Source organism: Mirounga angustirostris, unplaced genomic scaffold (assembly GCF_029215605.1).
Source record: "Mirounga angustirostris isolate CCGP_5_RB_7025 unplaced genomic scaffold, mMirAng1.0.hap1 SCAF_1, whole genome shotgun sequence".
NCBI classification, from domain to species: Eukaryota; Metazoa; Chordata; class Mammalia; order Carnivora; family Phocidae; genus Mirounga; species Mirounga angustirostris.
In genome coordinates this window covers 6,356,364-6,481,040 of record NW_026991709.1, presented here as the reverse complement: position 1 = coordinate 6,481,040, position 124,677 = coordinate 6,356,364, and the positions used below count along the sequence as shown (strand labels likewise).

The following is a 124,677-nucleotide window of genomic DNA, read 5'->3' as shown; positions in this document are numbered from 1 at the left end:
AGAGCTTTATTTCTAGCTGGGGAAATAGAGGCTCAGAGAAGTCAGGTAGCCTGCCTAGGAGCACACAGCTAGAAGGGGGTAGGAGTAGGAGTCAAACCCTCTGTTTGACTTCAAAGGCCAGGTTTATTTGTCACTACTATTTTTTTTTAAAGATTTTATTTATTTATTTGAGAGAGAATGAGAGAGAGCACATGAGAGGAGGGAGGGTCAGAGGGAGAAGCAGACTCCCTGCCGAGCAGGGAGCCCGATGCGGGACTCGATCCAGGGACTCTAGGATCATGACCTGAGCCGAAGGCAGTTGCTTAACCAACTGAGCCACCCAGGCGCCCTTGTCACTACTATTTTTGACTGCGTGCCCAAATAATTAAGACAATTTAATTTGCAGGAGAATCCTGGAATTATCCAGAGAGCCTCTGTGGGCTAAGCAGAGTCTTTCCAGCCACTGAAGTGGGTCAGATCCTGCTACCATGAAGTCTGAGTCAGCCTGTAACTTTGGGATACTGACCATTTTGTCCTAGCATTTACTGTTAAAAAAAAAAAAAAAAAAGAATCATCAGCTAAAATTTACCTGCATTTTCCATTACCTGTTTTACTATTAAACTAATTATGAATTGCCACCTTGTGGAAATTTAGACTAATTATCTGGCTCTTCTTGTGTTGACTCGTGTAAACAACACTTCCAGCATATCCATAGACTATTCTAAAACCTTTTTCTTTGGCCTCCAGAATCTTTTGAAGAAAATGAATTTGTGGGGATCCAGTGTTCTTTAAAATTTTATTTTCATCCACTTCCTCCAAGTGGGCATGGAATATAGGAGAGCAGTTCCTACCAGAGTTCAGCGTGGCCCGTGGTACCGCAGTGAGGACAGAGTGGGCTCAGGTTGGCCTGACCTGCACTGGACGGCACTGGGTTGAAGACACTGATTGATAAAATGTTGAACCACTTCTCCAGTAGGAGGTGAAGAGCGTGCGGCTCTGGCCCCTCCCCATGGGCCCTTTCCTCTCTGCTGCCCCCGGATCCAGCAACTAAAGGGTCAGCACCCATCTCTGCAGGAGGCCTCCAGAACCCTGTTCCAATGCCTTGGCCATGGCCCATTCCCCCTTGGCTGGCCCCCATGACACAAAATTGTTGCATAGTTTGAATATAGCTCTTGGCTAAAAGTTGTTTTCAAAACAGAAAAGTACAGGCCAGGTTCTGTAGTCATGTTCTCACCCCAATTTTTAGTATTTAAAACCCCAACTAAGCATTGTTTTCTCCCTTCACGATTCGTATACACACTTTCAGCATAAAAAATTGGATTCACGTCTGTTTCCAAGTTTTTCTGGTCATGCCATGGAATAGGCAGACATGGTAGAGTAGTTTTGAGCACAGATTTGGGGTCAGACAGCTTCACTTTTGATTTTTGGTTCTGCTCTTTCCTCACATGTTGATCTTTGGTGAATTATGGCAAGTCACATGCCTTCCTAACATTTCAGTTTTCTTATCTGTAAAATGGGTAACATAACCGCTGCTTCACGGTTGTTGCCAAAGATGAATGGGTTAATGGGTGCAAACACCGCACACAGAGGGCTCCCGGCATGCTGGCCACTGTATTCCAACTGAATTCTTGTGGATTCATTTACTGTAGACACTACTCTAAGACATGGGCATGTGCACTCCCTTTAAAAACTAAAAATTAAAAAAATAGTAGGAAGTAAAGAAGAAACAGGTTTGAGAACAAAAAACTACATGAAACTAATATAACGTGTCAACTATACTTCAATTAAAACAAAAGAAAAGCAAACTTAATATTTGGATTTTGCACTTACACAGTCTTCACTCTTTGCTGACGTGGTTGGAGGGAGGGTGCAATTATGGTGTGTCTTGCATGGAAAAATCAACTGAATGCAATGAAGTATGGCTTTTCTGGGCAGAAAAGCTGTAAGTCTCTCGGGGTTTGAATCTTTGATTTTTTTTTTTTTTAAGATTTTATTTATTTGAGAAAGAGAGAGAGAATGAGCGGGGAGATGGGGAAGAGGGAGAGGGTGAAGGAGGCTTCACACTGAGCAGGGAGCCTGATGCGGGGCTCGATCCCAGGACCCCAAGATCATGACCTGAGCCGAAGGCAGACGCTTCACTGACTGAGCCACCCAGGTGCCCCTGGGGCTTTGATTTTAAATAATGATGAAGGTGGAGATTCCTATTCTGCCCATCCAGTCTTTCCCCTGATGAGGTTGTATTTTGGAACTGAAAGAACACACATAGCTTAGGGACAAAAGCAATAACAGATTTTATTCTAAAACTGTCAGGAAGTGACGCTGGAAAGACAGGTGTTGCGGTGTGTGTGTGTGCGTGTGTGTGCATGTGTTGGAAGAATATAATGACACCAGAGATGGAAACACTGAGCGGGAGAAGAAGAGCAGGGAGCTTCCAGATGGAACACATAGCTTCCATGGAGGCAATGCATCAAGCCACTGTTCCTCCTGCGATCACACGGAGACCCAAGGAGAAATGATTGCAGACGGTGGCCATAGTTCTCTAAGACTGTGAACCATTCCGTGTAATTCCTTTCTGGAGGTCTAATCTTGGTTAAAAGTTCATTTGATTTATCTTGAGGAAGACAAAGGAAGAAACTAGAAACATACCCAAGAACTGGAAAGATGTTTTGCAAGCAACAATAAGATTCTTCTCAAAGGTGCAATTGCAGATAAGTTTTATGAAAATTATGATGTAATAGAGGTCCCAGACGCCTCTTTCCTTTTACCAGGGTAATGTTGATGTCAAGTAAGATTAGCTGTCCTTTAAGATTTACTTAAATTTGGCTCAAATTCCTGTTTCGTTCATAGGAGGAAACCTGCCCCCACTGTGAATTTCCCAAAGGCAAAGATTATCTTGGTGAAATGTTAGTTTAGTGGATAAAAACACTACAACGATTGCATTTTATGTGTACATTGAGTATGTGCATGGACATGGATCTGTCACAGTTGTTTTGCCTCCTAAGACAAGCGGCATAATTCCATTCCTTTGATTGGACTTACTTTCTAAGTCAAAAGGAAGAAACAAGGAAGGAAAGGCAAACGAACCCTTCTACTACGGGTCCTTTTGGAAATAATGACAACTTTCATGTGGCCGAATTTGGACTGGTCTGATCTTAACTGTCACGTTTGGCTCACCGTGGTATACTTGTTATCTCGAGGGGTGTTTGTGCTTTTCCTACTAAATAGAGTTGGTGGCCAAGCTGGGACTCAAATCTGGATATTACAAGATCCTAAAGCAGCATGCTCGGGTGGGCCTGGGGGGTGCATCCGATGTTGTGGAGAGGACTGGGAATTTATCTGAGCGCCTGGCCTCCAGTCTCGCTCATGCTCAGTCCACGATTGTCAGCCACATCAAACCTTATCATGTTGTCTCGCTGCTTGAAATCCTTCCTGTCTGCCCTCTTGCTTTTAGCATTTAGTCCAGATTGCTCTAAATGTCCAGTGAGTCTCGGGGCGCCTGGGCGGCTCAGTTGGTTAAGTGACTGCCTTCGGCTCAGGTCATGATCCTGGAGTCCCTGGATCAAGTCCCGCATCGGGCTCCCTGCTCGGCGGGGAGTCTGCTTCTCCCTCTGACCCTCCCCCCTCTCATGTGCTCTCTCTCATTCTCTCTTCTCTCAAATAAATAAATCTTTAAAAAAAAAATAAATGTCCAGTGAGTCTCTACGTGAAACAGATGTGCTTTTTAAGGCTGCTCATCTCTCTGCATTTCTCCGCCACAACCGGGCGGTAGTTAATTCCTTCCTTCCTTCCTTCCTTCCTTCCTTCCTTCCTTCCTTCCTTCCTTCCTTCCTTCCTTCCTTCCTTCCTTCCTTCCTGTCCTGTGTTCTCTCCTGTGTCTGAGCCTTCACCCCTGCTGTTCTCTCTCCTGGAATGCCTTTGCTCATTTCATACCCAGACAAACCTCACCTTTCATGTGCGAGCTGCCATATCTGTTCCTCGGTGCAGCCTCCCCTGGCCTCCCCACTCTCCTCTGGGCCCAGTTAGTCCCTCTTAGCAGCACACACACTGTTTAGAGCTCCCATTACCCTCTTGAACCATAAACCCAAGGCCATCCTGGGAAAACCAAAGACAGCCACAGCAATCAAGATTCCCAGGAGAAGAAAGTGGCCAAGCCCATTTGCTCACTCTGTTGTTCTCCTGTTTGATGGGGGCAGAAAGAAGGTGTGATCCCGAGCCTGCCCGTAGAGGACCACCGTTCCAGCCGGCTGGTATCTGATCACGTAGCTGCTGCTTAGTCATCACCTGGTTGACTTCGTCAGAGCGGGGGAATGTGGGCAATGACAGAACTTGGTGATGTTAGCATTCCCTTATCTGGCAGGGGTAGCAGTGAACCTATTCATGCCACCCCAAACACAGATGCATCTATAACTTAATCTTTGTTATATAATCATGGTGCATGTATATTCTGCATATTCCTTCATGAAATATTTCAGGAGAAGACAGAATCAGAGATGACACTGGATGAAATCTGAATCAATCAGTGAAGAAATTGTGGATAAATTGAGTTAAGAGGTTAAGTTCAGGAAGCTGGAATATATAGCCCCATTTGATCACAAACGTATTAACAGGTTGCCACTTAAATGTGATGCAGTTCCCTCCTTGTTCTCTCTAATTCAGCCATGCTGATAGTACTTGGCTATTCCTTAGACATGCCAGGTATGTTCTTGTCTTTGATCTTGCTGTTCTCTGCCTGGCACGCCCTTGCCCATCTCTAGGTATGTCTTATTTAGATCACCTCCATTCGATGTCTGCTCAATGTCATTTTATCAGCAAGGCCTCCTTGATCACTTGATTCAAAATAGAACTGTCTCCCCAAAGGTGAAATGACCTATGACCCTGCAACTCCACTCCTAGGTATATCCCCAAGAGACATGAAGACATGAGTCCACATAGAACCTTGTGCACAAATGTTTACAGTAGCATTATTCTCAGTAGCCAAAAAGTGGAAAAAACCCAAGTACCCATCAACTAATGAGTGAATAAACAAATTATAGTAAATGCATACAGTGGAATATTATTCCTCCATGACAAGGAATGGAATACAGACACATGCTATCGCATAAACAAACCTTAAAAACATTATGGTGACTGAAAGAAGCTACACAAAAAGCCACAGACTGATTCCATTTATATGAAATTCCCATAACAGGTGAATCCAGAGACAGAAGGTAGATTAGTGGTTGCTGGGAGCTGGGGACAGAGGGCAACGGGGAGGGAATGCTAATGGTTATGATGTTTTTTGGGGAGGGGATGGAAAATGAGAATGTCCTGGAAGTAGGTAGTGCGGAAGGTTGCACCACTCTGAATACACGAGAAACTGCAGAACTGAACAACGTACAAGGGTGAATTTTATGGTATCTAAAGTATATCTCAAGGAAGCTGTTACAAAAAATGTGAACTCCCTACCTTCTTGGCACATATTGTCTCCCTTTTCTGCCTTATTGTCCTGCTAAGCCCAACTCAACATACCATTTATTCGTGTTGTTTATTGTCTGGCTTGTCCCACTGGATTATGAGCTCCACGTGATTAGAGATTTTTGTCTGTATTGTTTACTGTTGTATCCCTTGGGCCTAGAACAGTGCTTACAGTCGGTGCTCAATAAATGTGTTGAATAACTGTATAAATGTAACTATATGTACATTAAAGCTGGCACAAGAAAGTCATTTCAAAAAGATGATAAAAAGATGGTTGCTCAGAAAGGGAAAGAGAATAAAAATAGGGATGTTTTTGTGGTAGACACTGTAAGAAGTAGGGACCCAAGGTTTGGGTTGAAAACATTAGCACAGGGCGCCTGGGTGGCTCAGTCGTTAAGCGTCTGCCTTTGGCTCAGGTCATGATCCCAGGGTCCTGGGATCGAGTCCCACATCGGGCTCCCGGCTCGGCAGGGAGTCTGCTTCTCCCTCTCCCACTCCCCCTGCTTGTGTTCCTGCTCTCACTATCTCTCTCTCTGTCAAATGAATAAATAAAATCTTTAAAAAAAAAAAAAAGAAAACATTAGCACAGATGGAAAACTTCGTAAGACAGAAGACTGTTCTCTCAGGGATGACTGAAGACCCCTTTCTGGGGTCACTTTGCCTACAACTGTGTGGTCCCCGCAACTAACCTTCAATCCTTGACTCCCTTCCCTCCAGGAAAACTTGGTTTCCTTGATATTTTCAAATACAGCGTGTTTTAGGAAATGTGAGGCTCAGTAAGGCCAACAGACCAGGAGACAATTGCCATTGAAATGATAATTTGTTACTCACAGTTCCCAAAGGAGGGGGTGCACCATGCTTTGCCACGGGGGCGGGGGGGGGGGGGTAACAGGGAAGCGCCAGGTGGGTCAGGAGACAGAGGGAGGGGGGAAATGGGGGCAGGAGCTTTTACTATGGTTCCTACAGGAAGACATGGCCTTGCAGGGTAAGCAGGCATAGGACAGGCTAGTTGGAATAATTTCAGCAGATGCTGGGGCATAGGGACTGTCCCTCATTGTTTGGTACCTGGCCCCAGATGATGAGGGCAGGGGGTAGTGGCCCAGAGTATGAGAGAAGGTGGTCAGGGGCGTGGGCTCTGGATTGGTGGGTTTGCATTTGAAAAGCATGCACGTTGTCTACTGTCTCTAAGAATTGACTGGTCCTGCAAGCGCAGTCTCTCCAGGGTTAGCAAGGCCCCGGCTGTCGGAGCATCAGAATACAGAAAATAAGCCATAGCTAATGTATCGGGAGGGTACATAGCACTAAATCCTAGATCTCAGGGCTCTAGATAATCCTGAAATGCCTTGTCTGGGGAACCCAGAAGTACTTGGGAATACTGCCAGAACGGGTATGGAGGCCGTTGGTGGGGAGGCCGCATAGGGTGGCCATACACTGAGGAGCTGGTCTGCAAGGCAATGACAGCTGCCAGGTAGACAAGCCAAGTCTGTACGAATCTTAAGTCCATGAAGATGCTGAACAGACTTGTGTCAGAGAGTGCTTGTAGTGTTATAGGGACTTCAGTGCTATTTGTTTTAGGTACATTGTAAAATGATTGAGCTACATTATGAGCTCCTCACTAAAATTTTGGCCGACACCCAGGCATCACGCCTCTGCATATCTTCAGACCCGGTCAAGTTCTTATGTTGGAGGCTGTGAATGTGGGCAGCTCTTCATGATTCTGGACCATATATATTGTTATTGGATGAAATGTTTGATGTGGGTGCCAAGCGAGAGTTGGTTTCTAACAATGCATAAATTATATTTCAAATGCTTAACTTACACACACACACACACGCGCACACGCACACATGTGCACGCACACCCACGCAGAGTGTAGGATCTGCCGTTCAAGAGTCCTGGAATGGAATGGCACAGCTGCCTCACTCTTGGAATCAGGGAAATCACCCTGGTTCTTAGTTTAAAACATTCCGTGGAAATGTCTCCACAAAAGATGGACAAATCAGGGCAGCACTGTTTCCTGAAGCCTCATTGCTCCCTGACTCCCAGGCCCAGTTCTGGAGCCAATGGTGGTAGATGACCTCTTATATTTCCTGTGGCGAGAAGTCCAGCCAGTTCCCTCCATGAGGAAGTTGGCTTAGTGGCCCTGAGTAATTCCGAGGAACAGCCCAGCCTCTGAGACCCCCTTCTTGGCTATGCTCTGGAGAACAGACATAGGAACAGAACGACCATTCCACAGAGACAAGGAGAAAGGGAACAGGGGAAGATGGAGAGTTTCGGAAGCACCTGAAGCTGGAGCCTCCTTTCGTCTCTTACGTAGTATTCCTGTTTCAGGGGGAGGTAGTTGGCTGGGTTCTTCCCTTCAGTCAAACTATAAGCAAAAAAGTGAACTTATGTGGTCTGAAGGGAAGATCAAATGGGTAAATTCTGGAACTAACAGAGATGGGGCAGGAGTCATGAATATATACATGTTAGAGTCGGGGTTTGAACCCTTATCTAAAAGCCACCACTCACCTTCTCTCCCTCCGTTTATATACAGCAGGATGTTGTAGATGCTGGAAATACTCCCACCACCTGACCTCCCTCTGATTCTTCTTCCCCTTCTCCTTCTCTTCCTCCTGCCTGGCCTCGTCCTCCTCCTCACCAGCTCCATCTCTGTCTCTCCTTTCTCCTCCTGCTCCTCCCCCCCTTCTTCCTGTCCTCCTCCTTCTTTCTTCAACCCGCCTCCTCCTTCACCTTCTTGCTTCTCATGGTTATTATAGCTCCCACCTACTGACCGTTTACTGCGTTCCAAGCATTGTGTCAAACACTTCACCTACAGTGTCTCATTAAGTCACGCAGTTGGTGTTACCATCCCCACTTCGCCTCAAGGAGTTTGACACTCAAAAACAATGTGTAGCTCACCAAAGTTCTCCTGGCTCCCAAGGGCTGGGATTTGACCCCAGATTTGCCCGACTTCAAAGCTGGGGCTCTTAACTACTGTGGGCATGGCTGCTTCTATGGCTCCATATAGCCGCTTACCTTTAACTCTTAATTGTGCAGAAAAACAAAACAAAAAAACACATGGCTTTCCCTCTTGGCATGATTCAGTTGTCCTCAGGCCTTGTTGTAAATTTTGCAAAATTTCAGGGTAAATAGTAACAACCCCTCCCTCATATCGTGCTATATTTATGTAGATTGGGTTGACCTTACCTTCCTAATGACAGTCGAGATTCTGGCCCACATGGAGCTGGTCATTTCCTTCTGCATGTACTGCGCTCACCATGGTTGGTGCGTGGGGGCCCGCCTCTGGCCGTCTCTCCAGAGATCCCTCCCGCAGCTCCTTCAGGGTTGCTGGCTATCCCTCCAGGACCTTTGCTTTCCTCTAGGATCCAATATGCACCATCTGTGATTCACTGTAAGCAATTCTGACCTCTGGAAAAGAATTCATGCCTGCAAAACATAAATGATGGTTTTTAGTTGGTCACGATTATTTTTACTTTATTGTGTCAGTAATACATGTTTGAAGAGGAGTGTTTTTTTTGCCTTATTGAAGTGACTCATCATGGGATTCCCACCAAGACATGAAATAGACATAGTGTAAAGCCATTTACATAAAAGCACAAATTCCTATTGCTGAGACCACACCGTGCTTACAGTACTCTCAAATACTGACACCCGGATGGATTGTTCTCCTAGCTCAGAGGGTCACGGTGGTTCTCCATTCAAGAATAAAACCAGTAGAAACTGCATGAATAGACACTAAGGAACCAGCCTGTTTTCAAGAAGTAGCTGTAATCGGGAAAGCATTCTCTTTTCCTGACAACCCTATTTGTCGATTTGAAACTCCAAACAGCTTAGTAATTACAGATGACTTTCTAAAATCCTCTTTGCATATTTCTTTCCTCTTCCAAAATAGTTTTTTATATTTGACGTCAGTGACGAATAATCTAGGCTAATTGACTAGCATGTGGCCCAGCTTTAAGTTTTATTTATTTTTTTCCCCCTGAGGTTTTTGTGGTGAGGTGTGGAAACCACAGCGGAGGGCCTGGTAACCATGGTGACGGCATTGCCTCAGTGAAGTGGTTCTCAGAGCTCAGGCCGGGAGGCTAATTCCTATAACAAAGCCTTTTTTGTGTTCAAGAGGGCCCAGGAGAGCCCGGGGTTGTGACAGTGGCAGACAAACCTTCAGCCCGAGGACCTGTGAAGGAAAGAGGTGAGTTTTATCTTCGCTCGCATCGTTAATCATTTTATGAAAAAACGAATAAAAAATGCTGTTAAACCTGATGAATGTCCTCCTGTGATTTGACTCCTCTCCTAAAAGGTGTCATGACTTCCTTGCACGTGTTCCCACACCAGCGCGTTGGATGCTCGTCCACGTAGTCTGGACACGTCCTTTCGATCTTTCTCGTTTTGTGCCCCAAAAACACAGTGACCAAAGCCGTCTCGAATGTCTAAAAGGGACTGTAAATGCCATCCTTTCTAAAATGACTTTAAGATGGTTCCTACTGTTGGAATATTATCCTTCCTTTGCTGCTGGCTTAGTTGGTTTTGCCATTAGTTCTCCATCAGAAATGAAGGGGGCTAGGGGCGCCTGGGTGGCTCATTTGGTTAAGTGTCTGCCTTCGGCTCAGGTCATGATCCAGGGTCCTGGGATCCAGCCTTAAGTCGAGTCCAGCTCCCTGCTCAGTGGGGAGCCTGCTTCTCCCTCTGCCCCTCCCCCCTGCTGGTACTCTCTTGCTCTCTCTCCCAAATAAATAAATAAAATCTTAAAAAAAAGTGAAGGGGCTTAAAAGTAGCACCTTTTCCATGATGCATTATTTCTACGGTTGCCTGCTTTTGTCACATTATTTAGAGTTTATTGTCAACTAGCAGATCCACGTAATGAATTCAAGAGAAAATAGATCTGAAGATAACAAAATGCTTGAGATGGGAAGTTGTTGAACCTGAAAAGAGGCTCACTTTTGAATTCTAGAAAAAGAGGAGTGCTTAGTTTGAAAATTTTAGGATGGTGAAATGTGCCTGAATTCCAGCCCTTTTGATCCATGACAATAGCTACGCTGAAGGTTACAGTGGTAAAATCTTAGGTTTTGTGGCTTGATTTTGCATTTCTTATTTTCCAGGTGTGAAATTTTCGGTGAATTATTAAACCCCTTTTTGGGTGATAAAACGGGCATACAAATAATACTAACCCTCTGAATGTTGTGAATATTAAAAATGACTTAGTCTACATAGTGTGTTGAGCGCGGGGACAGTAAGGGTTCTGCACCAGGGTTTTAGACGTCCGTACATGCTTCATGGCTCCCTGATGGCTGTTAATCAGACCATGTGCATATTTCTTCAAAAACAATGACTGCAGTACAGAATGTGGTGGTGGGAAGGTCCAGTAAGGGTTAACCTAATTCTTGGCTTGTATTTGAAGTTATTTAAGATGTCGGCTTCAACTTCTGGATTTTCCAGCTTACCATAGGGTTTGCCATGGGATTGGCGAAAACTTTCTGCTCTGTATACAGCATCCTACCGTGGCGAAGGGAAGAAGGTTCTTTTTCCAACAAAGAAGAATTGGAATTAAGTGTCTGGAGATGAGTTCCCCTTCAGCAACTGGGGAAAAGGGAACGCGTAAAGGAATTCCAAAGGCAGGGAATTATAAACCGGTGTCCAGGTTCATTTCCACCCCTGGAGCCTTGAACTAGGGTTACAGATCTTTGACAGCAGAGTATCCTGTGGATCTTCAACTCAAGAATCAAAGCAGTTGAAGGTCTGACTGCATCTTCCAGTGGATGGCTTGGGTTTTGGTTCCTAAAATCACAAGGGCAGGATCTGCTGGTGTCTGTGTGTGAAGTCATGAGTCTAGGACTCTGCCGGGGTGGGGAGAAGGGGCAGGCCTCCTGGCTCTTCTTCTTTATGGCTGTGTGACCTTGAGTGGCCTTGGTGCCATCAGGAGAGCTGTGAAGAACGCCGGTACCTGACACACAGGGGCAATGTGTGTATTACATGAACATATACCGGAAGTGCTTAGCACAGCTCACGGTGCCTCCAAAACCCTCAGCTCAGGGTAGACATAAGTGCTTCCTAATGGGGTTGGGGGGCCCCTGACTGCTCAAGGGCAAGTGCTCCCCCACACCTTGCTGTGCCCCGAAATAGGTGAGCTCCCTATGGGGTGGTGCAAGGTGGGCCAGGGAGTCGTGGGGTTCTGGGCTGTGGGTGCAAGGATATTGCCTCCCCGACCCCCCTGAGCCACAAAATTGGTGGGGTCTCCCCGGGCAACAAACTCAGAAAAGGAACCACCTCTGTTAAGGGTTGTTAGGCTCCTAGTGATAGGACCCTTGACACCTCCACAAAGCTGGCCAGGGCTGGAGACATGCTCGCAGCCCCCTCTCTGTCTCTGCCTCTCTCTCTTTCCTTCTTGCTCTCTCTGTCTCTCTGTCTGTCAGCAATGCAGCAGTAGAAGTTATAGGGCAGAGGCAAATCCCAACGCACTCCAGGAGACCCAATTAACTGGGCACATGTGTAATGACCACCCAAAGAAGGTCAAGAACTTTCTTGAAAGGCTAAAAGCCTCAAAGTATGGGCATAAAAGATGTCAGGATATCAGTAAACAGGGACTCACAGGAATAGCTGTAAGTTTGCACCAAGTACCCCCGACCTACAGGGTGAGGCCTCCCCAACCCCAATCACCTTTAACAGCAGCATCGTATTTCAAAATCATAAATATAATTCATCCTCACGGTAAAAAGAAAAAAACCAAACAGAAGGGAAAGTAAAAATTCCCTTTTACTTGCTGATCCTTTTCCCAGTCTTCAGAAGTAACTATTTAATAAAGGCTAATTAGTAATGTATTAATAATTAATAAAAATTATTAATGTAGTTTTTGTATATTCTTCTAGAATTCAAATATATATTTCCTGTAAGTGAAAAAGTAAGTTGTGGAATGGTAAGAAGGCTATAGTATAGTGTAAAGGGTAGGAAATATAGTATAGTATGGGATAATACATTTTGTTCTTTTTTCTCTTTCTACGTAAAATATCCGGGCAATGTTTCCATAACAGCACATGTAGATTTTTATTGTTTTGAAAAGCCAAAGTCAATGTTACTATACTGACTTACCCAGGCTTATATTCTAGACTTTGAGGGTAGTTTCTGCTTACTTCCTATTACAAATAATGCTACCTTGAGCATTTCTTTTTTTTTCTTTTTTTAATTTATTTATTTTTTATTTTTTTAAATTTTTTTAATTCTTATGTTAATCCCCATACATTACATCATTAGTTTTAGATGAAGTGTTCCATGATTCATTGTTTGTGCATAACACCCAGTGCTCCATGCAGAATGTGCCCTCCTCAATACCCACCACCAGGCTAACCCATCCTCCTACCCCCCTCCCCTCTAGAACCCTCAATTTGTTTTTCAGAGTCCATCGTCTCTCATGGTTCATCTCCCCCTCCGATTCCCCCCCTTCATTCTTCCCCTCCTGCTACCTTCTTCTTCTTCCTCTTTTTTTTTTTTTCTTAACATATATTGCATTATTTGTTTCAGAGGTACAGATCTGAGATTCAACAGTCTTGCACAATTCACAGCGCTTACCAGAGCACATACCCTCCCCAGTGTCTATCACCCAGTCACCCCATCCCTCCCACCCCACCCCCCACTCCAGCAACCCTCAGTTTGTTTCCTACCTTGAGCATTTCTATATAGCCACTACTCTCTCTATATGCAAATATCCATAGGCTACATTCTTAAGCAGTATTTTAAGAATTTAGACTGTGTTAGTTTGTACATTTTAAATAAATGTTGCCAAATTCCTTCCCAGTTATTGTACTTACGAGCCAGCCCACTGTGTATAAGAATGTTTCTGTTTCTCATACTTAAACTTTAAATTTTTGCCAACATTGAAAGTAACTTATTTTTATTATTTTTGTCTTAGTTTCTGTGACTATGAGCCAGTTTGAGACAATTTTCCTATGCTTTCATGTGAACTACTTATTCCAATCCTGTGTTTCTCTCCCAGTTGGTGGCTCCTTACTGATTACTAAGAGCTCTTTGTATAGTGAAGAAATAAGCTCTGTCTACATATGTCATACTTATCGAGGATAGATTGTCATTTGTCTTCTGACTTTGGTTATGATGTTGTGTTTTTCTCTCATGCAGAAATTGGAAAGGGCTATGGAGTTAAATTATTAGCCTCTTTTGTGACTTCTGAGATCAGCAATCTTTAACCAGCAAGAGGGTCCCTGAGGTTGACTTGGTGTTTTAGTGATGGGTGTAGAATGTCTTGTGAGTGGAGAAGCAGTTGGGTCTCCGTAGAACAATGGGGGCTTCTCTTACTTTATGGCCCTGGGAAAATTTCAGGAAGACTAACCAAAATACCGCCACCCTACTACTTCCAAGAGAGCTTCTGGGTCTGTGGTTCTCAGCTCCCTGTAGGAGCAAACCTAAGGAAATGACACGATGCACAGCCTCATTTATTGAATATTGTGTGATGTGGGCCTTTGGTCCCAATTAATAGGGCAAGCTGTGCTTGATCCAGCTTTTGAGCTTTCCGCTGAGACAGCTGCTTGGGTGAAAATCCCAAAGGATATGTACAGAGGGAGTAGCATCCCCAAATGCCTTCCTTTCCCCCTGTAATCTCTGGGGTAAACCCAAGGGATGCCAATTAAGACAAGTCAGGAGACGTCGGGCCTATTAGTGATTTGACCACACTCCCTCTGGCCAGACCTGGAGTGATGGGTTAATAAACCGTAATCTCCAAAGGGTTCCTGATTTTTTATTATTTTGTATAATTCTTTCAGATTAATTTTTTGCCTCAGGTTATGAGGTGTTTCCATGATGGTTCGAATAAGATTTGCATTAGTTTCCTAGGTAACAAATTACCACAAACATGGTGACTTAAAACAGCAAAAATTGATTCTCTCACAGTTCTGGAGGCCAGAAGTCCAAAACCAAGGTGTCAGCAGGGCTGTGCGCCCTCCAAACGCTCTAGGGAGGATCCTTCCTTATTTTGTCCAGCCTCTGGTGGCTCCAGGCATTTGTTGGCTTGTGTCTGCATCTGTCCAGTCTTTGTCTCCATTTTCATGTGGCGGTCCCTTCTATGCCTCTGTGTGTCCTTTCCTCTCTTAGAAGGACACTATCAGATCTAGGATGATCTCATCTTGTAAGCTTCAACGTAATTGTATCTGTAATGACTCTATTTCTGAATAAACTAACTTTGTGAGGTTCCGGGTGGACATAAATTGTGGGGAGACACTGAGGTTGCAGGTGGACCTGAATTTTGGGGAGACTCTGAAGTTTCAGGTGGACATGACTTTTGGGGAGACACTACTTAGTCCACTACATCAATAATCTCAAAACTTTAAGGTAAATATGGACTCCTTTTAAGGGGTTAATATCCTAAGTATATAAAGAACTCATACAACTCTACACCAAAAAACCAAACAATCCTATTAAAAAATGGGCAGAGGATCTGAATAGACTTTTTTCCAAAGAGGACTTCCGATGCCCAATAGGCACATGGAAAGATACTCAACATTACTCATCATCAGGGAAATGGAAATCAAAACCACAATGAGATACTGCCTCATACCTGTCAGAATGGCTAAAATCAAGAAGAAAAGAAACAAGTGTTGGTTTCTCCACTGAGGATGTGGAGAAAAAGGAACCCTCGTGCACTGTTGGTAGGGATGTAAACAGATGTAGTGACTGTGGAAAACAGTATGGGGGCTCCTCAAAAAACTAAAAATAGAAATACCATTTGATCCAATAATTCCATTATTGTGTATTTACCCAGTGCAAATGACAACACTAAAAGATATATGCACCCCTACGTTTATTGCAGCATTACTTACAACAGTGAAGACATGGAAACAAACTAAGTGTCTGTCAGTAGATGAATGGATAAGGAAAATGTGGTGTATATACACAATGGAATATTATGCAGCCATAGAAAGGATAAGATTGTACCATTTGAGGCAACATGGATGGACCTAGAGGGTTTTATGCTAAGTCAAATAAGTCAGACAAATACCATATGATTCCACTCATAAATGGAATCTAAAAAAATGAATAAACAAACAAAAGTGGAATTAGAACTCTAAATATGGAGAACAAACTGATGGTTGCCAAAGGGGAGAGAGGTAGAGGGTTGGGCAAAATGGGTGAAGGGGAGAGGGAGATACAGGACTCCAGATATTGAATGAGTAAATCATGGGAATAAAAATCAGAGCATAAGGAATGTAATTGATGATTTTGTAGTAGTGATGTAATGGGACAGATGATAGCTATACTTTTGGTGAATAAGGCATAATGTATAAACTTGTCAAATCACTAACTTGTACACCTGAAACTAACACTGTGTCAACTATGCTAAAAAATAAAATAAACGTGGACTCCTTTTCAATACTCTGATAAGCTGAGAACTGCAAGTAGCAGGTGCAGGGTTGACATTGTTGAGGCTGAAATTTAAGGTAGTACTACAAGCTCCTTGAGCCATTTTGAGAAGAAACTTATCACCAAGTTTCTCCCCCAAATGGTAATGCAAAATCAATAAAGATCTTGATCAGAGATTCTTGATAACTTCTCATAGGTAAACACAACCTTTTATCCACTGGGTAACCTTGGCAAGAGCCATATTCATCTATAAAATGAGGATGACGATGTATTCTATTTATTCAGGGTGTGTGAGTTAGATAAGAAAATGCATTTGGAGTTTTTGGTGCAGTACTCGAAATATAGTAAATGTTTAATAAAGAAAAGCTTTGAAACTCTTTAAGAACTGAGAAAAACCTCCCACACAGCATATACAATGAAAATGTTCGGGGGATATAGGTTCTTTCTTTCTTCCTCCCTCCCTTCCTCCCTCCCTTCCTTCCTTCCTTCCTTTCTTTCTTTCTTTCTTTCTTTCTTTCTTTCTTTCTTTCTTTCTTTCTTTCTTTCTTTCTTTCTTTCTTTCTTTCTTTCTTTCTTTCTTTCTTTCTTTCTTTCTTTCTTTCTTTCTTTCTTTCTTTCTTCCTTCCTTCCTTCCTTCCTTCCTTCCTTCCTTTCCTTCTTTCTTTTTAAAGATTTATTTATTTATTTGAGATAGAGAGAGAGAGAGAGGACGAGCGGGAGGGCAGAGGGAGAGGGAGAGAGAATCCCAAGCAGACTCACCCCATGCAGGGCTTGATCTCATGACCCTGAGATCATGACCTGAGCCAAAACCAAGAGTCAGAAACTTAACAGACTATGCCACCCAGGTGCCCCAGACAGATATAGATGTTTCTTAAAAATAAGCCATAAAAGAAGCCCGTAGAGAGGCCCAAGCATAGATTTATAAATTGTTAGATTTTATCATAATGATGGGCCAGCAGAATCAGTCAGGGTCCCAGTAGGAAGTATATTACACACTCAAACTCGGGAAACCCAAGAAGGGCTTAATAAAAGCACTCGGTGCAGGTACAAAGGTATGTAGGCAGGGTATAGGGACACCATCAGGGTGAGTGTAGTAGTAAGGGCAGGCAGGAGGTGTAATAGTTGTTATCCTAGGATCAAGGGGATGAGAAGGAGGAAGTGGCTCCAGGGATCCAGAGAATTATTAATTCTGCTTTAATGGGAGCAGTGACCCAAGCCGCCCTGCAGGAGGCAGTCAAGGGAACAAATGCCAAGAATGTGCTGCTCTTCTTTCCAATCTGCTGTGGCTTCCCTTTGCTGAATAAGTCTAGAAGCCAGAGAGCAAGGGGGCTTGTTGATCACCAGGGCTATGTGTGTCATCAACACAGCGCCTATGAAAACAAGCTTCCCAGGACAGAAAAACAGGGTGGAGAAAGCTGGGGAGTGGGTCGTGAAGAGGCACATTGCACTATGCCTTCTCACTCTCTTTATCATCTGGGTTCTTGGTCAGATTGTGGCACATTCTCTTGTAGAACAATGTTCAAGAACATTCTCTTGAGTAATGGACAACCGTGGCTCAGCGTCATCATCCTGAGTCCTCCTAATAAGAAACAACTTGTGGGCTTACTGTCATGTGAGTGATCAAAACTGCCTATTGCCAGGATGTGCCTTTTAGGTCTTCCCAGAGTACAGCAATCCAGGGTCTAAAGGGTTAGTTTTTGCCTGTGGGATGGCATCTGTTCTCATTGGTTTGGTTGACACCTTAACAGTGACAGTTCGTTGTAGCTTCCTGCATCCCCTCTCCTTCTCCACCCTGTTTGCTTAGAGTGTGGGTTGATTTGGAACTAGATTCAGTATCATGATTGTTTTCTGCCTTAGTGCCCATATTCCCACCCATCTGTTTATTCTAAGGGTTTCCAGAAGATGTGGTGTCTTAGCAGAGAATCTCTCCAAAGTCTAACACATTCTAGGCAGGGTAGCTGGTGAGCAATTCAAGTTCAGCTTCCTGAGTTTGGGAAGCTTGGGGTGTCACCATTGAGCATGCCTTGCCCCAAATGCCCCAGGCCACGTCTAGGGCTGGTGTGAGCTCTTCCTGGGTCCATCCTCTTGCAGGTAGACTGCACCCGCAGTGTGTCCACCTTGGACCCCAGGGGGCCAGATGGCTGTTTGGATCTGGAGGTGGTAAGAGATGGAGCTGTGAATAGAAGAGGGGTGCACCTGCTCCCCTGAGCTAGTCCACAGTGTGAGGGGCAGCCTACCTGGATGGCATTGTGTTCCTCCTTCCCCTTTACACTCTCTGCCAAAACCCTGCTCTTTATTGTTCTGAAACGTTACTGACCTGGCATTCGGAGGTCAAGTTCAAGCTCTCAGTCTGGCCCCAACCTGTGTCCTCTGATTCGTCTCCCACTATGGACCAACACAAACTTTCTACCTGAGCCTGGATTTTCAAGTAACACCCACCCATCATGAGTGCACACACCCACCCACCCACATACCCACATCCATACACACTTACCTGTGCCACACTTACTGGTCACTTGGAAAGTCTTCTCTGCCTTTCTCCATATTTAAAATGGACCTGCCTTCCAGGCTCTCCCCAGGTCCCCCTCATGCTCTCCCACATTTCTCAGCCAGTCCAACTGAGGATGATCATTCATTGATTCACAGCTAGTTATCAAGCTCTGAGTGTGTCACTGGGCTCTGGGCATAATTCCAGGAGGTCCAGGATCCAATCTCTCTGGAAGATGGAAGCTAGAGCAGCCAGCTTTTGAATTTGTGCCAGGTTAATAGATGTAAAGTGATTTTCAGAGGTATTATTTTGCATTTCTCTGACTGACTAATGATTTTGAGCAATTCTTCTGATGCAGCTCACCTTTCCCAGGCTCCTTCTTAAAAATTGCTTTTCTGAAAAATTGCCCATTTTTCTGTTAGGGTTGCTGAGACTTTCTTGTTGGTTTGCAGACATTTCTTGTTCTACATTTTTGATACCTTGGTTTTATCGTTGCAAAGTCTTGTCTCATCCTGTCATCTACTATCTTCAACTGTGGTGATCTTTTTTAAAGTCCTTCATCTAAATGTAATGAAACTTACTAGTTTTTCTGTGCATTTGAAGTTCTGTTTAAGAAGTCCTACCCTATCGAGATGAACCATGAGAGACGATGGACTCTGAAAAACAAACTGAGGGTTCCAGAGGGGAGGGGGGTGGGAGGATGGGTTAGCCTGGTGGTGGGTATTGAGGAGGGCACGTTCTGCATGGAGCACTGGGTGTTATGCAGAAACAATGAATCATGGAACACTACATCTAAAACTAATGATGTAATGTATGGTGATTAACATAACAATAAAAAAAAGAAGATCACCCCTTGAGACGAACCATGAGAGACTATGGACTCTGAGAAACAAACTGAGGGTTCTGGAGGGGAGGGGGGTGGGAGGATGGGTTAGCCCGGTGATGGGTATTAGGGAGGGCATGTTCTGCATGGAGCACTGGGTGTTATACGCAAACAATGAATCATGGAACTCTACATCAAAAACTAATGATGTAGGGCGCCTGGGTGGCTCAGTTGGTTGAGCGACTGCCTTCGGCTCAGGTCATGATCCTGGAGTCCCTGGATCGAGTCCCGCATCGGGCTCCCTGCTCGGCAGGGAGCCTGCTTCTGCCTCTGACCCTCCCCCCTCTCATGTGCTCTCTCTCTCTCTCTCTCTCATTCTCTCTGTCTCAAATAAATAAATAAATAAATCTTAAAAAAAAAAAAAAAAAAAAACTAATGATGTAATGTATGGTGATTAACATAACAATTAAAAAAAAAGAAGATCACCCCTTGAGACGAACCATGAGAGACCATGGACTCTGAGAAACAAACTGAGGGTTCTAGAGGGGAGGGGGTGGGGGCATGGGTTAGCCTGGTGATGGGTATTAAAGAGGACACGTTCTGCATGGAGCACTGGGTGTTATACGCAAACAATGAATAATGGAACACTTCACTCCATCAAAAACTAATGATGTAATGTATGGTGATTACCATAACATAATAATAATAATAAAAAAAGAAGTCCTACCCTATCTGTAAATGGTAAAGATATTCTCTTATATCTCTTTTTACCAACGTCATAGTTTTACCTTTCTTGTGTAGCATGAGATCCACTTGGGGCTCACTATTATTTATGTATTAGATAGAGATTCAATTTCATTTTGCTTGATATACTTACAATTGCCCCAGTAGATCCGCTAAGCAATGTGCTCCCTCCTGCTGGTTTTTGCTACCGTCTCCACTATATATTACACTCCCATATGGACATAGATTTTGCTCTGCCTTCTCTCTTCTGTCCCCTTGACATATTTTCGGCTCTTGTGCTAGTAGTGCACTGTTTTTTATTTCTGTAGCTTTGAGGGGTGTCTAAATGTCTACTTGGACAAGCCCACTACTTCCCTTGGCTTTTTAAAGGCTGACTTAGCATTTAGAGACCTTTATTAATCTTAATATATAAAGCTTAAAATGAGCTTATTGAATTCCTCAAAACATCGACCTGGAGTTTTCATTGCGATTGCCCTGCACTTACAGGTCAATGTAGGGAGAACGTCATCTCTATTTTAGTGTTTTCCCACTTAAGAGACATCTTTCATGGCCCCTTGACTCTTTCATGCCCATTGAAAAGGGTCAAGAGTAAACCTAGATGTTTGAAATAGGGTATTCCTGTCCCTGAAAAAGGAGCATCCCTCTCCCGGTCTCTGTAATCCCTCCCAAGAGACAGTCTTGGATGCTGCCTTCTCCATGAATCCTGGCATCCATCTGCCCGGAGGAGAGGGAACCAGGATCGTCTACGTCTGTCCACCATCAACACCTTTCACTCCACCCGCAGCACGATGGACTCATCTCCGTTTGGAATCCCAGGTCATTCCTGCCCTCCTCACGCCAGGCACCCGGAGCTGTCTGAACATCCCCTGCCTTTCCTATTCCTCCTCAATTGTTTAAGTCATTCCACTGCACCTTCTGGAACGCCCTGGAGCAGAGGTGTCCCTTCTGCTCCTCATTGCCCCTTCCAGTCTTCCCTAAACTCCTCAGCTCTGAATCTCGTGTCATCAGACTGTGTCCCTCTCTCCCTCCTGCCGCAATCCTCTGCTGATGGCTCATGGGTCACTTCCCCTCATTCTTAGGGATTTCAGCTCCTGGGTCACTGTCATTGTCCCCATTCCCACTCCAGCCTTGATTCTTTGTGATTTGAATTCATGGAGCTGATTCGTCTAACAGGGAGGATCTTGAATCCCTCTCGTCCCACAACGACGTCTTGTACCCCATCCAGACTCCTTACTTTCGTGTCTCATAATGCCGTACACCTGTTGTTCTGAAGAAAAGATTCACGGCGGCCATACTCTCTGTTTTGAAGGGGAGAAACACTTTATCGATATTATAAAAATCTAATCAAAACAGAAGAAAAGGGAAATCTGTGTGTAGGTGAGGGCCGTAGTAAGCAGTAAAGGAGAATAAGACAGAGTTTCATCAAATCGGGTACTTACAACATCCAGCCTCACTAGCTGGGGAAACCCCGTGGAGACAGCCAGGCTGGAGTCCCGATGGAGAGGCCTAGGCGGAGCGTCCTCCCCTCAGCTGAGACTTCCAACTGACCATCCCCATTGGGCCATATTTATAGAGCAAATGACGGGGTCTGAAGTTAAACAATTATTCACCTACACGCAGTTTGTGCAAACTGCATTCCTATGTTATCATGTCTTTACATCTTCAAGGAGACTGGGCTGGGTGTGCTCGCCTCCCCGCCTGGATTCCATTCCGGGGGCCCAGTCCAGCCTGGAGCAGGAGGGCCTGCAAGGCAAATTTCATAGCTCTTGGCGTCCAGACCAAAAGGGCCAGTTCTGACCTGGAGGTCAGCTAATGTCCACTAAGCAGGCTCCTAAGGTCACCTCTGCAGCACGAATCTCACACACAACATTCCTTAACCTGCCTGCGTACCGTGCAGGTCAGGGTGGTCGGTTACGCAGGACAGATCCCAGAGGCCTCCATCCATACAATACACCTGTGTAGTCCAATATGGTAGCTACTAGTCACATGTAGCTATTTACATTTAAATCAGTTAGACTTAAGAATAAGTAAAGTCTCGTTCCTCAGTTGCGCCAGCCATGTTTCAAGTGGCTGTGGCCAGTGCCTGCCATCTTGGCTAGTGCAGATACAGACATTTCTATCATCGCGAGTTCCACTGGAACTTTCTAGCACTGCCCAGGACTGTGTCATTACCAATAACTGCAACTCCTCCAAATCTCATTGTGCTCCCCAATCTCTGCTTCCCAATCCCTGCCCTCCTTAACGTAGAAATGCATTTCGTTCCAAGAGGAGCACCTCTTGGCATTTTAGCTTACCTCTGTCTTGTCAAGGACTTTGCCAATCCTTGGACTCTTCAGGAACCTACGCACAGCTCAGTGATCCTAACCCCTTTCCGCTGTCCTTCCTCCTGCCTCCCTGAGCCTCTCTTCTCCCCTCACTGGTGACCTTTCCGGGTCAAACATTAGAGTCATTGGTTTGCACATTCTCAGCTCCCTCCTGCTTTACCATGACGCTCGCTTGACGAAACGACGCCGGCTAATCCGGTTCACCACCAGCTCTTGGCCGGCGCCCGGTCAGCAGAATGGAGCTGGAGGAAAACACACAACCACACTTACAGTCTTACTTCAGTTCCTGACCTTGTCATACACCTGAAACTAATATGATATTTCATGTCAGCTATACTTTGATAAACAAAATCTACAATGTGCATAGCACTGTGTTTTTCTGGTCCATTTGCTCCATTCCCCCAGACGTCGATTCCAGGAGTGTGCCCCTTCTCAGGCTCCCACCACCCTTCCTCCATCCTCACTCTCATCCCACGGCCTTGCCTCCTCCTTCCTGCGAGTGTTGGATAGAACATCGTTATACTCCTACCACACCTGCCCTCGCCCGTGCGTGTCCGTGTGCCACACCACAGAGGAGCTGTCTAGGTTTCCAGTGTAGACAGATTCTCCTGCTTGTGCCTAGGACCCATCCCTGCCCCCTACTCCAGGGCACTGCTGCCTCAGTTTCCCCTCCCTCTCTGATACCATCATTTCTTACCTCCTTACTGGCGGATAAGCACACAAACATGCTTTTCTTTCTCCCATTAAAACATCGATCGGCCCCATTTTCTCCCCAAGTTTGTGCCCATTTCTCTGCTCCCTCAGACGCTGTGTCCAACATGCTTGAGATGTGTGTGTATGTCTCCTTCCCCATTGTGTGCTTACATGAGTAAAGAACCGCAGTCCCTTTGGGGAAGGACTTGGGGAATCATTACATAATACTCCTGTGGTGGTGCCGCAGGGTCCTTCCTCACCCGTCGTCTGCTTCTCCTCTGTCAGGGGTTCTGGGTCTGAGAAGTGACGCAGGTGCCTGGGCAGGGATTGACTTGTTGTTGGAGTGGCTGCCCTCACTCTCCTGCTCATCCATCCTTGACTTCCTGTAGTTTATAGACTGGACGGTGCTCTTGTTGGCTGCCCGTCTCTCTTGACCTTGGGAATGTCGGTCCTGATGATCTCTCCGTAGCTCTGTGCAGGCCAGGCCTCCATGGACGCCACTCTGCTCACTACGCTAATTGGATGGACCCTGAGGGTTAGGTGCTGCCACTGGGCCTCTATTGTTTTGGGATTTTATTACCCCATTGTGCCAAAAGCCCAGTTTGTCCACTGTCAGCTTGAGCCTTTGGGGAGAGCCACTGCTGATTTTTTTTTTTAAGAAGGTGGTTGCCCTTCCCACTGGTACACTTACTTTGATTTAATAAAGGCAATGTCCTCTGGGCCCTCCTGGGGGATGCAGTCGGCTGCTGGGGATTTTGGCTTTGTGGTAAATCTACCCGAGTGTGCCCTGTTCTTAGAGCTTCTTGAGCCCTTCCTCGCCCATCTACCCTGGGAGTTTGGGCACTTCTTCTTCCCCTATACCTTCAAGTTTCCAAAGATCAACACTGCAGTTTTTAAAGATTTTTATTTATTTATTTATTTGGAGAGAGAGAGAGAGAGGAGAGGGAGGGAGAAGGAGCAGGGGGAGAAGGAGAAGCAGGCTCCTCGCTGAGCAGGGAGCCCAACCCAGGGCTCCATCCTGGGACCCCGAGGTCATGACCTGAGCCGAAGGTAGATGCTTCCCCGACTGAGCCTCCCAGGAGCCCCTAACCTCGGAGTTTTTTAAACACTAAAAAAAATTATAATTATTTTTTGGAGCAGGTTTAATTTGATAAAACAATTGACCAGAAAGTACAGGGAATTCTCACGTGCCCCGCCCCGGCCCCCACAATGTCCCGTTTTATTAGCGTCTTGCGGTCACGTGGCACATTTGTTGCACTTGAGCAAATATTGATGTTATTATTAACTACAAGTGCAGAGTCATATTAAGATCTTATTCTGGGCAGGTCATCTGCAGTCTTCACTACGTGTGCCTGTTTCAGCGGGTCAGCCAGAGGTCTGGCCAGTGCAGACACAGAATTTGGGGCTCCCCTCTCTGACTCCTTTTTCTCGGGTGCTCCCTTCTCATTTTTCAGGGCCATGGTTTTCCTGAGCCCGGTCCTTTGGTTTTTCAGCCGGCAGATTTTTTTTGTCCAACTTTTAGCCACCTGATGAAGTGCCAAATTTAGCTTGGCCTCCAGCAGAAGACCCCCCAAACCAGCATCACATCCTCTGCTAACCCCTTCTTCCAGGCTCCAGCTGGCCTCCACAATCCACCTGCTGTCTGTGGCCTCCAGTGTCTCCCTGGTGTTTTGGGGGCACAGTGTTCATTCATTTCTCATGGATAGGGTGGATTTGCTGAGCCAATGAGTACATTCATGTTTAACTTTTTTAAAAGAAGATTTTATTTATTTATTTGAGAGAGAGAGAGTGCACACAAGCAGGAGGAGGAGCAGAAGGGAAGGCAGAGGGACAAGCAGACTCTGTGCTGAGCATGAGCCGGGGCTCGATTCCAGGACCCTGAGATTATGACCTGAGCTGAAAACCAAGAGTTGGATGCTCAACCTACTGAGGCATCCATGCGCCCCACATGCATGTTTAATTTTTAAAGGAACTGCAAAATTGATTTTTAAAGTGGCTGTATTTTTTACATTCCCAGCAATGTATGAGGATTCCAGTTTTTCAACATTTTCCCCAGTACTTGGTACTTACTATCTTTTTGAGTACAGTCATTCTGGTGGGTGGGCAGGGTTTTCTCTGTGTAGTTTTCATTTGCATTTCTTTCTTTCTTTCTCTCTTTCTTTCTTTTTAAAAAGATTTTATTTATTTATTTGACAGAGAGAGAAACACAGTGAGAGAAGGAACACAAGCAAGGGGAGAGGGAGAGGGAGAAGCAGGCTCCCTGCTCAGCAGGGAGCCCGATGTGGGGCTCGATTCCAGGACCCCAGGACCCTGGGATCAGAAGGCAGATGCTTAACCACTCAGCCACCCAGGCGCCCCTTCATTTGCATTTCTTAATAGCTCACCATGTTGGGCACCTTTCTGTGGGCTTATTCATATGCCTTCTCTGATGAAATGTCCATTCAAATCTTCTACCCTTTAAAACATTGGCTTGTGTTATTACTGAATTGTAAGAGCTTCTGTATACATTCTGGATGCAAATCCTTTACCGGATATATAATTTGCAAATATTTTCCTGCAGTTTGTGGCTTGCATTTTCATTTCTTTATGGTGTCTTTCAAAGTGCAAAAGTGTTGGTCTCAATGAAGTACATTTTCTCATTTTTTTCCCCTTCTTGATATTGCCTTTGGTTTTGTATCTAAGAACTCACTGCCCATCTTAGGGTCTGAAGATTTTCTCCTATGTTTCAACTAGAAGTTTTATAGGTTTTGCTTTTACATTTAAGCTCTGATCCAACTTGAGTTAATTTTTGTGTAGGATTTCATTACATTAGAAGAATATTACAATTGTAAAGGTATACACTTCTAACAAGATAATCTCAAAATACATGAAGTCTAGGAAACAGAAGTGGAAATTTCAGTAATTGTTAACTTCTATTTTTTAATCATAAGGTTATGAATTTTTCCCTAAATGTAGATTTATCTACATGTACGATTTTTGGTATGAGATATTTTCATTTTTGTTTATTTCTAGATAATTTGTAATTTCAGTTTTATTTTATCTTGGATCCAGAGTTATTTGGAAAAGTTTTACTATTAATTTCTTAAGTTTTTAATGATCTTTCTCTTATAGATTTTTAATTCTATATTTGGGATATAGGATATAGTCTGTAAAAATCACCCCTTCATAACTGATAAAAGTTTCCTCTGTGGCCAAGAACATGAGGGTTTAAAAATTATTTGACAAGTATAAGAGAATAACACGTTATTCTATTAACATCTATTAGTATATATGTATATTCCATGCATATCTATTAAATTGACTTTGTTGATTATATTTGTGTATGTCCTTAGTATAGCATCTGGCATATACTTAGCACGATGTGTTTATGGAAAGGTATGTTTTTAATGAGTCTTTCTATTTCTAGATGTTTTGATTTTCGTATCTGCCATGTTGTATGATGGGTAAAGGTCTATGTTTTCTTCATGGATTTTTGTCTTTTAGCATCACATCACATCTCTGTTTCCTAGTTGACGCTTTTTGCCTTAAATTCCCCTTTATCTGGTATTATCAAGGCCACTTGTATTCCCCATCCTTTTGTTTCAATTTTTCTTTGTATCATTGCTTTATTGTGTTCTCATAAATAACATATAACAGTCTATGTTAAAATCCAGTCTTTTTTTTTTAAGATTTTATTTATTTGAGAGAGAGAGAGTGAGCATGAGCAGGGGGGAGGGTCAGAGGGAGAGGGAGAAACGGACTCCCCGCTGAGCAGGGAGCCTTATGCAGGGTTCCATCCCAGGACCCGGAGATCATGACCTGAGCGAAAGGCAGAAGCTTAACCAACTGAGCCACCCAGGCACCCTAAAATCTAATATTGCTGACAACTTCAATTCCAGTCTGGCCAAGTAAGTTCCTATTGGATTCAGTTCTTCACCTGTAAACTCTGGCCCCCAAAACAAACATAAATGAGCAACAGGTAATACCTCAAGGTACAGGAGAATGAACAAAAGCAAATGGATTCAGAATGGACCCTTGAAAGACAAGAATGGCACAGGATTAGTTACCCACTGTCAGGGTTTTTGGCCTGACGGCAGGTCAACCCTGCAAAGAAGATAAGCCCCAGTAAATACCCTTGATTCTTTTGGGCCTGCAGAATCAGAGGACCGAGTTTGGAGGTACTGCAACCACTGGAAAGTGAGGGGGGATCCCGAAGGAGAGAGCTAGGGAGGGTGTGTCTGCAGTTATGGGTATGACCTTCAGACCCCCTGGCTGATCTCTGAACCATGCAGAGATGGGACAGGTCCCAGCTAAGGACGAAAGAAGTCCTCTGGGAAACAAGTAGAACCAGAGAAACAGAGTTTGCAGTTGGAATCCCAAGATATTAATGACTCACTCAAACAGACAAAACAATCAAATTTCCACCTTCTTCATAGGTGGCTGAATCTAAAGAACTCAGTCTCCAAAACGTGACTCACAATGTCCAGGGTCTGACCCTCGATTCTTTGAAGTATTTTTATTTCCTTACCTCTATATTCACACTCTTTCCTATAACACCTGAGTTTTCCTGAGGGTTTAAAGTTCTTGACTTCACCACTGTTAGTGTTCTTCCTTTACAGAAGTGGCTCTCAACCCTAGCGGCACATTAAATTCATCTGGAAGCTCCCCTCCCAGAGATTTTGGCTTAATTGATCTTGGAGGTAGTCCTGGCATCCTACAGCATTAACAGCTCCCCAGGGACTCCTGACCTGCAGCCCGGGTTGGGGCTGACTGCCAGTGTCCACCCTTCTCCCCGACCCTCTGGGGAGGAGCCGGTTGGGGCCCACCTGCCTCCCCGCCCCTCAGATCACACCCCGCCCCGCCCAGGGACAGGCAGCTCTGCTGACCGCTGACCACTGCCCGCTGCGGGGCTGAGGGCAGGATGCAGGTGGGGGAGAGTACTCCACCCTCTAGGCTGCTCCACAGCACCCCAGCCCCTACCCCGGGCCCTCCTGTGGCTGGAACACACCTCCTGGGGGCGGGGAGAGCACTGGGAGCCACTCCCACCTGGGCAGGGCCTGGGCCTTAGTTTCCCCCTTCAATTCAGCCCTTTTGCCTCCCATCTTCCGAGCATTCTTCCTTAGTTTCTGGTCCTCAGACAGCTCTGATTTTCCTTGCAAACAATTTGGTCCCTTCAAAGCCCCTGGAAACCTGGCTCTAGTAGGTGCACAGTTCGTAGGGAGTGGAGGTAACAGGATGGCCTGTCCTCTCAGCACTGTTTCTCTGCTCCCCATCCCCATCCTGGGAATGCTGCTGACCAGCCATGTGCTGGGTGGGAGAGGAGGAGAAGGGGAGATGAGGTCTAAATATTGGTGGGAAATGAACAAGTGATGATTTTGGCTAAATTTAGAATTTTTTGAGGTATGGTTTATATTCGTTGTTTATACATACATCATGAGAAAACGAAATATATACAGACCTTAAAACCAGTTGATAGACATGTTTATCTTAATTTTGGATAAAAGATCAGAAGAACTCTCCAATGGAATATGGGGAAACTCGTAGGAACTAGCCCTTGGGCGACTGGCTGGCCCATTTGCAGATGGCAGGGAGCATCTATCCAATAACTAAGAAAGCCTTGAGTTGACACTATAAGAAATTGAATTATGAACTGTTCTGAAACCCAGTGAATGGACCATAAAATGACTGATGCCCTGAGCCAACCTTTGTGTTGGGCTGTTCCACTGCTCTGTGCTTGAGATGTGTGGGTTCCCCTCACACTCAAGTAGGTTTCTACACATGCATGGTGACATGTACATTTTGTACATTGATTTAATTCACTTGGCCAGTTTATACAAATTATAACGGGATCTTTCATGCACTGGCAGAAGAAAGAGAACCATAAGCTACTGCTTCAGAAACTTTATTTTAGAAAATGGCCTTTTTCTTGGAGAAAAAAAAGCAAAAGTAATGACTTCTGTAGCCTCCTGGGAATAATGCACGAATGACATGAAGGCATGAAGCCCAAAATACGCTTGCAAGTTGCAAGCCCAGAGTAGATCATGAATATTTAAGAGGGATAGAAATGGACTTTAAAATATAGAGAAGCAAATTCTAAAACATGAGTGTAAATATTAAAACAAAGCGAAACATCGAAAATGCTTTCTCTTATAATGTAGCAGCTCCTTCCTAAAAAGGTGTGGTTATAAGCTCTCTAAGGGCACCATTGAAAAGCTCCCCTAGTGGCCAGACATAACACAGGGACACTTCTCTTGTAATGGCTACCTTAGTAATCTAGGAATTGGTATAATTTAATAATTCATGGTTTATTAAATGAAAAGTTGCAGTTATTTACAAGTCTTAGCATTTTGTCATCAGACACAAAATACTTTGGGGGTATGAAGGAAAAACTGGTTCAGAAGATTCCTGCAAAATAAATTGTTAACCCAAGTTAGAGTCAGTTTGCAATTTTAGAAGATTCTAAGGGCAGAAGAGAGCCAGGCCGGGCAGCTATTGGGTGTGGCTATGGGGTCCACACAGGGATGGGGAGACACTTGTCTCTGAGCCCCAAGGTCACAAAGTCTTCATCAAACTGAGAAATAGAATGTCAGCAGCTCCCAATCAGAGAACGACAATTATCACATGATCTCACTCATATGTGGAATTTAAGAAATAAAGAAGAGGATCATAGGAGAAGAGAGGGAAAAAAATGAAACAAGAGGAAACCAGAGAGGGAGACAAACCATAAGAGACTCTTAATCTTAGGAAACAAACTGAGGGTTGCTGGTGAGGGAATAGGGTAACTGGGTGATGGACATTGGGGAGGGTATGTGTTGTAATGAGCATTGGGTATATATAAGACTGATGAATCACAGACCTGTACCCTTGAAACAAACAATACATTATTTGTTAATTAATTGAATTTAAATTAAAAAAAAATGTCAGCAGCTCCTTTGATGCCTGATGTGCACCTCCCTGGTGGCCCTCGGAGAAACCACCACCCCGAATTTTACATTCATCAGTGTTAGTTTTTCTTTGTAGTTTACCACAAATGGATAAACCATTAAGAGATTATTTTGTTGGGAATAAAAAAATCCCCTTTGCCTCTTACTTACAACGCTGCTTCCAGAAGGAGCCTTGAGGATGGGTTGGGTCCCCCACATTCTCCCACAGTGCTCCCCTGTCTCCCCCCAAGGTCTTCCCCAGGCCCCAAGCACCATCTCCTCCCTCCTCCTATAACCTCAATGTGCCCTCCCCCTATCAGCTTATGAAGATGGATACCCCGGTGGGGTGGAGGAAACTCCCAGCCCCCAAACCCCATCTGCACTTTAGCCCCACTTAGACTCCAGCTACACTTAAGCACAATATTTAACACAGTGCCTGGCACAGAACAGGAGCTCAGTGAATAAATGGTGGCACATAGGATTAGGACCAATGCTTGGGCTCCATGCAAACTCACTTCCATATCCTGGCACATCTTCACCCATGTCTGTAGTGTGGAAGGGAACAAGGGCCCTCAGTGACAGTTAATGGTCTATGCAACAATCTGGTTGGTAGATTACATCTGTGACATTGCGAGTATGAAATATGGCAGCCAGGGTCCCTCGGTGCCTTTATAGGACTGGATGGCCCATGTGTGGAGTGCCTCTTGTCCGCCGTCAGGAAGCCTGTGCTTCCAGCCCACAGTACTCCTGACTTCATTTCCTGGAGCAGAACCGAGTGGAAGGGCTGAGCTGATGGACTCTCAGCCACTCCCACTGCCACTCTCCTCCTCCTGAGGGCACTCTTGTCTCCTGTACTCTCTTCCCTTTTCTGTTCTTCCTTCTTGTCATACTTCCCGTGTTTCTTACTTTCTGGGAAAGGCTGGTCTCTTGTCGATCCCCAGCCAGCTGGAACACGGCTCTCTGTGCGAGAGAGCATCTTTTGATGCTGAGGAGCTGCTTCTCTTCCAGAGTAAAGTGATTTTCAGGGTAGAGGCTGGAGGGGCGGGTGTTTTGTGGGTTGAGTTGTGCTGCCCAAATTCATATGCTGACTTTCTAACCCCTAGTCCCTCAGAAAGTGGCCATTTTTGGAGACAGGGTTTTTACCAAGTTAAAGGTGACATAATTAGGGTGACCCCTAATCCAATATGACTGGAGTCTTTATTAAAAAAGGAAATTTGGAGACAAACTTGCATATAGGAAGAAAGCCTGTGAACATGAAGAGAACCATCTACCAGCTCAGGAGAGAGGCCTGGAACAGATCTTTACCTCGCAGCCTTTGGAAGGAACCAAGCCTGCAATACCTTGATTTTGGGGCCTCTGGGCTCCAGAACTGAGTGTACATTCTGTTTAAGCCCCACAGTGTGAAGTAACCTTGTTATGAAGGCCCTAGAACATTAAAACAGGGTGACTGACAGATCAGAGCTATTTAGGAAACCTCATGGTTCAAGGTAAGTATCATGGAAAGAAAGAGGGATGTGTGTGTATATATATATATATATATGTACATGTGTATATATATACACATTTGTATGGTCTCATTTTATCTATATATGAGGAATGGGGAATCCTTTTAAATAGGGGAATGTCAAAAGGGCATCTGCACCCCAATGTTCATAGCAGCAATGTCCACAATAGCCAAACTGTGGAAAGAGCCCAGATGTCCATCAACAGATGAATGGATAAAGAAAATGTGGTTCATATATACAATGGAATATTACTCAGCCATCAAAAAATGAAATCTTGCCATTTGCAACGACATGGATGGAACTAGAGGGTATTATGCTAAGTGAAATAAGTCAAAGACAAATACCATATGATTTCACTCACATGTGGAATTTAGGAAACAAAACTGAGGAACATAGGAGAAGGGAAGGAAAAATAAAACAAGAAGGAAACAAAAACAAAAATAAAACAAGAAGGAAAAATAAAAGGGAAGGAAAAATAAAACAAGATGAAAACAGAGAGGGAGGCAAACCATAAGAGACTTTTGACTATAGGGAACAAACTGAGGGTTGCTGGAGGGGAGGTGGGTGGAGGGATAGGGTAACTGGGTGATGGGCATTAAGGAGGGCACGTGATGGAATGAGCACTGGGTATTATATGCAACTGATGAATCACTGAATTCTACCTCTGAAACTAATAATACAGTATATGTTAAATTGAATTTAAGTAAAAAATTAAAAAGAAACAGGGCAATGTGCACAACTCTCAGCTGGCGTATTTAAATGGGAGCTAAATGGTGGCTAAGCTTTGCTTCCATCCTCAAGGAGGGTGTCTTCTACAGCAACATCTACAGCAACACCTTGGGTGGGTGCCCTGAGGGCTGAATGGCTTATTTAGAAACATTTTTGTCTGTTTGGGTTTAGAACATCCTGTTTGCCAAACATTACTAAGTCTGATGCTTCTGATCTCTCTGACATAAAACCTCATTTGAATGTTCAGATTCAACACCGACTGTAGAAAAGAAACCCTCCTGTCTTCAGGACCATACATACAGAACTCTTCACTGTGGTCTGTCTCTGGGTAGTGCTCATGGCGTTTGTGGGACTCAGTGCAGCTCTGGAATATTTGGATTATTTCACAGCAAGCATGTGTACTTTTGATATTTTCAGTGCAAGTATGGGAAAAGTGATGTGCTTCTTTGCTTATGTCCCCAAATATCCCTTTTCTATTCTGATGATAGTGGAGATGGCTTCCTACTTTTGATGTTCTTGTATTACAAATTTTGAACGTGATTTCTTTTCATTTGGCCACAAACTTCTCAAACTACTTTATTGGTATCCCTTGACTTAGTCTCCTGTTTAAATACAAATTTCCCCACTCTGGATTTTCCTGTCCTCTTTATTTTTAAAAATATCTTAAAATCCAATGATCCAACTATGATCTCTTAAAAGGGATATTTACTATAAAGAACAGAAGAATTGCAAAAGCAAAGTGATGATCCAAAATGCACAAATAAAATTATAGGGAAAGGCATCTAAAGAAGACAGAAGGCTGCACAGGAAGGTCTTTGAGCTCAGCTTTGAGGGATAATGTACAAAGGATGGAGGGAGAGGTGCTCTATCTAAATGGAGTAAAACTCTTTGGCAAGGATCTTACAGAAGAGGGTCAGGGGACCGAGAAGTGTAAGATCTTTCCTTGAGGAAGATTCTATTATGCAGTAGAAGGAGAAAAGCCAAGAGAATCATTCACTCTGTGGTCTGCCAAAGAGGGTCTTCTGGCTGGAAAGGGTAGAACAATATATAAAGGGAGGTAGACAGAGGGGAGGGGAAAGGATAGCCATAAAGCCTAACAGGCACTTATATGGCGGATGGACGTGTCAACTCCAGATGAGTCACAGCCCAGAGTATTCCTCAGAGCTCCTGCCAGGTACCTTTGAGGATTCACAGTCGTGGATAAGGGTTCCAAAGACTGGGAATAGGCTCGGGTGAGTTCTTTTCAGAAAAAAGGGAGGGGCGCCTGGGTGGCTCAGTCGGTTAAGCGTCTGCCTTCGGCTCAGGTCATGATCCCGGGGTCCTGGGATCGAGCCCCGCATCGGGCTCCTTGCTCTGCGGGAAGCCTGCTTCTCCCTCTCCCTCTGCTGTTCCCCCTGCTTGTGTTCCTTCTCTCTCTCTCTCTGTCAAATAAATAAATAAAATCTTAAAAAAAAAAAAAGAAAAAAGGGAAAAACAGAGACTGTGGACTGGTAAACGTCAAGTCAGCCCCTTGTAGCTTCTGGAATGGTGTGTGAAAACAGATGGTTTCTGAACATTCACAATAGGAAATAATGAACACTGAGTGCCAGCTTACGTTCCCGATGAGCCATAACCAATTAGCCTCATTTTCCTTCTTGTGTTTAATTAGTGAATTTAGGAATATTGTATGCATGTTTTCATCTCATTAAAACACTTGATGAAGTTTCTCATATTCTTTGACAAGGTGAAGAAAGGGGGAAATATGAGGCTAGCAGCCAGAAGGCGAATTCTTAACTGATGAATGACTGTCTTTAAACGGAGTCGGTTAAGGACATAGCGTTGAGGTAAAAAGCTGTCATCTTGGGCCACACATTTCTGTCCTGGGATGGTTTTTGTTGTCAGTCATGCAGATGAAAACTTAGTAGATTTTCTTATGAGATTGCAGAGTCCCTGAAAGCAGTCTTACAGAAATTCATGTCCCACGTGAAGCCTTGGCTAATGACTTGCACATAATGGGTTATCAATGAGTATTTGTTGAGTGAATAAATGAAGAAACAGAAAGTTTATGAATTAAATTTGCATATCACAAGAAATCTGAATGGAAATTTCCATTGAATACTGAAGATGAAAAGTTTCTCTAAATAGTGGAACATTTAACAAAAACCAATATAAGGGGGCGCTTGGGTGGCTCAGTCATTAAGCATCTGCCTTTGGCTCTGGTCATGATCCCAGGGTCCTGGGATCGAGCCCTCCATCGGGCTCCCTGCTCTGCAGGAAGCCTGCTTCTCCCTCTCCCACTCCCCCTGCTTGTGTTCCCTCTCTTACTGAGTCTCTCTCTGTCAAGTAAATAAATAAATAAATAAATAAATAAATAAATAAATAAATAAATAAAATCTTTAAAAACAAAAAAACCAACCCCCCCCCCCCCCCCAAAAACCAAAAACCAATATAAGATTTAGAAAGAGGACCTTTCTGAGTTCTTGGCCATGTGGGTCAGGGCGACCTGACCTGGGGGTCCTATGCCAAGATGTTTCAAAGCCTTATTAAAAATGTTTGGGCCCTACTATACCCGAGTTTACCAGGAGATCTGGGTAGGAATGGGGTTGATGGGTTTCATGGTTTATAAAATCAGGAGTGTTGATAAAAGAAGTAAAGCTTTGAAAGCTTTGAGTCCTGTACCTGCTCATGGTCATCATTAGTTAGCTTTACTTGGAGGACACATCAGATGGCACGTCAGTCTGGCTATAAATCTCAGCAAGTTCTGTTAGATGGGAACACAGAGCATCACTGTACCCTTGTAGATGTGCAGTTTCCTTTGCGGCATGGATAAATGTACCTGTGAGAAGCAAAAAAAAAAAAAAAAAAGATTTAAAAAGAGTAAATATGTATTTTTGCATTAAATTTATTGTCTTTCCTCCCCCAACCGCATGTGCTATGGCTATGTTGGGCTTATGGTTTGGGCTATGGAAAAGATCAGGCCACATTGATAGAAAAGTGGTGTCCATCTGGTCCCATCCTTGTCTGTAGTGGTCAGATCACACCTAGAGTGGTGTATCTGTTTGTATGTGTGACATATTTTCAGAAGCACTATACAGATTGGACCAAGTCCAGAAATGGGCAATTGGAAACCATCATTTTGCAGAACTGGTTAAAAGGATGAGAAATGTTTAACTGAGGAAAAGAGAAATTTGAAGGTGAACCTGTTGTTAGAATAGTGTCCCAGATTAGTGCTGGGCCAGGAACCGACTGCATCCACATCCGCTGGGGTCATTCTCAGGAAATCTTGACGATTTCCAAGACCCAACCTAAGATCCTCTCCAGCTCCAAGAATCTATTACAAGACAAGGGAGAGGTATTTTTACAGGTGGTCATGCACATATCACCCTAGGCGGCATACTGTAGAAGAAGAATCCAGTGGGACTCAGGTAGTATAAATGTTGGAAGTAAAGTGACTCAAATAAAAAAATCAAAACCAAATGAACAACAGTGTGGTGGTTGACAGGTCTAGTGATGGGTGAATGGTCTTCTGTGTGCGCTGGAGAGCTCCCTGCCACTGAGAGGTTTAGGCAGAGAGTGGATTACTAGGATGCTATTAAAAAGGACTCCAGCTTTGGGAGGGAAGTTAATTTGGAAAAGCTTAAAGGTTTTTTCATTAATTCAACAAATATTTATTGAGTTATACTACAGGGCTAACGAGAAAGGGCAGAGCAGGAACAAGGCCCCGCCCTCTTAGAGCTCACCTTTTATGATTTAATGATTTCAACAAAGTCCAGTCTTAAAGAATGCCAAAGTAGGAGATGGAAAAACCATAGGCGAGCAATTACACAGGGAAACATGTAACTTAGAAATAAATGTATTCCCATTTATTCAGCAAAGAATTAAGTGGAAAGGAAAGAAATGGGGAAAATTGATTTTGAGTGTAAATTTAGGCTAAAGAAGTTGGCAAGTATATAAAGTGTCATTAAGTATTCTGATATATATGTGTGTGTGTGTATATATATATACATATATATATAAATTTAGTGTTGCTATATTCAAGAGAGTGAAATCCTGATGTTTTTAAAAAAAGATTTTATTTATTTATTTTTAGAGAGAGAGAGCGTGCGAGTGGGCGGAAGGACAGAGGGAGAAAGAGGGGGAGAATCTCAAGCGGATGCCTCAGATCCCGATGCAGGGCTCAATCTCACTACGCTCAGATCATGATCTGAGCTGACATCAAGAGTCAGGTGCTTGGGGCGCCTGGGTGGTTCAGTCGGTTAAGCGTCTGCCTTGGCTCAGGTCATGATCCTGGGGTCCAGGGATTGAACCCTGCATCAGGCATCCTGCTCAGGGGAGAGTCTGCTTCTCTCTCTGCCCCTCACCCCACTTGTACTCTTTCTCTCTCGCTCTCTCTTTCTCTCAAATAAATAAATAAAAATAAAAAAAGAGTCCGGTGCTTAACCGACTGCACCACCCAGGCGCCCCAATCCGATGCTTAATTAGCCCTCAGACGGAAGAGAAGAGCAGACAGGAGAGACGGTGATCCCAGAAGGGAGCACGTGGATGTACTTTCTTTTACTCATTGGTCTTGCTAAGGGGTTTCTGCAGGCAGTTAAGTTTTTAGAAAAGGTCACGGTCTCAATAATGTTTTTCTGCTTTCTTCAAGCCATTAGTCAGAAGAAATTTAAATTCAAATGTTCTCTTGCTTTCAATGATTAGCTTAGCATTATTCTAAGAACAATACATTCACATTCTATGATTTACATAAGTAATTTAGGACTCTACAGAGTTTTTTGGTCTTACTTTTGAATTTAATGTTAAATTTTAAAAACTTTAAACATGCACAGGTCAAGAATGTGATCCACATACACAAAAACCCTCCTGCTATTAAAAAAAAAAGACACCCTAGAAATACTGTATTACATAAGACAAAGGTCCTTCAGAAGGGGAGGCTGGGCTTGCGAGAAATAGAGGCAGTATTCAGAGAAATACTGCTTGGGAATTTTTTAATCTCAAAGCAGGAAACAAATTCTTCCATTTAGGAAGGCCCACGAGAACTAAGCAGTAGAAATACAAATCAAGAACAGTGCTAGGAGTGAGTTGGACAGTTAGGGAGTCAGGGCCAGGGTCCCCAACAAGAAAATATGGAGTCTGGACAGCTAAAATAAAATAGCACTGACATCTCATTTTGCAGCTTAGACAGGACCAGACTAACGTTCTGCTTTGCAGCCTTTGCAGAAGTGCAAAACATCCTAAAATAAGACACTTAATCCCAAAGCATTTGTCAATATCACGGGCAAGGGGCAGTTAAGACATAAGCCCCCAGGTGTCAACAAAAACAAAGACCATCAGCACGTGGAGGTTGACCTAATAGACAGATACGTGACCAAAGCCCTGATTGGCACAATTCAGCACACCCTGATTGCTTAAGATAGTTCCGCAAAAGAGCTCATAAAAACCCCTAAACTTAGAAACTCTGAGGGCAACCCTCTCGGGACCCCTCCCTCTCTGGGAGCTTTCCGCTCGGCGGGAAGCCTGCTTCTCCCTCTCCCACTCCCCCTGCTTGTATTCCTCTTGCTCAATAAACTTTGCTTTGCTGCCCATCACTCTCCGTCTGGTCCACCTCTTCATCCTTCGAAGGAGCATGAGGGCACTAAAGAGAGAGAAATCCTGCAACAACAGTAGTCCCGTGGAAATGAACCAGCAAAACACCCCAAATGAAGATCCTAAAGGTGACCAGGGAGCGAAGTCAGGTGACCCACGAGCAAAACTGAGATGCCACTAGACTTCTCAAGGGCAGTGGCAGCAATCGAAGTCAGGAGACAGTAATGATAAGAAGATGGCAGTGTTTGCTCTCAGCGCTTGCTGTTCACTATCTCATTCAGTCTCAACACCCTCGAGGGCAGGACCAGTGTGGTTCCCCACGTGGCCAGTTTGTTCGCTGAGCTCAGGCTCTGGGAGTCCCGTGTGAGGGAGGTCCTAGAGCTAGGGATTGGCAAAGCTTGCCGGATTGCGGGGATTCTGTACACGCAGCCTGTGCTTATAAGAATTATGCTGCATAGGAGCATTGTCAAATAGCTGAGAGAAAATCCATCTAGAGTTCTACAGCTGTGGCCAGGAATCATCGAAGAGCGAGTGCAAAATAAAGACGCTTTCCAGACAAGTAAAATGTAAAGTAGTAGACCTTCACTGAAAAGGACAACTAAAAGGAAAAAAAAAAAAAAGAGCCCAGACAATATAAAATAACAAAAATCAATGACAATGAGTTTGGGCTCCAAATAAAGGGAAGCTGGGGCGCCTGGGTGGCTCAGTTGTTAAGCGTCTGCCTTCGGCTCAGGTCATGGTCCCAGGATCCTGGGATCGAGCCCCACATCAGCCTGCTTCTCCCTCTTCCTCTGCTGCTCCCCTTGCTTGTGCTCTCTCGCTCTCTCTGTCAAATAAATAAATAAAATCTTGAAAAGAAGAGGAGAAAAGGGGTGCCTGGGTGGCTCAGTCGTTGGGCGTCTGCCTTCGGCTCAGGTCATGGTCCCAGGGTCCTGGGATCGAGCCCCCCATCGGGCTCCCTGCTCGGCGGGAAGCCTGCTTCTCCCTCTCCCACTCCCCCTGCTTGTGTTCCTGCTCTCGATCTCTCTCTCTCTCTCAAATAAATAAATAAAATCTAAAACAATAAAATAAAGAAAGAAAGAAAGGAAAGCTGAAGACTGGGGCAGGGGTTGGGGCTGGACCCTGGACAGGGAAGTCTTGGCATTGTGTGGGAGGCCAGGAGGGCTGATAGATTTGGGACTTAGGTCGTGTATGCCTACTCTCATCTTAAGAATAACCACTCAAAGAATAGAAAAAGAAAGCATAATTTCCAAACTCATGTGGAGAAAAAGGGAAATAGAGGAAACTTAATTTATCTAATAATTGTTTTGATATAAAATAGTCAAAATCGTATCAATCCTCTTTTCTTGGGTTTCTATTATTGGTTATGAATTTAAGTGTGACTCATGTTGACAGAAGGACACTAACTAGCCTTCACTGAGCGCCTGCTGAATGCCTGCTGATTTGCTTGTGTTGTCTGAGTCAATCTTCACAGCAAACCTATAAACAATGAGCAGGGCCCCCGAGTTACAGATACAGAAACTAAGGCTCCGAGAGTTTATGTAACTTGTTCATGATCACACAGCCTTTCCAAGGCAGGAAATGACTTTGAACATGATTGTCTGACTCCAGGCCAGGATATTTTCACTTCACTGGGGTTTCTAAACTCCCGAGGAGCAGAGAGCTTGGTAAAGAGGCTGTCTGGTCCCTAAATGTTCCCAGCGTCGTGTTATCCAGATAAAGTCTTGCTCCTACATGTCTTCTGTCCTTCAAATACGTGGAGAGGCTGCTGTGAGACAGAAGGTAGAGATTTATGTAAAATGGACAAGGCTTTTTCATCCGTGCTTATTTTCCTAGGCAACACATACCATCACATGGCGGGGGGGGGGGGCGGGGGGGAAGCAGGGTATCTTTTTTATGTAATGAAAAGAAAAGCAAGCAGTCCTTTTACTAAATATGTGGGAATCCCTCAACTTGGCTTTTCACCCGAGACCCTCAAAGACTGTCGGGGTGCCCTCCGCGGCGGGCCTGGACCCGCTCTCAGCAGTGCAGAGATTCCTGCCTTCCTGTAGGAAATCAAGTGCTTTGCCCCCCGCACCCGCTGCCCCTCCGCCCCTCCGCCACCCTGCCCTGCCCCCCGCCTTTCTTTAAATAGACTCCATGCCCAGCCCGGAACCCCTTACGGGGCTAGAACTCACCACCCTGAGATCAAGACGTGAGCTGAAATCAAGAGCTGGATGCTCGACCGACTGAACCCCCCAGGTGCCCCCACCCCTTTTGGTTCTAACTCTGTAAGCCATGCTGAGCTTCATCAGATTTTAGTCAGCAATAAAGGGTTTACAGAGATCTTTACTTGGGTTTTAGCACCCGTTGCTCAGACTCTCAGCTCACCCTACACTCATTTGTTGGCTCACTCATTCACTCATTCATTTGGCCCTTGCTGAGGGCCATTGTGTGCCAGGCCCCGTTCCCACTGAAACCACACACAACCCTTACGTCTGAGAGCATTTCAGTGGCTTACCCAAGGTTATGAGCTTGTATATGGAAGGGCCTTGCCTTTAGATTCATTTTATAGGGTTCTCCCATTCTATTAGTACCTATTTCTACTTCATCTCCTTTCTCAACTTGGCAAATATTTATCTAAATTGAGGCCTGTTCCATACTTCCTGTACTTTATCAAAGGACTGGGGTAATCTGCCTTTCTGTATCTTTTTTTTTTTCTAGACCCAATCTGACCTGCTACGTTTCTGGCTGAGCCCTGCTGGGGACTAAGTCAGTCCAGGGAGGAGGCAGATGGGGTTCCCAGACAAAGCAGGGGGTCAGAGGGGGAGGAGAGTTTGGGCTGGCTTCTCGCCCAGGCAGGGTCACAGCCATGGGAACATCATCAAGGGCAGAGGCTGGTGCCAGATCTAGAGGGAAAGGAAGCTCAGCCGCTGGGCAACCTGAAGGCCTATTTCTGAGGGAAGCAGACTGGATGAAGCGATGGAGCCTGGAGGCTGTCCAGGGGGCCATGGGATCTGAGTGGAAATGGGCTCCGGTGTCCTAGTTTTGCCAGCTGGCTCCGGGGTTATACCTGTGGTCTCCGTGTCCTGCCTGACTGAGCATGTGTGCTCTTTCATATGGAGTTGAGCTTGAGAGATGACCAGCAATAAGCTGTCCCTTTCTACCTGAACCTTCTTTCAATGACAAATACAAATGCAACTGGGCAAGTGGGCCTAGGGGCCATGACCCATCTCTTGGGAGGACCTGGCAGAGGTGTTTGGCCCCTGCAGCCCTTGCTGGTCAGTTAGTATACCAGCCAGTTGGCTAAGGCCTGTGTACAGATGCATGGGGCCCCTAGGCCACAGCTATGGGGTCCCTGGGAAAATGGGATATTTTAAGTTGGGTCTACGTGAGTATAATATTTTCTCTCTTCTATGAGAGTTAAATGGGAAAATGTACATGTCACAGAATAAAAAAAAACCAAAAACTGAAATCATTACAAAACAGATAGGAAGGGATGAACCCATGAGTGCATACCTGGTCGGTCAAAAGTGGATAATTCCTAGACAAGGGATGCTGTAAGTGGAGACAAATCCTTCTCAACCCTCTAAGGGCCCTCCCACTTCCCGAGATGATGGGCTGACCACAGAAAGGAAGGCAAATCATCACACTTCGGGTCTACACTACCATCTTGGTTTCAGTTTGTCACAGAAGTTAGAAGTAGAAATTTCATCACTAAATAACTGGGTGATGGGCATTAAGGAGGGCATGTGATGTGATGAGCACTGGGTGTTATACATATGATTCCATGAGTCATGGAACACTACATCAAAAACTAATGATGTATTATATGTTGACTAATTGAATTTAAATAAATTAAAAAAAGGAAAAAATAAATAATGGTGAACAAATTAAGTATAAACCATACCTGTTTACATGTATCATAATAATTAATAACATCAGAATGAAAGAAAATATTTTCCTTTAAGGCATAATATATATACATTTTTAAAGATATTATTGTCAATAATTACCTTAAAGTAGGAACATATTACAGCCAGTGGAGATGGGCTTTATTTTTTTTTTTAATTAAAAAAATTTTAAAGTAATCTCTACACCCAACATGGGGTTCAAACTCACAACCCCGAGATCAAGAGTTGCATGCTCCACCAACTGAATCAGCCAGGTGCCCTGTGATGGGCTTTATCTTAAAACATAAAGTGTATTATGATTATCCTCAGTTGAAACAAATGTAGAAACAAATCTTTCTTAAGACAAATCAATTGGTAGAGAGTTAACACATCAGATTTTATACCTGAACATGAGTATCCTTTTTCTCAACCTGAAAAGTATATAATTACCTGAAAAGTATATAATCACTAAGACATTGCTATATTAGCAATAGATTACTTCTATAAAATTAAGCTAGGAAGACTAAGTTTCTCTTTTAGTTATTATTATTATTTTTAGTGTTCTGGGTTTGATAAACAAAGGAGCTCTCATGATAGTTTTGACTTAATTAAAATCTAGAGAATGCCAAACAAACCAATTATTTTTGCTTTTCCTCCTTTTATAAGGCAAAGGAACCAATATTCATGTTTACCTCATGGCTGTCCAGGAAACTGCAGAGATATTTTAGGTGTGAAAGACATCTTAACAGCTTCATGATTCTAAATTTAGGGACTGAATTTAGGAAAACAATATTCAAGTGACTTGTCAAAAGAGATTGGCTGCAGAACAAGAAATATGTCATCTTAGCATCTTTATTAGTAAGGCTAAAAATACAGCATTTAGAATGAACGTGATGAAAGCTAACATAACCATAATTACGAATATTAATCCTCACCAAGGAAGAATCTCCATGACTGCATCTAAAGTGACCTGACACCCACTTCTGACACCGCCAATATGGAGTAAGCTTTTCTCTATCTCAGATTATACAAATTACACAGCAATCTACCACTATAGCTTTTCTCTATCACAGATTACAGCTCAAAACTTTGGACAAAACATACATAGAAATTACCCAAGGACTCTGAAAAGTAAAAATAGCAGACAGATTAAGGAGAGGTGTCAAAGCTTGAAGTGGAGACCCATATGGGGTGAATTTTCTGGATTTTTTTTCTTTCATTTTTTAATCTTTTAGCTCTGACCTGGGGGTTGTCCTGGTTGTGGAACTATGTAGTGGGTGTGGGCAGCAAAAACGAAGAGAAGCCCATGTTTCTGGCCAGAGTGCCTGGAGAAGCAGCTTCTGAAAATCTAAAAGGGTGAGATGAACTCCCTCAACCTCTTCTTCCTTGACCATGTCCCGGGTTGTTGCCTCACTGTGGACCCCATCTTTCTGGAAGGCACACGTACCTGGAAAAAGGAGCCCCTGCCTTCCAAAAAGCTACTTTTCTTTTCCCCTTTCTTTTACTGCTTTGCCCTGGGCAGAGCCCAGTTGTGTCAGAGCAGGCTGCTGACACTCTTCCAGAAGTTTCCTTCTCTGGATAGGAATACAGGAAAGGGAGCATCCAGGAGCTGGAGAATGTAGAGGCAATTCTGATTTTGAAAACTGAATCAATATGGAAGCCACTGCTTCCATAGAGGATGAAACGAAAGTCGTGGTCTGAACTTAACTGGGTTGGTTGACTTCTAAGATAATAACAGTAATAAAAAAAATCAACCTTCTCCGGAAGATTTTAACACGACCCAGAATCTCACAACACAATATTTAAATTGTCCAGAATATAATGCATATTAACCTACAAAGAACTGAAAAATGTGACTGATCCTCAAGGGAAAACACAGTCAAGAGATAGCAACCCCAAGATTTACCAAAATGTCAGAATGATCTCACACACTAAAGCAGCTATTATAACCCTACTCCATGAAATAGTCTTGAAGTGAGTGGAAAGCTAGAACTTCTCAGCAGAGAAATGCAGAGTAGACAAGGTAACATGGAAAGCTGAGAAGTGAAAAATGCAACTCTCTGAATTCAAAACAAAACAAAACAAAACAATATTGCTGGACAGACCCAATGGTGGAATGGAGCTGACGGCTGCCACAGGAAAGAATGAGGGAACTTGAAAACTTGAAGAGAGACACAAATAGGGACCCCAGACTTCTCAGATTTGGTAAGACATAACTGGATAGAGTCAAGACACTCAGCAAAACCCAAACTGGATGAAAATAAAGAAAAGCATATCCAGACATGGAAAAACAAAATTGCTAAAAACACAAGAAAAAGAAGAAACCTTGAAAGCATCCACAGAGAAAGGAAACTTTGCATACAGGGGAACAAGGATTCAGATGACTATGGCGTTCTTATCTGAAACCCTGGAGGCCGGAAGGCAGTGGGTACAAGGCTGGCTCAGCCGGGCCCTGAGCCTGGGTGGGGAGCCCTGAGGCCAAGAGTGGCTGGTAACCCGAGACACAGGGGTACACGCGACAGGCCAAACCAGGAGCTGCACAGAAGAGTCGGGACCCCAGTGCCAGAGAGAAGGCTGGAAGGGATTGCTGTCCAGAGGGTTCAGAGGGAGGATGGAAGCCTGGGCATGTGGACAGCAAACAAAATGGGATGGAAGATTCTGGAACCTCCCAATGGGGGAGGGGAGCTGAGGTCTCCCGACTGATGGCCCAGAGGGCTGCCTCTGCATGCAGTTTGCTTTGCTGGCCAGGAGGTGAGACAACCTGGTTTGGAAACTGGGTTTGGTGGGGGGTCCCTCGGGCTACTTCCTTCCTGACTCATCATGCTCTTGGGAATGCCCACTTCACTCCCTTGTCACATTGTGAGCCCTCCATGGGGTGGGACCACTTCCTGAAGGACGCACCAGGATGCACCATTTGTTTCTATCTCAGTGTCTAGCACTGTGCCTGACATACAATAACTCCCCGTAGATCCGTGTTGAACAAAGGAATCAATAAAAAAATAGAGTTTGCAACCACCACTTGCTGTTGTACAATTTTTATTCATAACGCACAGTAGGTCTGGGGCAAGGCCTGGCTGAGATGGCAAAGGCAGGAGGAAGTCGTAGCAGGGATTTTAACACTCGATGTGGATTCTACAGGGCCAGGGAACTCGAGGTGGGAGCTCAGGGTGATGGCAGAGGACGCCCAATACAAACGTTCTTGGCTCCAGTGTTTTCAGGAGCCCCTGAGGCGGGTCAGATGTAAGGACTGGAAACAATGGTCCTGCCCTTCATGGTTCTGTAGAATCTATAAAGAAGAATTGGGCTGTGTAAAGTATTTTTTTTTTTTTTAAGATTTTTTTAATTTATTTATTTGAGACAGAGAGAATGAGAGACAGAGAGCATGAGAGGGAGGAGGGTCAGAGGGAGAAGCAGACTCCCCGCCGAGCAGGGAGCCTGATGCGGGACTCGATCCCGGAACTCCAGGATCATGACCTGAGCCGAAGGCAGTCGCTTAACCAACTGAGCCATCCAGGCGCCCGGGCTGTGTAAAGTATTAAGCAACAATTTTTTTTTTTTTAAAGATTTTATTTATTTGAGAGAGAGAGAATGAGAGAGAGCACATGAGAGGGGTTAGGGTCAGAGGGAGAAGCAGACTCCCTGCTGAGCAGGGAGCCCGATGCGGGACTCGATCCCGGGACTCCAGGATCATCACCTGAGCTGAAGGCAGTCGCTTAACCAACTGAGCCACCCAGGCACCCACAATTTCTTTTACTGATGGGGAAATCTCACCAATTTTAAAAAGTTATCATTATCATGAAAAATACAGATGTAGTGAAATTTATAGGGCTTCATTTAGGCATTGAACACTTAAACAATTTTCTAACACTATAAAATAAGATGAGTGTTGTGTCTTTTTTATGAGCTCTTTTCTGAGATTAAAACTGTTGATGTGGGCGCCTGGGTGGCTCAGATGGTTAAGCGTCTGCCTTCGGCTCAGGTCATGATCTCAGGGTCCTGGGATCGAGTCCCGCATTGGGTTCCCTGCTCAGTGCAGAGCCTGCTTCTCCCTCTCCCTCTGCCACTCCCTCTGCTTGTGCTCTTCTGTCTATCTCTCTGTCAAATAAATAAATAAAATCTTAAAAAAAAAAAACTGTTGATGTGGAAAATACCAGCTACCATCCACCTGAGACCGGGGTGAATGACTTGAACCTCTGCCCATGATAGACGCCTGTGCCTACTGCAGAGTTTTGCCCTCCCTTCATTTAAATACATAAAACTGTTTCTTCAGTTTCTAAATTTATTGATTTAACACCAGTAGTTCCATTTCGTCCAGAACTTATTCACTAGCAGCATGACAATGCACTTTCTCATAGGAGGGAGTCCTTTTATGGTTGACAATAAGTCTATCAAGACGAGTCCATGAAAACGTCCTGTTTATAGTTCTGGAAGTGGAGCTCAGATTACGTAAGGGGTCCTCATTTGTTTGTATGCAGCTCCCGCCAGGATGCATCGCCGAAATATTAACTATGATGCTGTTGCTTTTGAGCAGATAAGTAAGATAATTTGCCAAAGTCCTTTCCCTGTGACCAGGGCTTGAAGTAAGTGGCAGAATGAACAAAAACACCCTCCCCCCAATAGGGAGCATGACCAAAGCCAAATGACAAAGGGAGACACAAGTTTTGTTGTCCTTCCTGGCCCCCCATCACTGGCATCCTCTCTGCTCCCCATGTCCCCAGCCCAGCGGCCCCTGGCTTTCCAGGGACATCGCCGCGGCCGACGCTGCTGTCCTCTGCGGTGCTGGGTATGGCGTCCTTACTGAAGTGCACCTGTCTTGCGTCCCAGCACACAGCCTTATTCTGCAAATAATGCTCTCGTTTCCAATGCAGCTCTTCCATATTTTAGCCCGAATGGCTGACAACTGGCTGTGTCCAAGGATAAAAAGAGCTGCCACTTCTTTCTCCTCCTCCATCTGTCACACAGAGGGGCGGGCTGCTAAGGGGTCCCAGCAAGGCAGGCGGGGAGTTCCTCCGTGTCCCCCTGTGCACGATTTAACACTTCCGTGCTAACCTCCCTCGAGGTTCAGGGACATAAAACCAATGACGTGAGGTCTCTCTGTCCCCAAGTGAGGTGACGGGTATGTGAGCTGACAGATGGGACCCTCAGGGGTGCAGTGTGGTGAGGCTGCTGCAGAGGCAGGGCAGACAGGGCAGGAGGATGAAGTCACGGACTTGGAGCTGGGGAGAGAAGGTGGCATTAGATGTGGGCTTTGATAGCTAAATAGGAGTTTTCTAGGGACCCGGGGAAGGGAAAGAGTGGGCAGGAGGGTGATCAATCATGTCAGAGTGCTGTGTCACAAAGGACAGACTGTCGGTATGGTTGGTGAGAGGTGCTATGCACCTTGTGGCTGGTATTGAGGCTGGGTGAGGAGTGGGGCCAAGTTAGAAATGGTCTTTCAGTGTGGGCATGCATCTGTCCAGGAGCAGCCACAGTTTTCAAGCAAGGGCCTGATTTAGGGAGGTCTGATTCTTCTAACAGTGGAGCTCAGAGACAGACTGGTCATGGAGTGGCCATAAAACCACTAGATAGGGGGACCTAGATTGGGGTGGGAGGAGGGGCTGAACTCAGAAGATGTGCTCAGGGAGAATGGACTGGATTTTGTGACGGAGAGACAAGGGAGCTCAGACTTCTGACCTGGGTGTCCGGCCGGAGGGTTAACAGTGTAGACCCAGAGAGACGGTCATGGGAGTTCTGATGGCTGGTGGGGAAGCTTATGAGCTCAGTGATGATGGCCTGCCGGATGGGTCCTTCATGGATGGAAGGATCTCAAATGCATCTGTCTGCTTTCTTTGCTTCCCACCCCTCGCCCCCTCTGCTTCCCAGCCTCTTGGGCCTTGGCAGTTGTTGGAGAACAAAGAGACAGGGGAACTTTAGGGAGAGGCAGAGCCACAGTCCAAGCCACCCCAGCATGCCCGGGCTCCCAGGAGATGCACCCAGACGGAGGGGCACCCTGCCCACACATCTCTGTTCATGGTAGGAATTTTGGCTTGTGTTGGCATTTTCATGCCTGGGCATTCTATAAATGGGAGCCAGTTCATTGATGAGGGGCTCAGTCTCATCCAAATGGGTAGATTTGGAGCTTCCTGCTTTGTCACTCACTTTTTCTTGGACAAGGCATCTGAGAACTCCATCCTTCCTGGCTATACCCAGGGCATGAAAGAAAGGTCAGGGAGTGCTGAGAAGAGCATGTGCTCCTTGTTCTGGGAACAGAGAGATCTAGTCCCTGAAAACAAATCACATAAACAGTTGGCTTTTAAAGCACTGTTTTTTTCCCAAATGTAGAGTTATTCTCTGCTTTGTGGGCTTTGAAGAGAGTGTGGCCCAGCCCCACAAATGTCAGAGACTCAAGTTCCCACCTCACCAACAAGCTTCCTCTCCTCTGTGTTCATGAACTTCAATGTCAGTTATCAGATCAGAGCAGAAATAACAGATGTATCACATCATTATTTATTTTCTATTGATTTATTTTGCTTTATTTGTTTATTTATAATTTAAATTCAATTAGCCAACATACAGTACATCATTAGTTTCAGATGTAGTGTTCAATAATTCATCAGTTGCGTATAACACCCAGTGCTCATCACATCATGTGCCCTCCTTATTGCCCATCACCCAGTTACCCCATTCCCCCACCCACCTGCCTTTCAGCAACCCTAAAGGATCTGTATTTTAAAAACTACAGAACATTATGAAAGAAATTGAGGAAGACACAAAGAAATGGAAAAACATTCCGTACTCATGCACTGGAAGAATAAATATTGTTAAAATGTCTATGCTCCCCAGAGCAATCTACACATTCAAAGCAATCCCTATTAAACTACCATCGACATTTTTCACAAAACTGGAACAAATAATCCTAAAATTTGTATGGAGCCAGAAAAGACCCTGAACAGCCAGAGGAATGTTGAAAAAAAAAAAAACTAAAGCTGGAGGCATCACAATTCCAGACTTCCAGCTCTATTACAAAGTTGTCATCATCAAGACAGTATGGTACTGGACCAAAACCAGACATATAGATCAACGGAACAGAAGAGAGAGCCCAGAAATGGACCCTCAACTCTATGGTCAACTTCGACAAAGCAGGAAAGAATATCCAATGGACAAAAGACAGTCTCTTCAACAAATGGTGTTGGGAAAATTGGACAGCCACATGCAGAAGAATGAAAGTGGACCATTTCCTTATACCACACACAAAAATAGACTCCAAATGGATGAAAGACCTAAATGTGAGACAGGAATCCGTCAAAATCCTAGAGGAGAACAGAGGCAACAACCTCTGTGACCTCGGCCACAGCGACTTCTTACTAGACACATCTCCAAAGGCAAGGGAAGCAAGGGCAAACATGAACTCTTGGGACTTCAAGATAAAAAGCTTCTGCACAGCAAAGGAAACAGTAAACAAAACTAAAAGGCAACTTATGGAATGAAGAAGATATTTGCAAATGACGTATCAGATAAAGGGCTGGTATCCAAGATCTATAATGAACTTATCAAAGTCAACACCCAAAAAGCAAATAATCCAGTCAAGAAATGAGCAGAAGATTTATTTTGCTTTAGAATGTTATTACCCAAAGTGGGGACCAAAGTTGGAACATTAACCCTACAACAGGCTCTTTGGAAAATGGGTTGCAGTATTTGGTAAGTTTGGAAAAGGCTGCATTCCTCATGTCCCTCTTGAAAATTCACAATCCATAATAAAGGCTCTGAGAAGTCCTGGCTAAAAAAACTGCATGTTAATGTACACATGATGACCATAGATTACCAATCGTGTTTTGTATATTGAAAGTTGCTAAAAGACTAGATCTTAAAAGTTCTTATCATAAGCAAATAAAACTGTAATTATGTGAGGTGATGAATGTTAACTAAATGTATTGTGGTAAGCGTTTCATAATATATAGGTATATCAGGTCATTATGTTGTACACCTTACACCTAGTCAGTGTTATGTGATGGTTACATCTCAATAACACTGGGGAGAAGAACTGTATAGACAGGGTCTCCCAAAGTTAGTTGTTAGTACCTGAGACCCTGGACCCTATTTTTTGTTTTTTAAATGTCCAGGGACAGATTTTTCTATGTTGCTCTGGCATAAACCATAAGAACCTTAAAAGTCATGTTCCTGAGGGTTCTAGAGGGTAGAGGGGTGGGAGGACGGGTTAGCCTGGTGATGGGTATTAAGGAGGGCATGTACTGCATGGAGCACTGGGTGTTATACGCAAATAATGAATCATGGAACACTTCACTTCATCAAAAACTAATGATGTAATGTATGGTGATTAACATAACATTAAAAAAAAAAAAAAAAAAAAGAACCAACTACCACGGGTGATGGATGACCGGGCTGGTCCAGGGCCTTGAGAGAGGATCTTACTCTCTTTTGTACTGAGTTCTCTTTTCCTTTTTTACTTTGTCTCCACTTATTTTTATTTTTTTTATTGCTCTCTACCCTATTCCTGGATGTTTTGCCTCAGGCAAAAATAGGATAATAGGTTCCTTATCTCTTTTTAAAAGGTATCTCAACCAACTTCCTGCCCAGGGGCTAATGATGGATTAATGGGTTTCCTCCTTTGAAACATATCTGTGCTAACCTTTGCCAGCTCCCCATTCATTCAGACTAGAGTGAGAAGCACTGCCTCTTTGATTCTTCCCCCCAACTTTAAATCTATAACATTTGTGATAAAAATCAGCGGGGAGGAACTGGGTGAGCTAATGAACTTATGGACATACATTATAACTTTAGGTTATTTCTAGTTGGTAAGAGATTGTATTACGTGGGCCAATTATTTGACCTCTGTGTGGTTCAGTATTCTCATCTGTAAAGTGGGGATCTAATAGCACCTGCCTCACAATGCTGTAGTGAGAAATAAATGAGTTAATGCGTGTAAAACATTTAGAATAATGATTGGCATAGAGCTTTAACAATAACCAACAGTAATTCTCCTTCGACAAAAGATGGGGCTAAGTGAATTTCCCTACGTGGGCTATGATCAGTTCTTTCTCCCAGGCTTTACGCAGTAAAACCAATAATGAGAAATTCTGGAAAATAGAGTCTCCCCACCACAACATTATTCGTTCATTCACCAAGCATGGCTAGCACTTCTTACTTTAGTTTGATCAAATGTGCTTCTGTGGACACTCGAACAACCACACAAAGGACCCTGGTATAGTAGGACTGGGGAGGGTGTCTAAGGGGGGAATCCGAGGCCTGGGTCCTGGAACTTTGTCTCCTCCTCCCCCCACCACCACTTTTTAGAGATATGCTCCTGGGTCATTTACCCAGCCCTCATGGCTGGCATGTTGGGAGGGCTCACTGCATGCAAGACACAGTTCCGAGCACCTTCCTGACATCCCCATCGTGGATGTGGGACATGGAGGGGACAGGGCTGGTAGGTGGCTTGGAAGTCCATGCTGCCAGTCCCCGTTGGTCTTGCCTGGTGGGGTTATTAGAAGCTTGAACAAGACTGCTTGCATAAAAAGTGCTTTGGAAGCTGGAGTGTCTGAGGAAAGTGTGATTCCACCCTATGGAAGAAGGCCGGCAAGAAGCACACTGAGATTCATGTTCTGTTTCCTTGCCCCACCCCAGCACAGCCACAGGTGGGCAAAAGGGAAGGAGTTACCTAAAAGGTAGGAGCCTGAGGAGAAGCAGAAGGGCCCAGGAGTAAATCAACAGAAGCTCCCAGTACTTGGCCTCCCTTGGCTTCCTCTGTTTGCTACTGTGGTTCCATTAACCATGGTGCTGAGAACTGGAAGGAATCCCCCCATCCTCCCATGTGGACATGTGGAAGCATCGTGGGGCACAGTCCTGGGCATAGCAAGGTATCCCTGGGGCAATGGAAGGAAGGGGGAGCGTTGAGGGGGCTGCAGGCTGCCTCCGTCCCCCAACAGAACAGCTCTGACCTAGCTCGCTCCTGGACATTGGAGGCCTACACACATTGTATTTGAAGGAGCTTCTAATGCTAAAAAAAAGATGGAACACAACAGACCAAGTCCAACCCCTGGTTAGAATCAACTGGCTCTTCCTCTGTACTCCCACCACATCGCGTTAAACTTCTGTTAACATTCCTGTCCAGATCCAACTCCTAACATGGTCACTTACTGAAAAGTTGGTCTTCTTCGGACCCTGGCTGTCCTTGAAGGAGAAAGAGAATAACTTTGTGTGTGTGTGTGTGCCCTCCTCAAGAGATGATCAGTGTCTTAAGCCAATGCTCCAGAATGTATACGTTTGAAATGAATGTTCTATTTTGCAAAAATGGTCCCGAGGACTCAACCCTCTCTTCGAAGGGCTTTGTCCAGGAGCTGTTTCCTGAGTAAGCTCAGGGTCCATGAAAATCTCCTCAATTGTAGAAAAAACTTTGAGCGTGAAGCTGATTTTCAGTCTGTCAAAAAATCAGTTAGCACCACACACACAGCTTCTCTGCCAAGGGTGATGTGTAGCTCTTAAGACCGGGCTCGGAAGGCAAGGCTGAGGTAGGGGTGTGGCTTCGCGCTCCGGCGACAAAACGTGGAATTAAAACCAACAAATGAACAAACAAAAAATGCCTCAGAATTAAGTATTCTAAAAACAGGAGCACGGGGTGCCGCAGGGCTGTGCCCAGCCTGTGACTGCTCCATCTTATGTAACCCTCACCACAGCTCTGTCGTCACGGCCACCAATGGTGGTGCCAACTTACCGAGGCAAGGTTGGTACAACCGGTGGCCAGGCTCTTGGTGTCCCTACGTCCCCATCACCTCCCTGGCTTGGAACTTCTGTCCTTAAGATACAAGGTGAATATCTGTTGTTAGACTCCAGAATCTGGTTCTGTGTACAGGATCCAGCGCTCACTGGAGACATCGGGGAGCCTAGACCCGAGGGAATAATGGTGCATTGTGCCGAGAAATGAGTATCAATAGCCACTGACAGCTGAAAATCGGTGGATGTTCTCTAAGAATCCTTGGGTTTTTCATGTGTCAAAAAATTGCATTATTCTGGAATAATCCTAAAATAAGATAAAATATCTTATAATATATAAATAAGAAACAGAAAGCTTCCTGTAGCAAGTTTGTATCCTGTCCACTACACTTCGGCTATTGCCTGATGGCTGGCGGGCTCTGTTTTTTCAGACGTGGCCAAAGTCATCCGACCTCAGCCTTCCTCCTTAATCTGATACTTTTTACCGGTGTAGACTGCCCTTTCTAGACCCACTCTGAACATGGATCCCTTCACTGGCTGGGAAGATGTGAATGCGGGGCCACCTGCGCCCCAACCTGGAGGTGTGACGGGCACAGCCTTGTCGCGTTATAACCATGTGGGCCAGTATCCCCGCGGCCCCCTCCGAGGGGTGGGGATTACGATGACATTCTGCAGCCCCATCTTTGTGGTGGGTGCGGCTGGCCCAGGTGGGGCCGGCTTTTGTGGGCTATGCGGGTTGGGTGTCCCCTGCCGGGCAGCCACACAGCCAGCGAGGACCCCAGACCCCAAGCAGCAGTCACTTCCTCCCGAGCCCTGGATCTCAGTTCTGACAGCCCTTCCCCTTGCTCTGTGAGAGCTTTGTTTAACGTTTCATTAAGCTGCTTTGGACCTGAAAAACGTACTTCTAATTAGTACAGTGGCTTCCCTGGGAACACCATTTGCCAGACCTCAGAGAACTTCTGATCGGTCTGTTAATTTGTATGAGGGCCCTTGGAACTGTCTCAGCCGAGATGCTGGTTCCACCCAGGTCAGAAATGCAGGATTTCCCACTGACAACGGCTCTAACCTCTCTGAGATGGGTGAGAAGTGGGCCAACACCCCCCCACCCCCTCACACACCTGTCATCACTGGCCTACACAGGAGGGGAAGCATCTTTCTCATTCTCTGCCTCTCGCAACTCCTGAGACCCAACCCAAGGGCGTAAGACCTCTCTGCCTTCCCCATTCTCTCGAGCCACTGCAAGCTTTTCTGTCCGTCCCCCACTTACTTATTCAACAAGTACTGTTCAAGCATCCTCTCTGTGCTCGGCCCTCTGCTGGGGAGGCAGTGGTCTGCCTTGAAGTCCCATGCTGGGAGGGGAGACAGACTGCAATGTCAGGCAGCGAAGCAGGACCAGGTAGGGTAACGGGATGTGGAGTGATGAGGGTGGGAGGGTGTGTGCCTGGATGCTCAGGGAAGGCCTGCCTGGGACCTGGCATCGGAGCAGAGAGCTGAAGGAAGCCAGGGAGAGTCCCATGAATATCTGGGGAGGAGCATTCCAGACAGAGGGAAGAGGAGACGCACAGATCCTGCACCAGGGATGAGCTCAGCTTGTTTAAGGACCATGGGAAGGCCGGAGTGACCGGAGGAAGTAGACTTTGGCCAGGGGCCCCGTCATGTAGGGTAATGTTCCGGTCTGCCAATTGGCCTTTCTGCACGCGGCATCCATAAGAAATACGTGTTCTGGAGCAATTTGTGGAGCACTGGGTCCCATTCCTCCCATGAGAGCAGCCGTTCTCAACTGGTGGCAATTTTGCTCCCTTCAGGACATCTGAAGCCAACTCTGTGTGTATGCGTCCCTGCACACGCGTGTGTGTGCTCCTAGCATCTACTGGGTAGAGGCCAGGGATCCTGCTAAACATCCCACAACACACAGAACAGTCCCCACAACCAAGAATCGACTGACCCCAAATGTCTATGCTGAGGGGGTGAGTCCCTGTTTTGGATCACAGCAAACTGGGAGTCTGGACGTTGGACTGGCAGTCACAGGTGTCCCACTCTGGAGAACATGTGGGGTAGGGGTGGGGAACAGCAAAATCATTCCGCCCGTGGAGCAGTCTGCATGGCTCACAGGTGAGGCCCACCCCGTGGTGAAAGGGACAGAGCAAGGTCTTTGCTAAGGTCTCGTAGTTTAGCAAAGGCTAGTGTCGGAGCCTTAACTATGAGCCCTGGCCCATGAGATGGTGCTTTATTTTCCGGACAGGTGTGTCCAAGGCTATGCAATTCGTGTGCACTGACCTACCTGGTCTGCCCTGTTCTATTAGCCCATTTCCACATGGTAATACTGAGCCACGGGCAGGTGAATTCCTGTCTCAGGGCCTTCCCTCTGCCTGAAAGGTGTTCTGCTCTTTTCATCATTCTGGTCTCAGCTGGAGTGGTGTCGCCATTCTCCCCTGGCCCCTTTGTCTGGATCCTGCATCTTCCTTGCTCCCTTCATCTTGATTGAAAAACACCTGCCCCGTGTCACCATCCCTCAGGATGCCAGCAGCCAGCCTGATGAGTCTGCTGGGGTCTGTGGCTCGCAGAGGTGTGGCTCTTACTGACAGCTATCACACTGGAGGGGGCAGGGAAGGTGGAAGCGATGGGGAGGGGACTCAGGGAAAGGGCAGGGGCGTGTGTGAGCACAGGCTTTGCCTCATTCACCCTCTGGGCTGGTACCCGAGGCCCCAAGGGCTCCCCAGGCCGCATCTTGCCAGGTTGGGCTGGCTAATAGCGCTCAGCTTTGCGTGCACCAGGCCCATTTGGTTATCCCAGGAAACTGCTGCATAAAAGCCGGGAGCAGCGCAGAACGCAGGGGAGTTTAATCAGCCAGCCTCTTGGTTGTGCTACTATGTTCTTACTCATCAGCCTCTTTACAGGGGGCCCTCCCTCCAACCCACAGCTCAGTTGGCTCCTGGCTCCCTCTTGGGGGGCCTCTTCTTTTCTCAGAAACTCTGAAAGGATGCTGCACCTTTTAGGCTTTGGCACTCCATCTCACTAAATATTTTGGGGTCTCCTTCCCCCCTCTCCCCAACATCAGCTTACTTCATCTTTGTGTGTGCACGAAGGATCAGGCCAACAGGGCAGAGTGGTGGTGGTGGTGATGAGGCCTGGCATCGCCCTGAAACTCCTGCAGATCTGAGATTAAGGAAAAGAAATCGGATTACTTTGGTCTGGGCAGGGCCCTGGGGCCCTGGGAATTTCACGTGAGGTCACTGTGCGGCTGGGGCTGACAACCACTGAATTAGATGATCAATGATACGACCCCACCTCTTAAAAAAAATACATGTATATTTTTGTACATAAATACATGTATATTTTTCCTGCCACGGAAAGCAGGGCTCCCAATGGCACCACCACATCGATCTCTCTACTCATCCGCTCACCTTTCTCAAGCCCTTACCTTCTCTGGGCCCTCAGCTGCCTCGTCCGTGAAATGGGAATGGGAATAGAACCTACGTCAGTTGGAGGTCCTAAGGATTAAACAGCCCCCCAGGCTCCCCATTCCTTTAGCTGACCTTGACTCCTGGCTGCTAATCAAACCATCCCTAAGGATTAAACAGCCCCCCAAGCTCCCCATTCCTTTAGCTGACCTTGACTCCTGGCTGCTAATCAAACCATCGGCAAGGAAAATAGCCTCTCTTTCCTGAAAGGGGGGAGGGTATTCTTTCTGGAGGCATCTGGGGTTTGAGAAGCACAGGGCCGCACTGCTTTCCCCGTAGAGTGTTCTCGAAGTTAACTTTGGGACCGTCCCCTGGAGGCCCAGAGGACGGTAAACTCAAAGGATCGGCCCAAGGGGGTAGGAGCAAATTCCACCCTGGGGAATGTCTGGTGCTCCTTGAAGGATGCTCTTCCCCTGGGGGCTACGGAGACGGAACACCGCAGACCGCTCCTGTCGCCGCGCCTGGCGCTCTCCCGGGTGGTCCCGCCACTCCCCCGCGACCCGCGCCGGGCCGCCGGCGAGGCGGGATCCGGGGCGCCCCCCACCCCGGCTCCACCCCGCCGCAGCGCCCCGCGTCCCCGCCCGCCCGCCCGCCGCCTCACCTATCAGATTTCCCGTGCGCATCGCCGCGCGGCTCCTCCCACCTCCGAAATGCCGTGCGGAGGGGACAGCCGCGCTCGGCCTGGACCCGGCGGCTGCGAAGACCGGCCGCGCGCCCCTGGCTCTGTCGGCCGCACTGCGGCTGCAGCCCGGCCGGGCCACCGGGGAGTGCGGGGCGCACGGTGAGGCGGGGAGGTGCGGGCGCGGGGGGCGCGGGGGCGCGGGGGACCCGGCGCGGGGGCGCGGGCGCAGGGGCCACGAGAAGTGCGGGGGTGCAGGAGGAGCGGGGCGCTGGGGGCGCGGGGGTTGCGGGGGGTTCCGGGAGCACGCGGGGGTCGGGGAGGACACGGGGGTCCTGGAGGTGCGGGCACAGGGGCACGCGGGGGTCAGGGAGGTCCGGGCGCGGGCGACGCGGGGGTCCGGGTGAGGGCCCGGGGCAGCTGCGGGAGGAGCGGGCGCAGGAGGCGCCAGGGGCGCGGGCCCTGCGGGGCAGCGGGGGCTGGGAGTTGAGGGCTCGGGGTCGGTGGGGGCGCGGGGCCAGGGCGCGTGGTTCCCGGCGCGGGGGCGCTTTTGACTGCCCTGAGCTTAGGAGGACCGCAGGTACTGTGGGCTTGTCCTGTTTCTTTTGAAATTAAGGGGAAGAAGGTGGTTACAGACCAGATTTCATCAAAGTTGGTCTAAAAGTGCTTTTATTTTCTGAAAAATTTACCTTTTTTTTTTTTTTTGGTGAGAACATTTAAGTTCGACTCTCAGCACATTTAAACTACGTAACATAGAGCTACCAATTATATTCGTGGTGTTACGCATACATCCTCAGGACCTCTCCCTGTTTCCCCCGCGCCCTAGCTCCTGACAGCCACTTTTCTATTCTCATGAGTTCCAGTTTTGTTTGTTTGTTTGTTTTTTAATTTTGCATATAAGTGATACCGTGCAGTATTGTCTTTGCCTGGCTTTCCCCCCCCCCCCCCCCACTTAGCATGATGCCCTCCAAGTTCATTCACGTTGTTGCAATTGACAGGATTTCCTTTTTTCTTAAGATTGAATACCATTCAGTTGTTTTCCCTATGGATTTTTCTGTTCACAGACAGGTTGTTTCTATATCTTGGATGTTGTGAAATTGCTGCAGTGACCATAGGCGTAGAGATGTCTCTGAGATCATGTTTTTGTTTCCTTTGGGTTATATACTAAGAAGTGAGATTGCTGGATCTGACGTTCTAGCCTTATTTTTCTCCCTACTTTTCCATCCTAGCTGTGTTCATTCCCACCTACAGTGCACCAGGTCCAGGCAACACTTATTATCTCTTGTCTTTTTGATAATAGCCTAACAGGCGTGAGGTTATTGTGGTTTTGACTTGCGTTTCTCTGATGATCAGTCATGTTGAGCCTCTTTTTGGGTACCTCTTGGCCATGTGGATGTTTTTGGAAAAATGTCTATTCAGGTCCTTTGTCCAGTTTTTAATTGGGTCATTATTATTATCTTTGCTATTGATAACAGTATATTCATTTACAGAGTATCATCTCTACTCAAACCACGCACTTGAGGAAGTGGTGTTATGAGGCGGACAAGGTGCAAATGTAGGATGGGAGACTTAACTTGGGATAGAAGCGCCTTACAGTTAAAATGAGTAACCCCATCTGAGAAACAAACCCCAACTCCTAGCAGTTGGCACAGGCTGCTCCCTGCAGTGGGGGTTGCAGAGGGCTGACAGGGGACAGGTTGCAAAGGGTGTCTCTTCATGATGGAGCCACAGTAGGAGTTTTGGCTTTGTGGGGAGGACTAGAAGGATGTCTCTTTAGGTCATTCCTAAGTACAGTGAGGTGCCTTCAGATTTTATAATCAGTGTTTCTCATAATATCTGTGTCAGTCATGTGCATACATGTGCATGTGTGTGTGTATCATGCAGGGTAAATATTGCACCTGACTTTTTTTATCCTATTTGTTTCGCCTTTTTTTTTTTTTTTTTCTGTTTAGGTGTCTGACTGGGGATTAATACATCTTCCAATAGAAACCCCTTTCTGAGTCTGCAGTAATTGGATGTTGTGAAGTTATTTTTCACCTTTCCTTTATGTTAGTGTGACAGACTTACAAAAGTCCCTGTTACGTATTTGCCGGTTGTAAATATTAACATCACCTGCCACCTCCGCATCTCCCTCATTTGCTGTTTCTGCCCTTACTTCATGAGATGCAGGAGGCGAATTAAAGAAGATAGGCATCCGGGGAGGTGTCATGTTCCCTGGAGTGCTGGGGGTGGGGATGGCTGTAGAGTATTTGATAGATGGAAATTCCTAGAGTCACATTTGTGGGTAAATGTGTACTGATTCTGCCCATCCTCACACGTAATAAAGTATTTTAGTTAAGTTATATAGTCTTGTATGTGCACATCTTTTATGGTGTTTCTTCTTTAACACGTGCATGTAATATGCAAATTGTTTCAAAGAGAGCAGTTAATATTTTCCTTTTAGTGGAATAAATCAGACGGAGAAAGACACATGCTCTCACTTACATGTGGAATCTTAAAAAAAAAAAACCACCCTCAAACTGAACTCATAGAGGGAGAGAATGTATTGGTGGTTGCCAGAGTCAGGGTGAGGGCAGGTTGGGAAAAGGGGTACAGGGCATCAAAAAGTACAAACTTCCAGTTATAAAATAAATAAGTTCTAGGGATGTAATGTGCTGCATGGATTAAAAAAAATAGGTATCTATCAAAAAAAAAATAGGTATCTATCTTTTCTTCTACAGAATGGCTGCATATATATCAAGACCTGTTTTCTTTCATTTTTCCTTTTTCAAGTCCATTCATCTTTTAGAGTTCCTTTGTTAGGTAAATTAAAAAATAAGTAAACTTTTGTGGTCCATTGGCATTAAGCTCCTGCACATGCAATTCAGAGCATAAAGATACGTCACTCATCTCAAAACAGTGACAGGGACAGTGTTATCTTCTCAAAGGTGGTTCCAGAACATGGGCACCATTTCTCTTGTAGGATTTCTAAGTGGGTACTTTGAAGAGACAAGGACCACCATTGATGTCTGATTTTATGAGAGTCTGCAGACCTGACCAAGATTCCTCAAACTGGTGCTGATCTTCGTTGTTTCATCAGAGGACACCGTGGGCAGCCGTCCTTCCTCAGGCCTGCCAGGCTGGTGTAGCAGCTGCAGACTCAGGCCAGTTCCGACCAATCCTGGAGGGGTTTCAGGGGCTCGGCCGCTGCCTTCCTGAGCACGGCGTTGGCCTTGGCTCTGAGCCAAGGTGTCCCAGGGAAACCCTTTGCCTCCCCAGGATGCTTGTCCATTTGACCGGGCTTCGGATCAAATTTCTACCTGGTTTTCTGCCAGGACTAGATCCTGATCCTGAATCTTGGTTCCAGTGGCTATGAAACGCTGCTTGGTCCTTGTCAGCTTCTCCCCCCAGATGACCGGGATGCTGACTCGAATGAACCTGGCAGACCTTGAACTACCACATCCCTATCCACCTGAACATAACTGTCAACAGTCAGGAGCTCCCAGGAGCCTCCTCTCCCCCATTGGTGTCCTTGGAAGACCCCAGGCTTGTTTCTGCTCCTCTCCCCCATTGGTGTCCTTGGAAGACCCCAGGCTTGTGACCTCCTGTGGTATTCTCCCGATCTTCCTCCCTCTGCTCCCAATGGCATGCTTCTGCTTCCTCTCTGTCCCCAGGAAAGCCCCTCGAATGGGTGAGGGCTCCTGTCAGGCCTCCTAATTCCAGGCTCTTCTCCTTTGCCCCTGGCCTGAGGATGGAGTTCCTTCAAGCTTTGTGGCTAGTCTCCTATGGGTTTTGATGACTTTTCTTTGCCTGCAAGGCAGCGAGAGGTGTTTGAGCCTGTGTTTGAAGAGGTGAATGCGTGGCCAAGAGGACTTAGAGAGATCTTGTCAACCAACATGGCCTGCAGTTGAAACCCAGAATTACGAGATTTGGGTGTCAGGTAATGAGACTCATTCAAAGACAAATCAACCAGAATTTTTACCGGAAGTCGTTGGGGACCAAGTTGAGTAAATAAAGTAGCTGATCATCCATTTACTCATTCAGTAAATACTCCTGTTGAGATGAAGGGCTTGGGCTCTGGACCCTGATGCCTGGGTTCACGGTCCCAGCTCTGCCAGGCCCTTGTGTGACCTTGGGCATGTTCCTTAATTTCTCTGTGCCTCAGTTTCCTCCCATTGACATCCGAGATAATAGTGCTTATTTCATACCTGGGGGGTGGGGGTAGGAGGATTAAATGAATCTATAAATAAAGCTTTAGAACAGTGCTAGTGTGTAAATAAGAGCCACACAAGTAGCCATTATTATTATTACTAATTATTTGCTCATTTTGTGCCAAGCACTTTACCATGCTGAATAAGATTATTTCGGGTCAAGAATGCGGTATGAAGATAAAGCAACAAGATTAGTTTTCTTTTATTGAATTAAAAAAAATAAGCCTTGGTTTTAAAGGTAATTGCCAGAAAAAATGTGCCCAAGCTGTTTTGTGCAACAGAATTGCTGGGATAAAATGACCAATGTCAGGGGCACAGTATTTAATTTGTTGTCTAAATCTTGGTCTCCGACTCTTTTATTGAACCTCTGACTCTGTAATCATCTGAAGCCATTCCTGGGCTTTCCTATTTAGGTTTACAACTGTCAGCTCTCTTTCTTATTTGTCCCTTGTTTGTTTGTTTTGCTGCGGTGCTTTGGCCCTCCATATGTTTCCTGAGTTTTGCAGGTTCCCCTTTTAATCTCTTTCTTTCACGTTGTCATCTCATGCTTTTGTTCTTGTTTTGCTGATTTCATGTTTTTTTTTTTTTATGTTATGTTAATCACCATACATTACATCATTAGTTTTTGATGTAGTGTTCCATGATTCATTGTTTGCGTAAAACACCCAGTGCTCCATTCAATACGTGCCCTCGTCAATACCCATCACCAGGCTAACCCATCCCCCCACCCCCTCCCCTCTAGAACCCTCAGTTTGTTTCTCCGAGTCCATAGTCTCTCATGGTTTGTCTCCCCCTCCGATTTTCTCCCCTTCTTTCCTCCCTTCCTGCTACCTTCTTCTTTTTTTTTTTTTTAACGTATAATGTATTATTTGTTTCAGAGGTACACGTCTGTGACTCAACAGTCTTACACAATTCACAGCGCTCACCATAGCACATACCCTCCCCAATGTCCATCACCCAGCAACCCTCAGTTTGTTTCCTGATATCATGTTCTTAATGTCTTACAGCAGCAGATCATTTATTGTAAAGGCTTTTTTTTTTTCTTCCCTTTTTGGTAGCTTAGACTGTGGTCAACATTTTTAAAGCTTAAAGTGCATGGTATTACGCCGACAGCTTTTAAAATCATTGTTTGTAGTACTAATCATTCCAGTTTCTTTTTTTTGTTTGTTTTTGTTCTTTTTTTTTTCTTTTTCTTTTTTTTTATTCTTATGTTAATCCCCATACATTACAACATTAGTTTCAGATGAAGTGTTCCATGATTCATTGTTTGTGCACAACACCCAGTGCTCCATGCAGAATGTGCCCTCCTCAATACCCGCCACCAGGCTAACCCATCTTCCCACCCCCCTCCCCTCTAAAACCCTGTTTGTTTTTCAGAGTCCATCGTCTCTCATGGTTCGTCTACCCCTCCGATTTCCCCCGCTTCATTCTTCCCCTCCCGCTACCTTCTTCTTCTTCTTCTTTTTTTTTTTTCTTAACATATATTGCATTATTTGTTTCAGAGGTACAGATCTGAGATTCAACAGTCTTGCACAATTCACAGTGCTTACCAGTCATTCCAGTTTCTAATGAAATATTCCAAATCAACCTCAAGGCTGAACATGTTCCATCTAGAGATGGAGTCAGGGATGGAGAAATATTAACCCATCCAGGGATGTTTCCCTTGTGTTCACTGAGTATCACCGGGACTTGTTTGAGAATTTGTAATCCACTGCTGGGAGTATATTTTCTTCCAGATTGGCTTCTTCATTTGTCTTTTGCACATTTCCTTCCCTTTGCTGTGGCTTCTTCATTTGTCTTTTGCACATTTCCTTCCCTTTGCTGTCCCTTCTTTTCTGTGGTGTTATACTTCTTTGCTGTTTCTCCCTCTGTCAAGTATATTTAAGGAGGGCAGTTTCAGCTATACTTTCATGTAATTTGAAGGAATTATCCTTGACTGCTTCTCTCCTTATGTGAGAATTATTTGTTTTCTGCTTGGAGCTTTAATTTGTGTTCTGGATATCATGTTTTATCTGCTTTTCTCTTGCCTGAGGATACGAAGGAGGAGGAGGAGCTGGAATCATGGCTAATTATGATTGGGGGGTTTAGTCTCTCTTTGTGCATCCTGTAATTGTATAAAAAGTTGCTTACAGGGTACACTTGGGTTTCAGATCGCCTCCAAATTCATAATGTAGCTTGGAAGCATTACATTTTGTTTTTTTTCCAAATTATGAAGTATTTCAAACATACAGATGAGTTAGGATTTAAAATATATTACGCATTTCATTCTTTTTTTTTTTTTTAAGATTTTATTTATTTATTTGACAGAGAAAGACACAGTGAGAGAGGGAACACAAATGGGGAGTGGGAGAGGGAGAAGCAGATTCCCTGCCGAGCAGGGAGCCCGATGCGGGACTCGATCCCGGGACTCCAGGATCATGACCTGAGCCGAAGGCAGTCGCTTAACCAACTGAGCCACCCAGGCGCCCTTAAGCATTTCATTCTAAAAGCTAGACAAAAGACAAAGTTAACATTTAAAAAGCAAGAGAAAGGAAAAATGAGGATACAAGTAGCAATGAATGAAATAGAGAATAAAACGGATAGCAGTGTTGGCAGACTCAACGACATAAAGCCCAGCAAGATTTAACCAAAAAGAGAAAAGAGCGTAAATAAACCATATTAAAAATAAATAAGGTCCACAGTCACGGAGAAACAATTTTATTTCTTTATTTTTATTTTTTATTTTTTAGAGAGAGAAAACATGCGTGAGTGAGGGAGGGAGGGGCAAAGGGAGAGGGAGAGAGAATCTCAAGTAGACTCCCTGCTGAGTGCAGAGCCCAAGGCAGGGCTCCATCCCAGGACCCTGAGATCATGACCTGAACCAAAATCAAGAGTCAGCGCTCAGCTGACTGAGCCAGGCAGGCTCCCCGAGAAACGACAATTTTAAATCATAATAGGATATTAAAAACAACTTTATGCCAATACATTTCAAAACTTAGATGAAATCATTTTGTAAAAAAATCACAAGTAACAAAGTTCACTGAAGAAGAACTAAAACCTGAATAAAAAATAACAGTGAAGGACACTGAATTTTTTCTTTGAAAGACACAGGATTTTGTAATCAGAATTCTACCTGTCCCATCCTAAAAGACAATAACCCCCAAGAGATTTAGAGGTGAACTTCACTAAATATTAAGGGAACAACAACAAAAAACAACGCTTCTGTTGTGCAAACTATTACAGAAAACCGAAAAATTCTCAACTTCAGATAGGGATAGTAAAAGAAAAGAAAATTATTAACAGTATCTCTTCTAAATATAAATGGAAAGTTCCTAAATAATACATCAGGTTTTTATTAAAATATGATATCAGTAAATTAAAGGAGGGGAAAATACACGATTACCTCAAACAATGCAACCCAAAATAAGAGAATCAATAAAATTCAGCACTAATTTCATGACAAAGAAGGGACCTTTCTTAATTTGCTAACATAAACATCATATTAATGTGAAACTTAAAAGAATTCCTATTAAAGTCAAGAGCAAGACAAGGATATCACTATCACTGCTTTTACTAAACATTGTACTTTTGAGGTTTAGCCAGTGCAATAAGACCAGAAAAGAAACTAAGTTGTTCTTATTTGCAGACAATATTGTATCAGATCAAATAGTCTAGATTATGCCACAGTAACAAACTACCCCTGAATCTGAGATCTTAAGGCTGTAAGTCTGTTTTTCACATAAGCAAAGTCTATTGCCGATCCAAGCTACTTTGGGAGCAGCTGTCCTTCATATACTGATGTATCATTTAATGTTATTTGGATCTTATGGCATGTTTCTATCAATGTGTACTTAGACAGGTAGAGCAAAGAGAGCTAGAAAATCAGGCGCCTGCCATGAAGTCTCTCAGTGTTCAGCACTTCAGCTCCCATTTCACTGGCCAGAAAAAGTCAGATGGCTGTGTCTAATTTCAGAAGTTTAGGATGTGAAACCTTCCACATGCTAGGAAGACACAAATAACCAAAATAACAAATACAGTTATCTACATAAAACATTAACGAGACTAGATCTATTAGATTATTTATTCTCTGTTTCCCTATTTACTGAATGAAATTTATTAGTGTTCTTCATCAGATCATCATTATTATTATTAGTTTTTGGTCTGCTTGTGCTATTTTCTTTTCTTTTTTTTTTTTTCTTAAAGATTTTATTTATTTATTTATTAGAGAGCGAGCGAGAGAGAAACAGCATGAGAGAGGAGAGGGTCAGAGGGAGAAGCAGGCTCCCCGCTGAGCCGGGAGCCCGATGTGGGACTCGATCCCAGGACCCTGGGATCATGACCTGAGCCGAAGGCAGTCGCTTAACCAACTGAGCCACCCAGGCGCCCCTGCTTGTGCTATTTTCTGAGAGGATGTGTAAAAATAAAATTTATCCCTCTAATACTGTCCGTTTTTGTGATATGTTTTGAGTTATGTTGCAACAAGTTTATAAGTTTATCAAGGATCTGTATCATAAAATCACACGGTGAGCTACTGTGTTGTATTGATGCTTTTGGCTTGAATTCCTTTCTGTCTCACACGGCTGCACTAGGAATCCCCGTGACCCCAATTCTTGCAGGTATCTTTCCCACCTGGCTTTGTATCTTTACTTTGGGTGTGTCATTTGAATCTGCATATGGATGGAATTTTTTTCTTTTTTGCACCAATCTGATATTCTGTTTTTAAATAAGTGAGTTTATTTATGATTTCTGAAGTACTTGGACTTAATTTTATTATCTCCTGTGTTTTCTCCTTACCCATTTTTTTCTTCAGTTCTCTTTATTATTTGTTTCCTGTTGAATAAGTAAACTTTGCTGTGTTCTTATTTTCTCCCTTTGTTGGTTTTCAAGCTGCAGACTGTATTTCCATTCTTTTAGTGATTATCCTTAATTTTGAGTCATGTGCTTTAACCATCTATAGTTTAAAGTTTTTCAGTATTTATATCAATTTCCCTATCATGATAAGGATCTTAACACACTTTGATTGTCAAATGACCTCTCTCCTTTATTTTGTAACTGCTGCCTGGTGTTTGGTTTTAACTTTTTAAACATGAAAAATCAGTTATTCTTATGGACATAAATTAATTTAACCACGTATTTGGTCAATTTCTGTGCTCATTGTTGTGTCCTGTATTCCTTGATGTAGGCCTGGTTTTGTATATCTTGCTGACGTGCATCCATTAATAATTGTTTCAGTAAGGCTACATGGTGGTAAAGTTCCTATTTGTGTGTTCAAAAATGTTTTAATTATGGCTTTACTCTTGCCTGTTATTTTAACTGGGTATAAAATTCTAGATGGGCAATTATTTCCCTCTGGTGTTTTGAAGGTAACACTGCATTATCTTCTGACTTACATGGGAAATTTCTGTCCATCTAATTGTCAGGCATTTGTGGGTCATTTGCCTTTCTCTGGTAGCCTTTGAGACTTTCTCCTTGCCCTTGATGTTCTGCAGTTTCACTAGGGTGTGCTGAGGTGTAGATTTATCTTTATTTATCATGATGGGTACTCAAGCTGCAGTTTTGATTTGAGGACTCCCATCTTTCATTCTGGAAGATTCTCAACTGATATTTCTTCTCATATTTCTTCTCAGCTATTCCTTTTATTCTTTTCTTCAGGAACTCTTATAATATTAAGTTGACCCTCTTAACCTGTCTGCTACATTTGACTTTCTGGTAAGTCCTGGTTCTGTTGGAGGCAGTTATCTTTGGGGGTGGTAATAATTCTCCTTTCTGTTGGGCCTTCCTTCACTCTGTGGAAAATGGAAAGCAGGTGTAAACGTTTGACCTGATTTTACTCTAGAGGCCCATTTCCCTCCAGTTTCCTACTTACCACCTCTGTTCACTTTTCTCTGGCTTGGGAAGGAAGACGAATAAAAATAAGACTTTTATGAATTTTAATTCCTCACCTTTCCACTAATTTTACCACCCCAATTAAGGGTTCATGTAAAATTCTGGCATTTTCAGTGTTTTACCTTGGCCACCACATTTAAGGACTATGCTAAGAGCTGTGTCTTTCATTTGAGTGTTTCTTGTCTATTTTTGGCCAGTTTGAACTTACTGTTTTATGTTAGTGTGGACAAAGTAGAAAAACAAATGTCCTATTACACATTTAAGCATTAATAATTGATAATATTATTCAACCCACGAGCAGTAGGTCAGAGTGGGTGTTCAGTACCCCACTTTTGTATGAAGCCTGGCACAATGCCCAGTTGTTTGACAGCTTTGGAGGGAAACACGTGCCTATTATAATTAGACTGAGGAACGTTAAGACTAACGTTAATTCAGTTATTTATGGGTCCTCTAGTCTAAGGAACTAACGTTCCTTAGTTTATGGTCCTCTAGTCTAACGTTCCTCTGAACGTTAACTTTGTGAAGTTTCCAAAAAGTCCTGCAGTGAAGAACCCTAATTTTGTTTAATCCAGCGGTTCTCCCACTTGCCATCTCTCTCTCTCCCACCCCCCAGGCAGCCCCCCCAAACACACACAGGTCCTTTTGGTGTCTGGTGGACACGGTTTGGGAAAACCTGCCCTACAGTGATAGAAAGGTCTCCCCTCTGGCTCTGATCTCAGCTTCCCTTCAACCCTTGATTTTTTCTTCCCTTTTCATGTTTTATTAACAGTTTTACCAAAGCGCAATATCAATATAAATTTTACTCACAAAGCTTACAATTCAATGAACCCCCCAGTTTTTTTTACCTTTGTGGTAAGATATACATAAATTAAATTGGCCACATTAGCTTTAGTACTTTCACGACATTGTGCTGCTGTCCCTACTGTCTAGTTTCAGAACACTTTTATCACGCCCGAAGGAAATCCTGTGCCCATTATCTGTCACCTCTCCCTACAGTCCCCCTGCCCCTGGCGACCATCATTCTACTTTCTGACTCTATGCATCTGACTACTCTAGGGATCTCATATAAATGGAATTGGACAGTATCTGTCCTTTTATGACTGGCTTATTGCACTTAGCATTATGTCTTCAAGGTGCATCCATGTTGTAGCAAGTGTCAGACTGTCCTTCCTTTTTAAGGCTGAATACCATTGCACTGTATGGATAGACCACATTCTGTTTATACATTCATCTGTTCATGGACACTTGGGTTGCTTCCCCCTTTTGACTGTTGTGAATGACACTGCTATGAACATGGATGTACAAATATCTGTTCAAGTTCCTGCTTTCTTCTTTTGGGTAGATACTCAGAAGTGGAGTTACTGGATCATATAGTAGTTCTATGTTTCATTCTTTGAGGAATCGCCATACTGTTCCCTAGAGTGCTGCACCATTTTTACATTCCCACCAGCATTGCACAAGGGTGGGCTCCAGTTTCTCCATAAGCTTGCTAACACTGGTTAATTCTTTTTTTTTTTTTTTTTTTAAGATTTTTATTTATTTATTTGAGAGAGAGAGAGCACATGAGAGGGGGGAGGGTCAGAGGGAGAAGCAGACTCCCTGCCGAGCAGGGAGCCCGATGCGGGACTCGATCCTGGGACTCCACGATCATGACCTGAGCTGAAGGCAGCCACTTTAACCGACTGAGCCACCCAGGCGCCCAACACTGGTTAATTCTTTAAAATTTATTTTTATAATGCCATCCTAGTGGGTACAAAGTGGGAGCTCATAATGGTTTTGGTTTGCATTTCCCTGATGATGAGTGATGGTGAGCATCTTTTCCTGAGTCTGTTGTCCATCTGAATACCTTCCGTGAGGGAATGCTTATTCAAGTCCATTGCCAGTTTTTGTTGTTGTTGAGGAACCCCTACTTGTTAACAGGTAAGACTCTTTTCCTGTCATAAACTTTACTTCTGGGAAAGATGTTGGCAACACTAATTTCTTTTCTGCCATGCTCTCTTCCTCATGCTTCTCCATCAGCCATCATTTATCACTGTCCTGTTTGTCCTGTTGTCTGGCTGGACCAACCAGTTTCATTCCTTCCCACCCATGTTGTGGACCCTTGTCTCTTTAGCTGTTGGTTCCTAGGATGTGCAGTTTTGTTTAAGCCCGCTTCCCCCTCACCTTCTTTTTCTTTTTGAAGGATTGTCATCCGCTGTCTGATTTTAGCCATGTTTATTCCACTGAAGTGCATTGTGGAAGTCTGAGCACTTCTGGTCCCACAGTCTTCTATAGGATTGACCCTGATGATGGCCCTTCCTTCTTTAGGCTTCTTTGGTCCCTGGGGCACTTCTCTGTGACACTGAGAGGGGGAGTGAGCAGCGGGTGCTGGACTGTGGGCCCTGGGGTACCTTAGCTTGGCTGTAGATGCTGACTTTGACCATGAACTCACTCCAGGATCCAGGCTGGTGACTTCACTCTGCAGGTTTCTCCTCAAAAAGAACATTGGGTCCACCTTATAGATGTGTTGGGAGGACTTGTGAGTAATCACATGGAAAGCACTGAGAACAATTGCTGTTGTGCAGGAGGTGTTCATGTTAGCCACTCTTGGGACATTAATGTGGTTTTTCTCCTGTGTATCCAGTTGATCCTTTTCCACCCCCATTTCCTCCCTCCTGACTCATGTTTTCTAAATTCTATTCTTTGTTCTTCATTATTCAGGTCCCATGGTCTCACTCTTGCCATTTCCATGTCTCCTTTATGCAGTCAGATCTAACCAGGTCAGTTCTCTACATTTTAGTAGGAGCCTTCTTGTAGCATAGAACTGTGCTGTAGGGACATATGTTTTGAAGGACATTTGACTCTTGTCATATCACTGCACACCAGCTGCCCCCTCACCAGCTCATCCACAGTCGTGTCAGTTCTACTTCAAATCTGGAAGAATTTGGACTTTCACCAATTTCTATGAGTTGCATTATTTTGAAGATGAAATTGCAAATGTCCTCCTGCACAGTGGACCTATGGGACCACGTCAAGTGATTATATCCCGGGAAGAGTTAAGATGGGATTGTAGGGATTTGGGAATCAAACAAACTAGCATTACGTAAGTCTTAGGAATGATCTAGAGTGTTGCCTGAGTGCTTACTAGTTCCTGGGAACTGTGAAGTACTTACCTGACTTTCACAAAAAGTTTAGGAGGTAGTTAGCATTATTCTCTCATTTTACAAGTTTTGCATTCTCATTTATAGAGAAAATGGAGTCTTAGAAAGGTAAATATTCTCAGGCTCATAACTAGCAAGTGACTGACTTACGATTTGATCAGTTCCCTTGGGTTCCAAACATAGGACTCTTAACATCTTGATTATCTTCTCATTTTTCATTTTGTTTTTTTCTGCCACCTTTCCCTGTTTTTTGGATATGCTAGAAAGGGTGTGTGTGTATTTCTTAGTAATATATATATTTTTAAGATTTTATTTATTTGAGAGCAAGAGAGAGAGCATTAGTGGGGTGAAGGGCAGAGGGAGAAGCAGACTCCTTGCTGAGCAGGGAGCCCAATGTGGGGCTGGATCCTGGGACTCCAGGATCATGACTTGAGCCAAAGGCAGACACTTAACTGACTGAACCCCCCAGGCACCCCAGTAATATTTTGTTTTAATGTTTGAATTAATTCAATCCTGCTTTTGGTTTTATTATCCTTGCTCTTTTCTGTAATTTTTGTTTGTTTTCTGAATTCTTTGAGAGCTTAATTTTTTAAAAAATTTCTTTCTTTTTTTAATAATGAAAATATTTAAGGCTATGCATTTACCTCTGAAAGCAACTTTGAACGCATTCTAAGGAATGATAAGTGGTGGTCTCATTTGTTTTGTTTTATAAGTAATCTGTTATTATACATTTAGTTTCTCCTTTGACCTCTTAGTCAATTTTCTTTATTTCTAAGTGGTTGGGATTTTGGATGATCTTGATTAAACTTAGTATTAATTCCTTTATTGTTTATGGTCAAGATGATGGCCTATTGTTTTCCTCTTAAGTCTGTATACAGTTGCATTGCTATTCAGAAGTACATGTAGTTGTGATAATGGAAATACTGGTTTAAAATGAAAACGAGTAGGATTTGAAAATGGTGCCTGCAAGTCACTTATTTTAGTTTAAATTTGAGTTCTTGTTTCTCCAACTGTTGTGTTTTGTTTCTTTTTATTATTAAAATAGAATATATATTCTCAATAAAACTCTTGGGGCACTGTTTCCAGTTTTGGTTTTTTATAGGAAAGTGATCCCTGCCCATTGTGTTAACAACCAGCACTCAGAGCCAGATACCAGTGAAAAAATGAGGAGGTGTTGTTAAGTGGAGCAGGACGACTCTCTAACAAACCCACCAATGTTTAACGATTTTCATGAACTTTAAAAAAGTGTCATATTTTCACTGTGAATCATTTCACATTAAAGTCTGTGGTTTTCCTGCCAGAGTTATCTTTAGCGAAAGCTGTGTACTTTCAGCCCGATTTGGAGCAGAGGGAATATGGGTGAGCTGGAAGCAGATCCCACAAGAAACCCAGGTGTCAAAGGGGGACTTTCCTGAGTATCTGGGTCTTGGTTGCGTTAATATTCCCTGTGACAATCTTAGCCATACTCCCCGACACATGTATGACGTGAGCATGGGTGATTCAGGTCAGTGAAATTTCTCTCTCCCACATTTCTGGCTTCTCCCATTGATCTGTGGCATGCGTGCTGGGTTTTCAAGGAGAAGCAGTGAAAGACACGAGGGCGTGACTGGCATTTGACTAGAGATGATGTTTGCATGTTAGCATTTTCTTTTTCTGTCTCTGGGAATATGGTTTCTGTAGATGCACCGAGACACTGTGATTGCCTAGAGGTGGCCTGAGGAGGGACAGCAGTCCCTGGGAGGCAGGACGAGGCAGAATTACCCAAGGAAGGGCAGGACACGGCTGCATGGACAGAGCCCCCGAGCGGTTCTCAAGTCTTTAACCATTTGTCTTTGATAACTATTCCTCCCTGCCGTGTTTTCTCCAAACAGAAACAAAGATCTAGTGGGGAAAAATTATGTGGAAAAAACCATTTTCCTTTTCAAAGTCTTCCCAGAGAGAGGAGGAAGAACACACCGACAGAACTCCTTGCTCGTGGGCGGAATTCTGTCTAACACTGCTCTTGTGTTTGCTGCTGAGCAAAGCACACTAAAGGCACATTGCAGATATTCAGGTAATATCTGCTTTGAGTCACCTTATCCACTTATTCCTTAATAAAAGTATAAGTGTCCTAGGGCTGCCTTAACAAGGTCCTATAGACCAACGGGCTTAAACAAGAGAAGTTTATTGTGTCACACTCTGAAGTTCAGAAGTCCAAGGTCAGGGTGTGGAGGGTTCGTTCCGAGGGTCACGAGGGAGAATCTGCTCCAGGCCTCTTCCCCAGCTTCTGGTGGTTTGACGTCAGTCCTTGATGTTCCTTGGCTTGGGAAACATCACCCTGATCTCTGCCTTCATCTTACATGGTGTTCTGTGTGTGTGTCTGTGTCCACATTTCTTCTTTTCACAGGGGCACCAGTCATACTGGATTAGGGGCCCATCCTACCCTGGCATGGCTGATCTGACTACATTTGCAAAGACCCCATTTCTAAACAAGGTCACGTTCTGTGGTCCTAGGGGTTAGGACTTCAGCATATGAATTTGGGGGGAGAAGCACAATCCGACCCATAACAGTTAATATTTATTTACACACTCAGTAAATATTTACTGAGCATCCATTATGTGAAAAGTGTGATATGCGGTATTGAGATTTAAATAAATGTGAATGAAATATTTTCCCGTCTCAAACCACTTACAATAAAGAAAGAGATATATAAACGAATATCTGTGATTGGCAGCGTTATGGTCAAGGTAGCTACAAGGAACCATAGTGCCAAGAAGGGAAATGGTCAAGCCTCCTCATGGGGGGAGATGCCTCTGTGGGGACAAAGTTTGAGCTGGATGTGAAGGACTTCAAAGGACTTTACTAGAGAGACAGTATGAGACAGAATGGCGCATTCACTGAACTTCAAGCCATCTTGTGGCAGGAGTGTAGGGCGTGTTGAAAAGCTTTAAGCAATGCTGCTGGACTTTTGGTTTGGCGAACATTCTTCTGATGGACAGCATGGAGGCTGGAGTGCAGGTGGTTAAGTCTAGAGTTTGTTTGTGAGATAAAACAATGGAAATGGCCATGGGTCTGGTGCTTATGTCACCGAGTGGATGACAAGGCCCTTCAATTTGCGAAGAGTGGAACTTGACATGTCTGTGGGATGTCCAGTGGCAGTTGGATTTAGAGTTAAGCAAAATGTGGAAGGACAGTATGGCTTTGAGGATTATTTTGTGTATAGCCATGGGAGTGGATAAGGGGGACTCTGTCAAATAGAAGAGAGGGTCAGGGGCACATCTGAATTTTAGGGGCAGGATGAAGAAGAGGAGTCAACAAAGGAGAGCCAGGAAAAATCAGGGAGGTTGGAGGAGAACCAGGTGAGCACCCCATAGAAGCCAAGGAGTGTGGTAGTTACAGGAAGAAAAGCTTGGACAGAAGCACCTGACATCACAAGTAGGTCATGGGAGATAAAGCCAGTAAAGCCAATGCGCCCTGTGGCTCAGTCTTGACGTTATGCTTTCAAAGTCTTTTCTGATATGTATGTATGTATCACTGGTTTGATATCCAAAAGGCAATTTGAACCTTTACTGAGATCTTTCAAAGGACACCAAAGATGATTCCATTCATAATGCCCAGCAAAATGTTCAATTCTTGTTACTCCCTCTCTGTATCTGTCACTTTCTGAGTTCCCTTGTTCCCTTCCTCTAAATTTTCAAAATATTTCTCTGATCTAGCCCCCGGCACCCCTTCTTTTACCCTAGAACCTCTTATCCTCCATGTTGATTCTATTCTGTTCCTCTAGTCACTCTCTCCCTTTTCCAGCATTTCTCAATTCTTCCCTCATCTACTATCCAAATGGTGCAAGGAACAAGCTGGTAAAGGCAGTGTTCTTGGTAGATCGGGGAAGAGGAAGAGGCTGTGAGTAGCCCCGTGTTAAATCTTTCCCGACCCAAAACAGGCTGTTGGTCATCTTTGGCAGAGTGCTTTCAGATAAGCGGTGGGAGTGCAAGCAGGTTGCAGTGGGTTGAGGATTCATTAATTAATTGGTGGATGAGGTAGTGCAAGAGGTGAGTATAAACTGTTTAGTCCAGGAGCTTGATCTGGAAGCGAAAGAAAACAAGAGGCTGACCAGAAGATGTCAGGTGATTGAGATAAGGTCCTTTAAACATTTTTTTGGAGTGAATTTTTGTTTTGCAGTCTTACTTTGAGCAGAAATCCACATAGGCAGTGATTATCATCTTAAGAGAAAAATCAACACCATTTGCATTGCTCATTATTATTTATTGTCGTTGAAACTGTTGAGGATGAAATTCACAGTTCCACCAGACCTGAAACCTGGATCCCAAAATACAGACAGGATGGAGATCTGAGTGTGGATACACCTTGAGAGGAAGGAATGAGCTGAGCATTGGAGATTATTATTGATGTAGTGAAAGAGAATTCTTTGTTTTATGGTCATAGACTCTTGTGCAGATATTCACCTCAGATCATTTATTCAACAAATATTTATAAACCTCCTACTATTTCTTTTTTCTTTTTTTTTTTTAAAAGATTTTATTTATTTATTTGACAGAGAGAGAGACACAGCGAGAGAGGGAACACAAGCAGGGGGAGTGAGAGAGGGAGAAGCAGGCTTCCCGCTGAGCAGGGAGCCCGATGCGGGGCTCCATCCCAGGACCCTGGGATCATGACCTGAGCCGAAGGCAGATGCTTAATGACTGAGCCACCCAGGCGCCCCCACCTCCTACTATTTCTTAACCACTGCGTTAGGCCTTGAGGTACCTGAGCTCTGGGGGATGTAGCAGGGCAGGTGTATATTCCATCATTTCTGTTCCAAAGATTCCCAGTGGGAAGTGACTATGGGGCTCTTCTATTAGAAGGCTGAGTGATTTAAGTCTGGGAGTAGGGCAGTGGTTGCCATGATTCACCTCGAGGGGGAAGCGGATGTAGACAGATGGCTCCTTGCATTGCATGAGGGCCATGATACTTTGCCTTGACTAGCTGTCTTGCACCTTGGCCCCTTGGTAATAAGGGAATCCTGAAAAGTAGGTGGGACTCAGCATTACTTGTCACCACCGTGGTAAGATTTTCTCAAGTTCAGTAGTTTGAGGAAAGGTCAGTTTCAACTAGTGAAGTAGTTATTTTGTATAATGACATTCACTTTCTCTGCTATGGAGGTGTCTTGACAAGGCTTGCACTATGAGCTGAGTGAGAGTATTTGAGACAATATTTATATACAAATGGCAGTTGTGAAATTTGTTTCTAGCATGTCATGTAGAAATTTGCTTTCTTAAGAAGACTACTAAGATATTTGCCCAATCTCCCTTCCGTGTGCTAATTCTCTTCAAATATCTACTGGTTGACCCTTCAGTCCTGAAAGGTTGAGTGAAGTCTCTTGGCGACTGTGTAAGGTGTCAGTATTTGAATCATGAAAAGGGAGTCTTCACCCTCCCCGATCAGTGAGTTTCTTTTCCAAGTGTCATGAACTCAAAATTTTGTCTAGAGCCTGGGCAGAGGCATCTGCTTTAGGTCAGACCAAGTGATCTTGAGCCCAGCGAGCAGAAGTCATGAAGTTTTGCCTTATTTCTGTTAGAAAAAGTTCATTTCCTCACCACGTGTTATCCGTGGACTCCTTCCCAAAGACAATCAGCAAGTAAGATATGCATAACTTCTTATGTGATCATCATGTAGGAAAAAAAACCGACAGGTCTAAGAACATAGTTCATCACCTCAAGGTAGAAATTGCCCACCTGTTACAAGAGCATCCATGTGAAACCAGAATCTTCTACTGCACCTCCTGTGGTGGAATCAAGGGCCCGTGGTCCAAAGGGCATTCTAGCAGCAGACAAATCGTCATAATGATATTAGCAATAGTAGAAGCCTCAGGAATGGGCCTGCCTGTCCCAACCCAACTGCTGATGCTTGGATTCAGCTTCTTGCTCGTTTATAGATTTTTGTGATCCTCTTCTGTCAGGGTTGAGAGGTAGCTGTGAGTGACAAAATCCATGGAGAGAAAGTTTTCCCATAATCAGAGGAAGTAGCAGGTTGAAGGTGATCTTCATGTGCCCCAGGGAACGAAGGTGTTTGGGTCAGGAGGGTGTTCTGCGGAGGGTCAGCTGCTTTTGAAAGAGTCCCTTCTGCCATATTGGCAAATCATGTATGCTCTTGACTTTTGTGTCTGGACAGCCATGGTTTATTATTGTGTATACGCACTGTTTTCTCAACAAAAATGATCTTCCATCCTCTTACCCATATGCCTACCTCCTGGGACCAATAGGCAAATTAATGTGATGAATGTGCTGTTAGTTCCTGTCTTTCTCCTCTGCACTGCTTTTGTTCCCTTCCCTGCTAAAGCATTTGAAGTTATGTCTGAACACCTAAATAACACTCCACACGCTGCTGCCGGTGACCGCCCAGTGTCCTCAGTGTGAGCAGTAGGGGGTGAAACTCTCAGTATTGCTTTTTCTTCTGTTGAAGTAAGCCAGGTTCTATTTCTTCTGGGAAATAATTGAAGTCTTATGAGATGTACACAAAGCAAAAATACCTAAGGCACTGAAAAATTTTGTGAAAATTTCATCCCAAGGAGATGTCATATAAAGTGAGTATTTGTTTTCAAGTAGGAAAATGTCTCCATGTCGCAAAGAAGCATGATTTGGCTTGTGGAGACATGGGTATTTTCTCATTGACTCATTCAGAACTTTCCTTTGGGTTCTTATATGTGGCAAATATTGTGTGTTGGCAGGTGCTACGATGGTGAAAAATATGGACGCTGGTCCTTGCTCTGTGCTGGAGTTATCAAGCAGTGGGAATGCTAGTTCAAGGTTTGCACAGAGAAATAGTAAAGTATGATCTATGAATGGAAGTGATAAAATACCATACAGTGGGTGCCATGAGTGGTAAGTGAAGGAATGGCTTTGCTGAAGAATTGGTGGGGGTTGAGGGTGAGCTAGAGTTAGCTTAGCAGAAGTGGCATGGGGGGGAGGTGGTGGAGGAGGCCAGAACGCACGTAGGGAGGGCTGTCTGCACAGAAGGGAAAGAACAGTTCTGTTCATGGGGCTGAGGGGAACAGGTGTGGCCTCAGGGTAGAGGAGCGGAGGAGGTCAATTGGAACAAATAGTACAGAGCACGGGCTAATTGATAAGTAGCTCTGTGAGTCGTCATCTGAAAGATCAGCTGAATTTGTTGGTCCAGAAATGAAATTTCAAGCCATGAAGACACATTGCATGCAGCGCAGCCCAGCCCGAACACCACCTGCTGTTTCCATTGCTTCTCGTTTAGGGCACTTCGTGTAAATTGAAATCTGGGCAAGCCTTATTTCCAGAATGGTTGCACTCACAGGTTTTAATTATTTTTCTTCCTCTCTCCCCTATTCTGTGGTTTGCATGCTGAATTCCTGTCACTCTGGAATTCTATAGTAAGGGCACTCAAGCAGCCTAGAGTCTAGGGCTCAACCATTTGGGGCACAGGCTTGAGGAATAATCGGGGAGAAGATGTTCCCTGAGAGAAATCTCTTGTATTTATTTTCAAGGTGTTTTATATGCTGCTAAAGAATGCTATCCTTCCTATATTTCATCAGATCCAGGCAATCAAAGAGCTTTTCCAAATTTTCCAGATTTTTCTAATGTAGTTGATTGCACAGAATAATCAGCAACCCTATTAATGACATTCTGCTGTATCCTTTCTGCTATGTTATTAATTTGTTTTGTTTAATTTTTGGTTAGAAGAAAGGCCTCAGGTCTTAGCTTACTGAATTAATCCGAAGCTTATTTTAAAAAAACAACAACGCTGTAGTTTGGCCTTCCTAAATCTATGGACACCATTTTATTGTCGTTCCTTTTGACACTGTGGATAAAACTGTCCCATACAATTGTTCAGTGTTATTTGGGCTAATCAGAAAAGAATGCTCTGGAGGTTTAAAGAAATTGGTTTTTAAAAACCTTGAGTTGTGTTTTTGGTTTCTGAAGGTTTGGGAGCTGCAAGTAAAGCATTTTTTTTTTTAATAGAGAAAGCTTCAGCAGGGGGTAGATTGCAGAGTGAGGGGACAGCAGGAGTGCCTCTAGATCCCCTCCAAACACATTCATGTCTCTCCCTCTCAGTGTCAGAGTCCAAGTCACCAACCCAGGTGCTGTTATCATCTCTGTGTTCAGGAGAGAATGAGTCTAGAGGGTCTGGAAATGGCACTTCCCAGTGGGAAGCATGGCGGATAGCCTGGAAGAGTGACTTGCCTCTGGGTGGTAAGTTCACATAACTGAGGACAATCCAAGGAGTCCAAGGAGACCCCAGGACTACTCACAGTGACCAGCATCCCACCTTTCACATAATAGGTGCTCAGTAAATGTTTGGAGATTATCCCTGCTATGGACTGAACTGTGCCCCGTCCCCCTATTCATATATATGTGGTGACATTTAGGGGTGGGCCTTTGGGAGGTAATTAAATTTAGATGAGGTCATGAGCATAGGGGATTAGTGTGTTTATAAAAAGGAGACCCAAGAACAGAAGAGAGGCCTCGTGCACGTTCCCCATCCCCTTTCCTCCCTCCTCCTCATACTCTCTCCCTCTCTTTCCCTCCCTCTGCCATGTGGGAACACAGTGAGAAATCAGCTGTTGCGAGCCAAGAGGGGGGCTCTCCCAGAACCCAGCCATGCTGGCAGTCTGATCTCCGACTTGCGCCTCCGGAGCTGTGAGCAAGAGATGTCTGTTGTTCAAGCCACCCAGTCTGTGGTATTTTGTTGCCTAAAATGTCAATACTGAAAATGCCTTTCTAAAGCTCTAAATTCATCGACTCTGAGACCAGTGATCATTGGTATGAACCCTGTGCTCTATCTCCTCAGACTGGAGCAGCCGTATTCAAAGTTAGTGGGAGGCTTGTCTGTCATACTAGGAGTAAGAGAGAGTGGCCCCATCAGATCCCAGACTCGTCAGTGTGTAAAGCCTAGGGAAGGACTACGGATGCCCTGGTGTCCTCAGAGAAGGCCAGACCTGGAGCCCGCCCTGCCTGGTCTCCAGTCTCACTCCCAGGCTTTCCCTCTGCACACCACCCTGTTTCTGGAGCCCACCATGCCTTTCCGGATTCCCTGCCTCTGCTCATCATCTTTCCTAGAACGTTCCGCTGCAGACCTCTGTTCTCTCGTCTGCCCTGTCAAAGAAAAACCAGAGCTGGACAGCAGATAAAGCAGTAAACCAGATTGTATTCTGGAACTATTGCAGTGGGGGAGAGACCCCAGGTTAGAGCTGAGTTCAACTCTGAACAGAGCACAGACGAGCAGGATGGATAGCCAAGGAGCAGGGCGGTGGGGTGGGGGGGGGGGGCAGCCGATGAGAGATTCCTGTGACGAGACATCAGGGGTCGGGGTGCTGGCCAAACCGACCTAGCAGGATTCTAGCTAAAATTGGGCAGAAGTCTGAAGATCGAGGCCTGGTTGGGAAAGGAAGTTGGAGGAGCCCGATGGGAGCCTGGGCAGGAGAGTGTTGGGCTCACACCCCACCTTGCCACGTTGAGCAGCAGCTGTGATTCTGCTCGTGCTGTGGGCCGTGAGCCCCTCGCAGGTCAGTCTGCTTCATCATGGAGCCCCTGGCGCCGGGACCCCCGCCTGCCACAGAGGAGCCCCTCAGGACTGGTTTTCTGAGGGCCTGGGGTGAGCGCACAGTGCTCGCTCTCTCGTGAAGGCCATGGGCTATGCCGAGAACGTTTCCAGCAGGATGTGTTCCTGTCTTTGCTGGTCAGCCTGGAAGGACAGGCACAGGTTGCCCCTGAGGCCATGCTGGTCCACGGCGGCTGCACCATGAGAGACGGATGACGAACAGGGTTTTGGTTCACAGCTCCTGGCTGGGCTCATGAGCTGGTGCGAAAGGCAGAGAGACACCATTCCTCACTGGGGTGGGACACTTGAGTGTCCTTCTCACCAAGAGGAGCCCCCTGTAGACACCTGCATGTGCAGGCCTGGGCCACTGGCTCTGATGTGCCCACAGTGGTCGGGTGGCTGGCGGGAAAGGCCGCAGCCCCCCACCTCCTGTCGGGTGTCCCTTGAGCCACCGCAGGAGCCAGGGAGGTGGTAAACCAGTTTGTAAATGGGACAGGGGTTGAATTACAGTTACAGTTTATTCTATCAAATAGGAAAAAGTTTTAAAATTATAAGCCACTATCACCAGTTAGAAAATACAATTACAAAGTACGTTTTGCCTAAAAAAGTAATAAAAGTCTGCGGCTCACAGACATCCCATGCTGCTCGACCCCAGCCCGACCACCAGGCCCCAGCTGGGGCCCAGCCAGACGGCGAGACCAGAGAGGAACAACCGTGGGCATGAAAACCTTCTCGGAGTGACTGGCAACGTGGGGGCCGCCCGTCTCCCCCAGTGCCTCCCATTTCCAGGCTTCCCCTCCAGGTGCCACAATGCTAGTTCTGAGGGTGACCATCTGCAGCTCAGGTGTGTGAGCCTGTCCACCGTGGGCTGTGTGGGACCCTGAGTACCAGAGCAGAACTAATTACCTGGGGCCCAACACCTACAACGAGAAAAAGCCCTGCATTCTTATCTTCACGAACCCCTAACTGAAATCTAGCACTTTCTTCCATTATGGATGTGGGCACCGTATTGGTTTCCTGGAATGTACCCCAGATGGGAGGCTTAAAACAATGGCAGTGTATTGTGTCACACTTCTGGAGCCTGGAAGTCTGAGATCAAGGGGTGGGCAGGGTTGGTTCCTTCTGAGCTGTGAGGGAGAATCTGCTCCAGGCCCCTTCCCGGCTTCTAGTGTTTGCCGGCCATGTTGGCATCCTTGGCTTGTCGAAGCATCACCCCATCTCTGCCTACATCTTCACATGACATTCTCCGTGTGTGTGTGTGTGTGTGTGTGTGTGTCCAATCTCCCCTTTTTATAAATGCACCAGTCCTACCTGGATTATGGCCTGCCCTAATGACCTTACTGTAACTTGGTAAAGACCCTATCTCCAAATGAGGTCACATTCTGAGGCACTGGGGGCTAGGACTCCAGCACGCCAATTTGAGGGGGACACAAATCGGCCCATAACGGACACTGACCCACACAGTAGAGCCTGTGACAGTGTCTGAAAGAAATCACCGGTATTTTCACATCACAAAAGGACAAAGCTCCTGCTGACTTTGAAATTAAGGTAGTTATCAGACCTAGAGTCAGAGATTGTTGTTAGATGCAGTTAATAAAGAAGTGCATGTATGACTCAGGCACACTTCAAGAATGATTTTGATACATTTATTTCAACATCATTGATTTCCTTTGTAATCTTACATGTTTGGGAGTGGCCAGCCAGGAGGGAGACTCTGGGAGCACCTTCCAGACCATTCTGCCCACTCTCCTTTGGGTTTGGGTCACTCGGTGGACAGTGCACCCCCGCTTGTCTGTGACCCGGAGCTGGCCGAATACCTCTAGCAAGGTGGAGCTTGAAGAGAAGGCGTTGGATTATGAATCGATACTACCAGAGGGCACACTCGGATTAGAACCAGGACAGAAACAGTTCGCGCCATGCATAGAGCTCTTTCCAGCCACCCTGTGAGGCCAACAGTATGATCTCAACTGGAGACAGACACAGGTCTGTAGCATGAAAATACTCTTGTGCCAAATTTGGCCACTGTGTTGACAGAGCCAAATGTGAACAAGATCTTCTGTTTCCAAATTCCTCAATATTTCCATCCCCGCAGGCTGCCTGCAGTTAACAAGGGACTTTTATTTTTATTTTATTTTATTTTGTTTTATTTAAATTCGATTAGCCAAGGTATAGCACATCATTGGTTTTTGATATAATGTTCAATGATCCATTAGTTTTAAAATCTGCTCCGTAGCATCTGAAGCTGACTTACAATGGCAAGTGGAGTAGGGACCGATTTGACAATGGATGCGATATTGCAGAATTGTTGTAGAAATCTCACACTTTGATCAAGGGGCCTGCCTTCCTTACCTGGCCAACTGAACATGTTAAAGCAGACGTGAGCACTTTGGAGTTTTCAAAAAAAGCAAGTCCAGAGTTTGTTTTCCGGGGCCATATTAATCCTGTTTTTAATTTTCTATATATTATGTTTTGGCATCTTATTTCTGGCTGGGGAGGGACTGCCCCTCCCACGGTGAGCCTTTTCTTAGAGATAAGGAAGGCCCCCCCCCCCCCCCCCCCCCCGTGGACCAGGTCTTTAATGTGCAAATGAACCCATCCAGAGCCACACTGCCTCTGTCTGGCCCTTATGCCTCAGGAGACAAGATTCCTGGGCCTTCATTGTCCCAGCCAGGTGCCAGGCAGCTAGGTGTCACCCCTACAGCCAGCTGCCAAAATTACTCAAACTAGCCAATCCTAATCTGTTCGTCCTGCCGTGTGTCCACAAAAATACTCAATAAAGGCCATGACCCGGACCTGTCTGTTTCTCCGGACCAAAACTTGTGACCCTCCTCCCATGGCCTAGCACGGCAAGCCATGTCTCCTGTTTCTAAGAGACCCAAAGTTACATTAATGTTTTCTTTCAATGACATTAACTTGTCCTGGCTGTCATTCAGTCATCATTGTAAATTAAGACCTGGACACAAAATGGGTTTGTTCTGTGATGCACTGTGGCCCGTGAAATGCACTGTGCAAAAAATCAGACTTGGGGTCAAATAAATGCAGGCTATTTTACAGAAGGTATTACCTTTTCAGAGATTTATTTTTATCTAAAATGATTCAAAAAATATTAATGTGGAATAACTTACCTACAGCAAAGCACACAGATCTTGGTTGTATGGCTCAATGAGTTTTTACATATGTAACCACCACCCAGATCAAAAATAAAATATATCCAGCTCTCCAGAAGGGCCCTTGTGCCCTTTCCTGGTTAATAATCCCTCCACCAGAGGTAATTACCATTCTGACTTCTATTATCATTGATACATTTGGCCAGGTTTTGAACTTCTTATCAGTGGAATCATTCAGAACATACTCTTTCCAGTCTGGCTCCTTTCATTCAACGTAATGTCTATCAGATTAGTACATAGTGTGTTTATCAGAAGTTTGTATTTTTTAATGGCTGTGTAACGTTTTATTGACCCACTCTATTGACGGAAATTTATTGTTTACATTTTTGTCCTTTATTGCTGTATTTCCTCTTGGCTCCAAATTCACTCTTTTTTGGCTACTCTGTGAAAATGGCTCTGGGCCCAAGGTGACCTCTCTGCTGTCAGTGGGCCAGGCTGTCATGGAGGTCTGCATCTCAGGCCTGGGTTGGGGGACTTTCCTTGAGTTTCATCTTAAGCTAGAGGCTGGGCTGCTCCTTATTCCTGCTGTTCCTGTGTTCTGAGAGATCGCTTTACTTACTGCTAATCGCTCATCGCTCAGATCCCTTGTTAGAAGAACAATTCTTTATGTTAAACTTTCCCTTTGAATTACTGTGTGGCTTCTCTCTCCTGATCAGACCCAGATGGAGAGCACAGTTCCTGGTTATTATGGGCAGCAATGTGCTCTGCACGTTCTTGGTCACACCCCATTTCTGTTGGGTATGAGCTCAGGTGTGGTTTGCCGGGTCAGGGCGCATAGCTTTCCCTGCAGTAGATGCTGCCAAATAGAAACGGCTTTCCCACGTCCCACTTCCTTTTAGTCATCTCCGTGGGTGGCAGTGGCCTTTCACTGTGGTTTTATTTGCATTTCCCTGATGACTAATGATGTCCTTTCTTGGGCTTTGGCCATTTGGATATTTTCTTTTGTGAAATATCTGTTCACAGTTCATTTTTTAAGATTGTGGGGTTTTTGCTTTGTTTTGTTTTTGTGCTTTCTTTGTTGATACATAGCAGTTCTTAATATAGTCTGGGTAATAGTCCTTTGTCAGATATATGTATGGCACATATGTTCTCCCTTTCTGTGGCTTGCTTTTGAAGTCTTTCCATGGCATTTTTTTTTTAAGATTTTATTTATTTATTTGACAGCGAGAGAGGGAACACAAGCAGGGGAGTGGGAGAGGGAGAAGCAGATTCCCCACAGAGCAGGAATCCCGATGCGGGGCTCGACCCCAGGACCCCGGATCATGACCTGAGCCGAAGGCAGACACTCAACAACTGAGCCACCCAGGTGCCCCATCGATGGCATTTTTTGAAGTTCCATTCATCATCCTTTTCTTCAGATCCAGGAGGTCCTCCCCTGCCCCCGCCCCTCAGCCCCATTAAACTTCACTTTGCAGACTGACTCTTTGGCTTTCCAGCCCTTGGGGATATGGACTTCCAATCCCTTTGTCATCAAGCCCTGTAGCCTTAGGCCAAGAGTCCCACCCACCTGGCCTGGGCAGGGACCCTCTGTTTGACAGAGTTAAGACATTGACTTCGGGGCTCCCCATAGACAGCCTTTCCCTGCCCTAAAGCCCTTAGCTTTGTGCTGTTACTTACTTGTTCCACTGTAATTCAGACATGCCCAGTGTCTCACCTATGCAGAGCCCTCTCAGGTATTAGGTGGACATACCCCTGGCCCTCCGGGTGCTCTGGCCCAGAGGGGGCACAGTGACCCCAGCCTGGAGCCGAAGTGACACCTGCAGAGGAGCCTGGGGAGGGCAGGAAGCAGAGGAGAAGGGAGGGAGGGAGGGGCCTGCAACCTTCTGCCTCGCCTTGATCTATAATTCATGCACAGTACTTATCTACTCCAGTTCCGAGGCTCTGTGTCTGTGTCTGTATTGCTCGTAGGTTGAAAGAGCAAAGCCTGGTGTCCAGAATCTGCTAAATAAACTGTTGTTCCATCCTGACTGGATGGCCAGGCTACACAGGCTGGCTGGCCCAGGTGTGTTTTGAGGTGGGGCTTCCGTCGCAGAGGTTTGCCTGTTTATGACTCTGTCCATGGAGATGCTTCATGCTAAGGGCTCCTGCCTCTGGCCAAACTGTGAGGGACGGAACCTGGGGGGTATAGACTTCCCTTTCTAGAAACATGCTCTTCCAGGTTCTGTTCCTTATTGATGCTAGGTGCCCTCCCCGAATCCCCTTCAGTGGGTCCTTGTAGCACAACATATATAACCAATCTAAGGCGTAAATGGGGATATGAGGTGTAACTTCGTGGTCACAGCACTGGAGGTAGGGAGTGTGTTCCAGTTGCACATGAAAATAAATGCCCTCAGGGAGTGTTGGCCAGTCGGGCCGTGCCTCTTGCTCTTTCTCATGGGTGCCATTTGGGGTCCAGCGAGTGACCAGTGCATAAGTGAGCTGAGCATCCTTCCCTGCGGATTGAGATCCATGTGAAGGATCCTGAGAAATATAGGGGAATGATATTTTAAGGTTTACTAATGAGGCAACCCACTGAAGAAGAGCAAACTTATCTGGGAAAGGAAGCAAAATAGAGAAATGTCATCATCTTTCTTGTGATTTGGTTTTTATGTTTCGTTTTCAAATGTGTTGTGGGGGAAAATGCAATTTGGTTCCCCTTACCCCTTTCCTCAGCCAGAATAAACTACACATCTTACCCCCGTAAATCACTGTTCTCGCAAAGAAGAGGGGCACCTGGGTGGCTCAGTCGGCTAAGTGTCTGTCTCTGGCTCAGGTCATGATCTTGGGGTCTTGGGACCCCGCACTGGGCTCCCTGCTCAGCGGGGAGCCTGCTTCTCCCTCTCCCTCTGCTGCTCCCCCTGCTTGTGCTCTCTCGCTCTTCTCTGTCAAATTAATGAATAAATAAATAAAATCCTTAAAAAAAAAAACCAACAACAACCAAACTATTCTCACAAAGGAAAAAAAAAAAAGGAAATAGAATTCTCAGCGTCCTGTCAGCCACGGCTCAGACGCGTTCTTGCCACCCATGGGCCTCCCATAGTGATTTCTCTGAACTGGGTGGGGGCTCCAGCTGGACAAGACCGCCGTGGGGGCCATGAAGGACAGGGGCCAGACTAAGTTGGCCTCCAGGGAGTTAGCTAGTTCTGGAAGTTTCCATCATTGTTCCATAGCTTTTATGGTAAAGCATTTGGAACAGAATTTTAACTGAATGAAATTTCAAGGTCTGATTTTACCATCAAATTAAGTGACCCTTTTCTTCCTTGCACTTGGTTGTTTTTTTTTTGTCTTGCTGGCCCCTCTGAGCTCCCCCCCAGGATGGCATTTTGAAGATAGGGACACCGAGTTGAGAACTGATGGATCTCTTACCTGTGTCAAATTCTGTAAGACTGTTATGTAGGAAGGTCAATTATTAGTATAAGACATTGGACTGAAGCTGACTTATGGGTCCACCAGGTCCCCTTCCAGAGCTCTGGGTGCTGTCCTAGCGCATCAGGCCCGACAGGCTTCCTGGATATTTGCATATGCTGTTATTGTTGTCAACAGGTGCACCGTGTGGTGGAATCTCTTGATCGCACCCACTTTGCAGAAGAGAAAAACGGGGCTGCAGTGGGGCCCAAATGCTCCTCAAGGTCACCTGGGTAGGTGGTGATGCGGGTCTGCAACACCCTGGGATGGCCAATGGTGAGCAGCTGCTGGTGAGGCCTGGCTGATTTGAATGGTGTTATTCTTTTTGTTTTTTCCTTATAGTGACTCTTGAGGAAGGGAATCATCATTTTGGGTAAACGCAGTGAGTCCAGAACTGGACAGTGCCCAACGGCATTCACTGACAGCTCTTCGGCAAGTTTCCTCTCGGAATCTACCCTGGGGTTTAGTTTTCAAACCAGAGGGTTATCAGAGCCAGGAAAAAGTTAGTTACTTGCTTTCTAAATGTTATAACATTAACATGGGTGGTCCTGGATTTGCTGAGAATGACAGGGGTGTGTGGGCACAAGAAGAAAGAAGCAGGAGATTTAAAGAAGTAACCCCCCCTTCTAAAAAAAAATAAAATAAGCGCCGCTAGCAGGGATGGAATTCCAAGATATGTACGGTATTCCTGCCTTATCTGAGGTTTTGTGTTCTAAGGTTTCGGTCACCCGTGGTCCACCACGGTCCAGAAGCAGATGGTCTCCATTCTGACCTATTGTCAGAAGGTCAGTGGTAGCCCAACGCGACGTCACACGCCTGCACCGCCCGCCTCACCTCATCTCATCACGTGGGCATTTTATCATCTCCCATCATCACAGGAAGGGTGAGTATAGCGCAGTGAGACCCCATTCACGTAACTTTCATTACAGTTTTTTGTTATAGTTGTTCTATTTTATTATTAGTTATTGTTGTGAATCCCTTACTGTGCCCGATTTAAAAACTAAAAGTCATAGGAACGTATGTAGGGGAGAAAACAGCATATATAGGGTTTGGTACTATGCTTGGCTTCAGGCAGCTGCTGGGGATCTTGGAAGGTATTCCCACAAATAAAGGGGGATGAATGTAGTTGTGCAGATCTGAACACCGGTCTTTCTTCTTTCTGGGTGTGATAAAATGGTGCTTGGTTTGATCAGAGAAGAGTGCAGACGGTTCATGCATTTAGATCTAGAACACGTGGTTTCCAGTCTTGCAGGTTCTCTAGGTGGACTTCATTATGGAGTCAGGGATGGGCAGAGCTGGAAGGACCTAGTGGGAGATCTGGTCCCGTATTTTAGAGGGGGAATCTGAGACTCCCACGGGTGAAAGGCAGTCTGGCCTGGAGCCCTGTGCTCCGATTGCACACTGTGGAGTGAATGTTGCTATTGGGCGTCCATGCTCACCTTTGGATAACAGCTCTCCAGCTCTGTGTGCCGTGAGACCCCAGAGTCTCTGGAACACGAGCCGTGAGACGTGGGTGTCTTCCCCCATCTATGCGTCCCAGGGCAAAGCTAAACATGCTCTCCTTCTTTTGAGGTCTGACCACTGCTCTTTGTTCCTTTCAGATGGCTTACATGAAGATGCGCTTGATGTACATTTCCCTGGTGGTCCTGGGAGCCCTCTGTTTGTATTTTAGCATCTACAGCCTGACTCCTTTTAAAGACGAGCCGTTTGTTTTCAAGAAAGAAAGGGGGAACTTCCTTCAGCTTCCAGATATCAACTGCAGGCAGGATCCCCCCTTCCTCGTCCTGCTGGTGACCTCCTCCCACGAACAGATGTTTGCTCGCACGGTCATCCGGAACACGTGGGGGAAAGAAAAGAATGTGAACGGAAGACTCATAAAAACCTTCTTCCTTTTGGGAGCCACATCCAGTAAAGACCTGTCGAAAGTGGTAGTGCAGGAAAGCCAGCGGCATCGCGACATCATCCAGAAGGACTTCACGGACGCCTACTTCAACTTGACCCTGAAGACCATGATGGGTATCGAGTGGATCCACCGCTTCTGTCCTCAGGCGGCTTTTGTGATGAAAACGGACTCGGACATGTTCGTCAACATCTACTACCTGACCGAGCTGCTCCTCAAGAAAAACAGAACCACTCGGTTTTTCACCGGCTTCTTAAAACTGAACGAATTTCCGATTAGGGACAAGCACAACAAGTGGTTTGTCAGTAAATACGAATATCCGTGGGAGAGGTACCCGCCCTTTTGCTCGGGCACTGGCTACGTGTTTTCCAGCGATGTGGCAAGTCGTGTGTATGATGTGTCCGACAGCGTCCCGTTCATTAAGCTCGAAGACGTCTTTGTGGGGCTCTGCCTGGCAAAACTGAAAATCAGGCTGGAGGAACTCCACTCCGAGCAGACCTTTTTCCCAAACGGGTTGGCCTTTTCCACGTGTCGTTTTAGGAAGATCGTGGCCTGCCATTTCGTCAAGCCTCGCAACATGCTGAGCTATTGGCAGGCTCTGGAAAATTCTCTGGAAGAGGAGTGTCCAGCTGTCTGAGCAAGCCCAGGGGCCCATGCGGACACACTTGAGACAACCCATAGTTTGGAAGCTCTTCAGGGGGCATTGCTGAGGGTCCTCGTGGGGCAGGGAGGGAGTGAGGAGGGAGGAGGAAGAGGCAGGTGAGGGTGCTCTCCTCTAGCGCTGCCCGTCTAACTGAGTTTGTAAGCCTGAGTGGAACCGCTTGGTGCCCAAGCGATAACAGAGGCCATCTCTTGGGTCCCTACACGACTGCGCTAAGTGTCTGACGCACGCCTCCATTTTCCCATTTCCAGGATCAGTGTCTATATGCAGCGGTGGGTGTCAGCATCCCCATCTTACACACCAGGCAGCCGCAGCTTATGGAAACCCAGGGCCTTGTCCCAAGGCTCCCGGCCAACAAACACTGGGGCAGGGATGGAGATCCAGCACTGTGAGAACCCAGGCGCAGCCGCTGGCTTGGCCCACCCCTCCGTCCTGCCTCCCTTGGCAGGGAGTGGCGGCCAGGAGGGCTCGGAGGCAAGCCTGGTGGTGGCATCCTTCAGTCCCTTTCAGGAGTCCCTTCCACTTCAAGTCCCAGTCCTTTAGCTTTCAGTGCTGTCCCTGGGGTGAAGCAGCACGCCCCCAGCGCCCTCATTCACCGCAGTGGATCGAGCAGGGATACCGAGTCCCCGTGAGCAGCTCGGTATTCAGCTCACAGCAGAGCAGGCACATCCCCGGCCGTTGCCCCTAAGAAACGGCCATCTCTAGACAGAAAACCGTGTTCATAGATTCGGCTTGGAAACAACTGCAAAGCTGGCCTGTCGAGCGGACTTCTTGGCCACGCTGCCAGCATCCCCAAGGGCACGGCATGAGCTCCCTGAAATGAGCTTTGGTCAAGGGGGGCTGTCTTCCTGTGCCTGCTTCCCACGGCTGGCCCAGGCTCATCTTTTTGGAATTTCTCAGACGGCCAGAGAACAACTGAGTTTGTGAAGTGATTAACCTTCTGTTTCCTTCCGCCTGGAGGTTTCTAGGAGCCTGTTCTGCAGGCTGTGTGGGTGAGGCCCTGCTTGGCGGGGGTCTTCACCTGTTCAGCGGCTGTGGGATTACATGCTAAGCTGCCCTGCTCCTGGTTGTAGGAATGATTCGTACTTATTTTTTACTTTACCTGACGTGACTTTACCAGCGCTCAAAGTGAAGGCCTCCCATGGCTGGGCAACCCACAGAAGCCAGACCAAGCTCCTACCTGAGCCCAGGTGGAGGTATTTGCTGCAAAATGGCCGTGGCAACATTAACCCGAACGGCGTTTCCCCTATCTGCTGCTTCTCTGCAGACGTGAGCCCTTATCCTGGCCGCTCTGCACGTGCTGGACTGTGCTCAGGAAGCCTTCCTCCCAGGTGGGACAGTCAGGGCCTGAGCTTCCTTTTGAGCCCAGATTTTGTCGGAGCCTTGGTCCTGCAGGAGGGCGCCCGATGCGGAAGATAACGGTGGGTGGGGGGTGTTGAGGGTGAAGGAGCTCCTCCGGCAGCAGGGCTGGGTCTGTGCCTACGTGTCCACCCTGGGTGGGGCGTGTGTCCGTGTGGCCACTGGGCTCGGTGTGGCGGACCCAGGATCTGGCCTTCCCCTCAGCCTGTAGCTCAGTCCCAGGGATCACGAGCCCAGGCAGGGCTCTGTTACCTGAGCCGGGGTCTTGGGCCCGACCACGATAGAAGTGACGTGGGACCCACGAGTCAGAGGCACGGGCAGTGCTGTATTGGAGGAAGCTCCTACTTTGTCCAGCGTTCCCACGCCTGTCCCTTATGCCACTAAGGGATGGAAAGTGCCTCGTCCTGATTGGCTGCTGTTGGCAGGCGACCCAGCAGCTCATTGGTGTTCTTGGAGCTGTGGTCTTCCAGGTTGGTGGAGCCTCCTTTTGTCCCCGCCTCAACAGGACGTGGCCCCGGCTGTTGCTGGAAGTCCGGCCGGTGTGGGGTCGGACCCTGGTTCTGCTCTGTGAGAAAATCAGTTCAGGAAGAACAGCCGACCAGAAGTGCCCCAGGTCCATGACATTTGTCATTTGGGGCTTGTTCCTGTGGTCCCTGACTGTCTCATGGCCCCCGGAGAGCTTTCATGCACCTGATGCTTGCAGGGGAATGTGGATGGAGGTCTCATCTCCTGTGTCTACATCCTGCTTATCGAGGGCGTAGACGCTGCCTCTCATTGGAGGTCATGGCAATGTCCCGCTATCTGATTTAATCCTGACATGAGAGCGCGGTCCCCAGCGGGTGTGGGCTGAATCCCCAGGCGAGCATCAGCTGGATATGGGACTGTTGGAGTCTAGAGGACACGAATTTGACAAGTAAAGTAAAGAAGCATGGCCCAAATAGAAACAGCAGTAAAATGGCCACTAAGGGCGTGAGGAAAGGCAAGAACCAGGTAACACATGGCAGGTACCCCTTAACGGAGTGCCAGATGGTTTGAGCATGGGGGCCTTAAAATTATGGAGCCAGGAGGCCTTTTGGGGGATGATGTCATCCCTTCGTCCTACCTCTCCAGAAACATGAATGTGGAATCAACAAGATGGATTTGCAATAGCATATACTCGCCCTGGGTCAGCCAGTGGAGAGTCTAAGGCTAATTGGTGATCTAAAACCGCGGAAGCCAGAGTCTAATGATCTTAGATAAGCTTAAACTCCTGTCCGGTTTCAGCCACCACTGGGGACACAGTGGCTTCTGTGTGGAAGCGTTGTGCATTGTTCCCCGGCTGGTCTCATCACGGATCCGACCCAGGGGACTCTGAGCGTTCAGCCATCCTCCGGCTCCCCTGGACCTCCGTGGTGGTGATAGCTGAGTGTTAGAAGGGTTACTGATGACTATTTGAATATTTTCAGGGGACGGTGCAGCATGTCCCACAGTCTCCGCTAGTCTTATTGGTATCAAGACATTGAACTGGTGTCCCCCTTCCCATCTGACATTCTTAGGAAGACCATTCCTTCAGCTAGACCCAGGAGCCCTGGGGAGGGGGGCTGGGCACTGAGGTGGTGAGTGGTTGTGGGGCATCCACAGGGAGTGCTTGTCGTCATCCAGGTCTCCATCATCAGTGCTGCCATATACTTGTGGCCCTGTGTGACAGTCTGGGTAACTGTGACACCAAGGCCATATCTCCTAGATCATACGCCATGTTTGAGATGTGGGGGGGTATTGCTGCATATAAAGGGGGGCAGGGCTGGGGCGTGGGGTTCGCCGCACCTTTTGGTGGGCAGCTGCATAAAATGATACTAAGTATGCGGGCTCATTTGGCAGTCAGATTACAGGTGGAGGCCCGCAGAGATCACAAGAGGGGTCATGTGGTATACCAATGATGGCTGATGGATGAAAACGTGTTGTTGTAATCAGGTCAGCGGGTGTTGGGTGGATGCTGAGGACTGGGTTTGTGTGAGGTTTATTGGCTCTGTAAATGGGGTGGGCTTGGCCCCGGGACGACTCTGCAAGCTTGCCTCACAGAACATCTTTATGTGCTTCTCCATGGACTTGTTCATGACATACCCATTGGTCTGATTAAGTTTCTAGTGCGGTCTGAGACAATGTTTTTAGTAATTTGGAGCAAAGAATTTTCTTCCCCTTTCCCCACGTTTTGCTTACGCCCTATTATGATCAGGGAAGACATAAGCACCAGGACAAGAAGGGGTATGTATGGTTAGTTTTATTTTTTTTCTTCTTAGCCAGGACAAAAGAGGTGTGAAAGGACAAGAGAACAGACCCAGAGCCACCCCAGGAAATGTTAGACTAACCTGGACCGCTTACCCAGCAGGGGCAAACCAGGTGTTTTCCAGGGAGTGGTGCTGCTTTAAGCAGCAAGTGAATGGGAGACACAGATGCAAGAAAAGAAGGTGATGGGGACGATGATCCACCACATTCCTTACCTGTTTGCAGTGATGACTTTTTTTTAAAAGATTTATTTATTTGAGAGAGAGAGCAAGCAGGCAGATGAGCACGAGTGGCAGAGGGAGAGGGAGAGAGAATCCCAAGTAGACTTTGCACAGAGCACGGAACCCTATGCCAGGCTCCATCTCACGACCCTGAGATCATGACCTGAGCTAAAACCAAGAGTCGGACGCTCAACCGACTGCGCCACCCAGGCGCCCAATGACTGTCTTTTGAATTTCAGAGCTTCAGTTGGTTCAAAGTATAGGTGTGGTTGGCCGGTGGGTCCTGAAGAAGTCCGGGGCGGGGGTGGGGGGGAGGGCAAGTTTAATCTTGATGAGATGGACCCAGCTGGGTACTCCTTCCAGCCCTGTGGCGGTGGGAGCGGCCAGAAATCCCCGGTAGGGTCCTTTCCATTTGGGTTGGAGTCGGTCCCTCGGTGATCCCTCTTTCCGTGTCATAAGTGCTGCTTATTCCCCGGGCCCAACCTTTGGGAGGACAGAGGGATCCGGGTGGGGTCTGGCGGGATTTTATTGCCACATTGCTGTAGGGCCTGTTGCGTCTTGCTTCGGTTCCCCTGGCGGCGAAAGATGCCCTGCTGTCGCTCTGAAGGGACTTGGGCAGCCCCAGATCTTGGAATGATTTCTTTTAAAAGACATTTGCACACCTCAGTAGCCTTTTCTGTCCTCGAACAGAAAGCCTCTATCCAACCGGTAAAAACATTTCCAGACCCAAGAAGATACTGACAACCAGCCTTTGAAGGCATCTGAGTAAAATCAGTTCCTGAGCCCTCAGAGCCTGCCTGTTGGGCTCCAGCTGTGTTCCTGATGCCACCTTGCCTGACCACGAGGGTAAGAAGCTCTGTGACAGCAGGAACTGGGAGGCAAAGCGATGCTCTTCCCGTGACAGCCAATGTTAGTTTTGTACTGGGACCTGCAGGAACCAGGCTGGTTGGTGGCTTCACCCTTGGGTGTCCAGGGGGAATGACTGGTGGTGAACCCTGTTTCCTGGGTGTGCTGAGATGAGCACCCTACATGCATTATGTCCTTAAATGCTCAAAGTAGCTCTATGGGGGAGGGGGCGCCAGCCATGGGCCCGCTTTGCGGGTGAGGAAGCCCAGGTGGCAAGAGGGAGGGAGCAACTCGCTCAAGGTTGCCGGCACAGCTGAGAAGTTGCACATTTAGGGGACGACCCCCCTGGGTGGGCCTCCCAGGCTGCCAGCCGGCCGCCTGTCCGTGTTCAGTGGGGTGCAGGAGCTCATTGCGTCGGGGGCTCAGGCTGCACCTCTTGCATGCCCTCCATGCCCCTCCACACGCCCACCCACCAGCGTCTGAACCCCAGTTCCCAGCCTTGTGCTCTGGGACTAGGCTCCGTGGTGCCAGCCCCTCTGATTTTGCACTTGATTCCAGCTCTTCCCACCTGGTGGAGCGCAGGACTCCTGCACGGGGCAGTTCAACCCCACAAGGGAGTTCTGTGTTGTCGTCTTAAATTTCTCCTCTCCTGTTCTTTCTGAGTGCCCTCCCATCAGACGTTGCTGCCCCCTCCACCAGCTGGTTCTTATCAAGCTCTCTGAGGACTCCCGTTCTCGGTCCTTATCTTGCCCGACTGCATGACTGGTCTTGCTGGCTTCAGGCCCAGCTCCGTCCCCAGCTTCCAGGATGCTTGGTGCTCTTGGTTCTCCTCCTCCCACCTGCTGCCACTCCTTTTCGGTCGCCTTTGCTTGGGGCTCTACCTTCGGATTGTATCCAGAGGCCAACCTCTTCCCAACACCTCACGGCTGCCGCCTGCCCAAGCCCCTGTCCCCGCACCTGTGTTCCTGTTCCTGTGCCCACTGTCTCCGTTCCCACCTCTGCACCCCTTAGGTCTATTCCCAAAACAGCTTCCAGAGCGCTCTTCAAAAATATAGGCCAAAGCATCTCACTTGTCCACTCAGAGCCCCCCAGTGGCTCCCCATCTCTGAGGAAAAGCCACATCTTTAATATCGTTACCTGTTTCTGTGCCTTAACCTTGTCCCTTCATGCTGTCCCCTTCCTGCCACTCTGGCCTCCTTGCCTTCCTGGAACAGCCCAGACACACTTCACCAACTGCAGGGCCTTTGCACTGGCTGTTCCCTTTGCCAGGATTACTCTTTCCCCAGAGCGTCTCATGGCTCACTCCTTTGCCTCCTTCAAGCCTTTGGTCAGATATCACCTTCTTGGTGAGGCTTACCTTGCCCCATCCCACGGCCCCTTACCTTGTGCTATTTTTCCCATTGGACTTACCAGTTTCTAACAAAGTATATAACATCTATTTATTATAATATATTTCATTTATTTTATTTCAACCCACTTTAATGAGAGCTCTGTGCAGGCATGGATCTTTGTTTCCTTCATTGATGCACCTTAAATCTTTTTTTTTTTTTTTAATTAATTAGGCTCCCTACCTAGCATGGAGCCCAACATAGGGCTTGAGCTCATGACCCGGAGATCAAGACCTGAGCTGAGATCAAGAATCGGATGCTTAACTGACTGAGCCACCCAGGCACCCCAGACGCACCTTAAATTTTTAGCACAGCTCCTGGCACATAGTAGATGCTCAACAAATATTTGTTGCGTGGAACTGAAATGGTCTTTATGGGAGACGGTTTTAGGGGGGAATCAGAGAGCCTAGGCTGAAAGGGGGAGGCTTCTAAAACACAGCCAACAGCATGGCTCCCAGCGAATCAGTAAATGAGGAGTGAGATTTTACTGCAAACCGTGACCTGAAAATCTAGAAGGGCTTTACAGCAGTGCTTCTTGACCTCATGCCCCCTCCCGGTAGTAGAAAGCCTCAGACACTGGGAAGTGGGTGGAACCCTATAATGTACTCCTCCGCATGCCAACCTTGTCTCACCTGACACCCCCTTGACACCTCCCTTCCATCTCTTTTGATAATTATAGAAATCTGTCTCTTTTCCTCAACTGTGTCCAACTTTTATTTATTTTTATTTTTTTAAAGATTTTATTTATTTATTTGAGAGAGAATGTGCACAGGGGGGAGGGGCAGAGGGAGAGAGAATTTCCAGCAGACTCCCCACTGAGCGCATAACCTGACGTGGGGCTTGATCTCACGACCTTGAGATCATGACCTAAGCCAAAACCAAGAGTCGGACGCTTAACCAACTGAGTCACCCAGGCACCCCAACTGTGTCCAACTTTTAGTCCCAGAAGAATGAAAACAATAAACCAAATTGCCAGGAAACACATGGGATCACTAATGTGACTTTTCAGTCCTACTGTTTTTTGTATATAAATAACTACATACATAGCATCTTTGGGACACTAAAAGCCATCCTCTGGATTTGAGGTCATTTTTCAAAACCATAACTATGAAGCAGTGTTCACTCTCTTGAGCTGTGCGGGTGAATTCGGGACATTGGGGTCATACCATGGTCAGCCCAGGTATGAGGAATGTGGATGGCCCACAGGTTACTCAGAAGGGGGTCACCGGACTCCCAGACCTCATGGGGCTGTTTTGACAGGTGGTTGAGACAATGTGTGTAAACTACTCAGTAACGTGCATGTTTTTGATGATAGTATTTGGGTCGTGAATTTTGGTGCAGACTACGATGGTATATTTATAGCGATCTGTGTGCAAATCAAGAGATCTTTGGGGTAGGTCTTTAAGACTATTCTTTTCCTCCTTGAATCTTCCCTGGCACTTTTGGAAAAATTCTGGTATCTGGGGAGTTTCTCAAAATTGCAGAGCATAGTGTTCCAGACTCGGTTAATTCAGAGTGTATGAAAATCTGAACAGGTTACAAAAAATGGAGCTGGAAGGTGCCTTAGAGATTATCCATGGTTTAAGTAACAGCCTCCTTTTTACTGATGAGAAAACCAGTGAGGAGAATGGGGTGGTTTTTCTAAGTCCTTCGGTTAGCAGCATCGCCTGGTCAGAAACCAGCATCAGAAAGCTAATGTCAGTCATCCGCTCTTTTATTTATTCATCCCTTGGGGAAGATATGCTCACTGCTTTTTACAGAATGTCAGGAAGAAGGGTCAAGCCGAGGTTCTTGGCTGTGGGTTTTGCAAACAGCTTTAGCTATTTAGGGTAAATACACAATGTCAAGAAAGTGATTGGGTCAACCGTTCTCTTGGCAACTGAAAGAAAAAGCATTTGTTCAGCACCTTCTTTGTGGACAGACGTCGTGACCCATTTCCACAGAAGCTGTCCCAGTGAACCCTCACAACGTTTTGGGGTCTCCATTGTTATCAGAATTAACACCCTGGATTTGAGCTGAGGAACCTGAGTGGGGGCTCAGTGATTCAGTGGGGCTCAGACGTGGCAGAGACCTGGCCCCTTGGTCTTCAGTGCCTCGCCCTTCACCAGAGCATGGTTGGCAAGTCCTCCCACGGGGCTGAGGGTGGACAGGGCATCCTGAGTCTTCCACAGGAACCCAGGGCTGGCCCCACCCAAAGGGTCTTCCATCTTGTCCCTTTGCCTGGGCCACCACTTCTTTTCTGAGTGTTGACACATGTCTCCATCTGCTCCTTCCTGGTCCTATTTGACCTTCTGGAACTTGGCCCTTTGTCATCTGTGGTGTTCCCAAGAATCTCCTGTTTAGCTGAGTCCTCTGACCTGTCCTGTCCCAGTCCCTCAGATTTCCCCAGACAAGCATCTGGCTCCAGAACATGAACCCTCCAGACTAGTCCAACCTCTAGTTCCAGTCTCTCACTACCCAAAGTCCTGGTGAAACAAGTCATCTGTCAACACTCCAGACAGGCTGCTTCTCCCACTGTGTGTGTGTGTGTGAGTGTGTGTGTGTGATCCAAGGCTTTAAGTAGAGGCACCACGCTCCGTGGCAGCTGGTTTCCATGTGCCATCTGCCCTCCCCCGAGTGTGGGAAGGTCAGAAAACCCACGGTTTGCTTACGTGGGATGTACAGCTGCAGGTGCCCCTGGAATCCTCCTCAGTGCTGGGACGACAGCATGGAGCTTGAGAGGTCACGTGTCCTCAACACTGTACAATCGGTCACATGCCTGTTACCCAGCATGTGCCCCGTGGAGTGCTGGTGTGCTGGAAACACGGGCTGTGGGATGATCGGCAGTCACGGTGTTTAGAGACTGTCCTGGACTCCAACTTCTAGGCAGAATGTTTAGAAAGCGTGAAATACGATGAAAGAGATCGAGCAGCCTACTGACTATGGGTGTGTTTCTTACAAGCAAGAACCGGGTGCAGGGCTGTCCAGAGTCCTCTGGCCTGATGCACAGGCTGAAAGGGACAGCCCGGCCTTGGTGATGCTCGGGGCTCGCCACACTAAGGTCCTATGGCTCTGTGATAGATTAAATAATTAACAAGCCCGTTTTACTATAACAGTTGCTGACCCTTCTCATTTAAAAATAGATGAGAAGATGTTTATCTTTTCTCTGTGTCTTCCATTTGGAAATACTTGTTTTCTCATGTTTTTTTTTTTAAGAATTAATTTTTGGTACTTGTCACATTAGGACTGATGGTTTAGCTATTTCCTGGAGACCGTAAACTTCTCCAGGCTTACTCTTTGCTCTGTCGAGGTCCCTGGCATGGTGCATGGTAAGGAGGATATACCAATAATTATCTAGTGGGTTTTTCTTTAACGTTTTTTTTTTTTTTTTTAATTTATTTGAAAGAGAGAGAGAGAGAGCACAAGCAGGGGAGAGGGGCAGAGGAAGAGGGAGAAGCAGACTCCCGGCTGTGCAGGGAGCCTGATGTGGGACTCGATCCCAGGACCCTGAGATCATGATCTGAGCCGAAGGCAGACACTTGACCGACTGAACCACCCAGGCGCCCTATCTAGTGGGTTTTAAGGTGATTTCTGGAAGGACATACTCAGGCAGAGTGGTGAGCTAGAGTACAGGAATTAAGTGAACCATAAGGTCCCTTCCAACACTAATTCCTGAAGCCTCTTTTATAGATTGTTATTGCCACTTATTTTTATTTCTGTTTGGTTCTACAGAACTCAAAAATCTGTATGTGAACACTAGGGAACTTCATCAAGGGCTGAGATGTATATCAAATAAACTCTCAGTTATGTCTCTGGGATATGAAATATGGTTACATTCTCTGTTTTGAATATAGATGGAAAGATCTGTAGCTTGTGGCCACTGGGAACTTAGAAGCACGAGCTCCTCGTGATTTTCCTGCTTTTCAAGTAGTCATACCAGGGAAGAACCCCTCACTCTCAGATTGGCCCTGAAACTGAGCAGGGAAGCCACCTACCCCCAGTGTGGGGCCAAGAGCCACAAAAGGCTGGAGGAGAGGATGAGGAGAGGAAGCAGGAATGTGTCCTAGCATCTGCCAATATGAATACAGACAAACGAAACATCAGATTTTAATAAAAAAAAATTCCTTCCTTATCAGACTTGATCAACTTTAGATATAAGTAGACAACTCACTTACAGAGCCAAATGTGGTTTTGGGGATCCCATTGTTTCGTATCGTCTGTTCTACTATGTCCATTCTCTGGTTTATGAGATGAGTGCCTGTTACGTGGAGAACGGAGATGGCTGGTGTGGTATATCCATGGCCTGGCCCAGAGCTCCTGTCACACATGTGCTCCTGGGATGTCAATGCTAGGTCCGTTGTCTCAAGGGGCCAGTCCTTTCGGCCCCAGAGAGATACACCAAAGAAGTAGTGAGGCCCTTTGTTAAATTCTGCTATGGAAACTATCAGGTTGGGGGAGAATTTACTTATTTTACACATGGCCATATGTGACATCAAGGAAAATCCACCATGACTGGAAGTTACTATTGTTAACCAAGGAGACTTTGTGGTTAAATTTTGTTTTTCCTAAAAGACAAGAAATAAAAGTGAATTTATATGTTACTGAATGATATTTGAAAATGTCTCTCTGTATTTTAGGGGGATGTACTAGATTCTTATGTCATTTTTTGGGAGTAGGTATAGGTATTTATTTATGATTTAGTAACACTTATCTTTAATAAAAATTAAGTTATTAAAATAGCATCTTTCACTTAACTTGGTTAGTTCTAAGTTGTAGTTAGATGTGATAAACTTTTTTTTGTATTGATGTTTCCTATATTTTGTGTTTGGGAAAGTGTTTTTAAAATTTGACTTTGATTTTGGAAAAATGTGCTGAACAATTTGACATGCTTATCTTTGTAAGAGTTGGGGATTTCTTGCTTCCCTGGATTTAGGAAGCAAAGGAATGGGGCTCTGACTCTTGGAAGGTCTTTAGGGGGACAGTGTCTGGGTGGGTGGTGAGGAGTGAGGTATCCTGCGAGAACCATAAGCCCAGGGCAGGAGGAGGCGGGCATCCTTTTAAATTTTCTTCCTCTCCTGTACATTTATATTTTTTGAAAGCCGTCATTTAAGTTTAAAAAATCAGGCCTGATGAATTAAGACCTTTAGAATCTTCATGGTAATTTATCTCTGAGGTATAGATTGGGTCCTTGGTCTTTCAAAGTGTCATTTAATGGATATAAAATGAAACAGATGCATTTTTCTTTGACTTCCACGTGCATTTGCCACAATTCTTGTGCTACTGCAGACCTGAAATCATTGTCTACCCCTGCTCCTTGCAGCCTATCTCAGACACACAGCAGAATTTGGAGGGGCCAAGGAGGGGGTGCAAGGCTGTGGGTCAGGAGCCTGGGAGGCCTGGTAGTGGGCAGAGAAGGGAATGTCTTCAAAGGATGCATGACTTGCTCTTCCCAGTCCTCCAGCCAGGCTGCCCTCCCGCCAGTGACAACATGGGGTGTCCGTGGTCCCCTCAAAGGCCTGCCCTGCCTCACCTGTTATGTCTGCTTTCCCTCACAGACCCCACTCATCACTCCACCTCCCATCTGCAGCTCCAGTTGCTCCCTCCCTTCTAGAGTATTCCCACAGCACACAAACATGCTCTCACTTCCCACTCAAGAACAACCTTCTAGACCTCCTTCTTTTTCCAGTACTGTTCCCTTTCTCTCTTTTTCCTTAAGAGGAAAATCTCTCCAAAGAGCAACCTTCTGGCTGACCAGTACCCACCCCCAGCTCCCATTTCCCCTCTCCTCTGTGCGGCACTGAAAGAGTTGTGGGGGAGGCACCACTGTTCTCCTGGCTAACCCCTGCAGCTCCCTCCCCTGGCTTCCAGGACCCTACGGTCTGCAGCATTCCCTCTCAGCTCACCTCCTGGTCCCTCTTTCCTGTCTCCTTCCCTGGGTCAATCTCCTCTTCTCAACCTAGCCAGCCATCATTTGGAGTGCTCCAGGGCTGAGACCTCGGGCTTCTTCCCAACCTCTCCACTGACGCTTGCTCTTAAGTCGAATCACCTGTTTCCGGGTGTACTGGTCTGCTGGGCTGCCAGAACAAAAGTATCAGACTGGGGGGTTTAAACAAGAGAAACTCATTTCTCACAGTGCTGGAGGCTGGAAGTCCAAGATCAAGATGCCAGCAGATTCGGTTCCTGGCGAGGCGTGCTTTCTGGTTATGTTTTTATATGGTAGGGAGAGGGCTCATTTCTCTGGTGTCTCTTCATTTAAGGGCATTGATCCTCTCATGAGGGCTCCTCTTTCGTGACCTCATATATACTTGATTACTCCCCCACCCCCAAAGGGCCTACCTCCTGATACCATCGCACTGGGGATTAGGGCTTCAGCGTAAGGATTTGGAGCAGGGTGAGAAGGCGGTGGGGTGGTGGGTGGGGACAGACACAGACATTCCACCCACAGCCAAGTCATACAGCTAGAAACTGACCCTGGAGTTCTAACTCTGACTCCACTGCCTGAAGCCTGGAATTTAATCAGAGCTGAAGTTACACATTTTAAAGGAGTTTTCCAACACTTTACTGAGTGACAATTACTACACATTCACTTACCACATTTTTGTTGAATGTTTATTGTGTGCCAGAGTTCCTGCCCTCATGGTGCTTATTTTCTCTTAAAGAAGATGGTAGGTAGACAGACTTTAATAGTACAGTGTGGTAAGGTTTTGATCAGTTCCATGCTAAGTGCAGTGGGTACACACAGAGAGGGCACTTAGTGTATTCTTGAGGGACCAGGAAAGCTCTCCAGAAAAAGGGAAATCTAACCTGAGTAGCTACATGGGAGGAGCAGGAGGGCTCAGAGAAAAACCCGGGAGAGGCTGAATGTGAGCAGGAGTGTTGTTGAGTTGGGCACTTACCTGGCACCTGAAGCAGAGTCTAAAGGGGTAGGACCAAGAATAAGACTTGCCATGGACTGAATGCCTGTGTCCACCCCAAATTCATATGTTAAATCCTCACCTCCAGTGTGATGGTATTTGGAGGTGGGGTTTGGGAGGTAATTGGGTCGTGAGGGTGGAGCCCTCACGAATGAGATTAGTGGCCACAGAAGGGCCATGTACAAGATGATTTCTCTCTCTCTCCGCCATGTGAGGACATGGCAAGAAGGCCCAGAGGCATCTGCCTGAAAACCAGGAAGAGGGGTCTCACCAGGACCCGAATTAGCCAGCAGCACCTTGCTCTTTTTGGACTCCTAGCCTCCAGAATAGTGAGAAATAAATGTCTGTTGTTTAAGCTGCTCAGTCTGTGGTATCTTGTTACAGCTGAGTGAGCTAAGACCAGATAATTTAGAGCCAGATGATGCATGACTTTGTAAGATTCTGAAACAGTCAGGATCCTGAAGCGGTCCTGCAGGATTCCCCACTCTAATCCCCACGACTATGAACATGATGAGACATCATGGCCGTGATATGTTACATTACATGGCAAAAAGGATTTGTCAGATGTAAGTAAGGTCACTAACCCGTTGGCTTGGAGTTCATGAAAAGGGAGATTATCTGGGTGAGTCCAGTCTAATCACAGCCCTTTAAAAGCAGAGTTTTTTCTGGATGGTGGCAGATGAAGATGTGGGAGAGACGCTGTGTTCAGGAAGGGTGCAACATGCTGTTGCTGGCTGAATGATGGAAGGGCTGTATGTCAGGAAACGGAGTCTTTCGCTGATAGCCAGCATGGAGATGCAACTCCGGTCCTCCAGCCACATGGAACCACATCTGCCAATAACCTGTATGAACTTGGAAGTGGATGCTTCCCCAAAGCTGCCAGATAAGTGTCCATCCCGGCTGGCACCTTGAGACGGCATGAGGGGCTCAGTAGAGCCCTGGCCAGAACCATGAGGTCCTAAGTCATCTGTGCTAGGTTTACATAGCAGTAGAAAACTAATGTTCAAGCCAAGTTACAGACAATTAGATTTTATCTGAGATACAAGAAGATAATATCCTTTGAGAGTCCAGATACATCCAGCAGGAATTTCTAGAGGACCTAGAGAGCAGGAGAAAGGTAATCTTCAAAGACTGTCCTCAGAGATAGAAGAACCAGAAGAAGGAGATTATTAAAAAAATAAACAACTAGGGAACCAAAAGGATTTCTCGGAAATTAACAATATGACAATAGAGAAGGGGAACTCTTGGGAGGAGGTGGAAGATAAATGTGAACAAATCTAGTAAATGGGGCAACAGGACAAAGGTGGAGGATGATGGAACAGACCATAAAATAAGAGGATGGGTTACACCCTAAAATAGAAGGTCCCAAGAGAAGGACCTGAGAGAAAGGGGAAAACAGGAGGGGAGATATCTGTTAAGAGATTATTCAAGAACAATTCCCAGAATTGAAGGACACACATCTCCAAATTTTATGGGCCCACCAAGGTGTTCATCATCCTGGATGACGACAGAATCACACTGACCACAGGACCTTTGAAAACACTTGTGACAGAGGTTCCTAAAAGTTTTGGAGGGAAAAACAATGGGTTTCAGAGTTGCATTGGATCTCTCAGCATCAGTACCAGTAGCTAGGAGGGACTTTTTATTTCAGGGATTATTGTTTCCAAACTTACCTTTTTTACTTGGCCAAACTACCCACTAAGTGTAAAAACAGAAGAAAGACATTTTTAAGCATATAAGGGGAAAATAAAAGCATTTTTATAAAAAAAACCCCTGGGATTTTACTATGATACATCTAAAGGAAGAACACATCACTGCACAATGGACATCAGCAAAAAGAAAATTAAACCCAGAAAAGTAAATACAATTAATAACTCATGCTAATGGACATTCGTGAAGCCCTACACGGACAAAGGGAGGAACAAGTCTCTTTCTCCTCATCCCCTCGAAAAACCACTCTTCTTTCCTATTACATGTTTGGAAATAAAAACATATCTCTAAAGAATTTGTGTGTTAAAGAGGCCAAAATGGGTATCAAAAATATATAGGACTGAATAAAGAATTATTTAATCTATTAACACTTCTGGATGTGACTAGGGCAGCTGTGCACAGGGGACTTGGGCAGGGGCTTGGGACACTAAAGTTTCATCATCCAGTATGCCCCATGGTGCTGAATGGCATCTGCCCAGATGAAAGGCAACTTTTCCTCTTCCAGACTAAAGCACCACCAGCCAAGCTCTGCATCCAGAAAGTTGGGTCTACCCAGAGAGAACAACTTTTGAAAGTTCTCACAAAGGGGCCCTATGGCTAGTAGAGGCCTGGATGAGGCTAAAACAGAACTAAGAAGGAAAATTGTAACCCCAGAAGCATGTATTTAAAAAGAGGGACTGAAAATGATCTAAACACTCAGTACAAAAATAATAGAGTAATTGCAAAAAAAAAAAGTAATAATAAAATAATGATAGCAGAAAGCAACAAAATTAAAATTGTACAGATAAGTATAAACACTTATAGAATAAAATACCCAAACATTTTGAAAGTACTTTTATAAAGAGGTATATATTTTTGGTATAAATGATTAAGAAAAGGAGAGCAAAGCAGCAGACATATTAGAAATTTTAAAGAGGAAATCCAACTGCATTAAGTAGAAAATGTAATATGGAAAGAGAAAGTGTTGAAAACATCTAAGAACTGAGACAATTTTGTAGGAAAACAATTACCAAAATTGACCCAGGAAGAAATAGAATTATGTACATATATAAACATATGACTCAATTATAAAAATTGGGTCAGTGGTCAATCATAGGGCCACCTCACCAAGCACTTATGGGAAGTAGTTTATCTTCCAAGGTTCAACAACTTTTATTGTATGAATTATTCCAGAAAATAGAAAAAGGGGGACATCATTTTCCCATGAGTATTAAGAGGCTAGTATGACCTTGATACTAAAGCTTGACAGGTGCAGTGAAAGAAAGGAACATTACAGACCGAACACCTATGAAAATAGATGTAAAGATAATAAAAAACCCACTACTGAAATGAATTTGAAGTACATTAAAAATAGAGTATTGTTTAATGTTAGAAAATATATTGGTGTAATTTGTGTTGACGGGATATAACTTTGACTCTTGGAACAGAAAGATCTAAAATAATAGCAACTTTAACAAGATAGAATTTTGTGTCTCACATGGAACTCTAGGTAGATGGTCCAAAGCTAATATGGTGACTCATGATTAGTAGTGACCCAGACTCACTTGTTTCCTTGCCCCCTTCAACACATGGCTTCCGTCTTGTCATCCAGATGGCTGATCCAGCTGCTCCCCTCATGATATATTCCAGCTAGCAAGAAGGGAAGAACGGTCAAGCAAGGAGCATGCCCCCCTATTCTCCTTCCCCTGCACCTTGAAGGGCAAGACAGGAAAATTGCATGCACTTCTTCCAATCACAGCTCATTAGCCAGAACGTAGTCACATGGCCACATCTTGCTGCAGGGATGGGAAAGTCATGAGGGGCAATGTGTCTCCTGCAATGTTATTGCTATGGAAGAAAAAGAACAGATAATAGGGGGAAACTAGCTGCCTCTGCCCCAAAGAAAAAAAAAAGATTCTCTCAATACCTTTGTATCAGTCAGCATTCTCCAGAGGAACAGAACCAGTATATATTTTTACTCAAATCTATATATTGATAGAAAACACACATGCACACACATGCACAGATTTATTTCAAGCAATTGATTTACATGATTGTGCAGCCTGGCAAGTCTGAAATCTGTAGGGCAGGCTGGCAGGGTGGAAACTCTCAGGCAGGAACTGATGTTACAGTCACGAGGCAGAATTTCTTCTTCCCTGGGAAACCTCAGTATTGCTCTCAAGGCCTTCAGATGATTGGATGAGACCAACCCACGTCATTGAGAGTAATCTACTTTACCTAAAGTCAACTGATTGTAGGGGTTAACCACATCTGAAAAATACCTCCACAGCCACATCTCAGTTAGTGTTTGTATTTTTTTTAAGATGTTATTTATTTATTAGAGAGAGAGAGAAAGAGAACACGAGCAGGGCGAGGGGCAGAGGTAGAGGGAGAAACAGACTCCCCGCTGAGCAGAGGGCCCAACTCAGCCCAGTCCCAGGACCCTGAGATCATGACCAGAGTTGAAGGCAGATACTTAACTGCCTGAGTCACCCAGGCACCCCCAATTAGTATTTGATTGGATAATTGGGGACTCTGGCCTAGTTAGGCTGACATATCAAACTAACCATTATAACCCTCATGCCAAACAAACAAAAAAAGTAAATTAGGATTTGAAAAGTATTTCCTCAACCTGATAAAGGTAATTGTAGTGCATACTGGTATCTTTTACTCAATATTTGTGCATACTTTTAGGCTGTCCCAGCATCTGCATCTCCTTCCTACATTTGGGAAATCCACCTTTCTGTGAGTCTCAGTGAGAGTCTAATCCCATATCCTACTCTAGAAGCTCCAAAGGCCAGATTCTGCCTATATATCCCACCCCCACCTCACCCCTGCCAGTCTGACTTAAGCCTAGCCAATCAGATGCTCTACCAGTGACCCTGATTGGAAATGGGTTTCACAGAGAAGCAGGTCTGGTTTGGGGTCCTCTCTGGTGGCATGTGCAGAAGCATCTGGCCAGTACCTTCACTAGGTTGTTCTTGGAACATTCCCTGTGCCCTGGGTTTCCACATAACTTCCCTTAGTTCACATTCTCTATGCCTTCTTTTTCAGCCTTCTCTTTGATTATGTTAGGAACCTGATAACTCTTTGTTGTTGTTGCTTTTGTGACCAGTTTAGCCTGAGTCAGTTTCTATTGTAATAAACCAGTAGATCCTAATTGGCACCTACCGAAAGCTTACAGCAAAAATCAAACTTGATGATGAAATGTTAGGGCATGTTTCTGGACCAGAGGAAATACCACTTTCCTGGGGGCATTTGACAATGCCTGGAAGTAGTTGTCATTGTCCCAACCTTCAGGGGCAGGTGTTGTGCGATGGTATTAGTGAGTAGAGGCCAAGGATTCTGCTAAATCTCCTAGACAGTAGCAGTAATTCTGAGATTGAGAAACCCTGCTTTAAAGTAAGAAATAGGACAAGGAGGCTTGCTTCACTGTTTCTTTTCAGCATTATACTGCAGGATCTAAAAAGTGCAGTAAGACAAGTGAAAAAGAGCTAAGGACTGAAATGGGAAAAATAAAATGTTTATTATTTGCAGGTGATATGATTGAATATCTGAAGATAATATTCAGAAACACTAGTAAAACCGTAAATAGCCCATCAAAGTTGCTAGATATGGAATCAATACATGTAAGTCAATAACATACCAACAACAACCACTTAAAAGGTAATAATAACTCTGTGTTATTTTTGTAACTTCTTGTGGGTCTATAACATTTCCAAAATAAAAGTTCTTAAAATATAATAATTTAAGAGAGTCCTTTAGCAACAGCAACAGAATCCATGCTATTTAAGACTAATTTAACAAAAATATGTAAGAACTTTGCGAAGAAAATTATACATCTTAATCGAAGAGCAAAATAATGAAATGAATGGAGAGACATAGCATATTCATGTTTGGAAAAACCCAATGTTGTAGGATGTCACTTCTCCTAAAATTCATTTGTTACATTCAATGTGATTTAAAACGATGTAAATTTATTATGTAGTGGTTCTGTGGGTCAGAGTCCAACATGGGTCTCCCTGGGCTAAGATCATGGTACTGGCAAGGCAGGCTGCATTCTTCTCTGGAGGCTCTAGGGGAGAATCTGTTTTCTTGCCTTTTCATCTTCTAGAAACTGCCTATAGTTCTAGGCTTGTGACCCTCTTCCTTCACCCTCAGATCATTGGGGACCGGTGGGGGAGTCTTTCTCATGCTGCTATCTTTCTGGGTCTCGCCAGCCAGGAAACGTTTTCTACTTTTAAGGAGCCTTGTGATAACTTTAGACCTACTGGGCTAATCCAGGATAGTCTCCCCATCTCAAGGTCAGCTGATTAACAACCTTAATTCCATCTGCAATCTCAATTCCCCTTTGCTATGTAACCTACGATAGTCACGTGTACCAGGGAGTAAGATGTAGACATGTTTGGGAGACCATTATTCTACCTCCCACACAGTATATGTTAGACATTTTCCATACTAAAAAGTAAAGAAACAAAAACCACCTGAGAAGAATTATCCTTTGTTTTATCTTTAGACTGTTTATAAGTCAGCAACACAACCAGTTAGGTTTGGAGAAAAACAGAACTTTCAGTTGAACATGGTCCCTATATGTGAGGATCCTTTTTTGCCTAACGTAGTGCACCGAGAAGGAAAATGTACATACTGCAATGTCATTACTGTGTGGATTGCCTCTAAAGCATTACAGAAAGAGGAAGCATTACAAGGGGATGCCACAGGTACAATTTGATTTGCCTCATCTATTGTCTTGTTTTCAAAGCAAAACTCTAACGTGGTAAGTTATGTAAAAAGAAGCTAATTGGTAAAAAAAAAAAGTCAATTAAAAATAGCACTTTACCAATACAAAATACTTTCATACACAATTTCATTTAATTTCACAACAGCCTTTGAGTTGGGCAGAACAAGTGTATTTTTTCCCTTTTGCATCTGAAGAAGTTAATTGAGACTCAGCCGGATCATGACTTGCTTTACTATATGAAGTCAGTGACATTTCAGTTTCTTTTGTTGATTCATCATAACCTATCCCATCCTGATTAATAAGCTCTTCTAAATGTATCAGTAAGAGCTGTGTGCTTGGGAAAAAAAAAAAGCTGTGTGCTGAATCCATAGAAATCAGTAGCTCTGAAATTCGAATGTTGAGTCACAGTGGAAGACCAGCAGTATCATTTCTACCTTTAAATTTACATGAATTTTCCAGGGCGCCTGGGTGGCTCAGTCGTTGGGCATCTGCCTTCGGCTTGGGTCGTGATCCCGGGCTCCTGGGATCGAGCCCCGCATCGGGCTCCCTGCTCCGCGGGAAGCCTGCTTCTCCCTCCCCCACTCCCCCTGCTTGTGTTCCCTCTCTCGCTGTGTCTCTCTCTGTCAAATAAATAAATAAAATCTTAAAAAAAAATTTACATGAATTTTCCTATAGGCAGACTTTAAAACATCAATTATGTTTATCAAAATGATACATGTACATAGAGTAAAAGGTCACTGGTGCTTTAAGGCTTTAAGTAGTGAAAATAACAGACTTTTGCCCTAGCTCTCCCCTTCCCAGACTTGATCCCGTCTGCTATTTCTCTGGGCATTTATAGATGATATGCTTATACTGCATGTCCTATGTTGCTTAGACATTTTCTGTCATCTTCCTATTGTCACAGGTGAGGATTTAGTCACCTCACACCTTCTACCATTGCTTCACCTCCCTCATCCTCTCATTATATCACAATTTCTGATAAACCTTTATTCACTACTACTACTACTACTTTATTATTATTATTCTGTTTTTTGTTTTTGTTTTTATTCAAAGTTAGTTAACACATAGTGTATTATTAATTTCGGGGTAGAATTTAGTGATTCAACAGTTGCATATAACATCTAGTGCTCATTCCATCAAGTGCCCTCCTTAATGCCCATCACCAAATTACCCCATCGCCCCACCCACCTCCCCTCCAGCAACCCTCAGGTTGTTCTCTGTAGTTGTCTCTTTGGGGGGCGCCTGGGTGGCTCAGTCCTTAAGCATGTGCCTTAAGCTCAGGTCATGATCCAGGGTCCTGGGATCGAGCCCCACATCGGGCTCCCTGCTCCGCGGGAAGCCTGCTTCTCCCTCTCCCACTCCCCCTGCTTGTGTTCCCTCTCTCGCTGTGTCTCTCTCCATCAAATAAATAAATAAAATCTTTAAAAAAAAAAAAGAGTCTCTTTGGTTTGTTTACGACAATGTAAATATCATTAACTGTTAGGAAAAATAGCGTGCTGTGGTTACATTGTTTTTTTCCTGTGAAAGTTCCTCCTACCCACTGGAATGAATATTCATCCATTTTTTATTTGCTTAGTTTAAATATGTAGCTGTCAATAATTCTTCCTTCCTCATTCAACTGCCTGTCAATTCTATTTTCCAAATGGTCAAAGGTAATGGACAACTTTCCTGTAATTTGTACTGAAGCCTTCTCTTCTGGAACTCTGACCTGGTCGGGCTGATTGCTCCCTAGGCTTGCTACACAGCTGGCATCCTGGATGCTATTTCCTGGAGTCAATGGTTTCCTTCTGTTTAGTTTACCCTCTTGTGTTGATGGAGCACACCCTTCTATAGCTTTCAGAGAAAGGATGCATGAGAGGTATGATTTTTGCTACCTTGCTTTGTGGTATCATTGCTTTGATATCTTGCTCAGTTTCCCCACATGGATGTTGATAGTTTGATTGGATTTGGAAATGGAGTTGAAAACAATTTCCTTTCTAGTCTGTCCCTGGAAGCAGGCCCTGAAAACTAAGAGTGGTTGCCTTTGCACAAGAACACTGGGCATTAGGGGTAGAGAGGGCTTCCTTTTTCACTATATAACCTTCTGTACTACTTGATTTTTAAAAACCATTCGTAGACACTGTTTTCTAAAACTTAAAGAAAAAGACATTAGAAAACAGAGAACATGGTAAATATGGAGAATTTAAACCTTCGCCATTCACCACATATTACATTATATTTAACATCGTTGGAGCCCACGTGAGTGATATGTTCTGTGAAATAATTTTAGCATTAAGGGGGTTACTATAGATTATGCTCTTGTATAAGCCCAAATATAATGACCATAATTGCATGATATAATGGAATCTCATAATCTTATTATCACAGAACTTTTTTTTTTTTAAATGAAGATTTGGAAATTTTAGGGAAAAAGTGTACATTTAAACCAGATTTTGGCCATCAAAAGTTGAAGTAAATTGTTTTTTTTTTTAAGATTTATTTATTTTAGAGAGAGAGAGAGAGTGCATGCACGTGTGAGCAGAGGGAGGGACGGAAGGAGAGGGAGAGAGAGAATCCTCAAGCAGACTCTCCACTGAGTGGGGAGCCTGATGTGGGGCTAGATCCCAGGACCCTGAGATCATTACGTGAGTGGAAATCAAGAGTTGGACGCTTAACTGACTGAGCCACCGAGGTGCTGCAGTAAATTGGTTTTTAAAGTCTTCCCACATACTGAAATTCTCACCATTCCCATTCCCAACACCACCGAAAACCATCTCCACGTTAATCAGTGCACTTTTACAGGGCTTTTCTTGGATTTTCACAGTTCAACTAAAAGTAGCAAGTATGTAGAAATCTAGTCCTCTCAATGCACAAAGCAAAACCAGAAAGATGATGCTGGTTTGAGGCTTTACTGCAACACCTACCAAATATTAGAGGAACCTCAAAGTTAAATGAGAATATGAGGGGGATATAGTTAAATCTATATGTTTCGTGGTAGATTTTTGCTTATAAAACCTCTTAGCCTTGACCTTTGGCATGAGAACACTTTTAATTATGCAGATATTAATCGTTAATATTTCCTGCTCTCCCCAGGAGTTGTGGAAAAATGACCAACGAGGAACCTCTCTACACAAACACAAAATAATTTAAAGGATGTTGAGAGAAGGTAAATCTCCATGATGACCTTGTTCTAGAGAGGAGTCCTCAGCCTAAGCTGAGCACCATAATTACCTGGGGAACTTTAGAAATACTGGTGCTTGGGTCTCTCCCGAAAGATCCTGAATTAATTGGTCTGGCCACATCCTGGGTATTGGGAGTTTTAAAAGCTCCCGGGTGATTCTCAGATGCAGCCAGGCCTGAGAACCACAGCTCCAGGGCTGATGCCAACCTCTAGAGACAGAAAGTGTGAGAGGTCCTTGTTTATCTCTGATGGATAATTGATTTGCCTCTTCAGACATTTATTTTTATTTTTATTTTTTCTTAAGATTTTATTTGTTTGAGAGAGACAGAGACTGAGTGTGAGTGAGGGAGGGGCAGAGAGAGAGAGAGAGAGAGAGAGAGAGACAAGCAGACTCCCCACTGAGCACAGAGCCCCACACAGGACTCAGTCCCAGGACCCTTGAGATCATGACCTGAGTCAAAGTCAGACGCTCAACTGCCTGAACCACCAGGCACCCCTAGACATTTTTTGTTTTATTATTTTTTTGTCTTCAGATATTTTATTACTTAATCAATATGATTTTTCACTATGTTTTTAAATTAAATAATGTGTATATTGGATTTTATTTCTGCTTACAAAAGAAATACATGCTAAGTGTTCCCCAGGCTTAATTATTGTTACAATTTTGGTATATGTTCTTCATCTTTCATTTATGTCTTCACGTTAGAAAAAAGTGAAATATACACAAAACATGAAATATATATAGAGTTTAATGAATAATTATAAGGTGAACTCAGGAAACCATACTGGGTCAACCGGCATGCCAGAAACTTCTTTTTCGCCCTTGGCTTAAGAAATAACTCTTGGGGCGCCTGCGTGGCTCAGTCAGTTAGGCTCCTGACTCTTGATTTTGGCTCAGGTCATGATCTCAGGGTGGTGAGACTAAGGCCCGCATTTGGCTCCACCCTGGGCATGGAGCCTGCCGAAGATTCTCTCTCCCTCTGCCCCTCCCCCACCACCAGTTGTCTTGCCTATGTGCACTTTCCTAAACAATATAGTTGGGTTTATCTATTTGTTCATATTTTAGCTTTATAGCTGTAGTTTGATTATTTACATTGCTTTAGTATATTCCACTGAGTGGATATACCACATTGACCCTCTCCTGTTGATGGAAATTTGGGATGCTTGCATCTGTTGGCTAGTCAGAACAGTGTGCTCTGAGCACTCTGGCTTTGTCTCTTGGTGCCCATATATACTAATTTTTCTGGACTATATATGTTTAGTGTGGAATTGCTGGCTCATCTGGTATACATATTTTCAATTTTAGTAGAAAATCTAAACTCGATTTCCAGGTTGCTTGTATTAATCTAGCCCTACAAGCAGTCTGTGAGAGATCTTGTTTCTCCAAATCCTCCATAGAACTGTTTGCCAGTATGATGAATATGTAATGGTATTTCCTTGAAGTTTTAACTTGCATTTCCTCAGTTTATAATGAGACGAAGAACGTGTAGCCAGGGCTTCTGTTGCATCAAGTTATATCCTCCCTGGCTCATCTGCTACTTTTTTTGGGTATCATTTGCTGTTCCTTTATTACTGCTTGAGACTGATTCCTAGCTCATTAATTTTCAGCCTTTCTTCCTTTCTAGTAGAGGTAGTTAAGGCCATCCGTTTCTTCCTAAATACAGCTTTCCCTAATGTTGTTACCTAACATATGAAGATTTTCTAGATATGTTCATTAGGTCATATTTGTTATTCATGATATTCATTTCTACCAGGTTTTCTTTTCTTTTTTTTTTGGTCTGCTTATTATATTGATTACTGACAGAGGCATGTTAAAATTCTCCCACCATGATTGTGGATTTTGCTATCTATATTTTGAGGCCAAGTTATTAGATACATACAAATTAAAAATTGTTATCTCCTCCTGGTCTATGGAGCTTTGCATGATTTTAACTCAAGTAATGCTTTTTTGCTGCAGAGTCTTTAGTTGACTTTAGTATAGCTACATCAGCTTTATCTTGCTTGTGTTTTCGTGTGATGTAGCTCCCCATCCTTTGATGCTCAGCCCCTGTGTACCCTTATATGTTAGGTGTATGTTTTGTGGATATCATAGAGCTCGATTTTTTTTTCCTAATCAGACAGTTTTTTATATTTTAACTGAAACATTTAGTTTGTTTACATTTAATATAATTACTGATATATTTGGATTTCCATGTTATTTTGAGCTTTTTATTCACACTATCCTATTTCCTTTCATCTTCTATCTCGATTTCTTTTGGGTTTGATTAATGATTTTTTTTCCTCTAATAGTTTGAAAATTATGAATTCTGATTCAGTTGTTTTAGTCTTAACCCTAGAAACCACAACACAGAGACTTATCTGATCAAAATCTAGAGTTAATAAATATCTTTCCTCTTGGATAATGAGACAGAGCTTAAATATGTTAATTATATTTCTTCCCTTCCTGATGAATGTTAATGTTGTCATGTATCTTAATTCTCTCATTTTAACCCCATCAGTAGTATTTCATAGTCAATGTTTACTTACCTTTACCCATCTGAAACCACTTTCCTTCTGTCTTTAAAATGTCACTAGAGAGAGGATACGATGTTAACACCTGTTTTCTCTTAGTACAGTGAAAGCTTCATTCCAGGCACCTTTTGGCTTCCACTGTTGCTGCTGAGAAGGCAGCTTTCAGTGTCATTTCTTTGCGTTCAGATTGTTTTCCTTGGCTGGTCTTGTGCAGTTTCACTATAGATATGGATTTATTTTTATCCATCCTCTTTGGGAATTGTTGGACTTCTTGGAGGGTTTGTGGATCTGTCTTTCATCAATTTTTGATCACTATTAGCTAAGTTTTCATACCCTTCTCTCCTTCTTAAACTGCTGTTCTACTACCTCATGCTACCCTCCTTTTTCATCTTTTTGTCTCTGTGTAGAATTCTGAATAATTTCTCCTAATATAGCTTCTAGATCACTAATTCTCTGTTCTGAGAGTTTAATGTGCTATCATCCATTTAGTTTCAATTTGATTACTGTATTTTCATTTTTTTCATAATTTAATGTGGTTCTTCTTATGTAACATATTAGTTCTACTGGGCCACTGTTTATACTTTTCTGTTTGCTGGTGATATTTCTACGGTTGTCTTTTGTTATTTAAATTTACGAAGCACGATGCTTTATCATCTGTGTCTGATAATCCCAACATCTGAAGTCTACGTAGGTCTGTTTCAGCCATCTCTTATGTTTGTTGTGTTACATTGCTGTGTTCTTATGTGGCTGACTTGCTTTGGTTGTGTGCTACTCATTGCCCTTAAAATTATTTGTGGAATTCCCTGAGGCCTGGGATGAAAATGCCTTCTTCTAGGGGCGCCTGGGTGGCTCAGTTGGTTAAGCGACTGCCTTCGGCTCGGGTCATGATCCTGGAGTCCCGGGATCGAGTCCCGCATCGGGCTCCCTGCTTGGCAGGGAGTCTGCTTCTCCCTCTGACCCTCCCCCCTCTCATGTGCTCTCTCTCTCATTTTCGCTCTCTCAAATAAGTAAATAAATAAATCTTTAAAAAAAAAAAGAAAGAAAATGCCTTCTTCTAGTTTAACACATGGGTGCCCCAACAGTTCAGAGCACTTCCACTTCCTTGAACTGTCCCAGGGTGGTAAGTTTTGGTTTCGCATCTGCCCAGCACCTGCCTGCTTGGTGACAGGTTTTCCGCTTTTTGTTTCTTTCCTCTTCTTCTTTTATGTTTTCATTTTCTGATCCATTAAGCCCCAAAGGCAACATCATAGCCCTTTGTGGATGAGAGAAAAGGAGCAGCTTCCCCTAACCCTAAGGATGTAACTAATAATACAATGAATAAGTTTGGTTGTCATCCTGAGGCCACCCTCAACAACAGATAAGTCCTATACTTAGTCTTGTCTAGAGAAATATATATGTGTGGGTTGTTAGCATATTTCTGTATTATTCCATAGATAAAAAATATTTGTCTAGAGAAATAAAACAAAAAGCAAAGCAAAATACATATGGAACAATTTTCCTCCTGTGCCTCCGCCAGGGCTCATGCAGCGCAGGCAGCAGCTGGTGTGTGGAGGAGGTTGAGGACATGTTCCACGTGATAGTGTCCACTCGTCCTACTTGTCTTGCAGGGTCATGTTGCTTCCTGCAGTGAGAAGAAAACACCTAGAGGACAGGGTTCTTCTCTTACACTGTACCTGTACCTAGCTATGACCTGATAAACCATAGCTGCACAGTAAATATTTCCCAGCTAAAGTAATTTTGGCACCATGGTCTTATAATGATTAAAAAAAATAACAGGAACAGCACAGAATCATTATTTCCTCCAGTATTCTAGACGATTATATGCTTTCCAGTACAGCAGCTGCATTTGGCTGCCAGCACCCATCTCCCTGTTTCTCTGGTTACAAACTTTTACCCCTGCTGGCAGACAGGGAGGTCATGTGATCCAGTACTGACAATTCAGAGAGCCTTCTCCTCGTTCTTCCCTCAAATTGTTCATGGATGGGAATATTATGCACACTAAGCTAACCAGAGTCCTTTGGGAGAGTTTGTACCAGAACTCTGGAAGGCCCGCTGATGCTTGCGTCAGGGAGCTGAAAGGATGGGTTCCAGGCTGCTTTCCCCCATATTCTTCGCTATTTGGAGAAAGCCTTCTGGTGGAAGTGAGGACTCCAAGCAGAGACAAGAGGCGGAAGAGTTGGAAGAGAGTCCTGTGGTGGTGCTGACACCACTTTCCTGCCTCTGAGGTCCCTGGAGCAGTCGTGGTTCTTTAGTGTTTCCTTCAATTCTTTAAACTAGCCGAGTATCCTTTGAATAAATTGCCCTTTTGTCATCATTTAGCCTGAATTAGGTTTCTACTACTCACAACTGACACTTTTTATTCTCAATTGTATTTAAAGGGGGGGAGCATGGTTAGAGGAAAGACAATGCACACCAGCTTTGAAATAAAATAGGGCAGTAAACACACTTTTATCCATTTTCTTTGAGTACAGTTCTTTTGTCCCTTTGTCTCTTCCATAGTGTTTAGTGGGAATTATCCTCAGGTTCAAATACCAAATGTACTTTCTTATTATCCAAGATGAGCTGTGTTACTAATGGAAGAGAAGAATACCAGCACCGTGAATTTTTAAACACAACTTCAAGGAAACAAGAGATAATGTCACTTTGTATTAAGAAATCCCAAATTTAGTGCCATGTTGACATCAAGGGATGGCCAACTTCATGGTGTCAAACCATTTCAGGTAACAGGGTGATCCCGGGGTTGTGCACCTGTCGTCCCCCACTTTCTCCCACTCAATCCCACCACAATGTGGCCCTCAGGAGAGATCTTGGGGTTACACAGAGAGGAGGTGAGTGTGGAAAACCAAGGTTTTCATTTTCTTTTATCTCATTCAGTTGTTTTCTCTCCCCTAAGACTTGCACCTCCCCTTAATCCCTCTGACTACAAATAAAATGTTGTCTTCTTAACTTAAATATAAGAAACATGAGTGGGATTCAGTAATCAATATGTTCATCTAAAGACATGCACAAGCAAGTTCATGGCCGCACTATTCATTCTAGCTTAAATGGGAAACAGTCCAAGTGGTATAATGGATAACTCTTGATGTGCTCATATAGTAGAATACTATATGGCCAAGAAAACCAATGAACTAGCTCTACATGCAACTATGTGGATGAATCCCACAAACATGATTTTGAGTGAAAATCAAACCAACACAAACAAATAAAATGCATTTACATTAAGTCCCCAAATAAACAAAACTAGTCAGTGGTGTTGGAAGTGTGGACAGTGGTGGCCATTGAGAGGAAGGGGGTGAGAAGTAACTGGGAGGGGCCTGACAGGGGCCTCTGGGATGCTGACAGCATTCTTCTTTGGTGACTTAGGTGACAACACAGGTGTGGTCACTTTGTAAGAATTCATCAATGTGTATACCTACAGCTTGTGAGCTTTTCTACAGGTGACTTAGGTGGACAAGAAAGCTTAAAATAAAATCCATACTCTTTAGGGGAAAAAAACACCAGGGAAGTGGTCCACCTTGGAAAAGCTACCTATGAACTGCTCAGAAGTTTGCCAAAGTATGACGAGTAAAGAGCTGTTTGGAGTGGCTGCCCAGGCATTTTACAACAGGACAGCCCTGCTCACACCAAGTCTGGACAGGTAGACAGGGATCTGAATTTAGGATTCCCGCCCCATGTTCCTGCTTTGCTTTTCCTGGGGCACCACCTCCTTATTCTTCAACTTCTTCTCCTTCTTCTTCTCCTTCTCCTCCTCCTCCTCTTTCCCCTCCCCATCCTCTTTCCTTTTCTTTAAAATATTTTTATTTGAGAGAGAGAGAGAGAGAGTGAGTGCACACACACGAGGAGGGGGAGGGGCAGGAGGAGAAGCAGACTCCCCGCTGAGCAGGGAGCCCCATGTAGGACTCGATTCCAGTAGTCCTGGGATCATGACTTGAACCAAAGGCAGATGCTTAACAGACTGAGCCACCCAGGCACCCCTCCTGGAGCACCTTCTAAAACAGAGCTGAGAAGTTAGTGACTTCTGCCCCAACCACTTTATAAGTGAGAGATACTTCCTACCCTGCTCTCTCTCTCTGCTCTCGTGGAGAGCAGAGAGAGAGAGGTGGAGGGGTGGAGGACGGTCCTTCCCCCTGGCTCATGGTAATGCACCCCACCATCTCTGGGACATGTAAGTAATAAATCTTGTGTCTTTACTCCTTTGTGTGGGTGTGTTGACACTGTATCTTCAATCAAAATGGCCCTGTGGTTTTCACTTCCCCCATATAGGTACATATTTCCAAAATGATTCAGATAAGCTAGGGAAATCACAGCCAGGTGCACATCAGTAACACTTAAGGAATGTGCCAACTACTCTGTGTCAGAACAGGGATACAGGAATGGGTTTGCTGTTGTTTTGGCACCAAATGCTATTTTGTAGTTATAATGCAAAGTAGTGGTATCTGGACCTGAGTCACCAAGAAATATTTCAGAGAGTGTCTTCTCCTTATTAAAGCACAAAGTCAACAGGTCCTGCAGGGGTGAGGATGGAAGGGATTTTTTTTTTTTTTTTTGGCCTTCTTTGCTCTGCAGGAGCTCCTTTGCCAAGCCTTGATGGAGACAAGACCAACAGAAGGTGAATGTCTTGGCCCCTTTTCAAGCACCCATCTCTACTTGGGCATCCTTCTGGCCCTCTGACCTGACCTGTTCTGCTCTTCTTCTAGCAGCTGCTCCTCCTCTTCCTCAGGTCCCATCTCAGGGCATCACCTCCTCCACAGTTGTGGAATTGACCACAGGGATGCATTTTCAGCTCCTCCTTCCTTTTCCCCCTTCCAGCTAGTCACCAAGCTCTGGGGCTTCCCCCTCGCCCCATCTCTGGAATAGTGGTTCTCAACATAAGCATACATTGCCATCACTGGAGAGCCCCATGTCCCTACACTGCCAAGTACACAGGCCCACTCACCATCCATCACTTCCTGCACTTGCCTGGCTCCTGTTCAGAATCTCTTCTGTCAACGCCCAACTGGATCTCCATACCTTTGGGAAACCATCCCGGGTCCTTCTATTATTTAACAAACCTCTACCTTTTCCCCACACTATGTTGTTTATTCCCAGGAAACACTCACACTGTCTGCCTTGTGTCCCATATATATGTAGATTTTCTATTCCAATGAGACTGATAGATCCTATAGACAGGGTCCCCCCATTGTATGTAATGTGTGTCCTGGTCTCCTGTGCATCTAAAATGGTATGAGTGGTATTCCATCTAAAGGAGAATTAAAAATAACCACTCAAATCATTCTCTGTGCACTGCAGTTCGGAAGCCAGCAGAGAGAGACCTTCTTCTAAGCAGATGTTCTGGAAATGCAAATACATGAGATGATACATTCTGAATCTGAATTCCAGAAGCAATGGGATTTGAATTGGTTGCAACACTCTTTCCATATACTTTTTATCCCTTTCTTGCTCTACTCTCTATTTTGGAGTTTACAAAATAAGAATATTTAATATCCAGGCTTCTTTGCAGCTAGGGTGGCTCTTTATAGAACTCTGGCTCAGGAGATGTAGGCAGAAGCCCCTGGTGGGGGCTTCTCCTGTGTTTCTCCTCTTCCATCTGCCTGGGATGTAGACTTAATAGCTGGACCAGCAGCAGCCATTTTTTGACCCCTAGAGTCACACCTCTGGTTAATGATGATGCTGTTTGGGGTTGGTCTCAGCCTATCCACAGTGATGCTATTGGGTAGGAGAGTTCCCAGGGAACTTGGAGGAACAAGCTTTATTACTCACAAGCCTGGAGGGTTCATGGCATGCCCCATGCCTGGGATGAAATGGATGCCTCAGCAGTCACAAGCTTGATGTCAGCAATCACAAGCAATTGCAAGCTTATACCACAGACATCCTTGAGCAGTTGCATTGGCCTTGGACTATTTACCACTAACGTTCATGTTACATGAGAAAAATAAACCTCTTTATTTGCTTAAGCTATTCTTTGTCAAGTCCTCTGTTTTGGCAAAACAAACAAAACGAAAAACAGAAAGAAAGAAAGGAAGAAAGAAAAAGAGAAAGAAAGAAAGAAGAAAGAAAGAAAGAAAAAGAAAGAAAGAAAGAAAAAGAAAAGAAAGAAAGAAAGAAAGAAAGAAAGAAAGAAAGAAAGAAAGAAAGAAAGAAAGAAAGGAAGAAAGAAAGAAAGTGGTCTGATAACTCTAATGTAAAGGCAGAAAAAATTTCCCTTCCCTTCTAGGTTATTTGGCTGGTCTCATAATTAAATTAACATAACACAGATTAACAGGAGAACATTTTAATTTCATAGGTATGGGAGCCCCATAAAAATATGAGACCCAAAAAAGTGACCAAAGCAAAAAGCTTTAATACATTTTAGGTGAAGAAACAATAAATTTGTGAAGAATTGACAAGACAAAGGGGTTTGGGCTTGGGTAGTAAATTGGGGAAGAAGTAACAAGTTTTGTTTATATAGTTTTCTTGACCCTAAATTCTGTCTCTGGTGATAAGAATGCCTTCCACCCTCTTGATATGGAGAACGAGCATACCTTTCACCGGGAAGTTTGTATCCTGCTCTCAGGGGGACAAAGGAGAGCCAGAATGTCCTTCTCACCCCAGCTGTTTCTCTAGTACCTCTAATTCAAAATAATCAATATGCCAAGGTGGCATATTTTGGGCCATACTCTGGCCCTCTTTCACACCTCTGGTTAAAATTAAAGGAAGAGAGTTCTTAAACTAGCTTGCTTTAGGTTAATGTAATGTTAACCTTAAAAATAAAACCGTCAGTTCTTTTACCAGCAAAAATGGGTTTATTTGGATAACGAAGAATTGCAACTCAAGACAAGCAAGCAACCATAGGTAAGTGTGGAGAACAAAGGACAGGAGGCTCTAGTGTAGAGGAAAGGGGGTTGGGAGGGGCTGTTGTAAACAGAATGCCCATTGGAGTAAACTGGGAGCTGGAAGTGTAGTGGCTTCTCATTGGCTGGGCTGGTGCTATCTTGATTATGCTCACTTAAAGTTAAGACTTCATTAATTGGGCCTCATTAGCTAGGGATTTGTTATACCTCTAAGTGTTTAGCTCATGTTTCCTGTTATACTTTGAAGGAAGTGTTTGCTAAGCAAATTAACAGTGTAATCAAAATCCCAGAGAGAATGTTTAAGTGGTTAAGAGTCAAAGGTAAATTACAGTAGAGTATAATTGACTATTTAAGCAAGTACCGTAGGGCTTTTCCCTAGAAACATCTTTGAGGCAAATAATCTCAGTTATTTTATACACTTAGAAATCATAAAATATGAATTTCTTTTTGTATTATTCTATAATCCAGATTGATGTGACTTCTCTCTGGATTATGGGGATGAGAGCTAAGAGTGTACTTCAAGGAATATTTACAGAAACACTAATTATATTCCAAAGGGGTTATATTAGTTTTTAGCCATATGGATGTATATATATGGTATATATATATATATATATATATATATATATATATATATATATGTATGTATATATATGTATATATATATAGATGTGTATATATATGTATATGTGTGTATATATATATATATATATATATATAAGATTTTATTTATTTATTTGAGAGAAAGAGTGAAAGGGGGCGGGAGGAGCAGAAGGGGAGGGAGAGGGAGAGAGAAAATCTCAAGCAGACTCAGCACTGAGTGCAGAGCCTGACACGGGATTTGGGGCTTGATCTTAGGACCCTGGGATCATGATCTGAGCCAAAATCAAGAGTTGGATGCTTAACCGACTGAGCTACCCAGGTACCCCTAGTTTTTAGCCTTAAACTAGATGTGTAAGCTTTCCAAGTGATTCCAGCTTAAAAGAGGATAATTTGCTAATCAGTTCATTTCTGTTGCTCAGTTTTCTTAAATTTAAAAATAGCATTTATCTGCCTACACAACGACTTGGACATGATGTTATAGCTGTTTTATTTGGAGTAGCCCAAACTAGAAATACCCAAGTGTCCATCGATAGGAAAATGGATAAATACATTTTGGTATATTCATACAATGAAGTGCTACTTAGCAATAAAATAGGAACAAACTCCTGACAGGCACAACATGAACAATTCTCAAAAATGTGATCCTGAGCAAAAGAAGCCAGACATGAGAGTGTTAATACTATATGATTCCGTTGATGTGAATTCTAGAAAAGACCAATCTCACCTACAGTAACTGATGGTAGAGCGATGATTGTGTGGCGGGCTAGGGGTTCAGTATATGGACATCTCTGTCCTCAGGCTCCCAAAGTTTCATGAAGTCCCCCACACACCATGTAGTCACCTTATCCCAGAGTCCCCCATTCTCAAGTCATTATAGCATCAACTCAAGTCCAAAATCTCATCTGTCTCATCAGATGATCTGAATCACTGAAGTCAGGTATGGTTGAGACTCTGAGTAGGGTCCATCCGGGGGTAGCATGCCCCTCCATCTGTGGACCTGTGAAGGGAATGAGTTGTCTGTTCCCATAGTACTATAGTGGACCAAGTGTAGGATGACAGTTATAGACACTCCTATTCAAAAGGGGAGAAAATCAAAGGAAAAGAGGAGTCACTGGTCCCAAGAAATTTGGAATCCAATGGGACCCGACTCCATTAGGTTACAAGCTTAAGAAGAAGCCTCTGTGGCTTGAGGCTGCACTCCAAACCCATAGCTCTGTTTTTGGGGAGGGCCGTCTGTCCACCCCCAAGTTGGGATATCCTCCCGTATAAGGTAACATAGTGACAGGTTCCAGGGATTAGGACATGGACATCTTTGGGGAGCCACTGGTCAGCCTATTTGCAGGTGGTTGCATACGCATAAAAATCTGCCAAAATACATTAAAATGTGTGGTCAAAATGGGTGCATCTCATTGTATGTAAATTATACCTCGATAAAGCTGATTTTTTAAAATAAATTTAATTCTTCCTTGCCATATTGTCACTAAGGATGTTTTCAGAGTTAAGTGGCTTAAACATCACAAAGAACATTGCCATGGAACATGTGGAATCAGGAGTATAATCACTATTACAGTTTATTGTCATTGCAAATAAGATCATCCTTCTTACTTCAAACTGGACTTCAGGCAGCTTATTAAAGCTGGTGAGCACCTTTGAAAAGACTCTGTCCTGTGGCTTCATGCAAAATGCAGTAAAGTAGGAGAATACTCAGCCTCTTGGCATCAAACCTGTCTGGAGGGCTCCACCTTGAGACTCTGAATTTGGTAGAATAACTAATGGGATCTTCAGCTTTCCTCAAGGTGGTGGTGTCTCTTCCATTATTCATGCACATATGATTCATGTGGTTCTCTACAGGGGAGGGAAGCACTTTCTTACAGTGCTGTCTTCTAGAGGCTAAGGAATCAGAGAGCAGGACATGGAGGTCAGTATGGGAGTACTTAGCTCCAGGGAGCCACATGTCACATTCTGCCAGGATTCACAAACCAGCCCCGCGCTTCTCTGTGGGTTCCCTGCGCCAGAATCACCTTGCTGTGCACCACAACTCCCCGGGGCTTGTTGAAATGCACATTCCCTGTCCCCACGAGGATCTGCTACATTGCACTTTCCATAGGGTAGACGCCTGCCTGGGTCCTGCATTTCCTGCGTTCTCTAGGTGATCCTATGTTCACCAGAGTCTGAGAACCACTAGGTAAAAGAGATTGAGCAAAAGCAGAGAGGTGGAGGAACCGAAGCACTGCAGGGTGCTAGGAATCATGGAAGGGCTTTAGGAAGGAGATGGTTTCCACCCGGCCGTGGGATACTAGGAGACCGAACAGAATGTCGGTGACCACCAGGTGACTCCTGATGACTTCAACAGGTGCTGTTCAGTGGGGTGGGCAGAGGAGAGGCAGGTGTCATGGCGGAGTCAAGGGAGTGGCTCTGTGAAAGGTAGCCTGGAGGAACATTTTGATCCTGTAATCTTGTCTTTTGGTGTCTACCTGATACCACTTGTGCAGAGGGATGTGCAGTGATGTTCCCCTGAAGCTTTATTTCTACCGGAAAAAACAGTGTCCACCAATAACAGAAGCCTAAACAAACAAGACACATCCATGTGACGGAACTCACTGCAGCATTTGCAAGGGATGAGGTGGAATGCCCTTGGGAGCAAGAAAGTAGGTTGTAATAAAGTTCCATCTTTTCAGAGGTGCCCCAAGATTTATGTGAATGCGAGGAAAATGTCTGAAGGAAATCAGACCACATGGTAACAGTGATCCTCTAAGAAAGGCACTGGATTTGGGGAGGTCAGTTCTTCTGTTAAGACATGGCCTCTGGAATACACTCACCGAGGCTCAAACCCAGGCTCTGGTTTCTACTGGCTTTGTGACTTTGGGCAGGTGACCCACCTTCTCTGGGCCTCAAGTTTCCCATCTCAATATGATAAAAATAGCAGTATCTGTATGGTATAAAACCACTGAGTGACCTAAATGAATGTAATAGGTGTGATAAAACGCATAAAAGGGGCTGGCATGTAGTAAGAACTCCACACACATTAGCTATTATGTTGGGGGTGGTGAGCAAAGGCGACTTTGGTGTTATCTGAAATGTCTGAATTTTCAGTCGCGAGACTGCATCTGATGTGCTACTACTGGGTATAATTAGTGGTAACGACTGTAAAGAATAAACAGCAGAGGAAGTCCGAGAGGTAGGAATGCGGATGGCTGTTGAGAAGTTTTGGGACGAATGCAAGAGCAAGGCAGTTCAGTGAACGTAAGGAAAAACGCTGCACACTTCCTCCCCGGTCTGTGTTGTATGTTTAAGTCCTGAGCTCATTATACAAATTGCAGGCTCGTGGAGCAAATCCAACTCTTAAAACTCATTTCTCAGCTGGTAATACAAGTGAGCTGGAGAGACAAACCACAGGAGCAGAAGTTTATTTTAAAATCGCAGCTGTTGGAAGAGAAATTTATTAAGGCATAACTAGAAGGCATTTGAAGCCAAGGTGTTAATTAGTTTCCTAAATATTCTGCTAATGGGGAACATTATGAGAACACCCTACCAAAAAAAAAAAAAAAAAAAAAAAAGGCGTGATTTTGGAGAGACTTCATAGTTCGCAGGTTTGGGATACATTGGCACTCCAGACTGCAAGACTAGAGAAAAATGTTGTGGGCACTGAATTTATTACTGGCCAGCCACGGCTCTATGACATCAACCGACATATCTATGAGAAACAAAGATATGTTTTAGGGGCTTTAGTTGTACTTGAGCCTCCAGCTCACATTCTCCTGGAGTGCCAACAAAGGATGCCACGTGGTAGATGGACTTTAGAGCTAACTGAAAAGTGCATCACTTTAAGATGTGGATTCCTCAAATGGCCCAATGCCACTCTTAGCACACGTGTAGAATTATGGTGCATTTGCTCCGGTGTTCTTTTTTTTTTTTTTTTTAAAGATTTTATTTATTTATTTGACACAGAGAGAGAGAGCACAAGCAGGGGGAGTGGGAGAGGGAGAAGCAGGCTCTTCACTGAGCAGGGAGCCCAACGTGGGGCTCGATCTCAGGACCCCGGGATCATGACCTGAGCTGAAGGCAGACGCTTCACCGGCTGAGCCACCCAGGCACCCCTTGCTCC

General features: G+C 44.9%; 1 protein-coding gene and 1 pseudogene across 1 annotated transcript; both read left to right on the top strand.

The window, feature by feature from the left end:
• Positions 1-6,384: 6,384 nt before the first annotated feature.
• On the top strand, positions 6,385-99,287 carry B3GALT5 (beta-1,3-galactosyltransferase 5). The gene is made up of 4 exons (XM_045902430.3): positions 6,385-9,625; positions 85,650-85,744; positions 85,854-86,394; positions 87,113-99,287. The coding sequence occupies exon 4, from the start codon at positions 87,113-87,115 to the stop codon at positions 88,046-88,048; it is 936 nt and encodes a 311-aa protein (XP_045758386.1). The 5' UTR covers positions 6,385-9,625; positions 85,650-85,744; positions 85,854-86,394; the 3' UTR covers positions 88,049-99,287.
• On the top strand, positions 31,865-36,122 carry LOC129045350 (ATP synthase subunit ATP5MJ, mitochondrial-like; annotated as a pseudogene).
• Positions 99,288-124,677: the final 25,390 nt, after the last annotated feature.

Coding starts and splice junctions, on each gene's coding strand:
- B3GALT5 (XM_045902430.3), top strand. CDS start 87,113: ATGGCTTACATGAAGATGCGCTTGATGTACATTTCCCTGGTGGTCCTG.